The 138,549-nt window shown below is 59.5% G+C and overlaps 4 protein-coding genes across 10 annotated transcripts in view; 2 read left to right on the top strand and 2 right to left on the bottom strand.

Annotated features, from left to right (window-relative positions):
• Positions 1 to 7,874: 7,874 nt before the first annotated feature.
• Positions 7,875 to 18,369, bottom strand: LOC140911058 (beta-1,3-galactosyltransferase 5-like). Of its 3 annotated transcripts, none has more exons than XM_073343280.1 (2): positions 18,323 to 18,369; positions 7,875 to 12,629 (listed from the first exon to the last, which is right to left on the bottom strand). In XM_073343280.1, exon 2 carries the CDS (start codon positions 11,984 to 11,986, stop codon positions 10,952 to 10,954), a length of 1,035 nt encoding a protein of 344 aa, XP_073199381.1. In that variant the 5' UTR covers positions 11,987 to 12,629; positions 18,323 to 18,369; the 3' UTR covers positions 7,875 to 10,951. The 3 variants fall into 3 exon arrangements, with proteins under 3 accessions (XP_073199381.1, XP_073199382.1, XP_073199384.1); XM_073343281.1 differs by lacking the exon at positions 18,323 to 18,369 and adding an exon at positions 14,129 to 14,398; XM_073343283.1 differs by lacking the exon at positions 18,323 to 18,369 and adding an exon at positions 13,963 to 14,116.
• Positions 18,370 to 44,967: 26,598 nt separating this feature from the next.
• GGT6 (gamma-glutamyltransferase 6) lies at positions 44,968 to 52,330 on the top strand. The gene is made up of 4 exons (XM_073343279.1): positions 44,968 to 45,276; positions 47,580 to 47,848; positions 49,330 to 49,443; positions 50,592 to 52,330. Exons 1-4 carry the CDS (start codon positions 45,053 to 45,055, stop codon positions 51,779 to 51,781), a joined length of 1,797 nt encoding a protein of 598 aa, XP_073199380.1. The 5' UTR covers positions 44,968 to 45,052; the 3' UTR covers positions 51,782 to 52,330.
• Positions 52,331 to 55,873: 3,543 nt separating this feature from the next.
• Positions 55,874 to 113,251, bottom strand: TMEM8B (transmembrane protein 8B). Of its 2 annotated transcripts, none has more exons than XM_073343270.1 (13): positions 113,165 to 113,251; positions 107,733 to 107,922; positions 107,169 to 107,376; positions 102,565 to 102,665; positions 101,820 to 102,091; positions 100,909 to 101,255; positions 100,496 to 100,592; positions 99,855 to 99,978; positions 68,169 to 68,311; positions 66,901 to 67,023; positions 57,959 to 58,105; positions 57,113 to 57,229; positions 55,874 to 56,580 (listed from the first exon to the last, which is right to left on the bottom strand). In XM_073343270.1, exons 1-13 carry the CDS (start codon positions 113,217 to 113,219, stop codon positions 56,036 to 56,038), a joined length of 2,469 nt encoding a protein of 822 aa, XP_073199371.1. In that variant the 5' UTR covers positions 113,220 to 113,251; the 3' UTR covers positions 55,874 to 56,035. The 2 variants fall into 2 exon arrangements, with proteins under 2 accessions (XP_073199371.1, XP_073199372.1); XM_073343271.1 differs by having other exon boundaries at positions 56,155 to 56,580; positions 66,901 to 67,079; positions 102,565 to 102,698.
• An 18,684-nt stretch (positions 113,252 to 131,935) lies between these two features.
• Positions 131,936 to 138,549, top strand: part of FAM221B (family with sequence similarity 221 member B) — a 21,007-nt gene continuing 14,393 nt past the window's right edge. For 2 of the 4 annotated variants that reach the window (XM_073346146.1, XM_073346149.1), the window contains exons 1-5: positions 131,936 to 132,383; positions 133,509 to 133,652; positions 133,867 to 133,977; positions 134,999 to 135,202; positions 136,357 to 136,476. In XM_073346146.1, the coding sequence (XP_073202247.1) occupies positions 131,999 to 132,383; positions 133,509 to 133,652; positions 133,867 to 133,977; positions 134,999 to 135,202; positions 136,357 to 136,476 (964 nt within the window). In that variant the 5' untranslated portion in view covers positions 131,936 to 131,998. The remainder of the gene's footprint in view (positions 132,384 to 133,508; positions 133,653 to 133,866; positions 133,978 to 134,998; positions 135,203 to 136,356; positions 136,477 to 138,549) is intronic. The other 2 variants (XM_073346148.1, XM_073346147.1) reach the window with 2 other exon arrangements.

Here is a 138,549-nt window from a genome sequence, read left to right as displayed (position 1 = left end):
GGGGTGTGACGCATGGCTAGAAAGGGTTAAACATCCTGCAAAATAAATAACCCACAGAAGACAAGTGGGGAGGTAATGTTTGTGTTTTTGTGTATTTACATATGTTTGAGTAGGGTCGACAGTGTACTCATCATCAGTCTCTGTCTGTGCTGTATTCTGATCATTCAGAGGTCAAAAGAAGATCCTAGCATTTAAATGCATTGTAAACACGGGCTGTCTTGGTATTCCTCTCTCTCTGAACTGTACTGTGAGTGGTGGAGGGACAAGCAAATGGCCTTGTGTTAACTCGTATAGCTCAGTACCGGTGATGGACCTCCCGCAAAGTCATCCTGATGACCTTTTGTTCCCTGAGGAAATTCCAGCTTGTCAAAGAGGACATGAAGTTGTATAAAAGATCCTTAGGACCTGATTCTGTCATCTCAGATCTGCTTAGGCTTTATCAGGGGAAGTTTGAGTAACAAGACTGAGGTCCCAGTTATGCTGGAACACTCTGAATATGAGATTTGGACATTGGACTATGACCTATGAACTGAATTCTAAAGGAACTCTTTGCAACTACAAAGCTCACCATCTCTGCTGTGAATCTGGACCTCAATGAACTGAACTCCTGTCTGTCTGTATATTGATCTTTTAACCACACTCTTTCTCTCTTGCTTTTTAATAAATTTTAGTTTAGTTAATGAATTGCCTGTAGCGTGTATTTGGGTAAGATCTGGAACATTCATTAACCTGGGAGGTGATGTGTCCGATCCTTTGGGATTGGTAGAACCTGTTCTTTTATATGATGAAATAAGATTTACAGAAATTTTCATCATATTTGAAGGGGGTACCTGGATGGAGGCCTGAGGCTGGATCACTTTACGGTAACTGTGTTGTTTGGACTTCTGAGTAACCAGCAAGGTAATAAAGAAACAGTTTTATGCTGGTTTGGTGAATCTTAAGTATTGGAATATCCACCAGTTTTATGGGGATTGTCTGCCCTGTTCTTTGCAGTTCACCCTAATTGAGTGACCACAGCTGGCTCCCCACTAGGACCCCGTCACACCCCCATATCTATCTATCCCTGTCCATCTGTCTGTCCATCCCCAAATCTATCTGTTCCCGTATCCGTCTGTCCGCCCACCCCCATATCTATCTGTCCCCATCCCCATCCATCCGCCCCCAAATCTATCTGTCCCCGTCCCCATCCATTCATCCGCCCCCAAATCTATGTGTCCCTGTCCCCATCCGTCCATCCGCCCCCATTACTATCTGTCCCCATCCCCATCCGTCCATCCGCCCCCAAATCTGTGTCCCCACCCCCATCCGTCCATCCGCCCCCAAATCTGTCTGTCCCCGTCCCCATCCGTCCATCCGCCTCCAAATCTGTCTGTCCCCGTCCCCATCCGTCCATCTGCCCCCAAATCTATCTGTCCCCGTCCCCATCCGTCCATCTGCCCCCAAATCTATCTGTGCCCGTCCCCATCCGTCCATCCACCCCCAAATCTGTCTGTCCCCCCATCCCTAGGCCCGCTCTCCCTCCGCCCTTCCCCACCCGGCCTGTCTGTGTCTGGCTGGCGGGGGCGGTGCCAGGCTCCCCCTGCCCGGCTCGGGGCCACCCCGGGACTACGTTTCCCTCGGGGTGCGGCCAGCCGCACATGCTCGGTGCCCGGGGCGAGCGCGGCCGGCGGCGGAGCCGGCGCGGGGACCGGCCAGGTGGTGGGTGGCGACTGCGGGCGGCGCTCGGGTCCAGGGCTGCCGGGCCGAGCTCGGTTAGGAGGGGGCAGGGACCCTGCGATGGGGCAGCTCAGCCGGCCCCGGGGTCGGGGCAGGGGAGCCGGGTCCCTGCGATGGGGCAGCCCGGCCGGCCCGGGGGTTGGGCCCAGGTCCTTGCGATGGGGTGTCCCTGCCAGTGCGGGGGTCAGTTCAGGGGGGTCGGGTCCCTATCACAGGGCATCCCAGCCACCCGTGGACAGGGGCAAAGGGGGCTGGGTCCTTGTGATGGGAGCGGGGACCAGGGGGCAATGGGCTGTCCCAGTTGGGGCGGGAGGGGGTGGGTCCCTGCAATGGGGCATCCCAGCCAGCCTGGGGATTGGGGCAGGGGGCCCTGGTCCCTGCAGCGGGGTCAGGGTAGGATCGGGTCCCCGCGATGGGGCAGCCCAGCCAGCCTGGGGATCCAGTGTGGGGGCAGTCCCTGCGATTGCCCTCTCCCCACCAGCTGCCTGAAGGGCGTCTCTTGTCTCGGCAGGTGCCCTTCCCGAGGACCCCCGCGCGGCGCAGGGGGGCGGCACACAGACCCCGGCCCGTGAACGGTGCCCAGGGGACGAGCCTGCACCCAGCAAGAGATCAGCTGCCTCCTGGCTCTCATCAAGGGCTCCAGGGAGGCGACGCTCCTGATGGCCTCCACGTCCCGGCCCAACGAGGCCCTGTGGCAGGAGATCTCCCAGGGGCTGGCAGCCGCTGGCTACAGCCACAACGTGGCACAGTGCCGCTCCAAGTGGAAGGCCCTCAAGCAGGCCGTCTACTCGGAGTGCCACTCACCGCGTGTGCCCCCGCACTACAGGACCATGAAAAAGATCTGGAAGGCGGGAGGACGGCCCGTCTTCGGGGAGCGGTGCCTCCCAGGTAAGGGGCCCCGGGACCCTGTGTTACCAGTGGACCCTTGTTGCTGGGCGTTAGTTAGGGGCGCCAGAACAGGCGGGCCGGGAGCCCAAGGCTCTCCCACTTTTTACCAGACATAAGGGCAAGCAACGGGGAATGGGGTGAAGAGCAGCAAGGGGGGGCAGGGCCTCGGGGGAAGGGGCAGCATAGGGGCAGGGCCATAGTTCAGGCGCCTGTGGCCTCCCCCACTTTTAGAGACCTTAGAATCATAGAGTATCGGGGTTGGAAGGGGCCTCAGGAGGTTCTAGTCCAACCCCCTGCTCAAAGCAGGACCGACCCCAACTAAATCATCCCAGCCAGGGCTTTGTCCAGCCGGGCCTTATAAACCTGCTGCCGCTCCTGGTGTTGGCCCAGCCACACTCGGCAGCCACGTTCCCTGCTCCCTCCCGCAGGAACGGCCCCTCCGCGACTCCGAGGTACCGGGCTGCGTCTCTCCTGTACCGGGGCAGGGGGCATGTGGCGGGGGTGTCCTGGGGCCGTCGTGCCCAGGCTGAGAATGGAGTGCGAGACTGACAGAGGCGAGCGGCTGAAGCGTTACTCCCTGGCTGCGGTTTCCATTGCCAGGTGGCTTTGCTGGCTCAGTCGTTCCCTGCCCTGGGCTGAGCCGCCTTTCCGTTCCAGACCTGGTGGACTTACCTCCCGGGAAGTGGAGGCCACGGCTCGAGGCCCAGCCTCCATCCTCACCGGGTGCCCGTGGGGCAGGGGAGATGGGGCATGGCCCGCTGTGACTTGTTGGGGCATGGGGATGCCATGGGGCAGCAGGGGCTGTGTCCTGCCCCAGCCCTGGAGCAGCGCCAGCACCGGAGGGGCAGGGGACAGCGTTACTAAGCAAGGGCTGCAAGGGTCCTGTGGGACTGGAGTGTGTTGCTGTCCCCGGATGGAGGGGGGAAGGGCTCTTGTTCCTCCCCTCCCCGCAGGGTGTTCCCTCTCTGCCATTTCCCCCCCACCGGCCCCAAGCGTGTTCTTGGCTCCTGCACCCCCCCACCTGTTCTGCCAGCCCCGCAGCTGCGCTCTGCCCCACACACTGTGGTGCTGGCCCGTTGCTGTAGCTCGTTTGGCTAGTGGGGGCCCAGAGCCAAGCATGCTGCTCTGTGTGGCTGAACGTTCCCGTGGCTGGGGCCTGCCCCCGAATGGGCCCGTAGGGCCGTTTGGCTGGTGACACTGGCTCTTGTGGCCAGAGGTGGTGTTGATCCAGCGGGCAGGTCGCTGCCTGAGAGCCCACAGCTGCCCGCTCCTGGAAGATGAGTGTGTCACTCCCCGCGGGTCTTTCCCCCACTGCACTGCGATGTTCTTTCCTTTCCCATGTGCAGGGCACGTCATCCACACGAGGCCACCGTCTGCACTGGGGCAGAGCACCAAGAGCGAGCCGGTGAGCCGTAAGTACCGCTCCGCCCGCCAGCCTCCTGGGAAGCGGAGCCAGGCCCTGTGGAGTGTGAGAACAGGGAATGGAAACCTTGGGGCCTGCCTGGCTCAGGACTCTGGTTCCGGGCTGCCCCAGGGTAGGGAGCTGGGGGGACTGGCTGACTCTGGGGTGTGTGGAACAGGGTATGGGGCCATTGCACTTCAGGGGGCACTGGCTCTGATCTGGCCCCAGGTGGATAGTAAGTAACCCAGTAGTAACATCAGATGGGGGAGCGCGTGGAAGGGGGGATGAGTCTACGCCACAAGACCATGCAGCTGGTTCTAGCTGCCCCCTGAACGTGAGCAGCCGGTCGCCCGCATCAGCAGCGCCAGGACGAGTTGTCTGTGGTTGGGAAATGACGGCGGTGACATGTCCATCGTTTGTACTGACCCAGAGCTCCAGCAGGGGGCACTGTGCTCTTGGAGCAACAGACAGTCCTTGGAAGAGATATAATATCGAGGTCTTGGCCATTAAAGATCCCACCACACTTCTCGCAAGTCAGGGTGTGACCCCTGCTAGATTCCATATTGGATAATTACATTCTGTCTCCCTAAATTCCCCCTGCAGTTTCAAGTGGACGTGGGATTCTCCTTCACTTCTTGACCTAAACTGTTGTGTAGCGTTGCTGTGCGCTGTTAAACAGCTGCTACGTTCCACCCCAGAGGTGGCTGCATTACAGTGGTGGGTGAGTGACTCCTGCTTTTGTATATAGCTTGTGGAATGCTTGAGACCCTGCAAGGGTCTGTGGAGCTGTGACTAGGGCGTCAGCCTACAGGGCTGGCCACAGGAGGTGTTCCAGACCCTGCGCCGGTTGTGTTCTCTCTGCAGCCCCCGTCAGGCTGGGGGTCTCTTCTCTTTGGTCTCTCCCAGCAGCTGCCATGGACGAGGCATCCCAGATGCAGACTGCTCCCTCTGCTGTTCCCAGTAAGACTTTCTTTACACTCCTTCGCCCCGGAAACTCTCCGCCCCGTGAGTAGAGGGCTCCGATGTCCTTAATTCTGTTCTAGTTCTCATTGCAGACGCCGGGCCCCCGTTCGCTCCCCTCCCCACCCTTGGTAAGTCTACCACTGCCCTCTCCGCTCTCCTTTGCTCACACCCTTGGGACTGGGACAGCACCACTGGCTTAGCCACAGCCTCCGCTCCCCTGGCAGACGCCCCCCCCGGCCTTCGCTGCCTTCCCACCGATGAAGCAGGAGAGTGCGGACCGGGAGGCTGGTAAGAGACCCTGCTGCTTCGCCCCATGTGCTCTGGCTGGGCAGGCCGCTGGGGCTGGCGCCTGTCTCCTGTCGTGGGTGGGTTAGACGTCGAGCCCGAGGCCACGTGCTGTTGGTGGCTCAGCTGGGATTTGGGGCTAAGGAGGGCTGAGCGCCTTGGAGCTATGCGAGCGGCTGGGCTCTGCCCTTGGCCCTGCAGCAGCCGCGCCGAGAACGTGGTGGCCCTTTGGCCCTCTTGGTGGTGCCACGGGGCTGGCTGGTCACATGGCTGGTGACTGTGTGAGACCTACTGGCCGAGGCTGCTGTGGAACCAGTGTCCACTGGCTAGTGGGTAGGTGGCCGTGGGGTCAGTGGGGATGGACGGGGGCTTGTTGAGCAGAGGGTCGGGTGTCCTAAGGGAGTCTTGCTCTCTCCCCACATGGAATGGTGCTCGCGCTCCCTCTGCGAACTGCACAGATTCTCCTGTGGCGTGCCAGGCGCCCGCGGGGCAGGGGGCAGGTGAGCGGGTGCTGCCAGTCACCGTCGGAGACCAGGGCTCACCTGAGACAAGAGCTGGCGGTGAGCACCCCCTGCTGGGTGACCAGGCCTTGGCTACAGACCTGCAAGGTACGCCTCCCCATCACACCCATCCCACTGGCCCCAGCCCAGCCCTGAACTGGCCAAGTCCCTCGGGCGCCTGGCACTGGTTCATCTCAGCACTAAGTGGCCATGCAACTAGGAGCCACTCTTTGTTGGCAAATAACTGTGGGAGTCTCTGTGCTGTGCCCACCCTGGTGGGCATCTCTGGCCCTTTGCTCCTGATTGGCCACCTTGATACCGTCCAGGGACATTCCCAGTGTGCAATGAGTTGGCTGGGGCTCAGTCTAGTACAGACCCGGCATCGCTCTGACTGCCCCGGCAGAAACCAGAGAGGCCACTGAGACCAGGCTCTACACCCCATCCCTGCCCCAGGGCACTTCTCCCGCTAGCTCCCCCATGCCTGTCGCAGGAGCAGGACAGGCCGTGGGATCCGGATGGAAGGGACCCTCGATGCTGGTGGGGAGGGGCGCAGTGGGGGTTTGTGCAGTTGGCACTGGTGGCGGAGGGGGATAGGGTGGGGGTCTGCGCGTTAACCCCTGCCCCGCAGCGCTGGTGGGGGGGGCTGCCCTGAGGCACTGGTGGGGGAGGGATGCGGGGGGTCTGCACGTTAACCCCTGCCCGTGGCACTGGTGGGGGAGGGATGCGGGGGGGCTGCCCCATGGCGCTGGTGGGGAAGGGATGGGGGGGCAGCCCCGTGGCAGTGATGGAGGAGGGATGCGGGGGGGGGCTGCATGTTAACCGCTGCCCCATGGCGCTGGTGGGGCAGGGATCTGCCCGCTCACCCTGGCACTGTCTCGTTGCAGGCCCCAGCGTGGTAAGCCTGCTCCAGAGCATGCAGCAGCTCCTGGTGCAGATCCTCCGCACCTCGCAGCAGGTGCTGCTGGAGAGCCTGGCCAGCGACACCCTCTCCCACCTCATCTCTGAGAACGTGGTGCAGGTGGGCAAGACCCTGCACGAGCTGCTGCTCCAGGCTCACGCCCGCTCCGCCGACCTGCCCACCCCGCTCAGCCACTACGCCCCCCTGCCCCCAGTGCCCCGCTCGCCCTGTAGCCCCAATCCCCCTCCCAATTCCCACGACCACAAAGAGGAACCTGTGGTGTCATCCGCCTCTGGTTTCCACCCCCACCAGCTGCCCCCCCCCCCGAGAGCCCCTGCAGAGACTTGGTGCACATAGCAGGGGGCTGCCTGCCCCCTTTGTAAACATGTACAGTGGTGGAGGGGTTTTAATTTTTTAAATAAAATAAAGGGTTTTTTTTAAACTAGTAAAAATAATCCCCCCCCCCCCCACATGCCCTGTCCTGGGGGATCCTCTGCCCTTTCTCCCTCGGGAGGACAGCAGCAGGAGTCGACTGATCACAGCCTCGGGGATGAAGGGAAAGCCCCGAGCCAGAGCACTGAGAGGAGCCTTCTTCAACTGATATCAGCAGGCTTGGTCCCACAGCTCCCATGGTGCCCCATCTCCAGGGGCCTTGGGGCTCAAAGGAGAGAAGCCAGGCCAGGCTGGAAAGGGAGGGGTCCCAGCCAGGCCAGTGTATCAAGGGGGGAGAGCCTGGGAGGGCAGGCAGAGAGAAGCCCAGCAGGGAGCTGTGTTGCCCTGGGACGGGGGCCTGCAGCCCTGGAGAGGCTGGCTGAAGGACTGGCATGGGCTTTGGACTCTCGTTCAGGCCAGAGGAGCGGGAATGTATCGGAACGCTAAACGAACCTGCCACGGGCAGGACCGCTGAGGGGAGCGGCCCTGGGGCAGGCAAGGGGAAATCGCCCGTCGCTGGGCCATCGCTGACGTGGCAGCTCCTTGGCAGAGGCCTGCAGCGGAGCAGCTGCCCAGGAGACCTCGCTTGGGGCTCTGTCCTCACGCTGCCCCTGACCCCCAGCCTTGCCTCAGCCCCTGCTTATCTTCGTGCTGGGACCCAGGGAGCCCCCTACACTCCTGGAGAGGAGCGTGGGGCCGGGCAGGAAAAGCCAGGCCAGAGCTCCAAGGAGTAGCATTTCAGTCAGGGAAGAATGACCCCAGTCCCCCAAAAAGTACCTCTCCCACGGGCAGCTATTGGTAACCTTTATTGCAGGACAAAGCCTCAGTGAAAGGCAGCTGTTAGCTACCATCTCCCTCCCCCAACATCTCTGTCCCTTCTGACCGTTCAGAGAAAACAGCACCCAGCACTGGCTGTGGCCCTCCTGCTCCCTGGCCATCACAGGATGGCCCCTCGCTCAGTGGCTCTGTGCCGAGTGGCCAGGTCCACCCCGAGGGAAGCGGTGTGGCTAGGAATGTTGAAAACCAACTGGAGAAGGCCCTGGAGAGTAACCTGCCAGGAGCAGCTGCACCCGCCTTCCTGGCAGAGGGGGAAATGGGTTGTTTGTACAGCACCTCACGCTCCGGGTCCTGGGCCATAACCCAGGGGCTACAGTAATGCAAGTTCTCTAGGCCTTAGGGTCCGGCTCTGAGCAGATTGCAGCCGAGGTGGGAGCAGCATGCCCGGCTGGTAAAGCACCAGGTTTGAATAGAGTTTCCCTTCCCCGCTTTTCCCTACAACTCTACTGAGTTGGGCATCAGCTTCCTCTAGTGTCATTGATGCAGATTATTTACAGAGCACCGGCACTATCCGAAGCCCCCTTCCCAAAGCCAAGGGCCTTGGACGCAGAGACCTGCTGCAGAAGGGCAGGCCCCCGGCCTGCAGCGGCTCTAGTTCTTTTCCAGCCTCCCCGGCAGCAAGCCTTGCTGGGAGCAGGGATTACACAAATGCCACGGGCCTACCCTACCCGAGCAACTGTCCAGCATCATGTGCTCAGGGGCCCTAAGCTCATCAGTAAGGCTGGGAGGCAGAATTGGGTGGGCCTGTCCCCCCAGCAAGGGGACCCCAGCTGCACAACAGTGGCAAAAGCATGAGGTAACGCTATTGGATGGTCGTAGGGTTGGGAACCGCGGGGCAGGCTGAGCTGGTGTGGGTTGTTTGGCACCTGCTGCTGGGATGTCAGTAACACTGATTGAGTGCTGGGCACCAGAGGAGGGTGTTATCCTCGATGGGCCAGAGGGGAGCCCTTTCTAGGCACGGTGGGGCAGGAATCAGGAACCATGGGATATCTCACACTACAGGCTAACTAGCTGTAGCCTTCCTGTGCCCAAGGGGCAGGAGCCCACTCCCATGACTAACTTCCTCTCCCCAGTTGACTGCTATCGCTGAACTCCAGGGAAGTTCGGGCAGGGCAGGGCTGGGCTGAGGGAGGTGGGCGTGGTTAGCATTGGTTTGTAAAAGCAGCTATTCCCTTCCCAGTAGCACTCTGCACAAGGCTAATTGGAGGAGAATCATAGAATATCAGGGTTGGAAGGGACCTCAGGAGGTCATCTAGTCCAACTCCCTGTTCAAAGCAGGACCAATCCCCAATTAAATCATCCCAGCCAGAGCTTCGTCAAGCCTGACCTTAAAAACTTCTAGGGAAGGAGATTCCACCACCTCCCTAGGTAACGCATTCCAGTGTTTCACCACCCTCCTAATGAAAAAGTTTTTCCTAATATCCAACCTAAAGCACCTTGATATGGGAGATCAGTGGGAGTTTGGCTTCACCCCCTGCCTGGGGATGGGAAACTGAGGCAGAGAGAGGGGAAGCGTCTTGCCAAGGGAAAGGAACAGAGCCCAGCCCTTACTTAATACAGTTTTGTAGTTAGCTTCTGCATAGATTAACCCTTTCCTAGTGTCCTTTCAGTCCGGAAAGTGCTCCAGGCTCGTTAAAACAACAGGTACCTGGGTCCCCCGTGTGCACTGAGCGGGAAAGCGAGTACCATTTACACCTGACACACATCACTAGCACCCATGGGGCCTGGCAGCCTGAACAAGCTGCATGCCCAGGTGCTGGTGAAGTGCAGGCCATCCTGGGCCTTCCTTCAGAAAGATGCAGCATGAGAAGGTGCAGTTCATTTTGCTTGTGCTATTGCACCAAGCACAGGTAAGTCCCGTCCCATCCCCCTACCATGGGAAGGTGATAGAGATGGGGGAAATCAGGGTCACTCCCTGCAGGGGTTCTGGGCTACCCCGCTGTTTTCAAGCCTCACCAGCAGCATACAGAGAGGCTAGTAATGCTGCTCTTTTGGTAGGTCACACATCCAGCAACCCCCCTTCATAAAGCAGCCAGTGAGCGCCTCAGCTGTGGGAGGGTTGGAGACACCGGGCATGAGGAGAGAGTCCTCTTCTGGAGGCAGAGGCCATCCCCACTCCCATTTGTCATGGCTGGTGTCCTCCCCTCTCAGCTCCAGGGCTCACCATGCCCTGTGCCCCAGGGCACTGTAGGGTTAGAGCTAGAAAAGTCCTGGTGACCTTGGACCTTCCAATTTAGCTCAGCTAAGGGCTGCCAGCAGCTGGCCACAAACTGAGGCAGACTGCAGCCAGCCTGTGGGGATTACAGGTCCTAGCATGCCACGATGCATCTAAATGGCAGGAGCCTCAGCTGGGCATGACATACCGAGACCTTAAGTCCCTCTGTATTAATGATGTTTGGCCCCTCCCACACCACTTTTTCAGAGCCCTACAGACATGAACCAATTAATCTCCACAGGCCTTAGGAGCTGAGTCAGATAGTTATCCCCACGTTACAGGTGGGGAAACCGAGGCACAGGATCAGTCAGTCACTGGCCTGAGGTTAGTAGCAGAGCTGGGACTCCCACTCCAGAGCTCCTGGCTCCCAGCCCCAACCTCATGGCGAGTAAGATGCTGCCTGTCAGGCAAGCCAGGCAGGGCCATTTCACTCTCTAGAAGTCCATAACACTAGAAGGGTAAGACAGCTAGGGTGCCAGGCAAGAGTGCATGGCAGGGGCTGACCTAGACTCATAGAAGATTAGGGATGGAAGCGACCTCAGATCATCTAGTCCAATCCCCTGCTCAAAGCAGGACCAACCCCAACTAAATCATCTCAGCCAGGGCTTTGTCAAGCCTGACCTTAAAAACTTCTAAGGAAGGAGATTCCACCACCTCCCTAGGTAACCCATTCCAGTGCTTCACCACCCTCCAGAGCCTGGGATGGGGCCTTGGGGTAGGGGTAACCCTGAGCACCGGTTGCATAACCCCCTTCAGACTGTGCTACAGGCATGAGGTTGCCCCGTCCCTTGCCAGCCCTCCTGGCAGACAGTGGCTCACTTCCACCTGGTGACCTCCAGACTGTCATGGCAGGCACTCCGAGCCTGTAGCATGTTCCCCTTAGCCACCTCCTGCTCATGTGGGCTCAGGTGATGAATTACCATCAGGTAGCGGTAGTTACACACCCGCCACCTCACGTTGTGCTTGGCGAAGCGCGCACTGGATTTCATCCGGATCCCAGCTTTCTCAGCCAAGATGCCGACGTAGGCATCTTCTACCGGGATGGGGTGGACGTGTTCTGCTGCCCACAGGATCTGCTCAATGGCATCCAGAGACAGGATGTAGCCGATGCCACTGGCATATGGTGGGTATTCATCTGGGTGGTAGTCTTGCCTGGAGACAAACCATTTGCTGGAAGGCTCTCTGATGACCTGCCGCTTCTCCCTGGAGAAGAGGGATCCTGCATACAGGCCCGTCTTAATAGTGTTGTGCTCCAGCAGGAACTCCGGCAGCCGGTCTGTGTTGACGAAGCAGTCATCATCTGTCTTTAGAATGTAGCTGGGCCGGCACTGCTTGGCCACCCACTTAAACCCATGCATGACCTTCAGGGTGAGGTTCCGATAGGTGTCCTGATAATTCCCAATCAGGATGTCCCCAAACTCCTGCTGCTCTCTCTGGATGCCCTGGGCTACCCCAACATCTGCAGACTGGCCAACTAAGAACACAGACTGCCATTGGTATGCTGTCGGTCCCTCATGGGCAGCCCAGGTTCTCCTGATCACCTGCCTGGGCTCTGAATTCCCTGGGGCTGAAGTCACGAGGATCAGGAGCAGCTGCCCAGGCTCACAGTGAGGATCTGTGAGAGAGTTAGTGAACAGAGATGGAAAGTCCACGCCTCTCTGGACAGATTCAATGGCCCCAAAGCGAGACCTTCTGGGCAGCTTCCCTTGGATGATGGGGAAGCGACTGGAAAGCTGCCATCTCTTCTGGACATCAGCTGTCATGACCAGCAGGCACCAAAGCAGGATGAGTGAGAGAAGGCCGCTGACACAGATCAGCCCTTTTAAGCACCACGGATGCATCAGTGCCATGGGAGAAGGAAACAACAGGCATTGTAAGCACGACAGCTCCAGCAATTATACCAACCCTGCCTGGCTAGGGAGAGAAGACAAGGCAGGGAGGGAATTCCTCAGCACCATGCATCTCTCCTGCCCCGCTGCCTGTCAGCTGCAGGACACATAGGGCAAGCCTGAGCAAGAGAGCCAGTGAAGCACATGGAAGAGGCTTTACTAAGCTGGGTCACTGGCTGCCTCATGCATGTGCTGCACCACGGGGTAGGTGTGATGGAAAGGTCATCTGGAACATGCACGGGCAAAGCAGTCAGAAAGGACACTGTGACCCAGCTACTGCAGAGGGGCAGGACACACATCTCACACCAAGTCTGGATCATTGCTGTTCAGTGACTATAGGCTCCTTTCATGCTGGGCTGCAAAGCCTAATCTGACAGGAGCATCCAAGTCAAGCCCCCACTGTGATTCTTGGGCCATGAATAGTTCTGAGTGGATTCAGTGCAAGTAAGATGAATGCTGTATGGACTGCAGCTGATGGTCTCCCCTTGGGCTGGGACTAGAGAGCTTTGAAACGCTGCAGGTCATGGCAGAATCTCAGGAGATCCAGTTACTCCTTGCAGTGTCTTCTTCTGGGCTTTGTCCCATTGCACTCTGGCTTTGCTTCCTGAGAAAGAGAGAGAGAGAGAGAGAAGAAATCAAACTCCTGAGATTGGAGACCTTGCGTTTCCAGGCAGAAGAGACTGCATCTTCAGGCCCCAGATACTATAATGGACAAGAGATTCTCCTGCCCTAGCCAGAGTGAGATCAGAAGTAGGAGAATTCAGCCAGTGATGCTCCAAGGGGTCCTATGTGTTCTCTTCCCCCTTATATCACCTCTTCTCAGAGTTCTCTGGGTAACTGTAGTAATAAATAAGTAATCACCTCTTACCTCCTTCTGTCTGAGTAGCTCAAAGTACTTTACTAACACTGACTGTCATGTTTCTTTGATGCGAGGGACAGGATTGTCACTCTGATTTTACAGATAGGGAAACTGAGGCACTAAGTGAGGCCGGGACTGTCCTGAACTCACACGGCAAATCTGTTCCATTAGCCTTTTCTGTGCTTTCAAGAGCAGGACATAGAAAGTGGCTGTCTCCCAGTCCTGTGCTTTAGTCACAAGCCCAAACAAGGGGCTCGTCACTTGCAGAAGATGCATGAGGCCCATTGTGACAGGATGTCAGGGAAGGTCAAGACCAGGAATGTGGAGTCCAGTGGTTTTAGGAGAAAGGGATCCTGAGCTCAGTCACATGGGAAGGCAAGGGACCATTCCAGCTCCAGGCACTGTCTTGCCAAAGCCACAATGGGTTCTCCCTCCTCTCCATCCAGCATGGCTGTTTGGGTGGGACAGTGCAACCACATGGAGCCTGCACTGCTGTTGGGAGGTCTGGCCTGATTGCTGTCTGGGCTCCTGACCTTCCAAATAGCACCTGCATACAGGTCTCCCATATTGCCCCTTACACCAGGGAGGTGCTTCCTGTAAACTTCCACAAAACCACCTCATTGCCTCCTTCAAACTTGCCTTTGCCAGGGAAATGCTTGGCAAGAATTAGGCTACTGGTATACAGAGCCCATAGCCTGTCACACTCACCAGAACCATCTGTTTTGTTACGCTCCCCTCTCCATCTGCATTCATCTATTGTCGCTTGTCTTACTCCTTAGACTGTAAGCTCTTTGGGGCAGGGACCTTCTTTTTGCTGTCCCTACAGTGCCTAGCACCAGGGGGTCCTGCTCCACCACTAGGGCTCTCCCACCCACTGAGAGTTTCTGTTGCTCTTCTCTGAGCTCCCCAGAGGGAAGAATTTCTCTGGTATTAAGGTGGGCAAAGTGGAAAGCAACAGTCCATGGGTGGTCATGCGAGAGCCACATTCAGACACAGCATCAGTTCTGTGGGGATGTCTTTGTGGCCCAAAGATTTGAGGCAGTCACATCAAATTGGAAATACCTTTCTCATTTCTTACCCACTCTCGGTGCCGGGTTTCTCTCCGCCATTCTGGTGTCTCAGGCTTCTCCCACCCCCTGCCAAGTTGCTGGGATTATCTTCCCCGGGGTTGGCTCTCCGGAGCCGGCTCTCCGGAGCCCTGACTCCCTTGTCGTCCCTCCCACCTGGTCGCAGGCATCACTCACCTGTTCGCTCTCCTCTGCATCACAGGTGTTACAGGAAATGGCTTTACAGGCGAGGGCCCCCCAGACTCGTCCTGGCTGCCCCATGCCCAGGGCTGCGCCCCAGCACCTGTCAGTGGGCTGCAGCAGAGTCACTGCGAGGAGCCCTCTTGGCCCCTCCCTGCCCTGCGGCTAACGACTGGGGCTGCTGCCTCAGGCCCTTGGGCTTGGCGAGACAGTCACAGGGTGAGTGCAAGGGAGGAGTAATCCCTACCCCCTCCTCTTCTTAGCCCTCCCCCCATGTGTCTCTTTGCCCCCCCTCCCGCTCCCAGCCCCCACTTGGCCCTTTGCGGCATCCCCGCCCCCTCCACATAGCTCTTCTTAGCCCTCCCCCGCATGCCTCCTTGGCCCTCCCCAGCACCCCGCCCTGCCGTCTCCTTGTCCCCCCCAGCACCCCTGCTCCCCCACAGCTCTTCCTAGCCCTCCCCCCTTGGCCCCCCCAGCACCCCTGCCCCCCACAGCTCTTCTTAGCCCTCCCCCTTGTCCCCCCAGCACCCCTGCCCCCCACAGCTCTTCTTAGCCCTCCCCCTTGTCCCCCCCAGCACCCCTGCCCCCCACAGCTCTTCTTAGCCCTCCCCCTTGTCCCCCAGCACCCCTGCCCCCCCACAGCTCTTCTTAGCCCTCCCCCTTGTCCCCCAGCACCCCTGCCCCCCCACAGCTCTTCTTAGCCCTCCCCCTTGTCCCCCCAGCACCCCTGCCCCCCCACAGCTCTTCTTAGCCCTCCCCCTTGGTCCCCCAGCACCCCTGCCCCCCACAGCTCTTCTTAGCCCTCCCCCTTGTCCCCCAGCACCCCTGCCCCCCCACAGCTCTTCTTAGCCCTCCCCCTTGTCCCCCAGCACCCCTGCCCCCCCACAGCTCTTCTTAGCCCTCCCCCTTGTCCCCCCCAGCACCCCTGCCCCCCACAGCTCTTCTTAGCCCTCCCCCTTGTCCCCCCCAGCACCCCTGCCCCCCCACAGCTCTTCTTAGCCCTCCCCCTTGTCCCCCCCAGCACCCCTGCCCCCCACAGCTCTTCTTAGCCCTCCCCCTTGGTCCCCCCAACACCCCTGCCCCCCCACAGCTCTTCTTAGCCCTCCCCCTTGGTCCCCCCAACACCCCTGCCCCCCCACAGCTCTTCTTAGCCCTCCCCCTTGTCCCCCCAGCACCCCTGCCCCCCACAGCTCTTCTTAGCCCTCCCCCTTGTCCCCCCAGCACCCCTGCCCCCCACAGCTCTTCTTAGCCCTCCCCCTTGTCCCCCCAGCACCCCTGCCCCCCACAGCTCTTCTTAGCCCTCCCCCTTGTCCCCCCAGCACCCCTGCCCCCCCACAGCTCTTCTTAGCCCTCCCCCTTGTCCCCCAGCACCCCTGCCCCCCACAGCTCTTCTTAGCCCTCCCCCTTGGTCCCCCCAACACCCCTGCCCCCCCACAGCTCTTCTTAGCCCTCCCCCTTGTCCCCCCCAGCACCCCTGCCCCCCCACAGCTCTTCTTAGCCCTCCCCCTTGGTCCCCCCAACACCCCTGCCCCCCCACAGCTCTTCTTAGCCCTCCCCCTTGTCCCCCCAGCACCCCTGCCCCCCACAGCTCTTCTTAGCCCTCCCCCTTGTCCCCCCCAGCACCCCTGCCCCCCACAGCTCTTCTTAGCCCTCCCCCTTGTCCCCCCCAGCACCCCTGCCCCCCCACAGCTCTTCTTAGCCCTCCCCCTTGTCCCCCCCAGCACCCCTGCCCCCCCACAGCTCTTCTTAGCCCTCCCCCTTGTCCCCCAGCACCCCTGCCCCCCCACAGCTCTTCTTAGCCCTCCCCCTTGTCCCCCCAGCACCCCTGCCCCCCCACAGCTCTTCTTAGCCCTCCCCCTTGTCCCCCCAGCACCCCTGCCCCCCCACAGCTCTTCTTAGCCCTCCCCCTTGGTCCCCCCAACACCCCTGCCCCCCACAGCTCTTCTTAGCCCTCCCCCTTGTCCCCCAACACCCCTGCCCCCCCACAGCTCTTCTTAGCCCTCCCCCTTGTCCCCCAACACCCCTGCCCCCCCACAGCTCTTCTTAGCCCTCCCCCTTGTCCCCCCCAGCACCCCTGCCCCCCACAGCTCTTCTTAGCCCTCCCCCTTGTCCCCCCCAGCACCCCTGCCCCCCACAGCTCTTCTTAGCCCTCCCCCTTGTCCCCCCAGCACCCCTGCCCCCCACAGCTCTTCTTAGCCCTCCCCCTTGTCCCCCCCAGCACCCCTGCCCCCCCACAGCTCTTCTTAGCCCTCCCCCTTGTCCCCCCCAGCACCCCTGCCCCCCACAGCTCTTCTTAGCCCTCCCCCTTGGTCCCCCCAACACCCCTGCCCCCCACAGCTCTTCTTAGCCCTCCCCCTTGTCCCCCCCAGCACCCCTGCCCCCCACAGCTCTTCTTAGCCCTCCCCCTTGTCCCCCCCAGCACCCCTGCCCCCCCACAGCTCTTCTTAGCCCTCCCCCTTGTCCCCCCAGCACCCCTGCCCCCCACAGCTCTTCTTAGCCCTCCCCCTTGTCCCCCAGCACCCCTGCCCCCCACAGCTCTTCTTAGCCCTCCCCCTTGTCCCCCCCAGCACCCCTGCCCCCCCACAGCTCTTCTTAGCCCTCCCCCTTGTCCCCCCAGCACCCCTGCCCCCCACAGCTCTTCTTAGCCCTCCCCCTTGTCCCCCAGCACCCCTGCCCCCCACAGCTCTTCTTAGCCCTCCCCCTTGTCCCCCCAGCACCCCTGCCCCCCCACAGCTCTTCTTAGCCCTCCCCCTTGTCCCCCCCAGCACCCCTGCCCCCCACAGCTCTTCTTAGCCCTCCCCCTTGGTCCCCCCAACACCCCTGCCCCCCACAGCTCTTCTTAGCCCTCCCCCTTGTCCCCCCCAGCACCCCTGCCCCCCCACAGCTCTTCTTAGCCCTCCCCCTTGGTCCCCCCAACACCCCTGCCCCCCCACAGCTCTTCTTAGCCCTCCCCCTTGTCCCCCCAGCACCCCTGCCCCCCACAGCTCTTCTTAGCCCTCCCCCTTGTCCCCCAGCACCCCTGCCCCCCCCAGCTCTTCTTAGCCCTCCCCCTTGTCCCCCCCAGCACCCCTGCCCCCCCACAGCTCTTCTTAGCCCTCCCCCTTGTCCCCCAGCACCACTGCCCCCCACAGCTCTTCTTAGCCCTCCCCCTTGTCCCCCCAGCACCCCTGCCCCCCCACAGCTCTTCTTAGCCCTCCCCCTTGTCCCCCAGCACCCCTGCCCCCCCACAGCTCTTCTTAGCCCTCCCCCCTTGGCCCCCCCAACACCCCTGCCCCCCCACAGCTCTTCTTAGCCCTCCCCCTTGTCCCCCCAGCACCCCTGCCCCCCCACAGCTCTTCTTAGCCCTCCCCCTTGGCCCCCAGCACCCCTGCCCCCCACAGCTCTTCTTAGCCCTCCCCCTTGTCCCCCCCAGCACCCCCTGCCCCCCCACAGCTCTTCTTAGCCCTCCCCCTTGTCCCCCCCAGCACCCCTGCCCCCCACAGCTCTTCTTAGCCCTCCCCCTTGGCCCCCCCAACACCCCTGCCCCCCCACAGCTCTTCTTAGCCCTCCCCCTTGTCCCCCAGCACCCCTGCCCCCCACAGCTCTTCTTAGCCCTCCCCCTTGGCCCCCCCAACACCCCTGCCCCCCACAGCTCTTCTTAGCCCTCCCCCTTGTCCCCCCCAGCACCCCTGCCCCCCACAGCTCTTCTTAGCCCTCCCCCTTGTCCCCCAGCACCCCTGCCCCCCACAGCTCTTCTTAGCCCTCCCCCTTGGCCCCCCCAACACCCCTGCCCCCCACAGCTCTTCTTAGCCCTCCCCCTTGTCCCCCCAGCACCCCTGCCCCCCACAGCTCTTCTTAGCCCTCCCCCTTGTCCCCCCCAGCACCCCTGCCCCCCACAGCTCTTCTTAGCCCTCCCCCTTGTCCCCCCAGCACCCCTGCCCCCCACAGCTCTTCTTAGCCCTCCCCCTTGTCCCCCAGCACCCCTGCCCCCCCACAGCTCTTCTTAGCCCTCCCCCTTGTCCCCCCAGCACCCCTGCCCCCCACAGCTCTTCTTAGCCCTCCCCCTTGGCCCCCAGCACCCCTCGGCCCACCCCTACTCGGCTCTTTGCAGCACCCCTGCTCCCCCCCCCCGGCTCCAGGCTCGCGGGGGCGGGTACCAGCTTCCCACTCGAGGAGCCGTCACGCGGGGGGGAGGGGCTCGGCGTTACTTACGGGACACGCTCCTCGTCCAACCTTTGCTCCAGCTCGAGTGAATGACGGCGCTGGACTACAGCCAATGGGGGCTCGGCGGGCTAGGGATGGGCGGGGCCGGAGCGAGATTAGACCAATCCGGAGAGATACCGAGAGAGGAACGGGCTGGAAAGGGCGTGGTCACAGTGAATCTGGACCAATCCAAGAAGAGTCCGAGGAGGAGGGGCGGGACGTGGGAGCATTGACCAATCCGAGGAGGAGCCACGGATATGGGGCGGGATTAGAATCCCCCGGACCAATCCAGAGAGGGGTCTCTGGGAAGGGGGTGGGGTCCTGAAGGAGTGGGCGGGGCCAAATGGCAGGGCGGGGCCTGAAGGAAGGTGGATCCGATTACCCAATCAGGATGCTAAGGGCGGGCCCGTGCGCTTCAGATTAACTAGGTTGGAAGGGGGGGAGGAGCTTGAATATTGCCGCGGCCGTGGCCAATCAGAGAGCGAGCCGGGCGTCGTGGGGCGCGCGCTTTGGGCGGGAAGCGGAGAGGGAGGTTGAGCGGCCGTTGGGTGCGCGCGCGCTGTGGCTGAGGGGCGGGGCGGACTCTCCTCAGGCGGGGGAGGGGCTCGGGGCTCAGCGTGCGGGTCCTGGCGGGGCTGAGAAGAGGGAGCGGGAACCCCGAACTGGGGGGGGCCCCAGGAGCCTGTGTGGGGCGCTGCCCCGAGTCCAGCCTGGGGGCGGGTTTCCCACCACCCAGCTCGCCCCCAAGGCTGACAGGGCTCCCCGAGGGCAGGCGCTCTGCGGCCCACGGGCCTGCCCCGGACACCCCCGCTGCTAAGGCGTGTGAGGGGAAACCAGGACCCACCGAGCTGCTGGGCTTCTTGGAGGGGCCCGAGGAGCCCGTGGGCAAAGGGGGCCAGGGGGCAGAGAGTCCTGGGGCTTTCAGACCGCCTGTGACAAGGTCCCGGGCCAAAGGCTCTTATGCAAAGGAAGCTGAGACGCGGGGAGGTTGTCTCGGGGGTCAGTAACGGGTTACAAGGCAGGAAACCGAGGGTACAAATAAAAGATCCATTTCAGACTGGAGAGCGGTAAAGAGCAGATGGCTCCAGGGATCAGGCCTGGGACCAGTGCTCCTCATTGTATTCATAAATGATCTGGAAAAAGGGGTAAACGGGGTGGCAAAATTTGCAGATGACACAACGTTATTCAAGATAGTGAAGTCCCAGGCAGACTGTGAAGAGCTACAAAAGGATCTCACAAAACTGGGTGGGCCACAAAATGGCAGATGAAATTCATTGTTGATAAATGCAAAGCAATGCACCTTGGAAAACATCATCCCAGCTATGTATGTTAAATGATGGAGTCTAAATTAGCCATTACCACTCAAGAAAGCGATCTTGGAAACAGTGTGGATAGTTCTCAGAAAACATCTGCTCCATGTGCTGCGGCAGTCAAAAACGCGAACAGAATGTTAGGAACCGTTAGGAAAGAGAGAGACAATAAGACAGAAAATAGCATAATGCCATTATAGGAATCTGTGGTATAACCACACCTTGAACAGTGTGTGCAGGTCTTCTCATCCTATCTCAAAAAAGATATATTAGAATACAGAGAACAGCAACAGAAATGATACGGGGTATGGAACAACTTCCGCATGAGGAGAGACTGGGACTTTTCAGCTTGGAAAAGAGATGACAAAGAGGGGATATTGTAGAGGTCTATAAAATTGTGAATTGTGTGGAGAAAGTGAATAGGGAAGTATTATTTACCCTTTCACATAAGCTTTACCAATTTCTCTAGGTATCTGAAGCAGTATTTTCCTGTGAGTTGAACACCACATGACTCGCAATAATAATCTTGCTTCACATTCTCTGTCTACTTATTCATAGCTCTTTAACAGACCTGCTGACTTATTCTAGCCAAGCAGTTCAGTTAGGATATCTTCCTACAATTTTCCTCATACCCTTTTGTAATGATGGTGCCCCTGGTGGGATGCTTCTGAGAGTGTCAATTCAGGACAAATTGCTTCGAGCAGGGCAGTTGCAGGCCAAGGCTTTCCCAGTATCACCACCGGTGCCACTCATTATGGGGACGAATGGTTATGAAAACCAATACCCCAGTAAAAGAAAAAAAGGTTCTCTCGATCCCAAAGGACCAAGCCCCAGACCCAGGTCACTATACAAATCAGATCTTACCCACAAATCACACTGTTGCCAGTCCTTTAGAATTTAAAATCTAAAGGCTTATTCATAAAAGGAAAAAGAGATGAGAGCTAGAACTGGTTAAATGAAATCAATGACATACAGTAATGGCAAAGTTCTTGGGTCAGGCTTGTAACAGTGATAGAATAAACTGCAGGTTCAAATCAAATCTCTGGAGAACATCCACAGCTGGGATGGGTCATTCAGTCCTTTTTTCAGAACTTCAGTTTGTAGCAAAGTCCCCCCAGAAATAAAAAGAAGGATTGAAGACAAGATGGAGGAGATGCAGCAGCCTTTTATAGGCTTTGTCTTGTGGGTGGAAATCCCTTGGTTCTCCTGTGCAAGATCACAGCAAGATATAGTTTGGAGTCACATGGGCAAGTCACATGTCCATGCATGACTTCGTTCTTTACAGGCCAACACCATTGTTTACATGTTAGTTTGAACATTCCCAGGAAAGCTTAGATGTGGATTGGCATCTCCCAAAGTCCGTTGTCAGATAAGTTTCAGAGTAGCAGCAGTGTTTGTCTGTATCCACAAAAAGAACAGGAGTACTTGTGGCACCTAAGAGACTAACAAATTTATTAGAGTGTAAGCTTTCTTGGGCTACAGCCCACTTCATTGGATGCATCGATAAGTGTTTCTTGATTGGGCACTTACTGAGAATAGTCCCTTCTCAAGAAGCTGACCAAATGCTTCACTGAGACTACTTAGAATCAAAAGAAATTATATACAAGTACATAGCCAATATTCATAACTTCAACTACAAAAATGATACACTCATACAGATAGCATCATCATAATCAGCAAATTATAACCTTTCCATAGACACCTCACACAACAACCTTTGTACAATATTTGCTGCAAATATATAACAGTGGTTGCAACAATGATCTATACAGTCACAGGTTATGTCAGTAACATCACACCTTTTCCTTCTCTTGTTACATTACTTACATGCTATACAAGTTTCTGGGAAGCATACTAAAAAAATGTAAAATGGCTGCTTTTTAATAACAGTTTCTTCATTTCAAAATCACTTATCTGAAGATAGCTAATGTAATGCCAATATTTAAAAAGGGCTCTAGAGGTGATCCTGACAATTACAGACCGGTAAGTCTAACGTCAGAACTGGGCAAATTAGTTGAAACAATAGTGAAGAATAAAATGGTCAGACACCTATAAGAACACAAATTGTTGTGCAAAAGTCAACATGATTTCTGTAAAGGGAGATCATGTCTTACAAATCTATTAGAGTTCTTTGAGGAGGTCAACAAACATGTGGACAAAGGGGATCCAGTGGATATAGTGTCCTTAGATTTCCAGAAAGCCTTTGGCAAGGTCCCTCACCAAAGGCTCTTATGTAAATTAAGTTGTCATTTGATAAGAGGGAAGATCCTTTCATGGATTGAGAACTGGTTAAAAGACACGGAACAAAGGGTAGGAATAAATAGTAAATGTTCAAAATGGAGAGGGGTAACTAGTGGTATTCCCCAAGAGTCAGTCCTAGAACCAATCCTATTCAACTTATTCATAAATTATCTGGAGAAAGGTATAAACAGTGAGGTGGCAAAGTTTGCAGATGATACTAAACTGCTGAAGATAGTTGGGACCAAAGCAGACTTTGAAGAACTTCAAAAAGATCTCACAAAACTAAGTGATTGGGCAACAAAATGGCAAATGAAGTGTAATGTGGATAAATGTAAAGTAATGCACATTGGAAAAAATAACCCCAACTATACATACAATATGATGGGGGCTAATTTAGCTACAACTAATCAGGACAAAGATCTTGGAGTCATCGTGGATAGTTCTCTGAAGACGTCCACGCAGTGTGCAGTGACAGTCAAAAAAGCAAACGGGATGTTAGGAATCATTAAAAAACGGATAGAGAATAAGACGGAGAATATCTTATTGCCCTTATGTAAATCCATGGTACATCCACATCTTGAATACTGTGTACAGATGTGGTCCCCTCATCTCAAAAAAGATATACTGGCATTAGAAAAGATTCAGAAAAAGGCAACTAAAATGATTAGAGGTTTGGAATGGGTCCTATATGAGGAGAGATTAAACAGACTAGGACTTTTCAGCTTGGAAAAGAGGAGACTAAGGAGGGATATGAGAGAGGTCTATAAAGATCATGAGTGGTGTGGAGAAAGTGAATAAGGAAAAGTTATTTACTTGTTCCCATAATATAAGAACAAGGGGCCACCAAATGAAATTAATGGGCAGCAGGTTTAAAACAAATAAAAGGAAGTTCTTCACACAGCGCACAGTCAACCTGTGGAACGCCTTAGAATCATAGAAAATCAGAGTTGGAAGGGACCTCAGGAGGTCATCTAGTCCAACCCCCTGCTCAAAGCAGGACCAATCCCCAACTCAATCATCCCAGCCAGGGCTTTGTCAAGTCTGACCTTAAAAATATCTAAGGAAGGAGATTCCACCACCTCCCTAGGTAACGCATTCCAGTGTTTCACCACCCTCCTAGTGAAAAAGTTTGTCCTAATAATATCCGACCTAATCCTCCATCACTACAACTTGAGACCATTACTCCTCGTTCTGTCATCTGCTACCACTGAGAACAGTCTAGATCCATCCTCTTTGGAACTTCCTTTCAAGTAGTTGATAGCAGCTATGAAATCCCTCCTCATTCTTCTCTTCCGCAGACTAAACAATCCCAGTTCCCTCAGCCTCTCCTCATAAGTCATGTGTTCCAGTCCTCTAATCATTTTTGTTGCCCTCCGCTGGACTCTTTCCAATTTTTCCACATCCTTCTTGTAGTGTGGGGCCCAAAACTGGACACAGTACTCCAGATGAGGCCTCACCAATGTCGAATAGAGGGGAACGATCACGTCCCTCGATCTGCTGGCAGTGCCCCATCTATACATCCCAAAATGCCATTGGCCTTCTTGGCAACAAGGGCACACTGTTGACTCATATCCAGCTTCTCGTCCACTGTCACCCCTAGGTCCTTTTCTGCAGAACTGCTGCCGAGCCATTCGGTCCCTAGTCTGTAGCGGTGCATGGGATTCTTCCGTCCGAAGTGCAGGACTCTGCATTTGTCCTTGTTGAACCTCATCAGATTTCTTTTGGCCCAATCCTCTAATTTGTCTAGGTCCCTCTGTGTCCTATCCTTCCCCTCCAGCGTATCTACCTCTCCTCCCAGTTTAGTGTCATCTGTGTACTTCGAACACATACACATCCTGACTTAACTATTATTAATTCGGAAGTATTGACCAGCTGCACCTCAAAATTGAAATGGCATTTACCCTGATTGGATACTAAACTGGGAGGAGTGGTAGATACGCTGGAGGGGAGGGATAGGATACAGAAGGACCTAGACCAATTGGAAGATTGGGCCAAAAGGAATCTGATGAGGTTCAATAAGGATAAGTGCAGGGTCCTGCACTTAGGACGGAAGAACCCAATGCACAGCTACAGACTAGGGACCGAATGGCTAGGCAGCAGTTCTGCAGAAAAGGACCTAGGGGTGACAGTGGACGAGAAGCTGGATATGAGTCAGCAGTGTGCCCTTGTTGCCAAGAAGGCCAATGGCATTTTGGGATGTATAAGTAGGGGCATAGCGAGCAGATCGAGGGACGTGATCGTTCCCCTCTATTCGACATTGGTGAGGCCTCATCTGGAGTACTGTGTCCCGTTTTGGGCCCCACACTTCAAGAAGGATGTAGATAAATTGGAGAGAGTCCAGCGAAGGGCAACAAAAATGATTAGCAAAAAGAAAAGGAGTACTTGTGGCACCTTAGAGACTAACCAATTTATTAGAGCATAAGCTTTCGTGAGCTACAGCTCACTTCATCAGATGCATATCGTGGAAACTGCAGCAGACTTTATATATACACAGAGAATATGAAACAATACCTCCTCCCACCCCACTGTCCTGCTGGTAATAGCTTATCTAAAGTGATCATCAGGTGGGCCATTTCCAGCACAAATCCAGGTTTTCTCACCCTCCACCCCCGCACACAAATTCACTCTCCTGCTGGTGATAGCCCATCCAAAGTGACAACTCTTTACACAATGTGCATGACAATCAAGTTGGGCTATTTCCTGCAAAAATCCAGGTTTTCTCACATCCCCCCCACCCCCATACACACACAAACTCACTCTCCTGCTGGTAATAGCTCATCCAAACTGACCACTCTTCAAGTTTAAATCCAAGTTAAACCAGAACATCGGGGGGGGGAGGGTGTAGGAAAAAACAAGAGGTGTTACCTACTACAGGACAGGCCTAACAAAGAAAATAACAGAACGCCACTAGCCGTCACCGTCAGCCCCCAACTAAAACCCCTCCAACGCATTATTAAGGATCTACAACCTATCCTAAAGGATGACCCAACACTCTCACAAATCTTGGGAGACAGGCCAGTCCTTGCCTACAGACAGCCCCGCAACCTGAAGCAAATACTCACCAACAACCACATACCACACAACAGAACCACTAACCCAGGAACTTATCCTTGCAACAAAGCCCGTTGCCAATTGTGCCCGCATATCTATTCAGGGGACACCATCACAGGGCCTAATAACATCAGCCACACTATCAGAGGCTCGTTCACCTGCACATCCACCAATGTGATCTATGCCATCATGTGCCAGCAATGCCCCTCTGCCATGTACATTGGTCAAACTGGACAGTCTCTACGTAAAAGAATAAATGGACACAAATCAGATGTCAAGAATTATAACATTCATAAACCAGTCGGAGAACACTTCAATCTCTCTGGTCACGCAATCACAGACATGAAGGTCGCTATCTTAAAACAAAAAAACTTCAAATCCAGACTCCAGCGAGAAACTGATGAATTGGAATTCATTTGCAAATTGGATACTATTAATTTAGGCTTAAATAGAGACTGGGAGTGGCTAAGTCATTATGCAAGGTAGCCTGTTTCCTCTTGCTTTTTCCTACACCACCCCCCCCAGATGTTCTGGTTTAACTTGGATTTAAACTTGAAGAGTGGTCAGTTTGGATGAGCTATTACCAGCAGGAGAGTGAGTTTGTGTGTGTATGGGGGTGGGGAGGATGTGAGAAAACCTGGATTTGTGCAGGAAATAGCCCAACTTGATTGTCATGCACATTGTGTAAAGAGTTGTCACTTTGGATGGGCTATCACCAGCAGGAGAGTGAATTTGTGTGGGGGGGTGGAGGGTGAGAAAACCTGGATTTGTGCTGGAAATGGCCCACCTGATGATCACTTTAGATAAGCTATTACCAGCAGGACAGTGGGGTGGGAATAGGTATTGTTTCATATTCTCTGTGTATATATAAAGCCTGCTGCAGTTTCCACGATATGCATCTGAGGAAGTGAGCTGTAGCTCACGAAAGCTTATGCTCTAATAAATGGGTTAGTCTCTAAGGTACCACAAGTACTCCTTTTCTTTTTGCGAATACAGACTAACACGGCTGTTACTCTGAAACCTGTCAAAAATGATTAGGGGACTGGAACACATGAGTTATGAGGAGAGGCTGAGGGAGCTGGGATTGTTTAGCCTGCAGAAGAGAAGAATGAGGGGGGATTTGATAGCTGCTTTCAACTACCTGAAAGGGGGTTCCAAAGAGGATGGCTCTAGACTGTTCTCAATGGTAGCAGATGACAGAACGAGGAGTAATGGTCTCAAGTTGCAGTGGGGGAGGTTTAGATTGGATATTAGGAAAAACTTTTTCACTAAGAGGGTGGTGAAATACTGGAATGCGTTACCTAGGGAGGTGGTAGAATCTCCTTCCTTAGAGGTTTTTAAGGTCAGGCTTGACAAAGCCCTGGCTGGGATGATTTACCTGGGAATTGGTCCTGCTTCGAGCAGGGGGTTGGACTAGATGACCTTCTGGGGTCCCTTCCAACCCTGATATTATATGATATGATTATATATATATGATAGACAGATATGGGGGCCGATATATATTTTAGTGGGGACATAGATAGCCTGCCCTAGGGTGCCATTGGCATGTGTCTAGGTCAACCTGATGATATTCATTATCTTTTAAAGTGACCCAGTGCGGAAGATCTTGTGGAAGCATTAAAGTGGGCTTAATGTATAACCCTAAAGGAAGAACTGGCCACACCTTGAAAACTTCCCCTTCATAAAAAGAAAAGGAGTACTTGTGGCACCTTAGAGACTAACCAATTTATTTGAGCATAAGCTTTCGTGAGCTACAGCTCACTTCATCGGATGCACAGTTCATCTTGGTGAATTCATGCTGACTGTTCCCGATCACTTTCCTCTAAGTGCTTCAGAATTGATTCCTTGAGGACCTGCTCCATGATTTTTCCAGGGACTGAGGTGAGGCTGACTGGCCTGTAGTTCCCAGGATCCTCCTTCTTCCCTTTTTTAAAGATGGGCACTACATTAGCCTTTTTCCAGTCATCTGGGACTTCCCCCGATCGCCATGAGTTTTCAAAGATAATGGCCAATGGCTCTGCAATCACATCCGCCAACTCCTTTAGCACTCGCGGATGCAGCGCATCCGGCCCCATGGACTTGTGCACGTCCAGCTTTTCTAAATAGTCCCGAACCACTTCTTTCTCCACAGAGGGCTGGTCACCTCCTCCCCATGCTGTGCTGCCCAGTGCAGTAGTCTGGGAGCTGACCTTGTTCGTGAAGACACAAGCAAAAAAAGCATTGAGTACATTAGCTTTTTCCACATCCTCTGTCACTAGGTTGCCTCCCTCATTCAGTAAGGGGCCCACACTATCCTTGACTTTCTTCTTGTTGCTAACATACCTGAAGAAACCCTTCTTGTTACTCTTAACATCTCTTGCTAGCTGCAACTCCAGATGTGATTTGGCCTTCCTGATTTCACTCCTGCATCCCCGAGCAATATTTTTATACTCATCCCTGGTCATTTGTCCAATCTTCCACTTCTTGTAAGCTTCTTTTTTGTGTTTAAGATCAGCAAGGATTTCACTGTTAAGCCAAGCTGGTCGCTTGCCATTATCTTTACTATTCTTTCTACACATCGGGATGGTTTGTCCCTGTAACCTCAATAAGGATTCTTTAAAATACAGCCAGCTCTCCTGGACTCCTTTCCCCCTCATGTTATTCTCCCAGGGGTTCTTGCCCATCAGTTCCCTGATAGGCTCCTCTGTCAAGCGGGGGGCTGATTATTTCTTCCTGATGATGTTGCTTATATGATTCAGTCTCACTCTCCCTTTCACATTCTTCCTCAGAGCTCCCTTCAGAATCACTATTGTCATATTTCAGAGTAGCAGCCGTGTTAGTCTGTATTCACAAAAAGAAAAGGAGGACTTGTGGCACCTTAGAGACTAACAAATTTATTTGAGCATAAGCTTTTGTGAGCTACAGCTCACTTCATCGGATGCATTCAGTGGAAAATCAGAGTGGGGAGTGCTCACTTCCTCAAGCTGAGCAGAACGCTGCCCTTGAGCACCACCTACTGACCCTTTCACGGTACACGAAATGGCACCAAACCCAGCCAGACCCCGAGCTTGTGCCCCAGAGAAACCCTTCCCTGGTTCCGTATACTCGGACTCTTATCCCTGAGGTCCCACTACAAGACAGGCCACCTTAGAGTGTTCAACTGTGAGTAGCTAATGTGCCAGTTGCCTCCCTAATCGACCCTCCCCTTCTGGGCCTGAGCCCAGCTGAGAGTATGGGACACTGACAGTTCCCTAAATGGCACCTTGTACCAGAGCTGTCCTGGAGTCGTTACAGCAACAGCCCTCGGCGGACTGCCTGTATGAGGTCTCAACAACCCAGTCTGCTTCCCTAGGCTGATCAGCTCCAAAACTCCTTCTGGTAACTGATCCCTACAAGCCTGTTTCTCTGGTTGCAGACACCTTGGCCTGCCCTCGTGGAACAAACAATGTCTGATCGCCGGCTGCCTACCGCCTCCACTAACAGTCTGAACCCACACAGGTAGTCTGGGGTTGACACACTGCAGACACACTCCACTCATTCTAATCTGTTGGGATTTACTCTTCAGTATAACGTAACCATAAAAGGGTAACTTAAATACTAGAAGGGGAGGGAAATCTTATCATGGCTTAATTATTAACCTGAGGGTCCTGCTGCAGTTGGTCGCCAGTACTGTTAATTTATTAGTCTTTATTATTTCAGGATTTCAGGACCCTATTTCCGCAAGACTGCGGGGAGCTAACAGAAATCTCCCAAGATTCCCTCAGTATAGCCCATCTATCAGAGTTTATCCGAACTAATCACAGAGACCACAACTTAAACAATCGATTCTTTATTAACTAGGGAATTAGGAATAGAACAGGCAAGAAGGGAATAGGGAGGGAGGATTAATAATACTGAACAGATGTTATAACCCTGCACTCTTTCACACAGGGATTACAAAAGGGTAAATGATGGCTGCTCTATACAGTGTCCAGACACTGCTGCTGAGACCAGGATTCAATGGATGACTCTGTGACGAAGTGGGACTGTTCTTAATGTTTCCTCTAAATAGTGTGGGGGTGCCTCAGTTTCCCCTATACAGTTCTTGAGTGTCTGGGTGGTGGGGTAAGGGTGTATGATCACTGCAGAGCCCTAGAGGGCAGGTATGTGCAGGAGTCTGGACACAGAGAATGGCCGACACCCTGTTTTCTGGACCCTGATGGCCTGGGGCCTTCGCCCCTGCAAGGTGAGAGCTAAAGGGTTGGAGAACAAAGGAATCAGATGATGAAGTGAGCTGTAGCTCACGAAAGCTCATGCTCAAATAAATTGGTTAGTCTCTAAGGTGCCACAAGTACTCCTTTTCTTTTGGCCCGGGAAAGGGACAAAGCCCAGAGGAGGAGGAGCTGGAGGGAGTTTCAGTTTGGGGCTGGCTGGGACATGGAGTGAAGTACAGACTTGGTTGTCTGGCTCCCTGCCCCCCAAAATGGACCCAGCTGAGGGGTCCTGTTCTCTGCACCTACAAGCTCTGTTTTAGACCATGTTCCTGTCGTCTAATAAACCTTCTGTTTTACTGGCTGGCTGAGAGTCCCGTCTGACTGCGGAGTTGGGGGGCAGGACCCTCTGGCTTCCCCAGGAGCCCCGCCTGAGTGGACTCGCTGTGGGAAGCGCACGGAGGGGCAGAGGAGGCTGAATGCTCCAAGGTCAGACCCAGGAAGGTGGAAGCCGGGTGAGTTTGTGTCCTGCAGACAGGCTGCTCACAGAAAGGAGCCTTCCCCAGAGTCCTGCCTGGCTTTGTAGGGAGCAGTTCCAGAGCATCGCCCGGGGACTCCGTGACACTGAATAAAGCTGAAGAAAAGCACAGCGTCTTCCGCTGGGAAACGAAGCACGATGACATTGCACGGACACGTACCTGTGCCACATGAACCTGCTTTGCTGCAAAGGGCAGGTGGGGGAGGGGCTAGCCACCATAACAAACAGGTTGAACATTAAGGCTGTACTAAGCAAGGTCTGTCGCTGTGTTTGCAGGTTTGCTGTGGAAAAATAACGGCCCTTTGAAGCTTTTCTGCCTACCTCTGCGCACCCCTGCCCTTCCGTGGCTTCTGTGCCCCCCCAACCCCCCATGGCCTCTGCGCCCCCGATGCCCCCCCACGGCCTCTGCTGCTTCCCCCCCAGGGATTGCAGCCTACAGGCTGGAGAATGCTGGCGCTGCTTTTGTTCCAGTTCACAGGGATCCCCTTGGGAGGAGCTGGGGGATCTGCCTGGGGGGACCTCTGGCTGCAGAGGAAATCCCAGCCGAGGGGATGCTGTTTGCCTTCAGCAGAAGAGAGACTTTCATTCGTTAGTGAGGAGAAATACTTTCACACTCGTTTGAGATGTATATGGAAGCCAGCAGCAGCCGTTAGTGTCTACAGGCAGACGTCTGGGTCCCCAAAGCGCTCCCCTGATAACAATATGGCACTGGTTATAATTACTTATGTAACAGGCTGCTACCTCCCTCCTTCCTTTGGTCATACGAAGCTGGTCCCTGTCCCCTCTGGTTCTCTCTGGCGTTTGGCGAGTGATTTAGCATCTTATCCACCATTCTGTGCAGGGTTTGACCTGCTCTTTCTGAAATGGATCCATTTCTTGCCAATAACTTGCCAATAACCCCAGCTGTCCTAATGCCACTCTTGTGTTTTCTCTTTTATAGCCTCATGCAGGCTGACACTCCAGGGCCAAATGTGAAGATTTCCATCATGGACACTTCAGACTGAGATATGTTCGCTCTCCCCCGCTTCCTCTCTTGGAACAGCTGAGGAGTTAACATTCTTAACACAAAGGTATTGGGCAAGTGTGTTGAGATCAACCTCCTCGCCTGCAAAAAGTGGTGTATAAACTGCTAATCACCCCATGAGAGCAAGGACAACAACCGCCTGCTTCACAGTATTTTTAAAAATAGCTTCCTTATTTAATATGATTGACAAAACTAACCCGAACATTAACTAATCGGGTGTTGTCACTGTGCCGCAGTTGCTCTCAGGCCTTTGGCCATGACGTCTCTCAGGGTGGGAACCTCTCCCTCCAGACCAGAGTTGTAGGGCTGCAACCCCCTGCAAAGCACTGTGCTTATCCCAGCAGGTCTGAGGTTAGGTCAGCACTGCAATTCTGCTCTCTGTTGGGGACAGTGACCAGCCAGTTGTCACAGAGCACAATACATTTATTTAGAACCAAAGCCTTACAGAGAAAGCCGATAATACAATAGTACATCTGCACCCCTGCCAGACTGACCAGGTTCTGTCCATCCCGGGTCGGGCATCCTGGTAGGTGTGTGTATGGACTTGTCAGCTCTTTGTGCCAGGGTGAGGCTTTATACAGTTTTTGGGGCTGTTGTCTCCTAGGCCTTCTGAGCTAGGTAAAACCATGATGCCATTTCCCAGGGGGTGAAGCTTCAAGGGGCTGGGTATCTGCCTGGCCCCCTGTCATAACCATAAGGGTAGCCTAAAATTCCTCCTTACCTGTAAGGGGTTAAGAAGCTCAAATAACCTAGTTGGCACCTGACCAAAGGAACCAAAGGGGACAAAAGATACTTTCAAATCTGGGGGTGGGGGGTGGGGAGAGGGTTTATTTTGGGTTCTTTGTTTCTGGGGCCGTTCTCTCTTGGGACTGAGAGGGGCCAGACAGAAATCCATCTTCTCCAAACCATCCTAATCCAAGTCTCCAATATTGCAACCAGTATAGGTAAAACAGGCAAGGCGGATTAGTTTATCTTTTGTTTTGCTTGTGAATTTTCCCTGTGCTAAGAGGGAGGTTTTTTCCTGTTTTCTGTAACTTTAAGGTTTTGCCCAGAGGGGGATCCTCTGTGTTTTGAATCTGAATACCCTGTAAAGTATTTTCCATCCTGATTTTACAGAGATGATTTTTACTTTTCTTTTTTTTCTTTTTAATAAAATCTTTCTTTTAAGAACCTGACTGATTTTTCCATTGTTCCAAAACCCAGGGGTTTGGGTCTTTGATCATTTTGTAAGCAATTGGTTAGGATATTATTCTCAAGCCTCCCCAGGAAAGGCTTGGGGGGATTGCTGCGGGAAGAGGAACTCCAAGTGGTCCAAGGACAAATAGAGATTTGTGCCTTGGGGAAGTTTTTAACCTAAGCTGGTAGAAATAAGCTTAGGGGGTCTTTCATGTGGGTCCCCACGTCTGTACCCTAGAGTTCAGAGTGGGGAGAGAACCCTGACACCCCCATTGGGACTTTGCACTGATTGCCCCCAGAGGTTCCACATTTCACAGGAAGCCCCCACCAGTGAGCCGGGGACACAGATACCTACCCTGCTTACTGCTACAATAGCCTATGAATATCCTGTGTGCCCATAGTGTCTGGCACAGCTCACTGGCATAATGGTGGAAATTTCCAGGCTTCCAGATGCTTGGCCTCTGCTTAGTCCTTATGTGATCGTTGATGTATTAGTTCATTGTTGTGGCTGTTACTGCACTCGACTCAGTCTCTCCTTGTCCCTACAGTAATTCCTGTAATGGATATTGTTCTCAGTTGGCAGAGGATTTTGTTTCCTGGCATTGACTTTCTCCCTGCCCCCTCCCCATGACACCCACCCCTTTATTCTAATTACGACAAAAATAAAAAGCTTTCAGAACTGAGCTGCTGTCAGTGCTTGCTAATAGGAGCACTTCTGGGAGAGAAGCAGCATGAGGACAGAAGCCTCTGATGCCAAAGATTTTATTTAGCTAATAGCCTAGTAAGGAAGAATGACAGGCCATGGTTGTGTGGAGCCCTCGGTTCTCATTCTATTTCTAGTACTGACTCACTGCGTGACCTTGGGTGGCTCATTAGCATTCTGTGCCTCAATTTCCCCCGTTGTAGAATATGTATGTATCTCACCAAGGATTTAACCTGGGAACTGCCATAGCGGATCAGACAGCTGTTCAGCATCCTGTCTCTGACAGTGGCCTGCATGAGATGGTGTAAGAGCCCTGCAGAAGGCAGATTACAGTGTAATCTTCCCTATCTAGGTCTCATCTTGTTCTCTAATGGAGATTGTCTTAAATCCTTCATTGCCATTAATTATAACAACTCTGGAATATTGATAATAGCCTTATGTCATGGCGTGACGGGGACTCAGGGCCCTGCACTCCCACTTCCTGCGATTCACCGTGACTCTCAGCCAGCCAGTAGAACAGAAGGTTTATTGGAGATGACAGGAACACAGTTCAAACCAGAGTTTGCAGGCATAAACAGGATCCCTTAGTCAGGCCCTTCTGGGGGGCAGGGAGATTAGACTCCAGCCTTGGGCTCCCTCCTCTTCCCCAGCCAACTCCCCCAAAACTGGAAACCCCTCCAGCCATCTCCCCCAGCCTCCCCACAGCTCCTCCTCAAGCCTTTGTCCAGTTTCCCAGGCAGAAGGTGTCACTTCACCCCAACCCTTCTCCTGGCTCAGGTTACAGGCTCAGGTATCTTCCCTCAAGGGAAGTCTCCCATCGCCAATGAAACTCCTCTGCAACATTCCCAGGTCAAATCTGCCCCACTCCCTGCTCCCCACACCTTATAAATGGCCAATCCCTTTTTGAATCATGTTACTTTTTTGGCCTCAATGGCTTCCTGTGGCAATGAGTTCCACAGCTCCATTATATGTGTAAAAAAGTATTTCCTTTTATTGGTGTGGAATTTTCAACTTTTTAATTTGATTGACCGTCCCCTTGTTCTGGTGCTAGGAAACAGGGGAACACCACCTTTAACTCTTGTATCAAGATTTGTATCATGTCCCCTAGTTCCTAAGGTAATAAACCCAGTCTGTTCAGTCTCTGTTCATCTGAGAGTTTTTCCAGGCTTTTGATCATTCTTGTTGCTTGTCCCTGAGCCACCTTCCAGTCCTGAAATATCCTTTTTGAGGTGGGGTTGTGCTGCACACTGTTTTCCAGGGGAGTTTGCCCCACTGATTTATATAAAAGCATTAGAATATCTTAGTTATTGTTCTTCAGCTCATTCCTTATGCATCCTAACATCATGTTAGCTTCGAGTACAGCCGTGCAGTGAGCAGAAGTCTCCATTGAACGGTCTACAGTGATGTTGAGGTCTCTTTCCTGGATCAATACAGTTCATTGAGAACCCTGTCAGGTGTAAGAGCAGTTTAAATTTTTCTCTTCATGAGCATTGAGACTCCTTAGTGCAGCAATCTAGTGAGAGTGTCTGAATAGCTTGAAGGCGACAGGGGAGATGTCCCGGCACTTTGTGGACTATAAATGACACCCCAAGAGTAGTAAAGCCTGATAGCTGTGATTCACGAGACAACACACTTGGTCAGACCTGAGACTTCCGCCTGCCATCTGAGCTAACCACCCGTCACCAACCACCCCAGGACCCGAACTGGGAACAAAAGCCTTGCAGCACAGGCTAGAGATGGAGTTTTCACACAGCCGTATGCACGTGGCGCTTGCGAACATTTAAGAAATGTGCCTAGCTGAAGCTTTTATGCTGCTAAGCCCTAAAACATTAGCATTGAAACTGCTGACATTGGCCACCTGTCTTTTAGAGGAGCAGACGCCTGCCAGCTGAGGTTAACAGCCAGAGAAGGTGATTATGTATCTCTTGGGGGACGACTGAATACCCTCAACTAAACTAAAAAGCACGTCAATATCAAAACCATGGCCAAGGCTTTTAATCATTTATAAACATGATGCTGGACTGGGAGTATATCATTCCCTGACAACCCATGTTTGGAAAAGATAAGGAAGTGTTTCTATTAAAGAGGCCAGTGAACCCCATAACTCCCCTATTCAAACAAAACCGAAAGGTTACTGACTCATTTAGGCTGGTGTACATGATACACACATACTGAACTGCGACACAGAACTAAACTGATGAAAAATTGCTGAATGATAAAAATAAGGGTTTGTTAGTTGACTAGTTTATAATTATGGACACTGCATGAATTTGGCGGGGTAATGCTTATGCCAGCGTCTTGGCCTGGCTTTTGCCTGACGTGAGCGTTGTCTCGTCAATCTCTTCCTTTTATGTAGGCTTGTTTGGATAATGCTTACAGCTTACAGGACAAAGGTGACTTTGTTGTTGCGTGGGAGGACTGAGAGAAGAGGAAGTTAATCAGTATAATAAAATACACAAAATGTTATGCTAAAAGTCCCTCTGTTGGGAAAAGGAGGGATGAAGACACAATGACATGAAAATAGTGTAGTCAGCAAAAGTTGTGCAAATTGAAGTGTGTATTGTATGGGTTACATAAGATACAAAGCTTAATGCTGACTGAAGGAAAGCTAATGAATATGGAACGTGAAAAGGTATAAGAAACCAAGGGAATAAGGGCCCAAGCTGGAGAAATTCCAGACCAGAAACTGATAAAACGAGACTGAAGGAACAAAGACTGAGACAACCATGGAGTGCAGGATTGCTCCCTGGTACCCAGAGCTTGGTAATTTGGGAACCTAATTGTTCCACCTTATCTGCTTATTCTCTATCATAAATAGATGATCAGAAGCTTGTCCCATCCACCAACAGATGGTGGATATTACCTCACCTCTTTAAAAAGATAATGACACCTAATTCTTTACTCACTATAAACCATGAAGTTACGGGTGAGGATGACATGGACACACCAACTCAAAGCAGCACCAGACCCTGCCAGAACAACAGATGCAAAACCTGCAGCCATATCTCCACTGCTACAATGATCAACACCCTCCACATCACAACTTATAGGATCCATAAAAAGAAAAGGAGTACTTGTGGCACCTTAGAGACTAACCAATTTATTTGAGCATGAGCTTTCGTGAGCTACAGCTCACTTCATCAGATGTTTACCGTGGAAACTGCAGCAGACTTTATATACACACAGAAATCATGAAACAATACCTCCTCCCACCCCACTGTCCTGCTGGTAATAGCTTATCTAAAGTGATCAACAGGTGGGCCATTTCCAGCACAAATCCAGGTTTTCTCACCCTCCACCCCCCCACACAAATTCACTCTCCTGCTGGAATTTGTGAATTTGTGTGGGGGGGTGGAGGGTGAGAAAACCTGGATTTGTGCTGGAAATGGCCCACCTGTTGATCACTTTAGATAAGCTATTACCAGCAGGACAGTGGGGTGGGAGGAGGTATTGTTTCATGATTTCTGTGTGTATATAAAGTCTGCTGCAGTTTCCACGGTAAACATCTGATGAAGTGAGCTGTAGCTCACGAAAGCTCATGCTCAAATAAATTGGTTAGTCTCTAAGGTGCCACAAGTACTCCTTTTCTTTTTGCGAATACAGACTAACACGGCTGTTCCTCTGAAACCTGTCATTATAGGATCCATGCGTCCTACACATGCCTATCACAACACGTGGTGTACCTCATCCCATGCACCAAATGCCCCAACAACAACTATGTGGGTGAAACCAGATACTCACTATGCTCTTGAATGAATTCACATGGAAAAGTGATAAAACACAAATACACTATATAACCTGTGGGTCAACACTTTTCACAACACGATTTCTCCATATCATAGAATCACTGAATATCAGCGTTGGAAGGGACCTCAGGAGGTCATCTAATCCAAACCCATGCTCAAAGCAGGACCAATCCCCAACTAAATCATCCCAGCCAGGGCTTTGTCAAGTCTGACCTTAAAAACTTCTAAGGAAGGAGATTCCACCACCTCCCTAGGTAACCCATTCCACTGCTTCAGCACCCTCCTAGTGAAAAAGTTTTTCCTAATATCCAATCTAATCCTCCCCCAATGCAACTTGAGACCATTACTCCTTGTTCTGTCATCTGCTACCACTGAGAACAGTCTAGATCCATCCTCTTTGGAACCACCTCTCAGGTAGTTGAAAGCAGCTATCAAATCCCCCCTCATTCTTCTCTTCCGTGGACTAAATAATCCCAGTTCCCTCAGCCTCGCCTCATAAATCATGTGCTCCAGCCCGCTAATCATTTTTGTTGCCCTCCACTGGACTCTTTCTAATTTTTCCACATCCTTCTTGTAGTGTGGGGCCCAAACTGGACACAGTACTTCAGATGAGGCCTCACCAATGTCGAATAAAGAGGAATGATCACGTCCCTCCATCTGCTGGCAGTGCCCCTACTTATACAGCCCAAAATGCCGTTAACTTTCTTGGCAACAAGGGCACACTGTTGACTCATATCCAGCTTCTCGTCAACTGTAACCCCGAGGTCCTTTTCTGCAGAACTGCTGCCGAGCCATTCGGTCCCTAGTCTGTAGCAGTGCATGGGATTCTTCCATCCTAAGTGCAGAACTCTGCACTTGTCCTTGTTGAACCTCATCAGATTTCTTTTGGCCCAATCCTCCAATTTCTCTAGGTCCCTCTGTATCCTATCCCTACTCTCCAGCGTATCTACCACTCCTCCCAGTTTAGTGTCATCTGCAAACTTGCTTAGGGTTCAATCCACGCCATCCTCATTAATGAAGATATTCAACAAAATCAGCCCCAGGACCAACCCTTGGGGTACTCCACTTGATACTGGCTGCCAACTAGACATGGAGCCATTCATCACTACCCGTTGAGCCCGATGATCTAGCGAGCTTTCTATCCACCATTCATCCAGCCCATAGTTCTTTAACTTGCTAGCAAGAAAACTGTGGGAGACAGTGTCAAAAGCTTTGCTAAAGTCAAGGAATAACACGTCCACTGCTTTTCCCTCATCCACAGAGCCAGTTATCTCATCATAGAAGGCAATCAGGTTGGTCAGGCATGACTTGCCCTTGGTGAATCCATGCTGACTGTTCCTGATCACTTTCCTCTCCTCGAAGTTCTTCAAAATTGATTTCTTGAGGACCTGCTCCATGATTTTTCAAAGGACTGAGGTGAGGCTGACTGGCCTGTAGTTCCCAGGATCCTCCTTCTTCCCTTTTTTAAAGATGGGCACTACATTAGCCTTCTTCCAGTCGTCTGGGACTTCCCCTGATTGCCATGAGTTTTCAAAGATAATGGCCAATGGCTCTGCAATCACATCCACCAACAACTTGAGCACCCTCGGATGCACCGCATCCAGCCCCATGGACTTGTGCTCGCCCAGCTTTTCTAAATAGTCCCGAACCACTTCTTTCTCCACAGATTGCTGGTCACCTCCTCCCCATGCTGTGCTGCCCAGGGCAGTAGTCTGGGAGCTGACCTTGTTCGTGAAGACACAGGCAAAAAAAGCATTGAGTACATTAACTTTTTCCACATCCTCTGTCACTACGTTGCCTCCCTCATTCAGCAAGGGGCCCACACTTTCCCTGATGACCTTCTTGTTGCTAACATACCTGTAGAAACCCTTCTTGTTACTCTTAACATCTCTTGCTAGTTGCAACTCCAAGTATGATTTGGCCTTCCTGATTTCACTCCTGCATCCCCGAGCAATATTTTTATACTTCTCCCTGGTCATTTGTCCAAGCTTCCACTTCTTGTAAGCTTCTTTTTTGTGTTTAAGATCAGCAAGGATTTCACTGTTAAGCCAAGCTGGTCGCTTGCCATATTTATTATTCTTTCTACACATTGGGATGGTTTGTTCCTGCAAACTCAATAAGTATCCTTTAAAATACAGCCAGCTCTCCTGGACTCCTTTCCCCCTCATGTTATTCTCCCAGGGGATCCTGCCCATCAGTTCCCTGAGGGAGTCAAAGTCTGCTTTTCTGAAGTCCAGGGTCCGTATTCTGCTGCTCTCCTTTCTTCCTTTTGTCAGGATCCTGAACTCGAACATCTCATGGTGTGAGGATGTGATGCAGCAGGGAGGGGGGAGTGTTGACCTGAGAATGTGCCCTGGGGATGGGAGACCTGAGAGCCTGTAACCTGAGCCAGGAGGGGGAGGTAACACCTCTACCCGGGAATGTGGATGGAGGCTGCAGCAGGGAACCTGCTGGGTGGGTTTAGTTTCAGTTTGGGGCTGGGTGGAGGAACACAGGGAACCCCAGGGCTGGGGTCTAAGCTCCCTGCTCCCCCAGAAGGACTTGACTGAGGGGTCCTGGGTGCACCCACAAGCTCTGTTTTGGACTGTGTTCCTGTTGTCCAATAAACCTTCCACTTTACTCGCTGGCTGAGAGTCTCAGTGGATCCCAGGAAGAGGGGTGCAGGGCCTGGACTCCCTCACACTCCGTGACAACTGGTGGTAGCGGTGGGATGTATTGTACCCCGTGAACGGCGCTTCCTGCAGTAAGTGACTGGGGAGCAGTAAAACGAAGGGGGATTGACAGGGACCAGGCATGCTGAAGATTCAGAGAGAGACAGTTCCAGGGGGCTGGGCTGACTGTAAAAGCGGAGAAGTGCAAGGTGGGGATGGCTGAAGTATCTTACCTGGGCCATCGGGTGGGGAGCGGCCGCCTAAAGCCGGAACCAGCCAAGGTGGAGGTGATCAGAGACTGGCCCGCTCCCCACACCAAAAAGCAGGTCCAAGCCTTTATTGGGATGGCAGGATACTACCGAAGATTTGTGCCCCACTTTAGCGCCATAGCCACCCCCATCACGGAGCTATGCAAGAAGGGGAAGCCAGACAAGGTGGTCTGGACCGAGCAGTGCCAGGAGGCTTTCCGGGCGCTGAAGGAGGCTCTGGTCAGTGGCCCAGTTCTGGCAAACCCAGACTTTGACAAGACCTTTGTGGTGTTCACCGACGCCTCAGTACACAGGACTGGGGGCGGTGTTAATGCAGGAGGATGAAAAGGGGGAGAGACACCCCATCGTGTACCTGAGCAAGAAGTTGCTACCCCGGGAGCAACACTACGCGGCCATCGAGAAGAAGTGCCTGGCCATGGTGTGGGCCCTCAAGAAACTAGAGCCCTATCTCTTCCGGCGACACGTCACCGTCTACACCGACCACTCTCCCCTGACCTGGCTGCACCAGATGAAAGGAGCCAACGCCAAGCCCCTGAGATGGAGCCTGCTCCTGCAGGATTACAACATGGATGTGGTCCACGTGAAGGGAAGTGCCAACCTGATAGCGGATGCGCTGTCCCGGAGAGGGGGCCCCGAACTTCCCCAGGTCACCGGTCACAGTGACCCCGCTCAGTTCAGTCTCGAAGGGGGGAGAGATGTGACGATGTGACACAGCAGGGAGGGGGGAGTGTTGACCTGGGAATGTGCCCTGGGGATGGGAGACCTGAGAGCCTGTCACCTGAGCCGGGAGGGGGAGAGGGAGGTAACACCTCTGCCCAGGAATGTGAAGACAGGCTGCAGGAGAGAGCCTGCTGGGTGGGTTTAGTTTCAGTTTGGGGCTGGGTGGAGGAACTCAGGGAACCCCAGGGCTGGGGTCTAAGCTCTCTGCTCCCCCAGAAGGAGTTGACTGAGGAGTCCTGCTTGTACCCACAAGCTCTGTCTTGGACTGTGTTCCTGTTGTCCAATAAACCTTCTGTTTTACTGGCTGGCTGAGAGTCTCAGTGAATCCCAGGAAGAGGGGTGCAGGACTCCCCCACACTCCGTGACACATGGTCACTGCCTCCCAGGTTCCCATCCACTTTTGCTTCCCCTACTAATTCTTCCCAGTTTGTGAGCAGCAGGTCAAGAAGAGCTCTGCCCCTAGTTGGTTCCTGCAGCACTTGCACCAGGAAATTGTCCCCTACACTTTCCAAAAGTTTCCTGGATTGTCTATGCACTGCTGTATTGCTCTCCCAGCAGATATCGGGGTCATTGAAGTCTCCCATGAGAACCAGGGTCTGTGATCTAGTAACTTTTGTTAGTTGCCTGAAGAAAGCCTCATCCACCTCATCCCTCTGGTCTGGTGGTCTATAGCAGACTCCCACCACGACATCACCCGTGTTACTCACACTTCTAAACTTAATCCAGAGACTCTCAGGTTTTTCCATAGGTTCATACCGGAGCTCTGAGCAGTCCTACTGCTTTCTTACGTACAATTCAACTCCCCCACCTTTTCTGCCCTGCCTGTCCTTCCTGAACAGTTTATATCCATCCATGACAGTACTCCAGTCATGTGAGTTATCCCACCAAGTCTCTGTTATTCCAATCACATCATAATTCCCTGGCTGTGTCAGGTTTTCCAGTTCTCCCTGCTTTTTTCCCAGGCTTCTTGCATTTGTGTATAGACACTTAAGATAACTCACTGATGTCCTGCTTTCTCACAGGAGTCCTCCCCTCTCACGCTCTCCTGCTCATGCTTCCTCCTGCTATCTCACTTCCCCACTTACCTCAGGGCTTTGGTCTCCTTCCCCCGGTGAACCTAGTTTAAATCCCTCCTCACTAGGTTAGCCAGCCTGCTTGCGAAGATGCCCTTCCCTCTCTTCGTTAGGTGGAGCCCGTCTCTTCCTAGCACTCCTTCTTTTTGGAACACCATCCCATGGTCAAAGAATCCAAAGCCTTCTCTCCAACACCACCTGTGTAGCCATTCGTTGACTTCCACGATTCGACAGTCTATACCTGGGCCTTTTCCTTCCACAGGGAGGATCTGACCTCTCAGTCCTCATCCTCAAAGGAAACCTGCACAACTGCTTCAAAAGACGAGCTTAGGAACTTAAATTCATAACTCTGCTGGACACAACAAAACCAGGGACTAAACAGACACCAGTTTTATGGCTCATTAATAATTGTAACACTGCCTGCTAACTCTTAATTGTCTTCTTCTCAAATGGTCTCCTACAACCTGTGTGAACCCCTTATGCTTAACAATCTGTCCCCCCTTGTATTTACCTCAGACTCACGCATTTCACCACCTCTCAGTGGGAAAGTGGAGTAGAGACCCCAGCTTGGCAACAAAGGGCTGGAAGGTGTGAGGTGGGGGGTATGTGTTGGTGCCTGGAGGATGCTGGAGGGCTGTCACCTGGAAACTGGCTAAGGAGGTCAGACTGGAAATGGAGTTACTGCAGCTTGGCTGGGCTCTGGCCTGACCAGAATGGGCGACACTTTAACCATCAGTTCTCTCTGCTAACCTAAGGGCTTCCTGTGCTGTGTGCCCCGTGACTAATAGACCCCACTGTTCTGGCAGCACTGCCTGAGTGTCACTGTAAATATTGGTGAGGTGCCTCTGAAGAGCGTACGAGTCTCTACCCAGAGGCTGTCTGTCGGACTTGCTGAACAGTGAAGCAGGAGAGCTGAAGCCCCAGAGGTTCTGTCTCAGGAGGCATTGAGACAGTGTGGCCTGCCCTGTAGGAAGAGAGAAACCCCTTGAGCGTCTGGCACATCAAAGCGATTTCCCCAAAGAGGCTGTTTCAAAGCTGGAGGCGTAGCGCTGATCCTCTGAATCCATGACACTGGTTCACTGGCGATACGCAGTTCTGTGAATTCTTGAGTGCAGAATGATGGACGAGCACAAGTCCATGGGGCCGGATGCGCTGCATCCGAGAGTGCTAAAGGAGTTGGCGGATGTGATTGCAGAGCCATTGGCCATTATCTTTGAAAACTCATGGCGATCGGGGGAAGTCCCGGACGACTGGAAAAAGGCTAATGTAGTGCCCATCTTTAAAAAAGGGAAGAAGGAGGATCCTGGGAACTACAGGCCAGTCAGCCTCACCTCAGTCCCTGGAAAAATTCATCCGCTATGTCCTGCACATTGCTGCGAGTCACAGTCCTGAGTAGGAGGCCATGATTGATGGCCCTGACCGCTGGCATGACAACAGCCCCCACTGTGGATTGGCCAGCTCCAGAATGATTTCCCACCGATCTGAACAGCACCTGGGCCGTGAGACATGGGTACCTACCCTCACCCCTTCCTGGTGTGTCACTTTCCTTCCCCACCTTATTCCTCCTCTTTCCTCTCTCTCTCCTGTCATCCGTCTCGTAAGAGTCTGGCTGAGCCACCAAGCTGATGCCATTGTTTGTAACGCTGCGTGGAGCGCTTGGCCAGCGAGGCAGCTAAAAGCTATGCCTCAAACAGCCCAGCGCTGGGCCAAGATCACCAGCCTTGGAGTGGCCGATCAGGCTGTGCTGGGCCTGTGTCTCTCCGGCAGCGAGGCTGCATGTGACAGGCAGCCCCAGCGTCACCAGCTGCATGCCCCCATTTCTCTCCCCTTGCAGGTGCAACTCGTTTTGTGTTACAGACAACAGGGTCGGACTTTAACAGCAGCAACCAGCCCCTCTCGGCTCACTTCTCTCCCCCCAGCAGGGCAGTTCTGAACCCATTTCGTGCCAGCGAAAAGACTGTCACGTGCACTGTCCACCAAACAGCCCAGGGTACGAAGGCCATTGAACCGCACCGCAGACTTCACATTGCAAAGGCTTTCACTGCTCTTTGTCTTTTTCTGCATCCTCAATGAAAGGTGAAGGCAATGTTAGGTGTCCAGCTGCCAGTCCGGGCTGCACCCTGTCCCGTGGGCCCAGCGCCCCTGTGCGGGCCACATCCTGTCCCGCGGGCCCAGCGCCCAGACCCAGCTTCCCGCTTTCCCTTCTGCCAGGAGGCCTGCGTACAGTTAGTCAATCCTGCAAACTGCCTCCTGTTGGCCAAGATGCTCACAACTGTCCCCTCCTCGCCAAGAAGAGAGGCTGGGGGGGTTTCCAGGCAGGGGCAGGAAGATCCTCAGGGAAGCGGGGCTAGAGCGCCCTGCCCTGCCGCAGGGCCAGGGGAGCAGCCTGGTGGAAGGGCTGGCTCCAGAGGGGGGCAGTTGTCTGCAGCACATGGTGGGTGCCAGCCCCAAGGATGGATGGAGGCTGGGAGCTCCGCAGCAGCCACCTCCCCTTGCTGCCCCACTGCTAAGCCGTGCCCCAGCCAAGCTGTAGGGCCAGGTGGCTAAAGAACGGCGGAGCAGGGCAGGCAACTGCCAGGAGTGGCCAGGAGCCCATCAGAGTGGGGCTTCTGCCCCTCGCGTGGCTGCATGCCCCCGCGGCACACTGCCCCAGGCTCCTGCCCATGGCCAGACTCAGCCCTAGGAATGACCCTGGATGCAGCCCCCTCTCTGGAGCCCAGGGATGGACGCAGGACTCAAAGCCAGGGGGAAGGGGTGACTGGCTCCCAGGCTGTAGGTACCTGCAAGGGGAACAGCTATTCCGTACTGGGCTTGCCAGCCTCGCAGAGGAAGGGCTAACGCTGTCCCCTGGCTGGGAGCTGAGGCCCGGACATGAACTGACGGTGAGCCGTGACCCTTTGTGCCATTTGCACGAGGTCACATGAAAAGGGGTGGGTGTGTGTGTCCCTGTGAACCAGCCAGTCGTCCTGGTCATTGTGAGACGTTTGTGGGGGGAGTCTGTGCCCGGCAGGCTGCTGTGTGCCACGCCGGTCGGAGTGGAGCCCACGGTCTGGGAGGGGGAGGCAGAGCTGACCCCCTCTCCCCCCAATGTGAGAACGGTGGGCGTCCCGCCACGGAGCCTGTCTGTGCTCACTGCCTGGACCAGCAGCAGGCTCCAGCACTTCCAGAGCCAACGAACCCCAGGAAAGTCACTGGGCAGCACCTGTCCCTGTGCGAGGGGGGGACTCTCCGGCGGGAACAGGCGCAGGGGGGGGGAATCTCATGAAAAGTGGATCCCAGTTCCTTGGACCGGACAGGTGCTGCAAGGAGCAATCAGCGGGTGAGAAAGGCCTTGTTGGGACAGGAACCTGTTCACACGGGCCGGCTCTGCACGGCGTGGTTTGTTCTTTTGCCCGTAACCTGGTGATTCCAGATCCTCTGACTTGCTTCTGTTTGACTCTTTACCTCGAGCTCTGGTCAAGAAACATCCCCTTGGTTTTACTCTGACGGGCCTACGAGCCTGGCGCTCAGGAGAGCGGGCCAGAGGGGAGAGCGGTGACCTGGGGGGCACTGCTTCCCGGAGGCAGGGGATCTGTGCATGGCAGGTGTGCGGAAGACGAGGGGCTGGGCACTGGTGTGACAAAGGAGTGTGCAAACCGCTAGCCTGGAGAGGGCGAGAGCGGGGTTCCCAGACCCAGAGAGCAGAGCGTCTGAGCCGTCGGCAGCTGGCACCTGGGCAGCGTTTCCCTGGTGGGCACAGCCAGGGCTGCCTCCCCCCCGGAGCGACTCGCCCCGACACCCCGGTACCCCATGCTGTGTCAGCCCCCTCCAGGCCCCTGCCCCTGGGACAGCGCCCAGCACCCGCCGAGCCTGCAGGGCCAGGGCAGGGGCCAGACAGGATTTAGGGCTAATAGCCACGGGGCCTTTAATGCCAGCCCCACCCCCCATGCTGTGGCTGAGGCCCTGATCCCTCCCCCCGGAAAATCCCCCCTCTGCCCCGGGGGCGGCGGCGGCTGCTCCCCCCTGCCCCGGCTCCCCAGACGCGGGCACCTCCGGCAGCTCCCGGTCACCGAGGCGTCGGGGCGGCTGATGCGGGGCGGGGTGTCCCCGCTCCCCGACGGGCCGGCTCGGCCCTGGCGCTTCCCCGGGCGGGGCCGGGGCCGGGGCGGGGGCGGACCCGGAAGGCCGCGGCAGGTGCTGGTCCCGGCCGGCATGGAGGCGGCCCCGGCCCGGTACCAGGCCCGGTACCAGCGGCTGCGGGGCAGCGACAGCGACGGGGAGGAGGCGGTGGAGCTGCGGGCCGGGCCGGGCCGGTGAGTGCGGGGCGGGGCGGACCGGACCGGAGCAGAGACCTGCCCCGCCCGCAGATCCCCCGGCAGCCGGACCCCCCCAACCCCGTCCAGCCCCCGCGTGCCCCCCACGGGCTCTGCCCCCCGCGGCCCGGGCAGGGCTGTGCACATGCCAGCTGCAGCGGGGGGCTGCGCCCTACACAGGGCTGGGCACCTGGTGGGGGGCCAGGCTGGCTGGGCAGGGTGCCCCCGTTTGCAGGCTGCCCCCCACCCCCGTCAGAGATCAGCTCCGAGCCGGGTCAAGGCCATGCGTCCCGCCTGGGCAGCTGGGGCGGGGGACCGGGAGGGGCCCCCCTTGGCCAAGGAGGGTTGTGGGGAGCAGGGGGGCAGCACCAGCGTTAACAGGGGGCTGCCGCCACCCCAGCACTCAGCGACTGACCACGTGCCGAAGACGAGTCAGCGATGGGGGGCACCAGTGGGCACAGCCTGTGCCAGGCCCCTCCGCCCTGCTCCCCACGCCAGGCTCCTGGCTTGCCTGCATTGCCCCTCAGGGGCCCACAGGCTCCTGGGACCTCCTGGGGCCAGGGCTCCCCTCCAGCATGGGGACTCTTGGCCCCGGGTGGTGCGGCTCGCCAGACACGGGTGGAGCCCAGGACCCGCCGTGGTGTGTGAGGAGCAGTGAGGGCTCAGATCTGAGAAGAACGGCGAGCCCTTTGCCAGCTGGCACCAATGGGCCCACGTCCCAGACGGGCTACGAGGCTTTGCCTGAGGCCGGGCACTGCTGGGGAGGGACCAGACGGGCGGCCCAGGGAGCTGCTGGGTCTGGGCCACCGTGTCTGCCCCAGCGAGGTGCTGGCTGCTGGGAGCTCTGGGCCCCATGGCTGGGGAGGGGAACGTGTAACACACAACGACCCGGGCCCCGTTAGGATCAGGCCCTTGGCCTCAGGGGAGGGGCCTAGCCCGTGGGGGATGGGGACATTGGCTCAGCTGGCCCCTCCCCGGGCTGGCTGCCTGGCCTGCTACCCCATTGGTGCCAGGCCCCGGGGGCAGTCGCAGCCCAGCTCCCCCTTCCCAGACTGCACCAGGCGCGAGCCCAGAGCGAGGCACCTGCGTGGGTCCGGGCACGGCTGGGTGCAGATTGAGTGGCCTGCTCCAGCCCCTGCCCCACCCCTTGTCTCTTCCTCCCTGCCCCTCTTGGCACCGGGAGCCCCCTCCCGCTGAGCCCCTCTGAGCTCTGTAAGCCGCTGGCCGTGGCTGCAGCTCAGCTCCTGGTGGGGGGCCCAGACCCCAGCAGGCTGGTGAATTTGGCTGTAATCCTATTACGGGAGCTGAATGCAGCCTCACTAATCCCATCAGGCAGCGGCAAATCTCCCCCCTTCCTTCCAGCCCTCCTGGGGCCAGGGATCAGGCTGGCGGCTTTGCTGGTTACTGTCGGGAGCTGGTGCCCTGGCCGGGTGTCCTCCTGCGCTAGTCGTGTCGGGAGGGGCTGGGGTCCCTGTGCCGCACCAGGGACAGGCCCCTGGATGGGGACAGGTGGAGCCCGTGTGGAGTGTCCCAGCTGCGGTGACCTATGGCAGCGGGCACACGGCAAGGCCCCCCAGCCCAGGGTATCTAGCTGGGCCCTGGGCGCCTGGGGCATTGCGTGTGGCACTGAAGGTCTCACCAGCCTGGCCTGCCCTGGTGAAAGGGGTGCTGGGCGCCCCATCCTAGCCATGCTGGGTGGAGTTTGGGGGGCGTTTGGAGCCATAGGGAGGCTGCTCGACCTGCATGGCTCCTGCCAGGCCAAGCCAAGGCCTCTCTCTGGTCAGCTGCATGCACCTGACCATGAGCAGAGCGTGCCTGGGCGGGGCCAGCGTTGGCCCCGGGGGGAGCGGAGCATGGCCTGGCCTGGGCTGAGTGGGTACGGCACCCTCGCCCCACAGACCCCGGAGCCTCAGAGCCAGGGCCATGTCGCTCGGGTGCCCAGAGAGAGCCCCAGGCTGAGGGGCTGGCAGTGGGTACTCTAGCCCCCCGGAAGTCTGCCAGCAGCTCAGTCCCGTCCCGTACCCCCAGCGCTGCCAGTGCCCCTCAGTCCTGACCCCCACCCCTGCTCCCCCAGCTTGGCACCTCTAGCTCTGCTGATGCCCCTGAGTCCTGACCCACAGCCCCCCGGTTGTTCACCCCTGGACTCCTGCCCGTACACCCAGCGTTCTGCCACTGCCTCCTCCCTGCTCTCCAGCGCCCCCCGCAGGCTGTGGGGAGCGTCCCTCCCGGGCGTGCACCTGGCTGGCTGGGGCGGCAGGGAGTTGCCATGTGGGCTGATCTCTGTTCTCTCTGCCTCTCTGCAGATCCTCGCTGCAGGTCCTGCTTCACCAGCACCACTGCGAGACCTGCGCCCGCATCTCCTCGGCCCTGGTGCTGCTGGCACTGGCCTTGGCCTTGGCCTTTTCCCAGATGACCTCCGGGGGCTCCTCGCGGCTGGGCGGCACCCAGGCTCACAGGCAGGGTGATGGCGCTGGGCAGATGGGGGCGCAGGAGGAGCCCGGCGACATCCCATCTGCGGCTCACATGCATGCCCCGGGCGTTTACCATCATGCCACCCTCATCACCAGCTCAAGTGAGCATCGCGCAGCATGGGGTGCAGGCCCGGGCCCCCAGTGGCACCGCTTCCTCCTGCCGTGTTCGGGCTGGGTACCCCTCGGGTCGCTGTGACGGGCTCCCCGGGGTGGAATTGGAACTGGGGTAGTGCTGAGCCCTCTGTCTTACCAAACCTGGGCTCCCTCTCACACTGGGATGCTGTGAGAAGCTGCAGACCCCTCCAGGTCCCACACTCACACAGCTATTTACAGACAGGGACACACCCAGCTGAGTTACATTCTTACTTTCACCAGCCACTCATGAACCAACAAGAGAGACGCTCCAGCCAGCTCCCCCCAGCCTAGGACCCCAGAACTGAACCGTCTCGCCCTGGTCAGAAGCCTGACCAGTGTAAGTTATTACCCAGTCTGCCCTCCCGCAGTGTGGAGAGGACAGCTCACTAGCCCCTGTTCCTGAGCAGATTTCCCTTTGCACTTTAAACAACACTGTTTTAGATAAAAAATATCAAACAGATTTATGAATTACAGAAAGAGAGATTGTAAGTGATTATAAGTATTAGCGAACAGATCAACAACAACGCAGTCTGGGTTCTATCCACTAAACGGGATTTGATTTCAGCAGCGTCTCGCCCTGATGGTCCAGGCACTTCACAGATCCGCCATACGCAGGCTGGAAATCCTCCTTTCCAGCCTGGGACCCCCTCCCACGTTCCAAGTCTTTTGCCTCGAGCCGTGGTTCCAGGTGTTGAGTTGTGGGGGGAGTGAGGCCAAGTGATGATGTTGCTTCCCCCTTTTATAGCTTCTCTCATGTGGAGGGAACCTCATTGTCCCAAACAAAAGCCCCCAGCCCAGTTTGTGGAAAGGTGCCGGCCCAAGATGGAGTCCAGTGTCACGTGATCTAGCCACCTGGCCTCCCGTGGTTCCGTGAGTCACAGCGGCCATTCTCCAGACACTGGCTGAAGCGTCCCCGGGAAGGCCCCCCCGGGGGGGATAAGCTTCTTCTCTTGTGTTTCTTAATGGCCCATCACCTTGTGTGGTTCATCCACAACCCGGCTGGGTGTGGACCACCGGGGGGTGTTACCCCGGAGCAAAGACCTCTGAAATATCCGCACATAGTCAATATTCACCACTTTAGATAGAAGAACGAGACCTGCGCACAACCAGGGTAATCATACTCAGCAAACCCGAACTTTTCCATTGATCCCTTCCATGACGTACTCCGTGTAAAACACACCGTGCTCATATCACCCTGGTAAATGCCGGGGTGCCAGGCCATTGCTTTGGGGTACAGAATGTCCCAGCTGCCCTGTGCTCCTGGCTGGGCTGCAGAAGGGCCTGAGGGGCAGGGGGGCTGTGCCCAGGGCAATGGGCCCACGCTGCCCCCTGCAGGAGGGCGCTGGGAGTGCAGGGCTGGGGTTGGCACAAGCTCTGCCATGCCAGCCTGGCCCCACGGTGCCCGCGCCACCCACCCCTGACGCCGGGGCCTGTCGGTGCCTTGCAGAGACCTGCTCACGCCTGGGGAAGGACCTGCTGGTGGCCGGAGGGAACGTGGTGGATGCTGGGATTGCGGCTGCGCTCTGCCTGGGGCTGGTCCACCCGCACGCCGGGGGGCTGGGTGAGTGTGGGGCTCGGGCGAAGGGGTGGAACTGCCCCCAGGCCGGTGCAGCTAGGGTCACCGCTCCCTGCATGGGGAGCTGTCAGCCCCCGGGTCCCCCTCACCCCACCATAGCCAGAGCTGCGGGATGTGATGTCAGGCCAGGGAGCGCTGGGGGGATGGACATGGCCTGGGCGAGCTCTCAGAGAGGGGCCTGGGAAGGGCTGCCACAGCCCCCCAGGCCACCCAGCCGTAGCCAATGGGTGCCGAACGGGACCCGCCTGTAATGCCCAGAACCCTCTGCCGTGCATGCTGGGGGGGCGGGTTGTGGGGGGAGGTCGGTGTGGAGGGAATGGGGGAAGGGAAGGCTGTGGTACATAGGGGACCCTAATGGGGTCTGGGGGGGTAAGGTGTCCAGGAGCCCTCATGGGGACCTGGAGGCAGTGTCTGGGGGGCCCTGACAGGATCTGAGGGGCTGCAGTGGGCGGGTATCTCGGAGGTGCTGGTGGGGGTGCAGTGGGGGGGTGTCTCAGAGGCTGCTGGTGGGGGTGCAGTAGGGGGATGTCTCAGGAGGTGCTGGTGGGGGGGCACAGGGTGGGGGGTGTCTTGGGGGTCCTGGCGGGGAGATACGGTGTGGGGGTATCTCAGAAGCTCTGTTGGGGGGGTACAGTGAGGGGGTGTCTCGGGGGGTGCTGGCAGGGGGTACAGTGGGGGGGTGTCTCGGGGGTGCAGTGGGGAGGTGTATAGAGGGGTGCAGTGGGGGGTATAGTGGGGGGTGTCTCAGAGGCGCTGGCGGAGGATACAGTGGGGGGTATCTTGCGGTGTTGGTGGGCAGGTGCAGTGGGGGGTGTCTCGGGGGTGTTGGTGGGGGTGCAGTGGGGGGTGTCTCAGAGGTGCTAACGGGGTGCAGTGGGGAGGGTGTCTCGGGTGCTGGTGGGGCAGTACAGGGGGGTGTCTTGGGGGTGCAGTGGGGGGTCTCAGGGGTGTTGGGGATGCAGTGGGGGGCATTGGTGGGGGCGCAGCGGGGGGTGTCTCGGGGGCGTTGGTGGGGGCGCAGCGGGGGGTGTCTCGGGGGCGTCGGTGGGGGCGCAGCGGGGGGTGTCTCGGGGGCGCGGTGGGGGCGCAGCGGGGGGTGTCTCGGGGGCGCTGACGGGGTCTGTCTCTTGCAGGCGGCGTGTTCTCAGCCCTGCTGCACAACGCCTCGTCGGGCCGCACCGTGGCGCTGAACGCCATCCCGCGCCGTGGCTTCTCCCAGCGCTATGGGCTCCCCGTGGCCCTGCCGGGCCTGCGGCTGCTGCACCGGCATTACGGGCGCCTGGCTTGGCCGCGCCTGCTGGAGGGGCCGGCGACGCTCGCGCAGCGAGGCGTCCACGTGGGCCGGGAGCTGGCTGCGGCCCTGCGGGAGAGCGCGGGCGCCGTGAAGGCCTCAGGGCTCTGCAGCCTCTTCTGCGACGGGGCCGGCGAGCTGAAGGGCCAGGGCGCGCTGGTCACCCACCCCCAGCTGGCGGCCCTGCTCCGGGCGGTGGCATCGGGGGACGACGCCCTGCCCCGGGCCCTGGCCCCGGACCTGCCCCCGGCCGAGCGGGAGCCCTTCCTGCAGGCCATGGGGGACTTGGGCCTGGAGCTGCAGAGCCCCCTGGCCATGCGGCTGGGCAACACCTGGCTCCACGGAGCCCCGGCCCCTGCCGCCGGCAGCCTGCTGGCCAGCGTACTCGAGGAGGTGCGGGCAGCCAGGCCCGGGGACGCGCCTGATCCCTGCCTGAGGGCCCTGAGTGCGGCCCGGCGCGGCTTTTCCCGGGGGCTTGCGGGGGCAGGCCCCTCACCCCGGCCCCCTCGCCCTGGCAGGGGCCCCTCGCCCGTGGGCAGCCACCTGGCAGTGGCAGACAGCCAAGGGAATGTCCTGCTGCTCTCGGCCTCTCTCAACAGCTCCTTCGGCTCCAAATTCCTGGCGCCCGCCTCGGGCATCGTGCTGAGTGACCTGACAGCGCCCGCGGGGCCCGGCCTGCTCTCCTGGGCCTGCCCCGTGGTGCTGAGCCTGGGGGAAGAGGGGACAGTGGTGGGGCTGGGGGCCACAGGGGGCAGTGCGGCCCCACTGGCCCTTGCCCAGGCCATTATAAACCAGGTGTACCTGGGGCAGCCCCTGCAGGAGGCGCTGGAGAGCCCGTGGCTGCAGCTCCGGGGCAGGGGGGATGGGGCCTCCCAGGGCTGTGGGCCGGGCACCCCGTCAAATCGGTCCCGTGGTGAGTGGGCTGGGGGGGGCCCGCAGGCGGGCCCCTGGGTGCTGCAGGTGGCATCACAGGGTGAGCACGCACGTGCCCTCGCCGCCCCAGCCGCGTGCTGCCATCACGAGGGGTATTAGCCCCAGGGGCCCGGCTCAGAGCCCAGGGCACTGGCGTGGGCAGGGCTGGCGTGCCCGGTGAGCCGGCCCTGACCACTTAGTGCTGGCGCAGGGTGAGTGGCTGGTTCTGGCAGCCCCGGTTGGACTCCCACGCCCAGGGGCCGGTGCTGACCCCACTCCTGGCTGGCCCCCTTCCCCTCCTTGCCGGGCATGGCAGGGCTATGTAGGGCCCCCCCGTCACGGAGGGGTCGGGCTACTGCCCTGTCCCTCAGGCCAGCCCAGGTTCCCTGGGGCTTGGGGCACGCCAGGGGCTGGTTCCTCCCTGCTCTCCACTGCGGGGCCCCACTGCCACCTGGCACCGCTCTGGAGGTTTCCGAAGGGCTGGGCGGGGGGTGGCAGGGCTCTGGGCTGGAGAGCTGGGCTGCACTGGGGGAGAAGGGGCAGGAGCTCCCCCTCCCCCCGGTCCTGGAGAGGTGGGTTGGCTGCCGGGCACAGGCTCGGAGCGGGGGGCTTGTGGGCTCTCTGTTGTGTGTGTCTGTAAAGGGAGAAATAAACTCTCTGGGTGCCGTGCGGCCTGGTTTGTCGCTCGTGGCGCGTCGGCCCTGGGCCACTGGCCCCAGCCCAGGGGCCTGGTGATCCAGCCAGGGAGGGGGGCAGGAGCCCCTGGGGTGAGTCCCCCACCCGACCAGGAGCTCTCGGGCAGGTTGGAAAGGAGGCTCCTAGCCCGGGAGAGCCTGGGCCGTCTCGGGTCCTTGGCTGGGGGGTTAATGTGAGGACACAAGGGAAGGGGCCCGCCCCGGTTGCCTGGCCACCCGCCCCCAAGCTGCTGTAACCCAAACCCCTCCCTGGCTGGGGCGGTGCCCGCTGCTCTGGGATTTAGACATGCCCAGTGGGTACGGGGAGTGGGGCAGGGAGCCCGGACTCCTGGGTTCCATTCCCACCAACTCTCTCTGAGACCTTTGGCAGGGTCCTTCCCTCTGCCTCAGTCTCCCCCACATGATGTTGCCAAGGGGGCGCTGGGGAACAGGGCTGCACTAGGCTCTTGGGCCAGGCCCTGCTGCACCGCAGGGGTCAGTGCTGACGGGGCAGCTGCCCCCAGCTGCTCCTTGGCACCTCCTGCCCTGGCGCGTGGCCATCCCCATGAGCCCAGGGGGTCTGGGTGGGACGCAGGGTCTGGGCGGGAGGGCTGGGAACAGGTTGCTAGGGAAGGGGGATTACCATGGCTGTGGCTGAGGCCATGGGCCCCTCCCCACCAGTCTCTGGCCCGCGGAGGGCGGGTGGCAGCGAGCCAGTTAGCCGTGGCTGAGTGTGGAAACCCTTGTGCTACCAGGGCACAAGCCTGGGGGGCAGCACGGTGAGGGTGGGGGCACTGGGAGCTAAGAGCATGCAGTGGTGTGGAGACAGGCCTGTGCCCAGTGCAACGCCCCCCACTGCACCCCCACCAACGCTGCCGGGCTCCCCTCAGGCCCTGCGGCCGAGAGCCACAGACGTACACAGGGCCTGGGTCCGCAGAACTCCCGCCCCACACGCCCGATGCCAATGGCTTCAGGGTAAACGTGTCTGGGTGCCCGGTCCTGCCTTGGCATCAGGGCACCTCGCGCCCGCCTGTGCCCCAGAGCGTGCCCCGAAGCAGGGGGAGATGGTGTTTGGCCCGTGACGCGTGTGCAGGGCCCAGTAGCTGCCTGCCCCAGAGCAAGTGTCGCTCCAGTCAGAGTGGGAGGCACTGGGGTGGTGCTAGCCCAGGGGTAGAGCGGGGGGGCGGGGAGCCCCTGGTTCAACCCCCCCGCCTCTGTGGGGGTCATTGGGTCAGCAAGCGAGAGTGGCTCCAGTTTTTTGGGCTGGCTCGGGGTAGTGGGGCTGAGCCCCCGTCTGGGCGGCATCTCCCTTGGACTGGCTTCGTGGAGCACGTTCGTAGGCACCCGTCTCTGCCCCGTCATACGGGGGCCCAGATGCCCAGCACAGCTCTGTGTGCATCACAGCCTGGGCCTGTGATGGTCCAGGTGTCGGGCCACTCAGGCTCACACCTACGGCCTTCACAGCGCCCACCCTGAGTTTGTGACCTTGGGCAAGGCATCAACCTTGTGATTGCAGAGCCATTGGCCATTATCTTTGAAAACTCATGGTGATCCGGGGAAGTCCCAGACGACTGGAAAAAGGCTAATGTAGTGCCCATCTTTAAAAAAGGGAAGAAGGAGGATCCTGGGAACTACAGGCCAGTCAGCCTCACCTCAGTCCCTGGAAAAATCATGGAGCAGGTCCTCAAGGAATCAATTCTGAAGCACTTAGAGGAGAGGAAAGTGATCAGGAACAGTCAGCATGGATTCACCAAGGGCAAGTCATGCCTGACTAATCTAATTGCCTTCTATGACGAGATAACTGGCTCTATGGATGAGGGGAAAGCGGTGGACGTGTTATTCCTTGACTTTAGCAAAGCTTTTGACACGGTCTCCCACAGTATTCTTGCCAGCAAGTTAAGGAAGTATGGGCTGGATGAATGGACTATAAGGTGGATAGAAAGCTGGCTAGATTGTCGGGCTCAACGGGTAGTGATCAATGGCTCCATGTCTAGTTGGTAGCCGGTGTCAAGTGGAGTGCCCCAGGACTCGGTCCTGGGGCCGGTTTTGTTCAATATCTTCATAAATGATCTGGAGGATGGTGTGGATTGCACTCTCAGCAAATTTGCGGATGATACTAAACTGGGAGGAGTGGTAGATACGCTGGAGGGAAGGGATAGGATACAGAGGGACCTAGACAAATTGGAGGATTGGGCCAAAAGAAATCGGATGAGGTTCAATAAGGATAAGTGCAGGGTCCTGCACTTAGGATGGAAGAACCCAATGCACAGCTACAGACTAGGGACTGAATGGCTCGGCAGCAGTTCTGCGGAAAAGGACCTAGGGGTGACAGTGGACGAGAAGCTGGATATGAGTCAGCAGTGCAGTCCCTTGTTGCCAAGAAGGCCAATGGCATTTTGGGATGTATAAGAAGGGGCATAGCGAGCAGATCGAGGGACGTGATCGTTCCCCTCTATTCGACATTGGTGAGGCCTCATCTGGAGTACTGTGTCCCGTTTTGGGCCCCACACTTCAAGAAGGATGTGGATAAATTGGAGAGAGTCCAGCGAAGGGCAACAAAAATGATTAGGGGTCTGGAACACATGAGTTATGAGGAGAGGCTGAGGGAGCTGGGATTGTTTAGCCTGCGGAAGAGAAGAATGAGGGGGGATTTGATAGCTGCTTTCAACTACCTGAAAGGGGGTTCCAAAGAGGATGGCTCTAGACTGTTCTCAATGGTAGCAGATGACAGAACGAGGAGTAATGGTCTCAAGTTGCAGTGGGGGAGGTTTAGGTTGGATATTAGGAAAAACTTCTTCACTAGGAGGGTGGTGAAACACTGGAATGCGTTACCTAGGGAGGTGGTAGAATCTCCTTCCTTAGAAGTTTTTAAGGTCAGGCTTGACAAAGCCCTGGCTGGGATGATTTAGTCGGGGATCAGTCCTGCTTTGAGCAGGGGGTTGCACTAGATGACCTCCTGAGGTCCCTTCCAACCCTGATAGTCCATGATTCTTTGAACCTCCCTGTGCCTCAGTTTCCCTCTGGCACGGCCCCCTCGCAGGGCTACAAAACCCCCCTTACTGCGTTGAACTTTGGGAGCACCTGCCTGGGGCCACCTGTGCCTGACACGGACACGACTGGGCCCCACTGGGGCCTGCCCAAGGCCTTTGGAAGCCCAAGGTCCCCGGGGCCCTGGCGTGCTGCCAGATCAGGGTGATGGGGTTGCCCGTGGCTCGGTGCCACCCGGAGCCCAGCCTGGCAGGATCATCGGGCTGCTCGGTCGCTGTATCGGCCGGTCTCATTCCAGCCCCTGCCCTCGGGCTCCCAGCCCTGCCCACGTCCAGGGGGCCCTCATGCAGCTGGGAGCCAACGCTCCACGCAGGAGCCGCACAGCTCCGGCCCCGGCCCAGGCTGGGGCCGCGCTGCCTGCCTGTGGATCCAGTTTCCCAGCCCCTCCCGCCCCTCAGGCCCCGGCAGCGCCCCCCCCCGAGCCACGGGCACCTCCCAGCGTCCTTGGCTGCCCTGCCCGGCGGAATGGAGCAGCACCGACACCATGGGCCCAAGTTCCAGGGGGATGTAATTGCAGTTACACAGCAGAGCCGCCCGGCCGGGGAGGCAGGGGCCCTGGCACGGGAGGGAGCCGGGCTGGGCTGGGCGTGGCGGCCCTGTGTTGCCCCGCGGCAGCCCCATATCTGCCCCAAGCAGGGGATTCGCAGCCCCGTCACCGTGAGCGGAGGGCTGAGCCAGTCCTTGGGGCAGCAGCAGGCAGAGACCACCCGGGGGTGCCACAGGGCTCAGGCCCTCCCCGGAGGCTGGTGACTATGGCAGTGGGGGGGGGGGGACGCCCCTCGCTGTGGGTCCATCGCCCTGGGGCTGCTCTGTCCCACGCCCCCAGCGTGGTGCCCGCAAAGGCCGGGGGGCCTGGCGCTGTCAGCTGGCACAGACGCTGCTGACGGAGGCCGTGGCGGGGCCCACCAGCCCCAGCTCCTCCTGCTCGTTGACGCAGAGCCGGTAGCCGCAGCCCTTGCGGCGGGGCAGGGGGCCCAGGCGCCCGGCGGCCTTGGGGCGCGGGGGCAGCAGGAAGCCCACGCTGCCGGCGATCAGCATGTGCCAGATGCTGTGGGTGTAGAAGTAGTTCTCCTCCGTCTCCACGCAGGCGTAGAGCAGCACGGCGCCTGCCGCGATCAGCGCGCCCGGGCCCAGGTAGAAGGCCCAGCGCTGCCACGTGGGGGGGTAGCAGTGACGCCGGCGGATGCTGCGCGCCGTCTGGGGGGGCAAGAGACAGGGTGAGACGCACAGGGCAGGGACCCCGGGGGTGGGGGGGGCACAGGATGGATGGGGGAGGAGTGGGGGGGATGCGGCAGGGCAGGGACCCCAGGGGGTGGGGGGGGCACAGGAAGGGCGTGGGGGGAGGAGTGGGGGGGATGCGGCAGGGCAGGGACCCCAGGGGGTGGGGGGCACAGGAAGGGCGTGGGGGGAGGAGTGGGGGGGGTGCGGCAGGGCAGGGACCCCAGGGGGGGCACAGGAAGGGCGTGGGGGGAGGAGTGGGGGGGGTGCGGCAGGGCAGGGACCCCGGGGGGTGGGGGGGCACAGGAAGGGCGTGGGGGGAGAAGTAGGGGGGATGCGGCAGGGCAGGGACCCGAGGGCTGGGGGAAAGGTGCTGAGCTGGAAGAGCGGACCGGCAGCTGAGGCTGACAGCGGGGGGAGCTGGGGGGGCAGGGGACACAGGCAGGGGTTGGGGGACAGCAGCCCCTGTAGCTCCCACGTGCCCCCCCCCGCTCCAGCTCAGGGGCCTCACCCAGGCGATAGCCATGATCCCCACGGCGAAGAGACTGGGCCCGAGGAGGTTCCAGAGCCCGTGGCGGTCCAGCTGCAGGGCCATGGAGAGCAGCATGGCGCCCAGCAAGTACAGCACCTGGCGCGGAGAGCAGGCAGGGTTAGCGGGGGGGGCCAGCGCCACATGATCCCCCCCCCCCCCGACGCAGGCTCTGGGGTGGGGCAGGGTGGGACTGAGGGCGAGCGCTCTGGGTCACACAGCCCCGGCTGGCTGGGCTGGCAGAGCCCGAGGCTGCCGCGCACCGGCGAGGGTGCCAGCACCAGGGTCCTAGGGCTGCGGCTGGGGACAGAGGGATGAGGGGAAAATGGGGGGCTACGGAGAGCAGGGATGGGGGGGCCCGGTTCCCACCACCTGGGCCTGTGTCTGGGGTTCACCCGCCCCCCGAGCTGAGCTAAGCCCCGTCTGACGCTGGCCTCCAGGGGGCAGGGGTCTGGGGGGGGCAGCGTGCCCTGGAGGAGGGCAGGAGTGCGGGGCGGGCAGCGTGCCCTGGAGGAGGGCAGGGGTCCGGGGCGGGCAGCGTGCCCTGGAGGAGGGCAGGGGTCCGGGGCGGGCAGCGTGCCCTGGAGGAGGGCAGGGGTGCGGGGGGGGGGCAGCGTGCCCTGGAGGAGGGCAGGGGTCTGGGGGGGCAGCGTGCCCTGGAGGAGGGCAGGGGTCCGGGGCGGGCAGCGTGCCCTGGAGGAGGGCAGGGGTCCGGGGAGGCAGCGTGCCCTGGAGGAGGGCAGGGGTCCGGGGGGGCACCGTGCCCTGGAGGAGGGCAGGGGTCCGGGGAGGCAGCGTGCCCTGGAGGCAGAGCCGCGCCCTGTTCACCTGCTTGGCGAGGGGCTGGAGCCGCGCCATGGCGATGACGGTGACCCAGACGGACATGAGGGAGCCCAGGAAGTCGCAGAACTGCAGCACGTCGTACTCCATGATGCAGAACACGGCGATGCCCGGCTGGTCGCAGGCGTGATAGAACTGGGGAGAGATCGCGGCTCAGCCCCACCGGCGGGCAGCCCCCATCGCCTCCCCCTGGCCAGACCCCTGCTCAGCCCCCGAGGACACCACCTTCACCCCCGGCACCCCTACCCGGCTCTGCCTGCAGCCCGTCCCCGCGCCCGGCTCTGCCTGCAGCCGGTCCCCGCGCCCACGCCCGGCTCTGCCTGCAGCCCGTCCCTGCGCCCGCGCCAGGCTCTGCCTGCAGCCGGTCCCCACGCCCGGCTCTGCCTGCAGCCCGTCCCCGCGCCCGGCTCTGCCTGCAGCCCGTCCCCGCGCCCGCGCCCGGCTCTGCCTGCAGCCGGTCCCCGCGCCCACGCCCAGCTCTGCCTGCAGCCGGTCCCCGCGCCCACGCCCGGCTCTGCCTGCAGCCCGTCCCCGCGCCCATGCCCGGCTCTGCCTGCAGCCCGTCCCCGCGCCCGCGCCCGGCTCTGCCTGCAGCCCGTCCCTGCGCCCGCGCCCGGCTCTGCCTGCAGCCCGTCCCCGCGCCCGCGCCCAGCTCTGCCTGCAGCCGGTCCCCACGCCCGGCTCTGCCTGCAGCCGGTCCCCACGCCCGGCTCTGCCTGCAGCCGGTCCCCGCGCCCACGCCCGGCTCTGCCTGCAGCCCGTCCCCGCGCCCGCGCCCGGCTCTGCCTGCACCCGGTCCCCACGCCCGGCTCTGCCTGCAGCCCGTCCCTGCGCCCGCGCCCGGCTCTGCCTGCAGCCGGTCCCCACGCCCGGCTCTGCCTGCAGCCGGTCCCCGCGCCCACACCCGGCTCTGCCTGCAGCCCGTCCCCGTGCCCACACCCGGCTCTGCCTGCAGCCCGTCCCCGCGCCCGGCTCTGCCTGCAGCCCGTCCCCGCGCCCGGCTCTGCCTGCAGCCCGTCCCCTCGCCCACGCCCGGCTCTGCCTGCAGCCCGTCCCCGCGCCCGGCTCTGCCTGCAGCCCGTCCCCGCGCCCACGCCCGGCTCTGCCTGCAGCCCGTCCCCGTCCCCATGCCCGGCTCTGCCTGCAGCCCGTCCCCGCGCCCGCGCCCGGCTCTGCCTGTAGCCGGTCCCCGCGCCCGCGCCCGGCTCTGCCTGCAGCCGGTCCCCACGCCCGGCTCTGCCTGCAGCCCGTCCCTGCGCCCGCGCCCGGCTCTGCCTGCAGCCCGTCCCCGCGCCCACGCCCGGCTCTGCCTGCAGCCGGTCCCCGCGCCCACGCCCGGCTCTGCCTGCAGCCGGTCCCCGTCCCCGCGCCCACACCCGGCTCTGCCTGCAGCCGGTCCCCGTCCCCGCGCCCGGCTCTGCCTGCAGCCCGTCCCCGTCCCCGCGCCCGGCTCTGCCTGCAGCCCGTCCCCGTCCCCACGCCCGGCTCTGCCTGCAGCCGGTCCCCGCGCCCACGCCCGGCTCTGCCTGCAGCCCGTCCCCGTCCCCACGCCCGGCTCTGCCTGCAGCCGGTCCCCGCGCCCACGCCCGGCTCTGCCTGCAGCCCGTCCCCGTCCCCGTCCCCGCGCCCGGCTCTGCCTGCAGCCGGTCCCCGCGCCCACGCCCGGCTCTGCCTGCAGCCCGTCCCCGTCCCCGTCCCCGCGCCCGGCTCTGCCTGCAGCCGGTCCCCGCGCCCACGCCCGGCTCTGCCTGCAGCCCGTCCCCGTCCCCGCGCCCGGCTCTGCCTGCAGCCGGTCCCCGTCCCCACGCCCGGCTCTGCCTGCAGCCCGTCCCCGCGCCAGCGCCCGGCTCTGCCTGCAGCCTGTCCCCGTCCCCACGCCCGGCTCTGCCTGCAGCCGGTCCCCACGCACGGCTCTGCCTGCAGCCCGTCACCGCGCCCACGCCCTGCTCTGCCTGCAGCCGGTCCCCGCGCCCGCGCCCGGCTCTGCCTGCAGCCCGTCCCCGCGCCCGCGCCCGGCTCTGCCTGCAGCCGGTCCCCGCGCCCACGCCCGGCTCTGCCTGCAGCCGGTCCCCGCGCCCACGCCCGGCTCTGCCTGCAGCCCGTCCCTGCGCCCGCGCCCGGCTCTGCCTGCAGCCCGTCCCCGCGCCCACGCCCGGCTCTGCCTGCAGCCCGTCCCCGCGCCCGCGCCCGGCTCTGCCTGCAGCCCGTCCCCGCGCCCACGCCCGGCTCTGCCTGCAGCCGGTCCCCACGCCCAGCTCTGCCTGCAGCCCGTCCCCGCGCCCACGCCCGGCTCTGCCTGCAGCCCGTCCCCACGCCCGGCTCTGCCTGCAGCCCGTCCCCGCGCCCACGCCCGGCTCTGCCTGCAGCCCGTCCCCGCGCCCGGCTCTGCCTGCAGCCGCTCCCCGCGCCCACGCCCGGCTCTGCCTGCAGCCCGTCCCCGCGCCCACGCCCGGCTCTGCCTGCAGCCCGTCCCCTCGCCCGGCTCTGCCTGCAGCCTGTCCCCGTGCCCGCGCCCGGCTCTGCCTGCAGCCGGTCCCCGCGCCCACGCCCGGCTCTGCCTGCAGCCAGTCCCCGCGCCCACGCCCGGCTCTGCCTGCAGCCGGTCCCCACGCCCACGCCCGGCTCTGCCTGCAGCCCGTCCCCACGCCCACACCCGGCTCTGCCTGCAGCCCGTCCCCACGCCCGGCTCTGCCTGCAGCCCGTCCCCGCGCCCATGCCCGGCTCTGCCTGCAGCCGGTCCCCGCGCCCGGCTCTGCCTGCAGCCGGTCCCCGCGCCCACGCCCGGCTCTGCCTGCAGCCCGTCCCCGCGCCCACGCCCGGCTCTGCCTCCAGCCCGTCCCCGCGCCCGCGCCCGGCTCTGCCTGCAGCCGGTCCCCGCGCCCGGCTCTGCCTGCAGCCCGTCCCCGCGCCCACGCCCGGCTCTGCCTGCAGCCTGTCCCCGCGCCCACGCCCGGCTCTGCCTGCAGCCGGTCCCCGCGCCCACGCCCGGCTCTGCCTGCAGCCGGTCCCCGCGCCCACGCCCGGGTCTGCCTGCAGCCCGTCCCCACGCCCAGCTCTGCCTGCAGCTGGTCCCCGCACCCACGCCCGGCTCTGCCTGCAGCCGGTCCCCACGCCCGGCTCTGCCTTCAGCTCGTCCCCGCGCCCACGCCCGGCTCTGCCTGCAGCCCGTCCCCGCGCCCACACCCGGCTCTGCCTGCAGCCGGTCCCCGCACCCGCGCCCGGCTCTTCCTGCAGCCGGTCCCCACGCCCGGCTCTGCCTGCAGCCGGTCCCCGCGCCCATACCCGGCTCTGCCTGCAGCCGGTCCCCGCGCCCGCGCCCGGCTCTGCCTGCAGCCGGTCCCCGCGCCCGGCTCTGCCTGCAGCCCGTCCCCGCGCCCACACCCGGCTCTGCCTGCAGCCGGTCCCCGCGCCCGGCTCTGCCTGCAGCCGGTCCCCGCGCCCACGCCCGGCTCTGCCTGCAGCCGGTCCCCACGCCCGGCTCTGCCTGCAGCCCGTCCCCGCGCCCACGCCCGGCTCTGCCTGCAGCCCGTCCCCGCGCCCACACCCGGCTCTGCCTGCAGCCCGTCCCCGCGCCCGAGCCCGGCTCTGCCTGCAGCCGGTCCCCGCGCCCACGCCCGGCTCTGCCTGCAGCCGGTCCCCACACCCACGCCCGGCTCTGCCTGCAGCCGGTCCCCGCGCCCGCGCCCGGCTCTTCCTGCAGCCGGTCCCCACGCCCGGCTCTGCCTGCAGCCGGTCCCCGCGCCCACACCCGGCTCTGCCTGCAGCCGGTCCCCGCGCCCGCGCCCGGCTCTGCCTGCAGCCGGTCCCCGCGCCCGGCTCTGCCTGCAGCCCGTCCCCGCGCCCACACCCGGCTCTGCCTGCAGCCGGTCCCCGCGCCCGGCTCTGCCTGCAGCCGGTCCCCGCGCCCGGCTCTGCCTGCAGCCCGTCCCCGCGCCCGCGTCCGGCTCTGCCTGCAGCCCGTCCCCGCACCCGGCTCTGCCTGCAGCCGGTCCCTGCGCCCGCGCCCGGCTCTGCCTGCAGCCCGTCCCCACGCCCGGCTCTGCCTGCAGCCGGTCCCCGCGCCCGCGCCCGGCTCTGCCTGCAGCCCGTCCCCGCGCCCGGCTCTGCCTGCAGCCCGTCCCCGCGCCCGGCTCTGCCTGCAGCCAGTCCCCGCGCCCGGCTCTGCCTGCAGCCCGTCCCCGCGCCCGCGCCCGGCTCTGCCTGCAGCCGGTCCCCACGCCCGGCTCTGCCTGCAGCCCGTCCCCGCGCCCGCGCCCGGCTCTGCCTGCAGCCCGTCCCCGCGCCCGGCTCTGCCTGCAGCCGGTCCCCGCGCCCACGCCCGGCTCTGCCTGCAGCCCGTCCCCGCGCCCACACCCGGCTCTGCCTGCAGCCCGTCCCCGCGCCCGGCTCTGCCTGCAGCCCGTCCCCGCGCCCGCGCCCAGCTCTGCCTGCAGCCCGTCCCCGCGCCCGGCTCTGCCTGCAGCCCGTCCCCTCGCCCACGCCCGGCTCTGCCTGCAGCCCGTCCCCGCGCCCACGCCCGGCTCTGCCTGCAGCCCGTCCCCGTCCCCATGCCCGGCTCTGCCTGCAGCCCGTCCCCGCGCCCGCGCCCGGCTCTGCCTGCAGCCCGTCCCCGCGCCCGCGCCCGGCTCTGCCTGCAGCCGGTCCCCACGCCCGGCTCTGCCTGCAGCCCGTCCCTGCGCCCGCGCCCGGCTCTGCCTTCAGCCCGTCCCCGCGCCCACGCCCGGCTCTGCCTGCAGCCGGTCCCCGCGCCCACGCCCGGCTCTGCCTGCAGCCGGTCCCCGTCCCCGCGCCCACACCCGGCTCTGCCTGCAGCCGGTCCCCGTCCCCGCGCCCGGCTCTGCCTGCAGCCCGTCCCCGTCCCCGCGTCCGGCTCTGCCTGCAGCCCGTCCCCGTCCCCGCGCCCGGCTCTGCCTGCAGCCGGTCCCCGCGCCCACGCCCGGCTCTGCCTGCAGCCCGTCCCCGTCCCCGTCCCCGCGCCCGGCTCTGCCTGCAGCCAGTCCCCGCGCCCACGCCCGGCTCTGCCTGCAGCCCGTCCCCGTCCCCACGCCCGGCTCTGCCTGCAGCCGGTCCCCACGCCCGGCTCTGCCTGCAGCCCGTCCCCGCGCCCACGCCCGGCTCTGCCTGCAGCCGGTCCCCGCGCCCGCGCCTGGCTCTGCCTGCAGCCCGTCCCCGCGCCCGCGCCCGGCTCTGCCTGCAGCCCGTCCCCGCGCCCGCGCCCGGCTCTGCCTGCAGCCCGTCCCCGCGCCCGCGCCCGGCTCTGCCTGCAGCCGGTCCCCGCGCCCACGCCCGGCTCTGCCTGCAGCCCGTCCCCGCGCCCACGCCCGGCTCTGCCTGCAGCCCGTCCCCGCGCCCGCGCCCGGCTCTGCCTGCAGCCTGTCCCCGCGCCCGCGCCCGGCTCTGCCTGCAGCCGGTCCCCACGCCCAGCTCTGCCTGCAGCCCGTCCCCGCGCCCACGCCCGGCTCTGCCTGCAGCCCGTCCCCACACCCACGCCCGGCTCTGCCTGCAGCCCGTCCCCACGCCCGGCTCTGCCTGCAGCCCGTCCCCGCGCCCACGCCCGGCTCTGCCTGCAGCCCGTCCCCGCGCCCGGCTCTGCCTGCAGCCGGTCCCCGCGCCCACGCCCGGCTCTGCCTGCAGCCCGTCCCCGCGCCCACGCCCGGCTCTGCCTGCAGCCCGTCCCCGCGCCCACGCCCGGCTCTGCCTGCAGCCCGTCCCCGCGCCCGCGCCCGGCTCTGCCTGCAGCCCGTCCCCACGCCCGGCTCTGCCTGCAGCCTGTCCCCGTGCCCACGCCCGGCTCTGCCTGCAGCCGGTCCCCGCGCCCACGCCCGGCTCTGCCTGCAGCCGGTCCCCGCGCCCACGCCCGGCTCTGCCTGCAGCCGGTCCCCGCGCCCACGCCCGGCTCTGCCTGCAGCCGGTCCCCACGCCCACGCCCGGCTCTGCCTGCAGCCCGTCCCCACGCCCACACCCGGCTCTGCCTGCAGCCCATCCCCACGCCCGGCTCTGCCTGCAGCCCGTCCCCGCGCCCATGCCCGGCTCTGCCTGCAGCCGGTCCCCGCGCCCGGCTCTGCCTGCAGCCGGTCCCCGCGCCCACGCCCGGCTCTGCCTGCAGCCCATCCCCGCGCCCACGCCCGGCTCTGCCTCCAGCCCGTCCCCGCGCCCGCGCCCGGCTCTGCCTGCAGCCGGTCACCGCGCCCGGCTCTGCCTGCAGCCCGTCCCCGCGCCCATGCCCGGCTCTGCCTGCAGCCTGTCCCCGCGCCCACGCCCGGCTCTGCCTGCAGCCGGTCCCCGCGCCCACGCCCGGCTCTGCCTGCAGCCCGTCCCCACGCCCACGCCCGGCTCTGCCTGCAGCCCGTCCCCACGCCCGGCTCTGCCTGCAGCCCGTCCCCGCGCCCATGCCCGGCTCTGCCTGCAGCCGGTCCCCGCGCCCGGCTCTGCCTGCAGCCGGTCCCCGCGCCCACGCCCGGCTCTGCCTGCAGCCCGTCCCCGCGCCCACGCCCGGCTCTGCCTCCAGCCCGTCCCCGCACCCGCGCCCGGCTCTGCCTGCAGCCGGTCACCGCGCCCGGCTCTGCCTGCAGCCCGTCCCCGCGCCCATGCCCGGCTCTGCCTGCAGCCTGTCCCCGCGCCCACGCCCGGCTCTGCCTGCAGCCGGTCCCCGCGCCCACGCCCGGCTCTGCCTGCAGCCGGTCCCCGCGCCCACGCCCGGCTCTGCCTGCAGCCCGTCCCCGCGCCCACGCCCGGCTCTGCCTGCAGTCGGTCCCCGCGCCCACGCCCGGCTCTGCCTGCAGCCGGTCCCCGCGCCCACGCCCGGCTCTGCCTGCAGCCGGTCCCCGCGCCTACGCCCGGCTCTGCCTGCAGCCGGTCCCCGCGCCCACGCCCGGCTCTGCCTGCAGCCGGTCCCCGCGCCCACGCCCGACTCTGCCTGCAGCCCGTCCCCGCGCCCACGCCCGGCTCTGCCTGCAGCCCGTCCCCGCGCCCACGCCCGGCTCTGCCTGCAGCCGGTCCCCGCGTCCGGCTCTGCCTGCAGCCGGTCCCCGCGCCCGGCTCTGCCTGCAGCCCGTCCCCGCACCCACGCCCGGCTCTGCCTGCAGCCGGTCCCCGCGCCCGGCTCTGCCTGCAGCCCGTCCCCGCGCCCACGCCCGGCTCTGCCTGCAGCCCGTCCCCGCGCCCACGCCCGGCTCTGCCTGCAGCCCGTCCCCACGCCCAGCTCTGCCTGCAGCCGGTCCCCGCACCCACGCCCGGCTCTGCCTGCAGCCGGTCCCCACGCCCGGCTCTGCCTGCAGCCCGTCCCCGCGCCCACGCCCGGCTCTGCCTGCAGCCCGTGCCCGCGCCCACACCCGGCTCTGCCTGCAGCCCGTCCCCGCGCCCGAGCCCGGCTCTGCCTGCAGCCGGTCCCCGCGCCCACGCCCGGCTCTGCCTGCAGCCGGTCCCCACACCCACGCCCGGCTCTGCCTGCAGCCGGTCCCCGCGCCCGCGCCCGGCTCTGCCTGCAGCCGGTCCCCACGCCCGGCTCTGCCTGCAGCCCGTCCCCGTCCCCATGCCCGGCTCTGCCTGCAGCCCGTCCCCGCGCCCACGCCCGGCTCTGCCTGCAGCCCGTCCCCGCGCCCACGCCCGGCTCTGCCTGCAGCCGGTCCCCGCGCCCACGCCCGGCTCTGCCTGCAGCCGGTCCCCGCGCCCACGCCCGGCTCTGCCTGCAGCCCGTCCCCGTCCCCGCGCCCGGCTCTGCCTGCAGCCCGTCCCCGCGCCCACGCCCGGCTCTGCCTGCAGCCCGTCCCCGCGCCCACGCCCGGCTCTGCCTGAAGCCCGTCCCCGCGCCCACGCCCGGCTCTGCCTGCAGCCCGTCCCCGTCCCCGCGCCCGGCTCTGCCTGCAGCCGGTCCCCGCGCCCACGCCCGGCTCTGCCTGCAGCCGGTCCCCACGCCCACGCCCGGCTCTGCCTGCAGCCCGTCCCCACGCCCACACCCGGCTCTGCCTGCAGCCCGTCCCCACGCCCGGCTCTGCCTGCAGCCCGTCCCCGCGCCCATGCCCGGCTCTGCCTGCAGCCGGTCCCCGCGCCCGGCTCTGCCTGCAGCCGGTCCCCGCGCCCACGCCCGGCTCTGCCTGCAGCCCGTCCCCGCGCCCACGCCCGGCTCTGCCTGCAGCCCGTCCCCGCGCCCACGCCCGGCTCTGCCTCCAGCCCGTCCCCGCGCCTGCGCCCGGCTCTGCCTGCAGCCGGTCACCGCGCCCGGCTCTGCCTGCAGCCCGTCCCCGCGCCCATGCCCGGCTCTGCCTGCAGCCTGTCCCCGCGCCCACGCCCGGCTCTGCCTGCAGCCGGTCCCCGCGCCCACGCCCGGCTCTGCCTGCAGCCGGTCCCCGCGCCCACGCCCGGCTCTGCCTGCAGCCCGTCCCCGCGCCCACGCCCGGCTCTGCCTGCAGCCGGTCCCCGCGCCCACGCCCGGCTCTGCCTGCAGCCCGTCCCCGCGCCCACGCCCGGCTCTGCCTGCAGCCGGTCCCCGCGCCCACGCCCGGCTCTGCCTGCAGCCCGTCCCCGCGCCCACGCCCGGCTCTGCCTGCAGCCGGTCCCCGCGCCCACGCTCGGCTCTGCCTGCAGCCCGTCCCCGCGCCCGGCTCTGCCTGCAGCCGGTCCCCGTCCCCGCGCCCACGCCCGGCTCTGCCTGCAGCTGGTCCCCGCGTCCACACCCGGCTCTGCCTGCAGCCCGTCCCCGTCCCCGCGCCCGGCTCTGCCTGCAGCCCGTCCCCGCACCCACGCCCGGCTCTGCCTGCAGCCCGTCCCCGCACCCACGCCCGGCTCTGCCTGCAGCCCGTCCCCGCGCCCGCGCCCGGCTCTGCCTGCAGCCCATCCCCGTCCCCACGCCCGGCTCTGCCTGCAGCCCGTCCCCGCGCCCACACCCGGCTCTCCCCGCGCAGGGGAGCCGCGGCGGTGCTGCCCTGACTCACGGTGGAGAAGAACATGGTGAAGACGTAGACCGAGGCCTCGAGCAGGTAGCGGCTCCGCAGGGCGATGGCCACGGGCGGCAGGAACATCAGGTTGCTGAGGCACAGAAGCAGCGTGGCCAGGAGCTGGAAGCCGTAGGAGAAGGCCTCGGCGCTGTCCGTGCAGCCCCAGCCGTTCCAGCCTGCGGCGAGGGCCCGTCAGCCGGGCAGGGCTGCCAGTGCCCAGGGAGCCCGGGGCCGGCGGGGGGGACGGGGGGGCGTGCAGCAGGGCTGGGGACCAGGCCGAACGCGGCAGCCCCGGGGCTTAGAGAAAGGGGCTGCCGGGCTGGGGGGTCCTGGGACCACATGGGGGGTAGCGGGGCCGGGTGTGACGGACGCTCCAGCCACACGGCTCAGTCTAGGGGGGCAAGGAGGGGCCCCGTCCTGGCTTCCAGGAGATGGCCCGGAGCGGGCTTTGCCAGCCATAATGTGAGGGGGCAACGTGCTGCCGGGGGCCGATTCCAGACTCTGTGGAGCTGCCCCGGGAGGCTGCCCCCTCACCTGCCCCCCCTCCTCCCTCACCTGCCCCACCCCCTCACCTGCCCTCACCTGCCCCCTCCTCCCTCACCTGTCCCGCCCCCTCACCCGCCCCCACTTCCCTCACCTGCCCCGCCCCCTCACTTGCCCTCACCCGTCCAGCCCCCTCACCCGCCCCCCACCTCCCTCACCTGCCCCGCCCCTCACCCACCCCCTCCTCCCCCACCTGCCCCACCCCCTCACTCACCTCCCTCCTCCCTCACCTGTCCCGCCCCCTCACCCGCCCCCACTTCCCTCACCTGCCCCACCCCCTCACCCACCCCCTCCTCCCTCACCTGTCCCGCCCCTCACCCGCCCCCACTTCCCTCACCTGCCCCGCCCCCTCACTTGCCCTCACCCGTCCAGCCCCCTCACCCGCCCCCCACCTCCCTCACCTGCCCCGCCCCTCACCCACCCCCTCCTCCCCCACCTGCCCCACCCCCTCACTCACCTCCCTCCTCCCTCACCTGTCCTGCCCCCTCACCCGCCCCCACTTCCCTCACCTGCCCCACCCCCTCACCCACCCCCTCCTCCCTCACCTGTCCCGCCCCTCACCCGCCCCCACTTCCCTCACCTGCCCCGCCCCCTCACCTGCCCTCACCCGCCCCCTCACTCACCTCCCTCCTCCCTCACCTGTCCTGCCCCTCACCCGCCCCCACTTCCCTCACCTGCCCCACCCCCTCACCCACCCCCTCCTCCCTCACCCGCCCCCTCACCTGCTTTGCACTCGCAGGCCGCGTACAGATAGTTGTTGGTGCTCAGGAGCTTGCACTGGCCGTAGGGGCCGCAGTCCTCGATGCAGGGGGAGAGGTAGGTCCGTAAATACACCTCCGCTGTCACGTTAGCGCAGGGCTCGAACCTGCCACACACAGCCTGGCGTCAGCGCGGGGAGGGGACAGGAGCCGTACCCGCGACAGAGCCTGCCACTCGCCCGCCCCCACAACCTGCCGCGTGGCGGGCGCCGGTGCGGCTCCAGGCCCCACACTCATAGCCAGGGCCAGGCCTCGGGCGTCACGCCAGCACCCAGCACCGGCTGGAGGTGCCGAGCCAACGAGTCGCCCACCACCAGCCGGCAGGGCCCTGACCCCGCGCTGACGCCGCCTGGCTCCGGCACTGACAGACAGACGGAGACATGGACCCAGGGACCTACACGCAGAGCTCTGGTCTTTCCTGGAAGGAAAGGATTTCTCCAGCCCTGTGTGACGTTATTAATATGAACTGGGACCGTATAGATCATTGTTGCAACCAAGGTTCTGCAGTGGCACCAAATCTTGTATAAAGGGGGTCAAATGAGGTGTCTCAGACACGGTTATGCTTTGCTGGTTAGGATGATGCTGTCTATACGCATGTATCTTTTTTGCATTTAAAGATATAAGTATTAGCTCTACACTGTCTGTAGTTCAAACTTGTGCTGTGCTTCTGGGGGACACCTGTCACAGAGTGTGGGGGAGTCCGGGCCCTGCACACTGTGACGATGTGACTCAGCAGGGAGGGGGGAGTGTTGACCTGGGAATGTGCCCTGGGGATGGGAGACCTGAGAGCCTGTCACCTGAGCCGGGAGGGGGAGGGGGAGGTGACACCTCTGCCCAGGAATGTGAACAGAGGCTGCAGCAGGGAACCTGCTGGGTGGGTTTAGTTTCAGTTTGGGGCTGGGTGGAGGAACACAGGGAACCCCAGGGCTGGGGTCTAAGCTCCCTGCTCCCCCAGAAGGACGTGATTGAGGGGTCCTGGTTGTACCCACAAGCTCTGTTGTGGACTGTATTCCTGTTGTCCAATAAACCTTCTGTTTTACTGGCTGGCTGAGAGTCTCAGTGGATCCCAGGAAGAGGGGTGCAGGGCCTGGACTCCCCCACACTCTGTGACAACTGGTGGCAGGGGTGGGATCTACTGCACCCCGTGAACGGCGCTTCCTGCAGTAAGTGACTGGGGAGCAGTAAAACGAAGGGGAATTGACGGGGACCAGGCGTGCTGAAGATTCAGAGAGAGACGGTTTCGGGGGGCAGTTAACCCCTGGGAATGTGTGACCAGAGAGAAAGACTTTTGCAGTAACAGGGTCCCCCGGGGGATTGCAGCGAGCGGTCCCAGGGGCGGAGGAATCTGCAGCTCGACCCTGGCAAAGAGTCGGTGACCTCAAGAAGGACTGGCACACGAGGGGCTTTTCCTGGAAACCGTGGGAAGCTGCCCGGCCTGCGAGGGGCCAGCAGGGAGATGTACGCTAAACGCCTGAAGAGCGACCTGGTGGAGCTGTGCAGGCAGAGGGGGCTGCGCATCGGGAGGTCCACCAAGGAACAGCTGATTGCCCAGTTGGAGGAGAGGGATCGCTTGGATGACCCGATCCCTGTCCCTGAGGGAAGCCGCCCGGCAGACGCAGCGTGGGCCCTGGGGCCTGACCGGGCTGGGAGGGGTCAGACTGCTGCTGAGGACATCCCGAGACCCTTCCTACCTATGCCTGGGGGAGGGGTTGGGGGAAGCCCAGCGAATACCGAGGGCACCCTGACCCCGGCACCCAGCAGGGGATCCTCCCGGCGGAGCTCCCCATCCCTGGAGCGGAGGCGGCTGGAATGGGAGAGGGAGATGAAAATGAGGGAGCTGGAGGATCATGAAAAACAACGTCAACATGAGGAGAAACAACGTCAACATGAGCAGGAGGAGAAGGAGAGGGAGCGTCAGGAGAAGGAGAAACAAAGACAGCATGAACTGGAGCTGGCCAGGCTGAGGAGCAGTGGGACCCCGGCTGCGGTGAGTACGGGGGGACCCAAGACTGCAAGGAACTTTGATAAGTGCTTCCTGGCCCAGAGGAAGGAGGAGGAGGACATAGATAGCTTCCTGACGGCCTTTGAGAATGCCTGCGAGCTGCACAGGGTTGACCCTGCAGACAGGCTCCAGTTTCTCACCCCCTTACTCGACCCCAAAGCCGTGGAGGTGTACAGCCGGATGACAGGGGCGGAGGCAGGGGACTATGAACTGTTCAAGCAGGCCCTGCTCCGTGAGTTTGGGCTGACCCCCGAGATGTACCGGAGAAGGTTCCGGAGTCAGCGTAAAACGCCTGAGGTCACCTACCTACAACTGGCCAACCGGATGCAGGGGTATGCCCGCAAGTGGAAAGCTGGGGCCCAAGCTAAAGAGGACCTGCTGGACCTAATCGTACTGGAGCAACTGTATGAACAGTGCCCTTCCGACCTGAGGCTGTGGCTGGTGGACAAAAAGCTCGAGAACCCCCAGCACGCAGGGCAGCTGGCCGACGAGTTTGTGAACAGTCGGTCGGGGGGTAGCCGGGAGGAGTCCCAAAAGAACAGGCCCCCCCCGATGCAGAGAGAGAGTCACCAGGGGGCCTCCCAGCGGGGAAATAGGGAGAACCCCCTCCCACGGGGAACGCCTGGCGTCGGGCCCCTCCGACCCGCTCGAGGGGACCAACGTGACCTGAGCTGCTATCACTGTGGCCAGAGAGGCCACGTACGGTCCCAGTGCCCAGGGCTCAGGGACAAACTGAGCAGACCCAACCTACCCAGGGTTAACTGGGTAGGGACCCAGCTGGACAAGGGGCAGACGACCCAGGAAAGGGGGCCTACCAGTTTACCACCGGCCCCGGAGGGAAGAGTACCCCAGGCCAGCTCCACCAGAGGGCTGGAGGCTCTGGACTCAGGGTGCTCGGTTTACAGGGTGGGCGCGGGGCTGTCTCTCCGGAGAGAGTGCCTTGTTCCCCTGGAGGTGGATGGGAGGAAGGTCAATGGATACTGGGATACGGGCACGGAGGTGACGCTGGCCCGGCCCGAGGTGGTGGCCTCAGATCGGGTGGTGCCCAACACCTACCTGACCCTGACGGGGGTGGGCGGGACCCCATTTAAGGTGCCCGTGGCAAGGGTACACCTGAAATGGGGGGCCAAGGAGGGCCCCAAGGATGTGGGGGTACACCACCATTTGCCCACTGAAGTTTTGATGCGGGGAGACCTAGAGGACTGGCCAAGCAAGCCCCAGGCCGCCCTGGTTGTGACGCGTAGCCAGAGCCGGCGAGGGGCACTGCGCCCTGACCTCGGGGAGGGTATCACACCGGAGGCGCAGGACCCTACCCTGGTGGGGAGGGAGGGCCGAGGGGCACGGCTCAGAGAGGCGGAGGCCTCAGACCTGGCCAGCGAGAGGGAACCGGGCCCCATCCCTTCCCCAGCCGCTGAGTTCCAGGCCGAGTTGAGGAAAGATCCCTCCTTGCGGAAGCTCAGGGACCTGGCCGACCTCAGTGTGGTACGGACCATGAGGAGAGGCTGCCAGGAGAGGTTCCTGTGGGAGAAGGGGTTCCTGTACCGAGAATGGGCTCCCACAAGGGAAGTAGAGTCCTGTGGGATCAGGAGGCAGCTGGGGGTCCCCCAGAAGTATCGCCGCAGGCTCCTGTACCTGGCCCATGACATCCCCCTCGCAGGGCACCAGGGAATCCGGCGCACCCGGCAGAGGTTGCTACAGAACTTTTACTGGCCCGGGGTCTTTACCACGGTCCGGCAGTATTGCCGATCCTGTGACCCCTGTCAGAGGGTGGGGAAGGCCCGGGACAAGGGGAAAGCGGCTTTGAGACCTTTGCCCATCATAGAGGAGCCTTTCCAGAAGGTGGCCATGGACATCGTGGGGCCTCTCAGCAGGACGACCCGGTCGGGGGAGAAATACATTCTGGTGGTGGTAGATTTTGCCACCCGCTACCCCGAGGCAGTGCCCTTAGCTTCCATTGAAGCAGACACCGTGGCCGATGCGCTCCTGACCATTTTCAGCCGAGTGGGGTTCCCCAAGGAAGTCTTGACAGACCAAGGCTCCACCTTCATGTCGGCCCTGCTCCGGTGCTTGTGGGGAAATGTGGGGTCCGGCACGACTGGGCCTCAGCTTATCACCCCCAGTCCAACGGGCTGGTGGAGAGGTTTAACGGGACGCTAAAGATGATGCTGAAAACCTTTATGAACCAGCACCCGCAGGATTGGGACAAGTACTTACCTCACCTGCTGTTCGCGTACAGGGAGGTGCCCCAGGAGTCTACCGGATTTTCGCCTTTCGAACTGTTATATGGCAGGAGGGTGAGGGGCCCCCTGGACCTGATGAGAGACGAGTGGGAGGGGAAGGCCACTCCCGATGGAGAGTCAGTGGTGGAGTATGTCCTGATCTTCCGAGAGAGACTGGCTGAACTCATGGGCCTGGCCAGGGAGAATCTGGCCAGAGCCCAGAGGAAGCAGAAGGTCTGGTATGACCGCACAGCCCGGGCCCGTGCCTACGCCACCGGGTATCCGGTGATGGTTCTCATCCCCGTGAGAAAGAACAAACTACAGGCCGCCTGGGAGGGCCCTTTCAAGGTCGTCAAGCAGCTCAATGAGGTAAACTATGTGGTGGAGCTGTCAAACCGGGCGCACCACCGCCGGGTGTACCATGTGAATATGATGAAGCCATATTATGCCAGGGGGAATGTGGTGCTGGCCGTGTGTGGACAGTGGGAGGAGCAGGGAGATGACCCTTTAGTAGATCTATTCCCTGGGACCAGAGCTGGTTTCCCCCTGGAAACAATTCCCCTCTCGGATCAGCTAACCCCTGCCCAGCAAGCTGAGGTCAGGGAGGTGCTGCATCCGTACGGACAGCTGTTTTCCAACCAGCCTGGACGCACTAATCTGACTGTCCACCGGGTGCAGACAGGGTCGCACCCGCCGATAAGATGCTCCCCCTTCCGAGTCACAGGGAAAACTGCTCAGGACCTGGAAAGAGAGGTCCGGGACATGCTGGCTTTGGGGGTGATCCAGCCATCTGCCAGCCCTTGGGCCTCGCCGGTGGTTCTGGTCCCCAAAAAGGACGGGTCGGTCCGGTTCTGTGTGGACTATCGGAAGCTCAATGCCATCACTGTATCTGATGCCTACCCCATGCCCAGGCCGGACGAGCTCCTAGACAAGCTGGGAGGAGCTCGGTACCTCACCACCATGGACCTTACAAAGGGCTACTGGCAAGTGCCGCTGGATGCAGATGCCCGACTGAAATCGGCCTTTATCACCCCTCTGGGGCTCTATGAGCTCCTGACCCTGCCTTTCGGCCTCAAGGGAGCGCCGGCCACCTTCCAGCGCCTAGTGGACCAGCTCCTGAGGGGGGTGGAGAGTTTTGCCGTGGCGTATATTGATGACATCTGTGTCTTTAGCCAGACCTGGGAGGACCACGTGTCCCAGGTTAGACAAGTGCTGGACTGACTCCAGGGGGCTGGGCTGACTGTAAAAGCGGAGAAGTGCAAGGTGGGGATGGCTGAAGTATCTTGCCTGGGCCATCGGGTGGGGAGCGGCCGCCTAAAGCCGGAACCAGCCAAGGTGGAGGTGATCAGAGACTGGCCCGCTCCCCACACCAAAAAGCAGGTCCAAGCCTTTATTGGGATGGCAGGATACTACCGAAGATTTGTGCCCCACTTTAGCGCCATCGCCACCCCCATCACGGAGCTATGCAAGAAGGGGAAGCCAGACAAGGTGGTCTGGACCGAGCAGTGCCAGGTGGCTTTCCGGGCGCTGAAGAAGGCTCTGGTCAGTGGCCCAGTTCTGGCAAACCCAGACTTTGACAAGCCCTTTGTGGTGTTCACCGACGCCTCAGACACGGGACTGGGGGCGGTGTTAATGTAGGAGGATGAAAAGGGGGAGAGACACCCCATCGTGTACCTGAGCAAGAAGTTGCTACCCCGGGAGCAACACTACGCGGCCATCGAGAAGGAGTGCCTGGCCATGGTGTGGGCCCTCAAGAAACTAGAGCCCTATCTCTTCGGGCGGCACTTCACCGTCTACACCGACCACTCTCCCCTGACCTGGCTGCACCAGATGAAAGGAGCCAACGCCAAACTCCTGAGATGGAGCCTGCTCCTGCAGGATTACGACATGGACGTGGTCCACGTGAAGGGAAGTGCCAACCTGATAGCGGATGCGCTGTCCCGGAGAGGGGGCCCCGAACTTCCCCAGGTCACTGGTCAGCGTGACCCCGCTCAGTTCAGTCTCGAAGGGGGGAGAGATGTGACGATGTGACTCAGCAGGGAGGGGGGAGTGTTGACCTGGGAATGGGCCCTGGAGATGGGAGACCTGAGAGCCTGTCCCCTGAGCCAGGAGGGGGAGGGGGAGGTGACACCTCTGCCCGGGAATGTGGACAGAGGCTGCAGCAGGGAACCTGCTGGGTGGGTTTAGTTTCAGTTTGGGGCTGGGTGGAGGAACACAGGGAACCCCAGGGCTGGGGTCTAAGCTCCCTGCTCCCCCAGAAGGACGTGATTGAGGGGTCCTGGTTGTACCCACAAGCTCTGTTTTGGACTGTGTTCCTGTTGTCCAATAAACCTTCTGTTTTACTGGCTGGCTGAGAGTCTCAGTGGATCCCAGGAAGAGGGGTGCAGGGCCTGGACTCCCCCACACTCCGTGACACACCCCTCTTCCTGGACTTCACTGAGACTCTCAGTCAGCCAGTAAAGCGGAAGGTTTATTGGACAACAGGAACACAGTCCCAAACCAGAGCTTGTGGGTACAACCAGGACCCCTCAGTCAAGTCCTTCTGGGGGGCAGGGAGCTTAGACCCCAGCCCTGGGGTTCCCTGTGTTCCTCCACCCAACCCCAAACTGAAACTAAACCCCCCCACAGCAGGTTCCCTGCTGCAGCCTCTGTTCACATTCCTGGGCAGAGGTGTCACCTCCCCCTCCCCCTCCTGGCTCAGGTGACAGGCTCTCAGGTCTCCCATCCCCAGGGCACATTCCCAGGTCAACACTCCCCCCTCCCTGCTGAGTCACATCGTCCCATCTCTCCCCCCTTCGAGACTGAACTGAGCGGGGTCACGCTGACCAGTGACCTGGGGAAGTTCGGGACCCCCTCTCCGGGACAGCGCATCCGCTATCAGGTTGGCACTTCCCTTCACGTGGACCACGTCCATGTCAGGTTTCAGAGTAGCAGCCGTGTTAGTCTGTATCCGCAAAAAGAACAGGAGGACTTGTGGCACCTTAGAGACTAACCCATTTATTAGAGCATAAGCTTTCGTGAGCTACAGCTCACTTCATCGGATGCATACCGTGGAAACTGCAGAAGACATTATATACACAGAGACCATGAAACAATACCTCCTCCCACCCCACTCTCCTGCTGCTAATAACTTATCTAAAGTGATCATCAGGTTGGGCCATTTCCAGCACAAATCCAGGTTTTCTCACCCTCCGCCCCCCCCCCCCCCCCCACACACACACACAAACTCACTCTCCTGCTGGTGATAGCCCATCCAAAGTGACAACTCTCTTCACAATGTGCATGATAATCAAGTTGGGCCATTTCCTGCACAAATCCAGGTTCTCTCACCCCCTCACCCCCCTCCCAAAAACCACACACACAGACTCACTCTCCTGCTGGTAATAGCTCATCCAAAGTGACCACTCTCCCTGCAATGTGCATGATAATCAAGGTGGGCCATTTCCAGCACAAATCCAGGTTTTCTCACACACACCCCACCCCCATACACACACAAACTCACTCTCCTGCTGGCAATAGCTCATCCAAACTGACCACTCTCCAAGTTTAAATCCAAGTTAAACCAGAACATCTGGTTGGGGGGGGGGGGGGTAGGAAAAAACAAGGGGAAATAGGCTACCTTGCATAATGACTTAGCCACTCCCAGTCTCTATTTAAGCCTAAATTAATAGTATCCAATTTGCAAATGAATTCCAATTCAGCAGTTTCTCGCTGGAGTCTGGATTTGAAGTTTTTTTGTTTTAAGATAGCGACCTTCATGTCTGTGATTGCGTGACCAGAGAGATTGAAGTGTTCTCCGACTGGTTTATGAATGTTATAATTCTTGACATCTGATTTGTGTCCATTTATTCTTTTACGTAGAGACTGTCCAGTTTGCCCAGAGGGGCATTGCTGGCACATGATGGCATAGATCACATTGGTGGATGTGCAGGTGAACGAGCCTCTGATAGTGTGGCTGATGTTATTAGGCCCTGTGATGGTGTCCCCTGAATAGATATGTGGGCACAGTTGGCAACGGGCTTTGTTGCAAGGATAAGTTCCTGGGTTAGTGGTTCTGTTGTGTGGTATGTGGTTGTTGGTGAGTATTTGCTTCAGGTTCTTGATGGCTTGTAGTCCACCTTTGTGTGGAATGTTGGTGTAGAGGGCTTCTACATCCATAGTGGCCAGGACGGTGTTATCAGGAAGATCACCAATGGCTTGTTGTTTCCTCAGGAAATCAGTGGTGTCTCGAAGGTAGCTGGGAGTGCTGGTAGCATAGGGCCTGAGGAGGGAGTCTACATAGCCAGACAATCCTGCTGTCAGGGTGCCAATGCCTGAGATGATGGGGCGCCCAGGATTTCCAGGTTTATGGATCTTGGGTAGTAGATAGAATATCCCAGGTCAGAGTTCCAGGGGTGTGTCTGTGCGGATTTGATCTTGTGCTTTTTCAGGAAGTTTCTTGAGCAAATGCTGTAGTTGCTTTTGGTAACTCTCAGTGGGATCAGAGGGTAATGGCCACTATGGATGCAGAAGCCCTCTACACCAACATTCCACACAAAGATGGACTACAAGCCCTCAGGAACACTATCCCCGATAATGTCACGGCTAACCTGGTGGCTGAACTTTGTGACTTTGTCCTTACCCATAACTACTTCACATTTGGGGACAATGTATACCTTCAGATCAGCGGCACTGCTATGGGTACCCGCATGGCCCCACAGTATGTCAACATTTTTATGGCTGATTTAGAACAACGCTTCCTCAGCTCTCGTCCCCTAAAGCCCCTACTCTACTTGCGCTATATTGATGACATCTTCATCATCTGGACCCATGGAAAAGAAGCCCTTGAGGAATTCCACCATGATTTCAACAACTTCCATCCCACCATCAACCTCAGCCTGGTCCAGTCCACACAAGAGATCCACTTCCTGGACACTACAGTGCTAATAAACAATGGTCACATAAACACCACCCTATACCGGAAACCTACTGACCGCTATTCCTACCTGCATGCCTCCAGCTTTCACCCTGACCACACCACACGATCCATCGTCTACAGCCAAGCTCTGCGATACAACCGCATTTGCTCCAACCCCTCAGACAGAGACAAACACCTACAAGATCTCTGTCAAGCTTTCTTACAACTACAATACCCACCTGCGGAAGTAAAGAAACAGATTGATAGAGCCAGAAGAGTTCCCAGAAGTCACCTACTACAGGACAGGCCTAACAAAGAAAATAACAGAACGCCACTAGCCGTCACCTTCAGCCCCCAACTAAAACCCCTCCAACGCATTATCAAGGATCTACAACCTATCCTGAAGGACGACCCAACACTCTCAGAAATCTTGGGAGACAGGCCAGTCCTTGCCTACAGACAGCCCCGCAACCTGAAGCAAATACTCACCAACAACCACATACCACACAACAGAACCACTAACCCAGGAACCTATCCTTGCAACAAAGCCCGTTGCCAATTGTGCCCACATATCTATTCAGGGGACACCATCACAGGGCCTAATAACATCAGCCACACTATCAGAGGCTCGTTCACCTGCACATCCACCAATGTGATCTATGCCATCATGTGCCAGCAATGCCCCTCTGCCATGTACATTGGTCAAACTGGACAGTCTCTACGTAAAAGAATAAATGGACACAAATCAGATGTCAAGAATTATAACATTCATAAACCAGTCGGAGAACACTTCAATCTCTCTGGTCACGCAATCACAGACATGAAGGTCGCTATCTTAAAACAAAAAAACTTCAAATCCAGACTCCAGCGAGAAACTGCTGAATTGGAATTCATTTGCAAATTGGATACTATTAATTTAGGCTTAAATAGAGACTGGGAGTGGCTAAGTCATTATGCAAGGTAGCCTATTTCCCCTTGTTTTTTCCTACCCCCCCCCAACCAGATGTTCTGGTTTAACTTGGATTTAAACTTGGAGAGTGGTCAGTTTGGATGAGCTATTACCAGCAGGAGAGTGAGTTTGTGTGTGTGGTTTTTGGGAGGGGGGTGAGGGGGTGAGAGAACCTGGATTTGTGCAGGAAATAGCCCAACTTGATTATCATGCACATTGTGTAAAGAGTTGTCACTTTGGATGGGCTATCACCAGCAGGAGAGTGAATTTGTGTGGGGGGGTGGAGGGTGAGAAAACCTAGATTTGTGCTGGAAATGGCCCACCTGATGATCACTTTAGATAAGCTATTACCAGCAGGAGAGTGGGTTGGGAGGAGGTATTGTTTCATGGTCTCTGTGTATATAATGTCTTCTGCAGTTTCCACGGTATGCATCCGTGGAAGTGAGCTGTAGCTCACGAAAGCTCATGCTCAAATAAATTGGTTAGTCTCTAAGGTGCCACAAGTACTCCTTTTCTTTTTTCATGTCCATGTCGTAATCCTGCAGGAGCAGGCTCCACCTCAGGAGTTTGGCGTTGGCTCCTTTCATCTGGTGCAGCCAGGTCAGGGGAGAGTGGTCGGTGTACACGGTGAAGTGTCGCCCGAAGAGATAGGGCTCTAGTTTCTTGAGGGCCCACACCATGGCCGGGCACTCCTTCTCGATGGCCGCGTAGTGTTGCTCCCGGGGTAGGAACTTCTTGCTCAGGTACACGATGGGGTGTCTCTCCCCCTTTTCATCCTCCTGCATTAACACCGCCCCCAGTCCCATGTCGGAGGCGTCGATGAACACCACAAAGGGCTTGTCAAAGTCTGGGTTTGCCAGAACTGGGCCACTGACCAGAGCCTCCTTCAGCGCCCGGAAAGCCTCCTGGCACTGCTCGGTCCAGACCACCTTGTCTGGCTTTCCCTTCTTGCATAGCTCAGTGATGGGGGTGGCTATGGTGCTAAAGTGGGGCACAAATCTTCGGTAGTATCCTGCCATCCCAATAAAGGCTTGGACCTGCTTTTTGGTGTGGGGAGCGGGCCAGTCTCTGATCACCTCCACCTTGGCTGGCTCTGGCTTTAGGCGGCCGCTCCCCACCCAATGGCCCAGGTAAGATACTTCAGCCATCCCCACCTTGCACTTTTCCACTTTTACAGTCAGCCCAGCCCCCTGGAGTCGGTCCAGCACTTGTCTAACCTGGGACACATGGTCCTCCCAGGTCTGGCTAAAGACACAGATGTCATCAATATACACCACGGCAAAACTCTCCATCCCCCTCAGGAGCTGGTCCACTAGGCGCTGGAAGGTGGCCGGCGCTCCCTTGAGGCCGAAAGGCAGGGTCAGGAACTCATAGAGCCCCAGAGGGGTGATAAAGGCCGATTTCAGCCGGGCATATGCATCCAGCGGCACTTGCCAGTAGCCCTTTGTAAGGTCCATGGTGGTAAGGAGCGAGCTCCTCCCAGCTTGACTATGAGTTCGTCCGGCCTGGGCATGGGGTAGGCATCAGATACAGTGATGGCATTGAGCTTCCGATAGTCCACACAGAACGGGATCGACCCGTCCTTTTTGGGGACCAGCACCACCGGCGAGGCCCAAGGGCTGGCGGATGGCTGGATCACCCCCAAAGCCAGCATGTCCCGGACCTCTCTTTCCAGGTCCTGAGCAGTTTTCCCTGTGACTCGGAAGGGGGAGCATCTTATCGGCGGGTGCGACCCTGTCTGCACCCGGTGGACAGTCAGATTAGTGCGTCCAGACTGGTTGGAAAACAGCTGTCGGTACGGATGCAGCACCTCCCTGACCTCAGCTTGCTGGGCAGGGGTTAGCTGATCCGAGAGGGGAATTGTTTCCAGGGGGGAACCAGCTCTGGTCCCAGGGAATAGATCTACTAAAGGGTCATCTCCCTGCTCTTCCCACTGTCCACACACGGCCAACACCACATTCCCCCTGGCATAATATGGCTTCATCATATTCACATGGTACACCCGGCGGTGGTGCGCCCGGTTCGACAGCTCCACCACAGAGTTTACCTCATTGAGCTGCTTGACGACCTTGAAAGGGCCCTCCCAGGCTGCCTGTAGTTTGTTCTTTCTCACTGGGATGAGAACCATCACCTGATACCCGGTGGCGTAGGCACGGGCCCGCGCCGTGCGGTCATACCAGACCTTCTGCTTCCTCTGGGCTCTGGCCAGATTCTCCCTGGCCAGGCCCATGAGTTCAGCCAGTCTCTCTCGGAAGATCAGGACGTACTCCACCACTGACTCTCCATCGGGAGTGGCCTTCCCCTCCCACTCGTCTCTCATCAGGTCCAGGGGGCCCCTCACCCTCCTGCCATATAACAGTTCGAAAGGCGAAAATCCGGTAGACTCCTGGGGCACCTCCCTGTACGCGAACAGCAGGTGAGGTAAGTACTTGTCCCAATCCTGCGGGTGCTGGTTCATAAAGGTTTTCAGCATCATCTTTAGCGTCCCATTGAACCTCTCCACCAGCCCGTTGGACTGGGGGTGATAAGCTGAGGCCCAGTCGTGCCGGACCCCACATTTCTCCCACAAGCACCGGAGCAGGGCCGACATGAAGTTGGAGCCTTGGTCTGTCAAGACTTCCTTGGGGAACCCCACTCGGCTGAAAATGGTCAGGAGCGCATCGGCCACGGTGTCTGCTTCAATGGAAGCTAAGGGCACTGCCTCGGGGTAGTGGGTGGCAAAATCTACCACCACCAGAATGTATTTCTTCCCCGACCGGGTCGTCTTGCTGAGAGGCCCCACGATGTCCATGGCCGCCTTCTGGAAAGGCTCCTCTATGATGGGCAAAGGTCTCAAAGCCGCTTTCCCCTTGTCCCGGGCCTTCCCCACCCTCTGACAGGGGTCACAGGATCGGCAATACTGCCGGACCGTGGTAAAGACCCCGGGCCAGTAAAAGTTCTGTAGCAACCTCTGCCGGGTGCGCCGGATTCCCTGGTGCCCTGCGAGGGGGATGTCATGGGCCAGGTACAGGAGCCTGCGGCGATACTTCTGGGGGACCACCAGCTGCCTCCTGATCCCACAGGACTCTACTTCCCTTGTGGGAGCCCATTCTCGGTACAGGAACCCCTTCTCCCACAGGAACCTCTCCTGGCAGCCTCTCCTCATGGTCCGTCCCACCCTGAGGTCAGCCAGGTCCCTGAGCTTCCGCAAGGAGGGATCTTTCCTCAACTTGGCCTGGAACTCAGCGGCTGGGGAAGGGATGGGGCCCGGTTCCCCCTCAGTGGCCAGGTCTGAGGCCTCCGCCTCTCTGAGCCGTGCCCCTCGGCGCTCCCTCCCCACCAGGGTAGGGTCCTGCGCCTCCGGTGTGATACCCTCCCCAAGGTCAGGGCGCAGTGCCCCTCGCCGGCTCTGGCTACGGGTCACAACCAGGGCGGTCTGGGGCTTGCTTGGCCAGTCCTCTAGGTCTCCCCCATCAAAACCTCAGTGGGCAAATGGTGGTGCACCCCCACGTCCTTGGGGCCCTCCTTGGCCCCCCATTTCAGGTGTACCCTTGCCACGGGCACCTTAAATGGGGTCCCGCCCACCCCCGTCAGGGTCAGGTAGGTGTTGGGCACCACCCGATCTGGGGCCACCACCTCGGGCCGGGCCAGCGTCACCTCCGCGCCCGTATCCCAGTATCCATTGACCTTCCTCCCATCCACCTCCAGGGGAACAAGGCACTCTCTCCGGAGGGACAGCCCCGCGCCCACCCTGTAAACTGAGCACCCTGAGTCCAGAGCCTCCAGCCCTCTGGCGGAGCTGGCCTGGGGTACTCTTCCCTCCTGAGCAGGTGGTAAGCTGGCAGCCCCCCTTGCCTGGGTCGTCTGCCCCTCGTCCAGCTGGGTCCCTACCCAGTTAACCCTGGGTAGGTTGGGTCTGCTCAGTTTGTCCCTGAGCCCTGGGCACTGGGACCGTACGTGGCCTCTCTGGCCACAGTGATAGCAGCTCAGGTCACGTTGGTCCCCTCGAGTGGGTCGGAGGGGCCCGACGCCAGGCGTTCCCCTTGGGAGGGGGGTTCTCCCTATTTCCCTGCTGGGAGGCCCCCTGGTGACTCTCTCTCTGCATCGGGGGGGGCCTGTTCTTTTGGGACTCCTCCCGGCTACCCCCTGACCGACTGTTCACAAACTCGTCGGCCAGCTGCCCTGCGTGCTGGGGGTTCTCGAGCTTTTTGTCCACCAGCCACAGCCTCAGGTCGGACGGGCACTGTTCATACAGTTGCTCCAGTACGATTAGGTCAAGCAGGTCCCCTTTAGCTCGGGCCCCAGCTGTCCACTTGCGGGCATACCCCTGCATCCGGTTGGCCAGTTGTAGGTAGGTGACCTCAGGCGTTTTACGCTGACTCCGGAACCTTCTCCGGTACATCTTGGGGGTCAGCCCAAACTCGTGTAGCAGGGCCTTTTTGAACAGTTCATAGTTCTCTGCCTCCGCCCCTGTCATCCGGCTGTACACCTCCACGGCTTTGGGGTCCAGTAAGGGGGTGAGAAACTGGAGCCTGTCTGCAGGGTCAACCCTGTGCAGCTCACAGGCATTCTCAAAGGCCGTCAGGAAGCTATCCATGTCCTCCCCCTCCTTCCGCTGGGCCAGGAAGCACTTATCAAAGTTCCTTGCCGTCCTGGGTCCCCCCGCACTCACCGCAGCCGGGGTCCCACTGCTCTTCAGCCTGGCCAGCTCCAGTTCATGCTGTCTTTGTTTCTCCTTCTCCTCCTGCTTATGCCTACATTGCCTCTCCTTCTCCTGACATTCCCGCTCCTTCTCCTCCTGCTCATGCTTACATCGTTTCTCCTTCTCTTCCCGCTCATGCTGACGTTGCTTTTCATGATCCTCCAGCTCCCTCATTTTCAACTCCCTCTCCCATTCCAGCTACATCCGCTCCAGGGATGGGGAGCTCCGCTGGGAGGATCCCCTGCTGGGTGCCGGGGTCAGGGTGCCCTCGCTATTCGCTGGGCTTCCCCCAACCCCTCCCGCCGGGCCTAGGTAGGAAGGGTCTCAGGATGTCCTCGGCAGCAGTCTGACCCTTCCCAGCCCGGTCAGGCCCCAGGGCCCACGCTGCGTCCGCCAGGCAGCTTCCCTCCGGGACAGGGATCGGGTCATCCAAGCGATCCCTCTCCTCCCACAACAAGTGGCGCTGGTGGGGATCCTGGGAAACTGGAGTGTCTGAGGGAATTGCTTGTGTGACTTGTGGTTAGCCAGAGGGGTAAGACCAAAGTCCTCTCTGGCTGGCTGTTTTGGTTTGCCTTAGAGGTGGAAAAACCCCAGCCTTCGGCTGTGACTGCCCTGCTTGAAGCAATTTGTCTTGAATTGGTGTGACGCAGCAGGGAGCGGGGAGTGGTGACCTGGGAATCTGGCAGGGGAGTTTCACTGGGGATGGGATACCTGAGAGCCTGTAACCTGAGCCAGGAGGGGGGGTGTGATGAAGCGGGACTGTTCTTAATGTTTCCTCTGAATAGTGTAGGGGTGCCTCAGTTTCCCCTAGGCAGTTCTTAAGTATCTAGGGGGTGGGATACGGGTGTATGATCATTGCAGAGCCCTAGAGGGCAGGTGTGTGCAGGGGTCTGGACACAGAGAATGGCCGACACCCCGTTTTCTGGACCCTGATGGCCTGGGGCCTTCCCCCCTGCAAGGTGAGAGCTAAAGGGGTTAGAGAACAAAGGAATCCGGTGACCTCTTGGCCAGGGAAAGGAACAAAGCCCAGAGGGGGGGCTGGAGGGGGAATCAATTTGGGGCTGGATGGGGACATGGAGTGAAGTGCAGACGTGGTTGTCTGGCTCACTGCCCCCAAAATGGACCCGGCTGAGGGGTCCTGTTCTCTGCACCTACAAGCTCTGTGTTAGACCATGTTCCTGTCGTCTAATAAACCTCTGTTTTACTGGCTGGCTGAGAGTCACGGTGAATGTGAATTGCAGGAAACAAGGGTACAGGATCCTGACTCCCCCACTCTTTCTAACAACTGGTGGTACAGAATCATAGAATATCAGGGTTGGAAGGGACCTCAGGAGGTCGATGTGACGAAGTGGGACTCTTCTTAATGTTTCCTCTGAATAGTATGGGGGTGCCTCAGTTTCCCCTAGGCAGTTCTTAAGTATCTAGGTGGTGGGGTAAGGGTGTATGATCATTGCAGAGCCCTAGAGGGCCGGTGTGTGCAGGAGTCTGGACACAGAGAATGGCCGACACCCCGTTTTCTGGACCCTGATGGCCTGGGGCCTTCGCCCCTGCAAGGTGAGAGCTAAAGGGTTGGAGAACAAAGGAATCAGGTGACCACCTGGCCCAGGAAAGGAACAAAGCCCAGAGGAGGAGGGGCTGGAGGGAGTTTCAGTTTGGGGCTGGCTGGGACATGGAGTGAAGGGCAGACGTGGTTGTCTGGCTCACTGCCCCCAAAATGGACCCAGCTGAGGGGTCCCGTTCTCTGCACCTGCAAGCTCTGTTTTAGACCATGTTCCTGTCGTCTAATAAACCTTCTGTTTTACTGGCTGGCTGAGAGTCCCGTCTGACTGCGGAGTTGGGGTGCAGGACCCTCTGGCTTCCCCAGGACCCCGCCTGAGTGGACTCGCTGGGGGGAAGCGCACGGAGGGGCAGAGGATGCTGAATGCTCCGAGGTCAGACCCAGGAAGGTGGAAGCTGTGTGAGCTGTGTGTCCTGAAGACAGGCTGCTCACAGAAAGGCGACTACCCCAGAGTATGACTGGCTTCATGGGGAGCAGTTCCAGAGCATCGCCCAGGGACTCCGTGACAGTCATCTAGTCCAACCCCCTGCTCAAAGTAGGACCAATCCCCAACTCAATCATCCCAGCCAGAGCTTTGTCAAGCCTGACCTTAAAAACTTCTAGGGAAGGAGATTCCACCACCTCCCTAGGTAACGCATTCCAGTGTTTCACCACCCTCCTAGTGAAAAAGTTTTTCCTAATATCCAACCTAAACCTCCTACACTGCAACTTGAGACTATTACTCCTCGTTCTGTCATCTGCTACCATTGAGAACAGTCTAGAGCCATCCTCTTTGGAACCCCCTTTCAGGTAGTTGAAAGCAGCTATCAAATCCCCCCTCATTCTTCTCTTCTGCAGGCTAAACAATCCCAGCTCCCTCAGCGTCTCCTCATAAGTCATGTGTTCCAGACCCCTAATCATTTTTGTTGCCCTTCGCTGGACTCTCTCCAATTTATCCACATCCTTCTTGTAGTGTGGGGCCCAAAACTGGACACAGTACTCCAGATGAGGCCTCACCGATGTCGAATAGAGGGGAACGATCACGTCCCTCGATCTGCTCGCTATGCCCCTACTTATACATCCCAAAATGCCATTTGCCTTCTTGGCAACAAGGGCACACTGCTGACTCATATCCAGCTTCTCGTCCACTGTCACCCCTAGGTCCTTTTCCGCAGAACTGCTGCCTAGCCATTCGGTCCCTAGTCTGTAGCTGTGCATTGGGTTCTTCCGTCCTAAGTGCAGGACCCTGCACTTATCCTTATTGAACCTCATCAGATTTCTTTTGGCCCAATCCTCCAATTGGTCTAGGTCCTTCTGTATCCTATCCCTCCCCTCCAGCGTATCTACCACTCCTCCCAGTTTAGTATCATCCGCAAATTTGCTGAGAGTGCAATCCACACCATCCTCCAGATCATTTATGAAGATATTGAACAAAACCGGCCCCAGGACCAACCCTTGGGGCACTCCACTTGATACCGGCTGCCAACTAGACATGGAGCCATTGATCACTACCCGTTGAGCCCGACAATCTAGCCAGCTTTCTACCCACCTTATAGTGCATTCATCCAGCCCATACTTCCTTAACTTGCTGACAAGAATACTGTGGGAGACCGTGTCAAAAGCTTTGCTAAAGTCAAGGAACAACACGTCCACTGCTTTCCCCTCATTCACAGAGCCAGTTATCTCATCATAGAAGGCAATTAGATTAGTCAGGCATGACTTGCCCTTGTTGAATCCATGCTGGCTGTTCCTGATCACTTTCCTCTCCTCTAAGTGCTTCAGAATTGATTCCTTGAGGATCTGCTCCATGATTTTTCCAGGGACTGAGGGGAGGCTGACTAGTCTGTCGTTCCCAGGATCCTCCTTCTTCCCTTTTTTAAAGATGGGCACTACATTAGTCTTTTTCCAGTCGTCCGGGACTTCCCCCGGATCGCCACGAGTTTTCAAAGATAATGGCCAATGGCTCTGCAATCACATCCGCCAACTCCTTTAGCACTCTCGGATGCAGCGCATCCGGCCCCATGGACTTGTGCTCGTCCAGCTTTTCTAAATAGTCCCAAACCACTTCTCTCTCCACAGAGGGCTGGTCACCTCCTCCCCATGCTGTGCTGCCCAGTGCAGTAGTCTGGGAGCTGACCTTGTTTGTGAAGACAGAGGCAAAAAAAGCATTGAGTACATTAGCTTTTTCCACATCCTCTGTCACTAGGTTGCCTCCCTCATTCAGTAAGGGGCCCTGACTTTCTTCTTGTTGCTAACATACCTGAAGAAACCCTTCTTGTTACTCTTAACATCTCTTGCTAGCTGCAACTCCAGGTGTGATTTAGCCTTCCTGATTTCATTCCTACATGACCGAGCAATATTTATATACTCATCCCTGGTCATTTGTCCAATCTTCCACTTCTTGTAAGCTTCTTTTTTGTGTTCAAGATCAGCAAGGATTTCACTGTTAAGCCAAGTTGGTCGCCTGCCACATTTACTATTCTTTCTACACATCGGGATGGTTTGTCCCTGTAACCTCAATAAGGATTCTTTAAAATACAGACAGCTCTCCTGGACTCCTTTCCCCCTCATGGTATTCTCCCAGGGGATCGCTGCCCATGGTAGCTGTGGGATCTATTGCACCCCGCGGACAGCGCTTCCTGCAGTAAGTGACTGGGGAGCAGTAAAACGAAGAGGGAGTAACGAGGACCAGGCGTGCTGAAGAGTCAGAGAAAAGCGGTTTCGGGGTGGCGGAGGAGCTATGCTTAACCCCTGGGAGTGTGTGACCAGCGAGAAGGACTGTTGCAATAACAGGGTCCCCCTGGGGACTGCGGCGAGCAGGCTCAGGGGCGACTGAGTCTGCGGCTTGACCCTGGGAGAGAGGTGGTGACCTGGAGAAGGGCTGGCACACTAGGGGTTCTCCCTGGAAACCGTGGGGAGCTGAGAGCACACAGGTCCGCGAGTGGCCAGCAGGGAGATGTACGCTAAACGCGTTAAGAGCGATCTGGTGGAGCTGTGCAGGCAGAGGGGGCTGCGCATCGGGAGGTCCACCAAGGAACAGCTGATTGCCCAGCTGGAGGAGGAGGATCGCTCGGATGGACCTATCCCTGTCTCTGAGGGAAGCAGCCCAGCAGATGCAAGGCGGGCCCTGGTGCCTTACCCGGATGGGAGGGGTCAGACTGCTGCCGAGGGCATCCCAGAACCCCTCTTACCTATGCCAAGGGGAGGAGCTGGGAGGAGCCCAGCAAATACCAAGGGCATCCCGACCCTCGCGGCCACCAGGGGATCCTCCTGGCAGAGCTCCCCATCCCTGGAGCGGAGGCAGCTGGAATGGGAGAGGGAGATGAAACTGAGAGAATTGGAAGATTGAGAGAAGGAGCAACAGGACCGCGAAAGGCAGCGTCAGCATGAGGAAAAGCAGCGTCAGAACGAGCTGGAGCTGGCCAAGCTGAGGACCAGCGAGCCTCCAGCTGCAGTGAGTGCTGTGGGACCCAAGACTGCAAGGAGCTTTGATAAGTACTTCCTGGCCCAGCGGAAGGAGGGGGAGGACATAGATAGCTTCCTGACGGCCTTTGAGAATGCCTGCGAGATGCACAGGTTTGACCCTGCAGACAGGCTCCAGTTTCTCACCCCCTTATTGGACCCAAAGCCGTGGAGGTGTACAGCCGGATGACAGGGGCGGAGGCAGAGAACTATGAACTGTTCAAAAAGGCCCTGCTACACGAGTTTGGGCTGACCCCCAAGATGTACCGGAGAAGGTTCCGGAGTCAGCGTAAAACGCCTGAGGTCACCTACCTACAACTGGCCAACCGGATGCAGGGGTATGCCCTCAAGTGGGTGGATGGGGCCCAAGCTAAAGAGGACCTGCTGGACCTAATCGTACTGGAGCAACTGTATGAACAGTGCCCTTCCGACCTGAGGCTGTGGCTGGTGGACAAAAAGCTCGAGAACCCCCAGCACGCAGGGCAGCTGGCCGACGAGTTTGTGAACAGCCGGTCAGGGGATGGCAGGGAGGAGTCCCAAAAGAAGAGGCCCCCCCATGATGCAGAGAGAAAGTCACCCTGCGACCTCTCAAAGGGGGAACATGGAAAGCCCCCTCCCAAGGGGAACATTTGGCATCAGGTCCAACCGCCCAATTTGAGGGGACCAACGGGACATGAGCTGCTATCACTTTGGCCAGAGAGGCCACATCTGGACCCAGTGCCCCAGGTTCAGGGACAGACTGAGCAGATCGAACCCGCACAGGGTTAACTGGGTAGGGACCCAGCTGGATGAGGGGCAGATGGCCCAGGCAAGGGGGGCTGGCAGCTTACCACCTGCTCAGGAGGGAGGAGTTTCCCAGGCCAGCTTCTCCGGGGGGCTGGATGCTCTGGACTCAAGGTTCTCAGTTTACAGGGTGGGCGTGGGGCTGTCCCTCCAGAGAGAGTGCCTTGTTCCCCTGGAGGTGGATGGGAGGAAGGTCGATGGATACTGGGATACGGGCGCAGAGATGTCGCTGGCCCGGCCCGAGGTGGTGGCCCCAGATCGGGTGGTGCCCAACACCTACCTGACCCTGACGGGGGTGGGCGGGACCCCATTCAAGGTGCCAGTGGTGAGGGTACACCTGAAATGGGGGGCCAAGGAGGGCCCCAAGGATGTGGGGGTACACCACCACTTGCCCACTGAGGTGTTGCTGTGGGGGGGGACTTAGGGGACTGGCCAAGCAATCCCCAGGGTGCCCTGGTCATGACCCATAGCCAGAGCCGGGGAGGGGCACTGTGCCCTGACCTCGGAGAGGGTACCTTGCCAGAGGCGTGGGCCCTTCCTTGGTGGGGAGGGAACACCAAGCGGCACAGCTCAGAGAGGCGGAGGCCTCAGACCCGGCCACCAAGAGGGAACCGGTCCCCATCCCTTCCCCAGCCGCTGAGTTCCAGGCCGAGTTGAGGAAAGATCCCTCCTTGCGGAAGCTCAGGGACCTGGCCGACCTTGGTGTGGTACGGACCATGAGGAGAGGCTGCCAGGAGAGGTTCCTGTGGGAGAAGGGGTTCCTGTACCGAGAATGGGCTCCCACAAGGGAAGTAGAGTCCTGTGGGATCAGGAGGCAGCTGGTGGTCCCCCAGAAGTATCGCCGCAGGCTCCTGTACCTGGCCCATGACATCCCCCTCGCAGGGCACCAGGGAATCCAGCGCACCCGGCAGAGGTTGCTACAGAACTTTTACTGGCCCGGGGTCTTTACCACGGTCCGGCAGTATTGCCGATCCTGTGACCCCTGTCAGAGGGTGGGGAAGGCCCGGGACAAGGGGAAAGCGGCTTTGAGACCTTTGCCCATCATAGAGGAGCCTTTCCAGAAGGTGGCCATGGACATCGTGGGGCCTCTCAGCAAGACGACCTGGTCGGGGAAGAAATACATTCTGGTGGTGGTAGATTTCGCCACCCGCTACCCCGAGGCAGTGCCCTTAGCTTCCATTGAAGCCGACACCGTGGCCGATGCGCTCCTGACCATTTTCAGCCGAGTGGGGTTCCCCAAGGAAGTCTTGACAGACCAAGGCTCCAACTTCATGTCGGCCCTGCTCCGGTGCTTGTGGGAGAAATGTGGGGTCCGGCACGACTGGGCCTCAGCTTATCACCCCCAGTCCAACGGGCTGGTGGAGAGGTTCAATGGGACGCTAAAGATGATGCTGAAAACCTTTATGGACCAGCACCCGCAGGACTGGGACAAGTACTTACCTCACCTGCTGTTCGCGTACAGGGAGGTGCCCCAGGAGTCTACCGGATTTTCGCCTTTCGAACTGTTATATGGCAGGAGGGTGAGGGGCCCCCTGGACCTGATGAGAGACGAGTGGGAGGGGAAGGCCACTCCCGATGGAGAGTCAGTGGTGGAGTATGTCCTGATCTTCCGAGAGAGACTGGCTGAACTCATGGGCCTGGCCAGGGAGAATCTGGCCAGAGCCCAGAGGAAGCAGAAGGTCTGGTATGACCGCACGGCGCGGGCCCGGGCCTACGCCACCGGGGATCAGGTGATGGTTCTCATCCCCGTGAGAAAGAACAAACTACAGGCCGCCTGGGAGGGCCCTTTCAAGGTCGTCAAGCAGCTCAATGAGGTAAACTATGTGGTGGAGCTGTCGAACCGGGCGCACCACCGCCGGGTGTACCATGTGAATATGATGAAGCCATATTATGCCAGGGGGAATGTGGTGTTGGCCGTGTGTGGACAGTGGGAGGAGCAGGGAGATGACCCTTTAGTAGATCTATTCCCTGGGACCAGAGCTGGTTCCACCCTGGAAACAATTCCCCTCTCGGATCAGCTAACCCCTGCCCAGCAAGCTGAGGTCAGGGAGGTGCTGCATCCGTACGGACAGCTGTTTTCCAACCAGCCTGGACGCACTAATCTGACTGTCCACCGGGTGCAGACAGGGTCGCACCCGCCGATAAGATGCTCCCCCTTCCGAGTCACAGGGAAAACTGCTCAGGACCTGGAAAGAGAGGTCCGGGACATGCTGGCTTTGGGGGTGATCCAGCCATCTGCCAGCCCTTGGGCCTCGCCGGTGGTGCTGGTCCCCAAAAAGGACGGGTCGGTCCGGTTCTGTGTGGACTATCGGAAGCTCAATGCCATCACTGTATCTGATGCCTACCCCATGTCCAGGCCTGATGAGCTCCTAGACAAGCTGGGAGGAGCTTGGTACCTTACCACCATGGACCTTACAAAAGGCTACTGGCAAGTGCCGCTGGATGCAGATGCCCGGCTGAAATCGGCCTTTATCACCCCTCTGGGGCTCTATGAGTTCCTGACCCTGCCTTTCGGCCTCAAGGGAGCACCGGCCACCTTCCAGCGCCTAGTGGACCAGCTCCTGAGGGGGATGGAGAGTTTTGCCGGGGCGTATATTGATGACATCTGTGTCTTTAGCCAGACCTGGGAGGACCACATGTCCCAGGTTAGACAAGTGCTGGACCAACTCCAGGGGCCTGGGCTGACTGTAAAAGCGGAGAAGGGCAAGGTGGGGATGGCTGAAGTATCTTACCTGGGCCATCGGGTGGGGAGCGGCCGCCTAAAGCCGGAACCAGCTAAGGTGGAGGTGATCAGAGACTGGCCTGCTCCCCACACCAAAAAGCGGGGTGTGACAAAGCGGGACTGTTCTTAATGTTTCCTCTGAATATTGTGGGGGTGCCTCAGTTTCCCCTCTGCAGTTCTTAAGTATCTAGGTGGTGGGGTAAGGGTGTATGATCGTTGCAGAGCCCTAGAGGGCAGGTGTGTGCAGGAGTCTGGACACACAGAATGGCCGACACCCTGTCTCCTGGCCACTGATGGCCTGGGCCCTTCCCCCCTGCAAGGTGAGAGCTAAAGGGGTTAGAGAACAAAGGGATCAGGTGACCTCCTGGCCCGGGAAAGGGACAAAGCCCAGAGGAGGGGGGGCTGGAGAGAGTTTCAGTTTGGGGCTGGCTGGGACGAGGAGTGAAGGGCAGACATGGTTGTCAGGCTCACTGCCCCCAAAATGGACCCAGCTGAGGGGTCCTGTTCTCTGCACCTACAAGCTCTGTTTTAGACCATGTTCATGTCGTCTAATAAACCTCTGTTTTACTGGCTGGCTGAGAGTCCCGTCTGACTGCGGAGTTGGGGGGCAGGACCCTCTGGCTTCCCCAGGAGCCCCGCCTGAGCGGACTCGCTGTGGGAAGCGCACGGAGGGGCAGAGGATGCTGAGTGCTCCGAGGTCAGACCCAGGAAGGTGGAAGCTGTGTGAGGTTTTTGCCCTGCAGACAGGCTGCTCACAGAAAGGAGACTTCCCCAGAGTCCTGCCTGGCTTCATGGGGAGCAGTTCCAGAGAATCGCCCTGGGACTCCGTGACACAGGGTACTATCTTAAGGTTTGTGCCCCACTTTAGCGCCATAGCCACCCCCATCACTGAGCTATGCAAGAAGGGGAAGCCAGACAAGGTGGTCTGGACCGAGCAGTGCCAGGAGGCTTTCCGGGCGCTGAAGGAGGCTCTGGTCAGTGGCCCGGTTCTGGCAAACCCAGACTTTGACAAGCTGTCACGGAGTCCCTGGGCGATGCTCTGGAACTGCTCCCCATGAAGCCAGTCAGGACTCTGGGGTAGTCGCCTTTCTGTGAGCAGCCTGTCTTCAGGACACACAGCTCACACAGCTTCCACCTTCCTGGGTCTGACCTCGGAGCATTCAGCATCCTCTGCCCCTCCGTGTGCTTCCCCCCAGCGAGTCCGCTCAGGCGGGGCTCCTGGGGAAGCCAGAGGGTCCTGCACCCCAACTTCGCAGTCAGACGTGACTCTCAGCCAGCCAGTAAAACAGAAGGTTTATTAGACGACAGGAACATGGTCTAAAACAGAGCTTGCAGGTGCAGAGAACGGGACCCCTCAGCTGGGTCCATTTTGGGGGGCAGTGAGCCAGACAACCACGTCTGCACTTCACTCCATGTCCCAGCCAGCCCCAAACTGAAACTCCCTCCAGCCCCTCCTCCTCTGGGCTTTGTTCCTTTCCCGGGCCAGGAGGTCACCTGATTCCTTTGTTCTCCAACCCTTCAGCTCTCACCTTGCAGGGGGGGAAGGGCCCAGGCCATCAGTTGCCAGGAAACAGGGTGTTGGCCATTCTCTGTGTCCAGACCCCTGCACACACCTGCCCTCTAGGGCTCTGCAATGATCATACACCCTTACCCCACCCCCTAGATACTTAAGAACTGCCTAGGGGAAACTGAGGCACCCCCACAATATTCGGAGGAAACATTAAGAACAGGCCCACTTCGTCACATCTCTCCCCCCTTCGAGATCGAACTGAGCGGGGTCACTTTACCCGGTGACCTGGGGAAGTTCGAAGCCACCAATGTTCCCATGGATGCCCCAGCGTCTCTCCCATTCCTTGGTAGGAGTTACACCAGGCCCTTCCAGTTTCACGCCCTCCCTTAGGTCGGGGGTGGTCGATAGCACTCGCATGCCGCATATGGGAAGGTTTATGCGGCCCATGCCCTTTGGCCACCCCAAAACCCCAGGGGGTCAAACTGGGATTGGGTTTTCTCCCAGAGCTCCAGTCTGGAGGGCTGCAATTCGGGCTCTCTTGGTTAAGGGCCCCCATCTTGACCTGGGCCACATACTGTTCACTTACAGAACTAGCATGGAGACATCCCTTTCTCCACAACCTTGTCTCCCCAACAAGCTGGCCCAACACAGCCACTTGGTTATAGGACGGTGTACCTTTCTTAACAGCTTTCACTCCATCTGAGACCTTCTCAAAGCTATCCACACTGGATCTTTCAACAGGAAAGTCAGTGGATCCATTCACAACAGAAAATTTCTGGCTGTTAGGAACTGAAACTCTCTTGATTAAATCATTTTCACACCCTTCAGTTGCAGTAAACTGCTTGCAAAGACTCCATGAGGATTCCTTTCCCAAGGGCTTTTCTATGCAACAATTCACCCCTCCCAGAAATTCTGCTCTTACCCTCTTTACCTAGGGCTTGCTCTAGGGGAACACTTTCCTGAGCAACAACAGACTCTTTCTGGGTCTCCCTTACATCCAGAATCACCTCTGGCCCATCAGGCGGATTCCTACACAATCCCCTTTCAGGCAAACTTACAGACTTCCTAGATAAAAGGTTAGAAGCATTCTCCTTCCCTTTGCCACACACAAGTTCAGGAATCTTTTCCTCCTTGCTACAGGTTTCCACACCCTCAGTAGGTAACACAATCACACACCTTCATGCTCTCCTTGTGCCCTGGCTAGGATCTCACCCTGATTAGACAGAGTTGCTCCACCCTTTCCAACAACACACTAGCAACAGGCAAAATACAAGCACCAGAATTGTCTGGTCTCGGGGATTTTACATAGACCCTAACTGGATGCGACCTAGTTACAGGGCCATTCTCCCGAGCAGACACAAACTTAGGACCCTTCCCTTCCTGGGCTTTAGCTGAATCCAGAACCAGCTCTGAGACAACTGCACGACCCTCATCCATCACAGGCTGAAAGGCCCCTTCTGTCTGCTCCACAGACAAAGAAGAGCCGGACACACTTTCTCCTTTACCAGACACACAGGTTGGGATCTCATTCCCTTTGTCCCAGCACACAAGGCTGGTCACAGACAACTGCTTGGAGATCAGGGTAGCTCCCTCCATAGGCAAGTTAATACCCCTGACAGACAGAGACCCATTTCCTTCACTGTCCCAATTCTCCACCCAGCTAACAGGTAAGGTCCAGGGACTCTCATCTTCCACTCTCCTCGCCTTCCCACCCTGCTGACTGGACACATCCATCAGATCACAAGGCTGCCTAGGCTCATCCAAACTTTCCTTACCAAGCACCTTGCCACTCCCCACAGATCCCCTGCCCTGCCTGTGTCTCCCCCCACTCAGCTGGGGTCTCAGCTCCCACTGTGCTCAGCGCTGCCCTTGCTGTCCCAGTGGGGCAGGCCACTGCTTTCCTCAGTGCATCAGAGCCAGGGAGAGTCCCCACTCTGGTGTGCAAGGGGGCGGGGAGCATCTCTCTGTCCCACCCAGCCCCAGGGGTCTGGTTACAGGCAGGCAGGTAGCCTGAGCCTAGCGGCTCCTCCCGCCTGCCAGCCAGGTCATCTGCATTTTCACTGACCGTTTCCCTCTCCACCGATTGGTTCCCTGGATTCAAATTCAAACCCTTGGCAGTTACAGGAACAGGGCCTGGATCCTGTCCCAAAGAGACACAGTCACCCCACAACAGGGTCTCGTAGCTGGTGTCCTGGAGAACCCCAATGACCAGCCAGCCCCACCCCTCCTCGGTCTGCACAGGGATCTGGGCCATAGGCAGGGCGAGGGGCTTCGTCCCTGGGACCCTCACCCAGCTCACACAGCCCCTCAGCATCTGAGGCTGCACCACCCAGGGCCTGACACCAGTTCTCTCTGTCCCAGGATCTCGCCACCCCAGGAATGTCTCCCCATTGACCATCACCTTCTGCTCCCACTGGGGGTCCGAGGGGCCTGGCCCCAGGAAACTCCACACAGACATATAGGTTGGAGTCAGGAGTGGGAGCCTGTCCACCTCCCCACCCATCTGGCTGACGGAGTCTATGGCCTTGGGACCCAGCAAGGGAGCTAGACACCGGGGCTTTTCCGCAGGGTCCCCTTGGTTCAAATCGCCAGCCTGCTCAAAGGCAGTGAGGTGGGCATCCACATCCCCCTCTCCTTAACCAGGGGCAGCAATTTAGTCTCGAGGTTCCCTGCGGAACTGGCCCCCCGGGATCTATCCCCACTCACCCCGGGGAGGTCCCCTAGCCCTCTCCGCTCCCCACCGCCAGTTCATGCTGCTGCTGCTTCTGCAGCTCTTTCTCGGGCTCTCGCTGTCTCCCACGGTCCTCTTGCTCCCTCGGACTCAGCTCCAATCCCGTCCGTCTCGATCCCCCGATGGGGAACGTCTGGTCGGGGACAGGAGTCTTGGGGATGCCTGGCTCCCACTCCAGCTGCTCCCAGATCCTGCTATAGCCCCATTGGGGGTCAGGAATCTGTTCCTTAGAGCGGTCATCCTCCTCCAGCTGCACGATTAACTGTGCTTTGGTGAACTTTCCAACGCTCAACCCTCTCTTTCTGCACAGGGTTACAATGTCCTTCTTAAGGAGACGGTGACAGACCATCACTCCGCTCCTCCCAAGTTGTTGTGGACTCACAGGCCCGTGTGTTCTCAGCTCCCCACGGTTTCCAGGGAGAACCCCTAGTGTGCCAGTCCTTCTCGAGGTCACCACCTCTTTGCCAGGGTCGAGCTGCAGACTCCTCCGCCCCTTGGACTGCTCACTGCAATCCCCAGGGGAACCCTGTTACTGCAAAAGTCCTTCTCTCTCCCCGGGCCAAGCTGCAGGCTCCTCCGCCCCTGAGACTGCTCACTGCAGTCCCTAGGGGGACCCCATTACTGCACAGTCCTTCTCGCTGGTCACACACTCCCAGGGGTTAACCGCCCCCCGAAACCGCTCCTCTCTGAGCCTTCAGCATGCCTGGTCCTCGGCAATCCCCCTTCGTGTTACTGCTCCCCAGTCACTTACTGCAGGAAGTGCCATCCACGGGGTGCAGTACATCCCACCGCTGCCACCAGTTGTCACGGAGTCCCTGGGCGATGCTCTGGAACTGCTCCCCATGAAGCCAGTCAGGACTCTGGGGTAGTCGCCTTTCTGTGAGCAGCCTGTCTTCAGGACACACAGCTCACACAGCTTCCACCTTCCTGGGTCTGACCTCGGAGCATTCAGCATCCTCTGCCCCTCCGTGTGCTTCCCCCCAGCGAGTCCGCTCAGGCGGGGCTCCTGGGGAAGCCAGAGGGTCCTGCACCCCAACTTCGCAGTCAGACGTGACTCTCAGCCAGCCAGTAAAACAGAAGGTTTATTAGACGACAGGAACATGGTCTAAAACAGAGCTTGCAGGTGCAGAGAACGGGACCCCTCAGCTGGGTCCATTTTGGGGGGCAGTGAGCCAGACAACCACGTCTGCACTTCACTCCATGTCCCAGCCAGCCCCAAACTGAAACTCCCTCCAGCCCCTCCTCCTCTGGGCTTTGTTCCTTTCCCGGGCCAGGAGGTCACCTGATTCCTTTGTTCTCCAACCCTTCAGCTCTCACCTTGCAGGGGGGGAAGGGCCCAGGCCATCAGTTGCCAGGAAACAGGGTGTTGGCCATTCTCTGTGTCCAGACCCCTGCACACACCTGCCCTCTAGGGCTTTGCAATGATCATACACCCTTACCCCACCCCCTAGATACTTAAGAACTGCCTAGGGGAAACTGAGGCACCCCCACAATATTCGGAGGAAACATTAAGAACAGGCCCACTTCGTCACACAAGCCCTTTGTGGTGTTCACCGACGCCTCCGACAAGGGACTGGGGGCAGTGTTAATGCAGGAAGATGAAAAGGGGGAGAGACACCCCATCGTGTACCTGAGCAAGAAGTTGCTACCCCGGGAGCAACACTACGCGGCCATCGAGAAGGAGTGCCTGGCCATGGTGTGGGCCCTCAAGAAACTAGAGCCCTATCTCTTCGGGCGACACGTCACCGTCTACACCGACCACTCTCCCCTGACCTGGCTGCACCAGATGAAAGGAGCCAATGCCAAGCTCCTGAGGTGGAGCCTGCTCCTGCAGGATTATGACAAGGACGTGGTCCATGTGAAGGGAAGTGCCAACCTGAGAGCGGATGCGCTGTCCCTGACTCCCCCATGCTTTGGAACAATTGGCATTCTCAGTTGGGTCCCACCAGAACCAGCATCATTACAACTTCTGGTTAGCCAGTGGGGTGGGACCAAAGTTCTCTCTGTTTGGCTGGTTTGGTGCCTTAGTAGTGAAGGACCCCCAGCCTTGGGCTGTGACTGCCCGGCTCTGAGCAATTTGTCCTGAATTGACACTCTCAGTTGGGTCCCGCCAAAGCCCGCTTCGTTGCACCCTGCCATGTGCCCAGTGCCCCGCAGTGTGTGGCCGAGTCAGCGGAGGTCTGGCCTGGGTTAGCTGGGGGGTGATCCCTGGCCCTCCAGGTCCCCAGGCCGGCACACACAGGCTGGCCATGGGGTTGCTCTGCAGTGATGGCTCTGTGGACCCGTCGCTCTAGCTGGTGGGGACTCCAAGGAAGAGCAGGCACCAAGTGGGACAACTAAGCCAAGAGATGCCCCGACCTGGGGGCAGGGGTTACCAGAGTGGGGAGGAGGAGTTGGCCTCTTGTGGGGGGCCTGTCGGGCGGGGGGGACGACCCTGGGAGCCTACACTCAGGACTCCAGCCAGAGGGGATTCCTGCAGAGGGGGGCCTGTCGGGGGGGTGTGACGTTCGGAGTGTAATATAATATCTCATTGAAAGGTGACAGGGCCAGAAAGAGTTAATTACCTCCCAGACTGACCTGACCCAGGGCCGGACTTTAGGAACTGGTTAGGAAGAGATGGAAATGGAGAGAGCTGTGAAATGCAGCCGGCATTGTGAGACAGAGAAGGGGAGCTGTGTGCTCAGGGCTTGTGATGTCCGCAAACAAGTCTTGTCTATGGCTGTAGCTTTAATTCAAAGAGGAATATTAACATTTAGGAAGACACTTGAGTGAAATAGAATTGTCTATGTCTCTTTGAAGGTTGTGGTAACCTGTGTCTGAAATGTTAATGGATAAGTTACCCTGTGCTAATGGCCAGGATGTTTGGAAGAAGGAAAGTTAAACCTATTGTTTTCTCAGGCCAAAAGGCTGCAGGAAATGTATAAAAACCTTGGGCCACGATCCTTCTTCATCTCAGATCTGCTCTGGGTTTCAAGAGGGGGAAACCTTAAGCCATAAGGACTGAGACCCCCAGTCACTGACTGGAGTCACCCTGAATATGAACTTTGGACTATAACCTCTGGACTATTTCTAAAAGGACTTTTGGCAAATACAAGCTCAGTTCTGCTCTGTATCTGAATCTGAAGAATTGAATTCAAGTCTGTCTGTATATTGATCTTTTAACCAACACACTCTCTCTTTTCTTTTTTAATAAACTTTAGTTTAGTTAATAAGGATTGACTGTAAGTGTGTATCTGGGGTAAGATCTCAGTTATCATTTAACCTGGGTTTGGGGCTTGGTCCTTTGGGGTCAGGGGAACCTTTTCTTTTATATGATGAAATAAGATTTTCAGAGTTTATCATCCTATGTTTGACGTGTGTGTCTGGATGGAGGCCGGAGGCTGGTACTTTAAGGGCACTGCATTGTTTGGACGTCTGAGCACCCAGGGAGGGGCTGAAGAGCTGGCTGGGTAAAGCTGTTTTGGGCTGGCTGGGTAAATCTCAGTATTGGAATATCCACCAGCGTTCGGGTTTGTCTGCCCCGCTCTGTTTGCAGATCACCCTGATTGAGTGACCTCAGCTGGCTCCCACGGGCAGCCCCGTCACAGGGGGGCTGCTTGGGGATCCAGCCTGGCACAGGCCCCAGGATGCTGCTGAAGCCAGGCCGGGCTGGTGCCCCTGGGGTGGCTGGGAAGTCACTGGCAGACCCAGCTGGTTTCCCCATTGTTCAGAGTAAGCAGCGCTGGGGGGTCGGGCAGCCAGGCAGCGCACCCCCATCTCCCAGCCCACGACGGGGAACCACGGACCCAGCCCTGTCAGACCTGCAGGCTCAGCACCGCGCCCGGAGCCCAGGCCTGACCTGGCAGAGGGAGAGGGGCAGGGCTCCCCACGGGGCGGCCTGGCATGGGAAGGGGTGCACTGGATGCAGGCATAGCCAGCCTTGAGCTGCCACTTGGCTCCATTGGCCAGGTACAAAATGGCCCAGGGAGCCCCTCAGCCCCCCTCCCGCCAGGGCCGCCCCCAAATGCCCCCTCCACATGGGCCATCCCCCGCTGTGAGCCCAGGGGCAGCAGGTCCCACCCCGCCCTCAGCCGCAGCTCACACCCCTGAGCTCCACCCCCTGACCCTCTGCATGCACCAGCCGCCCCCGGTGCGGCCCCGGCACGGCGCTCCCTTACCCGTGCTCCGTGGCGCAGAGCGAGCGCAGGCTCAGGTACCAGCTGCCCGTCTGGGGGTACGGGATCCGTAAGCGGGCCAGGCTGGCCGTGCTGTTGACAGACAGCAGGAACCCAGCCAGGGACCCTGCGGGGAGGCAAGCGGCAGTGAGCAGGGGCCGGGCTGCAGGACCTCCCCGCTCTGCGCTGGCAGCCCCATGGGGCCATGGGGGCAATGCTGTGTGGGGGGAGAGTCCCCCACTCCCTGTTATGGTCGCGTCTCCCATCCCCACGCTCCTGCTGCAGTATGCCGGGGACTGAGCTGCCGGGGCAGGAACCCCTTTCCCAGCCCCCTCCCTGCACTGTAGGGGGTGTGGGGCAGCCCATGCTGCAGTGATGGGACCCAGAGCCGCTCCGAGCTCTCCCCGCATGCGGCATGCAGCGGTCGGGGTGTTGCGCGGCCGGCTGGGAACAGCTTTCACTGAACCCAGAGCCGCTGGCTGCAGCTGGATCTGCGTCCTCATGGGGCTGCTCCGGGTTAGCCGGCCTGGTCTAAGCCAGTGACCCGCTCCTGCTCCAGCCCCCTCACCTGCCGATAGCCCCAGGCCCACGCCTCTGGCGCCACCTACTGGGGAGCGCGGAGGTGGGCGCAGGCCAGCCCTCACCTGTCTCACAGGTGACAGACGCGTTGTCTCCTGCCATCAGCGGGACCTCGTGGGTCAGACACCCAAAGACCGTCACGTTCTCCCCCCGCAGGGACGACTGAAAGGGACAGAGCCCAACACTGAGTTCCTGACACTCCAGCCTGGACCCCCACAGCTCTGCCACTGTCCCCCCAACCCTGAGCCGCTGTCCCCCCCATCCCAGCCCTGGGCTCCCCACAACCCCACAGCTCTGCTGGTGCCCCCCAACCCGCAGCCTGCCCATCCCAGCCCTGGGCACCCACCAACCTCCACAGCTCTGCCAGTGCCCCCCAATCCTCAACCCCACCATCCCAGCCCCAGGCTCCCCACAGCCCTGCCAGTGCCCCAGCCCCTGAGCCATGGTGCCCTGCCCTCGCCATGGGGGGGTCTCTCACCACATTGAGTTTGAGCTCCAGGTTGAGCACCCCCCCGCTGTCCAGCACTGGCAGCAGGCTAATGCCGAAGACAGCGGGCCGGTTGGGCGGCACCGAGACGTTGGGCCCGAAGAAGATGTAGAAGTGGACAGAGAAGGTGTCGAGCTCGTTGCGCAGCGTGGGCCGGATGGGCCAGCAGCACTCGCCGGGGGGCGGCCCAGCTGGAGGCGGCTGGGTGCCCTTCGGCGTGGCGGGGGGCAGGCTCTCCCCCAGCGACAGGCTGACTAAGGCACCGAAGGACTGAGGCATGTTCATGGCAGCAGCGGGGAGCAGGACAGGGGCCCGGGACAGACCGGGCCTGGAGCAGTCTGCAGGGAACGAGGGCAGTGCCGTCACCAGGCTTCTGGGCTGCCCTCCGGACCAGCCCCAGCACCTGGCCCCAGCCCTGCCCCCTGGCGGGTCTCTCTTTCCAGAGAGTCCCAGGCCAGAAGGCGCCGCTGTGACCAGTCTCCCCCAGCATCACCCAGGCCAGGGACCCACCCCGCCCCTGTGCTAACCGCTGGGCAGATCTCTCGGAAACCAGCCACTCTGGATTTCACAACTGCCAGGGATGGAGACACCACCCCAGCCCTTGTGAAGCTGGTTCTGCTGCCAGCAAAGACAGGCCTGGCGCTGCCCACAGCCGGTCTCAGAGGCACGGCCTGCCCTGCCCAAGTTCGGGGCGGCTCTGCCGCAGAGCTGGGGAGAGAACCCAGGCGTCCTGGCTTTCAGCCTCCACCCCCACACTCCTCCCAGAGCCCGGATGGGGCCCAGCCCCTGCCCCCCGGACTCCAGTGGGAACTGCACAGGGGCAGGTCCTGGGCTCTGGGGTGGTTACCCCGACAGCCAAGGTCCCCGCCAGCCACCCCGCGGCCCAGCCCCACGGCTCTCACCTGTGAGCTGCACAGTGAGCTGGAAGCGGATGGGGCCCGGCACGCCCAGGGCCTTCTCCAGCAGCACGTAGTACCAGTGGTGCCAGAGGGGCCGCTCCAGGGCCAGCTGGCAGGGCGCCCGCTCCCGGCAGTCCAGCGCGGTGGAGTTGTGCAGCGGGGGGGCCTTGGCTCGCACCTTCAGCCAGAGCGGGCAGCTCGCGGCGCTGCGGTCCCCCGCCCGGCAGCCCAGCACCTGCACCAGTACCTGCGACGTGTGGCTGGGCACAAAGACCCTGCCGGGGAGGGGAAGCGTGAGCCCCGCGGGGACCCCCATGGTGAGGCTGGTGCTGCCCCCCCCCCGAGACCATGTGCCCCATGCCAGGAGCCAGGCCCCCTCCTGTGGGCCACGCACAACCCAGGATGCTCCCCTCCCCCCTGGTCATGGGGGGCTGGTGCCCTGTGACCCCGGGGTCAGTGGGAGCTTGGACTGAGTCTGCCCGCGGGGGAACCGGCTTGGGGGACAGGTGTCCCCCTGAGAATGGGGGAGGGGGGCTGCTGCCATCCCCCCAAAGAGGGGGGCCACGTTCAGCCCTGGCTAGGCTCAGTTATTGGGGTGGGCAGGAAGTGGGGAGATCCCCTGCCACTGAAGGGGACCCCAGCCCCAGCCCCGAGAAGGGAGCTCGTCCCCACCGTTGAGCTGGGAGAGCCCCACAGCAGAGCCCCCGGCACAGAGCAGTGATCCCCCCGAGCAGGGGCCCCCCCTCACTTGTAGAGGCTGGAGCGGCTGTGGGGCGCGATGCTCTGGGCGCTGATGTAGCCGGGGTACAGCACGGCGATCCCCACGAGGCGCTGCACGATGAGCTGCGGCTGGAAGAGGTATTGGCATTCCTCGTACAGACCCTGCGGGTGGGGGCAGTCAGAGCGGGGCTGAGCACCGAGCCTCCCCACCCCCTCACGGCCTGACCCGGGCACCCCCTGACCCCTCCCCCACCGGCCTCTCAACCCCATCACGGCCAGATCCGGGCACCCCAACAGTCCCCCTACCCCCTCACAGCCAGAGCCGGGCAACAAGCACCCACGCACACACAATGGCCAGATCCGGGCACCCCTCCCCCTCCTCGATTGGCCTCCCCACCCCCCCACAACCAGATCCGGGCACTGAGTACCCCCACCGCATAACAGCCAGATTTGGGCACTGAGCACGTCCCGCCCCCACCCCCGCAGCCAGAGGAGCCCCAGGCTGCCAGATTGCCGCCAGCCCAGTGCCAAACTGCCCTGTGCCCGGTCACTCACTGACCCCAGCTACCTGTTGGCCTCCGGCCGGAGCTGAGCTGCCCCTCGGCCCCTCCTGGCCTCTGCCTGTGACACGTCACTGCCTGGTCTCCTGCTCCCAGTCCGGCTGGGGGGCTAGTGGGCGGCTGGGCCTGTGCTGTACAGTGGGTGGGACTGGGTGATCTGGGGCCCCTACTGGCCGTGCATTCTGACTCTACCCACTCCGCCCCCCGGTGCCCATGTGGGCCCTGCCCTGCAGCCTGCTGTAACGAAGAAAGGGAAGAAAGGAGAGCAGCAGAATACGGACCCTGGACTTCAGAAAACCAGACTTTGACTCCCTCAAAAACTGATGGGCAGGATCCCCTGGGAGAATAACATGAGGGGGAAAGGAGTCCAGGAGAGCTGGCTGTATTTTAAAGAAGCCTTATTGAGGTTACAGGGACAAATCATCCCGATGTGTAGAAAGAATAGTAAATATGGCCGGCGACCAGCTTGGCTTAACAGTCAAATCCTTGCTGATCTTAAACACAAAAAAGAAGCTTACAAGAAGTGGAAGATTGGACAAATGACCAGGGAGGAGTATAAAAATATTGCTCGGGCATGCAGGAGTGAAATCAGGAGGGCCAAATCACACCTGGAGTTACAGCTAGCAAGAGATGTTAACAGTAACAAGAAGGGTTTCTTCAGGTATGCTAGCCTGTGGGATAGTGTGGGCCCCTTACTGAATGAGGGAGGCAACCTAGTGACAGAGGATGTGGAAAAAGCTAATGTACTCAATGCTTTTTTTGCTTGTGTCTTCACGAACAAGGTCAGCTCCCAGACTACTGCACTGGGCAGCACAGCATGGGGAGGAGGTGACCAGCCTTCTGTGGAGAAAGAAGTGGTTCGGGACTATTTAGAAAAGCTGGATGTGCACAAGTCCATGGGGCCGGATGCGCTGCATATGAGAGTCCTCAAGGAGTTGGCGGATGTGATTGCAGAGCCATTGGCCATTATCTTTGAAAACTCATGGCGATCCGGGGGAAGTCCCGGACGACTGGAAAAAGACTAATGTAGTGCCCATCTTTAAAAAAGGGAAGAAGGAGGATCCTGGGAACTACAGGCCAGTCAGCCTCACCTCAGTCCCTGGAAAAATCATGGAGCAGGTCCTCAAGGAATCAGTTCTGAAGCACTTAGAGGAGAGGAAAGTGATCAGGAACAGTCAGCATGGATTCACCAAGGGCAAGTCATGCCTGACTAATCTAATTGCCTTCTGTGACGAGATAACTGGCTCTGTGGATGAGGGGAAAGCAGTGGACGTGTTGTTCCTTGACTTTAGCAAAGCTTTTAACACGGTCTCCCACAGTATTCTTGCCAGCAAGTTAAAGAAGTATGGGCTGGATGAATGGACTATAAGGTAGATAGAAAGTTGGCAAGATTGTCGGGCTCAACGGGTAGTGATCAATGGCTCCATGTCTAGTTGGCAGCCGGTATCAAGTGGAGTACCCCAAGGGTCGGTCTTGGGGCTGGTTTTGTTCAATATCTTCATAAATGATCTGGAGGATGGTGTGGATTGCACCCTCAGCAAGTTTGCAGATGACACTAAGCTTGCGGGGGAGAGGTAGATACGCTGGAGGGCAGGGATAGGATACAGAAGGCCCTAGACAAATTAGAGGATTGGGCCAAAAGAAATCTGATGAGGTTCAATAAGGATAAGTGCAGGGTCCTGCACTTAGGATGGAAGAATCCAATGCACAGCTACAGACTAGGGACTGAATGGCTCGGCAGCAGTTCTGCGGAAAAGGACCTAGGGGTGACAGTGGACGAGAAGCTGGATATGAGTCAGCAGTGTGCCCTTGTTGCCAAGAAGGCCAATGGCATTTTGGGATTTATAGGTAGGGGCATTGCCAGCAGATCAAGGGACGTGATCGTTCCCCTCTATTCGACATCGGTGAGGCCTCATCTGGAGTACTGTGTCCAGTTTTGGGCCCCACACTACAAGAAGGATGTGGATAAATTGGAGAGAGTCCAGCGGAGGGCAACAAAAATGATTAGGGGTCTGGAACACATGAGTTATGAGGAGAGGCTGAGGGAACTGGGATTGTTTAGTATGCGGAAGAGAAGAATGAGGGGGGATTTGATAGCTGCTTTCAACTACCTGAAAGGGGGTTCCAAAGAGGATGGAGCTTGGCTGTTCTCAGTGGTAGCTGATGACAGAACAAGGAGTAATGGTCTCAAGTTGCAGTGGGGGAGGTCTAGGTTGGCTATCAGGAAACACTATTTCACTAGGAGCATGGTGAAGCACTGGAATGCGTTACCTAGGGAGGTGGTGGAATCTCTTTCCTTAGAAGTTTTTAAGGTCAGGCTTGACAAAGCCCTGGCTGGGATGATTTAATTGGGGATCGGTCCTGCTTTGAGCAGGGGGTTGGGCTAGATGACCTCCTGAGGTCCCTTCCAACCGTGATATTCTATGATTCTATGATACTATGATAAGTGGGAATTCTGCATGTTGTGCATGAATTCGAGGTGTGCCTCAGTTTCCCCTCTGTGCTGCATGCGTAACTAGGTGGTGGCAAAAGGTGGTTTATTCTTGGTAGAGGCCCAGGTGAGGCTGCTGCCTGGCTCAGACAATGGCCTGGACATTTTGTTACCTAGCCACTGCCGGCTCTGGGGCCCACCCTCTGCAAGAGGCCAGGCGCCTGCAACCAGCAGGAGAACAAAGACCTGAGGGGGAAGCCAGGTGACCTGATATGCCTAGAAAACAGATCACGGGATGGCAGAGGGGCCCAGTGGGGATCAGTGCGTGGGCCGCGGGAAGCAGGACACACACTCCTGCCTGGGGACTTGAGGGGGGTCAGGAGAGCTTGGGGCTCGGCACGGTCTGTGCTTGTCCCACACAGCCAGGAACCCTCCTGCTGCTGCCCTGCTGGCTGGGAGTCACTGAGAGTCAGGAACTCGGGGGGCACCACTCCCTTTGGGGGTGCAGCCTCTCCGAGGGGTCTGGTTGAGGGGACTCGCTGCAGGGAGCTCCCAGCTTGACCCAGGCATGCTGGAGGCTCCGAGGGTTGGTCCCAGGAGGCAGGGACACTGAGGGGCTGACCCCAGTGAGAGTGTGACCCTCAGGGAGCTGAGGCACAGAGAGGTCCCCTGGCCTGCAGCTCTGTGACCCCTGGCCTCTCTGCGGGGTCCTTCCCACGGGGCTCGCCTGCTCTCACCAGGCCTTCCGCGACCAGCAGGCCTTCCCGGCCCTTCTCCTGGGGCCAGGCCTCCGGCCGCATTCCCAGGCCACCAGCATCTGGGCTCCACAGAGCTCCTGAACCCACACGTCAGCCCCTTGGTTCTGGGGCCCCAGCCCACCACCTGGGGCTGTGACTAAGGCAGGCCACCCCAGCCCAGGGAGCCTCTCTGAAGGCTTGCTGCTCCCCCAGCTGGTCACCCTCCTGGGGGTACCCCTGCAGCTGGCTTTTCAGGAGGTGGCTCCAGATTTACACTTGGCCCCATTTCCCCAGCAGATCTGCTGCTCCCCTGAACATCTGTTTCCTTAAAGGGGCCATGTCCCAGATCAGGGCTTGGCTGGCCCCGGGGCCACTACCCCTGAAAGGGGACAGACCCCCGGTACAGCACTCCTCTGCCCACAGGCTCACCTGTCACAGCTTGGCAGCCTCTGCCACAGAAATTGATGGGGAGCCCCCTGCCCCTCCCCCAGACAGAGCCATGGGCAGCCCCCTGCCCCTCCCCCAGACACAGCCATGGGGAGCCCCCTGCCCTTCCCCCAGACACAGCCATGGGGAGCCCCCTGCCTCTCCCCCAGACAGAGCCATGGGGAGCCCCCTGCCCCTCCCCTAGACACAGCAATGGGGAATCCTCCTCCCCTCCCGCAGACAGAGCCATGGGGAACTCCCCTCTCCCCTCCTTCAGACAGAACAATGGGGAACCCCCTTCTCCTCCCCCAGACACAGCCATGGGGAATCCCCCTCCCTCAGTCAGAGCAATAGGGGCCTTGCCCTCCACCGGCCCAGCCTGGGGCAGCTCTAGTGCCCCACAGGGCATTGGCTTGTCCCTGCCTCTGGTGTCGGGGGTGGGGACACGGCCATTAACCTTCCCCTGCTGGCCCCTCACCTTGACAGAGATCTTGCCCTCATCCTTGGGCAGGTGGGCGGCCAGGAACCAGTCTCCGGGCAGCGGGCTGGTGATGTTGAACACCCCGGTGGTGCGGTTCGGCAGGCTCCAGGTGAGGGTGAGCGTGAAGGAGCCGGGGACGGCTGTGTCCCGGGGGAAGTGGGTGTGGAGGGGGGCGATGATGGGGGGAGCCCCGGAGCGGAAATACCTGCAGGGCAGAGAGCGCGTGAGCGGGCGGAGGGAGGGCAGAGAGCAGCCCAGCAGGGCGATCCCGGGAGGTGGCAGGGAGAGACCCCGCGGTCCCAGTGTGGGGCAAGGCCCCCCTCGCCGTGTGTTGTGTCGCCCCGGCAGGCGGGTTTACAGCCCAGGCTCCTTTGCCCTAAGGGCAGGTGGGAGCGAGGGGCCTTGCAGCCCTAGGGGAGAGTCACGTGTCCCCAGAAGGGGGCCGATGCCTGCACGACACTCCCTATGTGCCAGCCCACCTGGGCCCCGCCCCAGAGGAATCCAGGCACCGGAGTCCTGGGCCCGCACCAAGCCCCCAGCCTCCCCCACCCCGACACCCACACGGTGACGCTGCGGTCCGGGCACCGGTCCCCGAAGGTGCCGCCCTGCTCCTTGAAGGTGATGAGGTTCCAGACGGTGACCAGGGTGTCCTCAGGGATGCGGAAGTGGAAGAGCTCGATGCTGGCAAAGGAGCGGAAGGGGCTCAGCTTGCGCGGCGTGCGGGTGAAGTAATCAGTCACAAAGAGCCCGTCTGCAAGAGGGCATGGAGGGGGGAGGGGAAGGAAGAGGGGCCATGAGCCAGAATGGCCTGGGATGTAGGAATTCCCAGCCAGCTGCCCATGGGCCCATCAAGCCCGGTCTCCTGGCGCTGACAGGGCCCAGCACCAGCTGCCTCAGAGGGAGGGGCAGGAAACCCCTGGTGGCCAGCTGCAGAACAGCTTGTCCATGGGGGAGTTCCCCCAACCCCCTCAGCTGCAGCTGGCTCATCCTATGTCCCTTCCATTCTCCTCCTCTCTGATGTGCCTGGCTGCCCTCCTGCTCCCCAGGAGTGGCTGATCCTTGACGGAGCCCTGTGGCAGTGAGTTCCGCAGGCCCATGGTGCACCATGTGCAGAAAGCTTTTCCGTTGCCCCTTACGAATTTGCTGCCCTTCAGTTCCTGGAGTGCACCCTCGCCTGGTGTCAGGAGGGCGGGTGAAGGGCAGCCCCAGCCTCCCGTCTCTAACCACTCGCTACCCTGTGCCCCTGTCACATCCCAGCCCTGATTCCTCCCAGCACTCCTAGACGCTTCAGATGGGAGGGAGGGGTTCTCGTGGCCCCACTCTGAGCCTGTCTCTGAGCCCCTTGAATTTCCAGCCTCCTTGATAGAGGTGACCCGCACTCGGGTCCATCACGCCCCTGTGACTCCTCAGCATCGCTCATGTCCCTGTCCCTTGCCCAGCTGCTGCGTCACACCCTGTCCTGCCCCAATCTCTCCACCCATCGACCCGGCTCCCCCACAAGCCAGGACACACGGCCCCCACCCCCCGCACAGCTGCCTCAGTGCTTCAAACTGACAGAGGTTTGGAAAGTCCAGATCAGCAGAGTCAGAGGGGTCTCCCCCCCCCAGCCCTCCCCCGGTGCTGAGCAAGCAGGTGCAGGGCTTGCCCGGGGCTCAGCGCTGGCCAGACCCCAGCCTGGTGGGGCTATCTGTCTGGCTGCTTTCAGGCTCCCAGTTCGGCTCTCCTCTGGGTCACCCTTGGGGGTGCCTGTTCCGGCACTCTGGGGCTGATCCCCTTTATATCCAGTGTCTCCCGAAGGGGGTGGGGGCAGGGCAAGCCACGCAGGGAGCGCGGCCTCAGGGCAGGTGGGAAACACTAACGCACAGGGTGCGGCGACACCAGCCAGGTACATGCACCCTGCACCCACAGCAGCCCTAGGGTGAACGGGGGCTGGGCACCAAGCCCTTCTGTGCCCCTGCACGGAGTCAGGGCAGACCTCTGAGCCAGGCCAGGATCGCTGTGGCCCCTACAACAGCTCTGGCATCAGACTCCGAGGAAGGGGACACGTGTGCCATGCACCCGGTGCCACGCAAGGCTGTGAACGCCGTGTGCCACGTGCCAGGCCGCACCATGCATGCCCTGTGCCACGCGGGGACATGCATGCCGTGCTATCCAGGCATGCAGAGCCACGCTGGACTGTGTTGGGCCAAGAAGGCCAAGCTCCTGGTAGCTGGGGCAAGGTGTGTTTGGAATGAAGCCTTCGCTCCCAGCTGCCTGCCTGCTCCATGCAGCGAATGGACCCAGCGGTCCCCGCAGCGCCCGGCAGCTGGTGCCGTGTGGGATCTGCCCGGGGTGAGATGTGTCCCCCGGCCCCTCATCCTGCCCCAGCAGGGGTTCTGCTGCTCCATCGCTGAGGGGCAGCACCTCTCCCCAGCCGCAGGAGCACGCTCCTTTGAACGTTTCAGGGGGGCCCTGAGGGCCTCATGCTGGGCCCCTGCAAGGAGGATTCTGCCCTGCAGCCCTGTTGAAAAGGCAGCCTTGTCCTCACTGCCCCATAGGAGCACATGCTGCCAGGTACCCACAGGGCCTCTGCCCCACGGCACCCACGTGGGAGCCCTCTGACAGCTCCGTGCCATCTGCTGCACCATGGAGGGACCTGGAGATCCTCCCTGTCCAGCACACGCCATGCCAACGGTGACCTCCTGCTCCCACCACCTCAGGCTGGGTCCGGTCCTGGCTCTGGCTGGCCCAGGGGCAAGCTTGCCTTTCCCCAAGCACCAGTCCCTTCCCGGGGCAGCGGGCATGGCCTTCTGGGGCTGCTTTGCCACAGCGCAGAGAAGAGGAATGAGACCATGATACAATGGAAGCAGAGCCAAGGGAGGCACCTCAGGACGCCCAGCCCCATCCAGAGGCAGAGCCGGCCTGGTGCAGGACGAGCACAGGGCAAACCACATGGGCCACGTTCTCTGGGGTGGGTGAGAAACAGACCGTCACACATGGGGGTGTTTGGGGGCCGGGGACACCAGGCTGTGAGCCAGCCTCTCCGTATTCCCCCATCTCGGCGGCGGGACTGGGCTGTGCCTCGCCGGCTCAGCTGACCTGCGCTGGGAATATTGCTGTAGCAAGCCCAGGAGTTCTCCGCCAGTCAGGGCAGAGGCTGCTCTGCCAGCCCCTGGCCCGGATGATGCTGCCTGGGGAGCAGACGCGCCGTGTCTCCTGCCCTCGGCCTGGGGGAGGTGGGATCTGGCTCCCACTGGCTGGGTTGCCATGGGCCTGGCAGTGATCGCATCAAAGCAGGAGGCTGGTGATGGGAGCTGAGCTGAGCATCACTGTCCCTGGTGGGACTGAGCTTCCTGCGCAACCATCACAAGAGCCGGAATGATCGTGGCCAAGTGTTCCTCCCCGGGAACTCGCCAGGCAATTGCCAAGCATCCCCGGCAGCACTCACGCCCGGGCTCCAGGGGGGACGAACAGGAGAGACATTAATTACAGCCCCCGCCAGCAAGCCTGCGAGCCACAGTGACGGGAAACCCCAGCAGGAGCCAGTCCCGGGCAGGGACCTCAGGCCTGGTGCTGGGGCTGTGGCCTGGGTGTCTGCTCAGCACAGTTCATCGCCGCGGGAGCAGGGTGGCCCGAGCAGCGTCTGGGCACTGAACCCACCACTCCTCGTGTGTGTGCGTGTGGGCTGGGGTGCGTGTGTAGATAGGTGTGTGCAGACGCAGCCAGCCGTACCCCGACAGACATACCCCTTTGCCTGGAGCAAAGGCTGTGTCTCCGATTGCCCTCACCGTCAGTACAAGTGCTGCCAAGCTGAGCCATAGCTCAAGGGAACCCACCCAATCTCCCCCTCCGCCCCCCTTCCCATGGGAATGCGCCCGTCATGTGCCCAAAGCCAGCCATTCTGCATTAACCCCATGCCCTGGGCGCTGGTGGAAATATCTCTACTTCCACCCTGAGAATAAACCCAGCTCCTGCTGCATGGCAGCTGCCCCCTGCCCAGGTGCGTCGGTGACCCTCGCAGGTGGGGTCAGTGATCCCACGCAGCCAGGCAGGGTGACTCCCCAGCCCTGAGTCTCACCCTCCCCATCACAGGGCTGGCTGGGGGCACAGGAACCTGGCCCAGACCCCCACGGGCGGGGATCCCCAATGGATGGAGATTGAGCAACTCCCCAGGCAGCAGCAGGGGGGAGGCAGGGACCTAGCTGCCGGCAAGGGCCATGAGGCTGGGTGGTGACACCACCCAGGGAGCGGATGGGATGCAGGGGGTGTCACTATGGGAGGGTGTCAGGGTGTGTGGGGATGACACGGGGTCAGAGCGGGGTAGGGTGGCATGGTGGGGGTAGGTACTGGGATGTAATGGGAGGAGGGGGTTCTCAGAATGGGGGAGGGGAGATGGCAGAGCGATTGCTTTGAAGCCTATGAGTGATTTGGGACTGTGGTCAACCGTACCCATCACCCCAGCGTCTGACCACCCAGTGCCAGGCCGCGAGCACCCAGCACTGTCACACCATGGGGCTCAGCACGGGGCAAAGAGACAGCTCCCCCTGGCCCCCCGGGGATCAGCACCGGGACAGGACAGCTCCCCCTGGCCCTCCCCCGCCGGGGATCAACACCGGGACAGGACAGCTCCCCCAGACCCCCCCGGGGATCAGCACAGGGGCAGGGACCCCCCCAACCTCCCCCTGGGGATCAGCACCGGGACAGGACAGCTCCCCCCGGCCCCCCCGCCGGGGATCAGCACCGGGACAGGACAGCTCCCCCTGGCCCCCTCCCCGGGAATCAGCACCAGGACAGGACAGCTCCCCTTGGTCCCCCTCCCCGGGGATCAGCACCGGGACAGGACAGCTCCCCCTGGCCCCCTCCCCGGGAATCAGCACCAGGACAGGACAGCTCCCCTTGGTCCCCCTCCCCGGGGATCAGCACCGGGACAGGACAGCTCCCCCTGGCCCCCTCCCCGGGAATCAGCACCAGGACAGGACAGCTCCCCTTGGTCCCCCTCCCCGGGGATCAGCACCGGGACAGGACAGCTCCCCCCGGCCCTCCACCAGGGATCAGCACTGGGACAGGACAGCTCCCCCCGGCCCCCCCACCGGGGATCAGCACTGGGACAGGACAGCTCCCCCCGGCCCCCCACCGGGGATCAGCACCGGGACAGGACAGCTCCCCCCGGCCCCTCCCCGGGGATCAGCACCGGGACAGGGACAGCTCCCCCCGGCCCCCCACCGGGGATCAGCACCGGGACAGGACAGCTCCCCCCGGCCCTCCACCGGGGATCAGCACCGGGACAGGACATCTCCCCCCGGCCCCTCCCCGGGGATCAGCACCGGGACAGGACAGCTCCCCCCGGCCCCTCCCCGGGGATCAGCACCGGGACAGGACAGCTCCCCCCGGCCCTCCACCAGGGATCAGCACCGGGACAGGACAGCTCCCCCGGCCCCCCACCGGGGATCAGCACCGGGACAGGACAGCTCCCCCCGGCCCTCCACCGGGGATAAGCACCGGGACAGGACAGCTCCCCCCGGCCCTCCACCAGGGATCAGCACCGGGACAGGACAGCTCCCCCCGGCCCCTCCCCGGGGATCAGCACCGGGACAGGGACAGCTCCCCCCGGCCCCCCACCGGGGATCAGCACCGGGACAGGACAGCTCCCCCCGGGCCCCCACCGGGGATCAGCACCGGGACAGGACAGCTCCCCCCGGCCCTCCACCGGGGATCAGCACCGGGACAGGACAGCTCCCCCCGGGCCCCCACCGGGGATCAGCACCGGGACAGGACAGCTCCCCCCGGCCCTCCACCAGGGATCAGCACCGGGACAGGACAGCTCCCCCCGGCCCCTCCCCGGGGATCAGCACCGGGACAGGACAGCTCCCCCTGGCCCCTCCCCGGGGATCAGCACCGGGACAGGACAGCTCCCACAGGATCCCCCCACCCCGGCCCCGCAGGCTCCCCCCCGCCCCCCCAACCCCCCGCCCCCGCCCCTCCCACCCCCCTCCCCGGCCCCGCAGCCCCCTCACCGGCCAGGGGCCCCGCGCCGAGCAGCAGCAGCAGCAGCAGCAGCCGCCGGGCCATGCCTCGCGCCGCGCTCCCGGGCCCCGCACCATCCCCGCAGCCGCCCGCAGCCATGACGTCAGGCCCCGCGCCTGCCCATTGGCCCGGCGCACGCCGGTCGCCCTGCAGGCCGCCGACGATTGGCCGAGCCGCTGCCACTCACCGCGTCGGCCCGCCCCTGATGCTGCTGCTCCATGGGCCGCTGCTTCCCCGCTGCCCGGCGGCCGGGGCGGGAATGGGGCGGAGCGGGGCGGGGGGGAGGGAATGGGGTGGAGTGGGGTGGAGGTGGGGCGGAGCAGGGGAATGGAGGCGGGGTGAGGTGGGGCAGGGCGGAGCAGGGGCGGGTGGCGGGAATGGGGTGAGATGGGGGTGGAGGCGGGTTGGGGTGGGATGGGGCAGAGTGGGGCAGAGCAGGGGAATGGAGGCGGGTTGGGGTGGGATGGGGCAGGGCTGGGCTGGGGGGAGGGAATGGGGTGGAGTGGGGTGGAGGTGGGGCGGAGCAGGGGAATGGAGGCGGGTTGGGGTGGGATGGGGCAGGGCTGGGCTGGGGGGAGGGAATGGGGTGGAGTGGGGTGGAGGTGGGGCAGAGCAGGGGAATGGAGGTGGGGTGAGGTGGGGCAGGGCGGAGCAGGGGCGGGTGGCGGGAATGGGGTGAGATGGGGGTGGAGGCGGGTTGGGGTGGGATGGGGCGGAGTGGGGCTGGGGGGAGGGAATGGGGTGAGATGGGGGTGGAGGTGGGTTGGGGTGGGATGGGGCGGAGCAGGGGCAGGGGGAGGGAATGGGGTGAGATGGGGGTGGAGGTGGGGCGGAGCAGGGGAATGGAGGCGAGTTGGGGTGGGATGGGGCAGGGCTGGGCTGGGGGGAGGGAATGGGGTGGAGTGGGGTGGAGGTGGGGCGGAGCAGGGGAATGGAGGCGGGGCTGGGTGACACCTGGCACCTGACGTGGGATCAGGGCCTGTCGCAGCCCTGTGGAGCGCGCAGGGCACCGGGCCTCATGCTCCTGCCGGGAGATTTGCTCTTCGGGACGGTCCGTGCCGGGAGCTGAGTGGGTCCGGAAGGGGAGGCTGCGGCACATGGTTCTCCACGGCTGGGATCTCGGCACAACGATGTCCCCTGAGCTCCCACAAAGGAGGCAGCCGGGGGTGCGTCTGGGCTCCCGCGTTCGTGTCAGAACGTGGGCTCCAGTGTTCAGCCTGCATTCACACTCGGCCCACGGAGGGAGGTTACGGCTCCGCCATTACTGGGAGAGGCCCAGTGGTGGGACCTAGCTGGGACCCCATAGCCTGGGGTCTATCCCCTGCGCTGCCCCAGACCCCAGCCTGCTCCCCTTAAAGTCAGTGGGAGGGAGAGGAGGAGTTGAGGGGTGAGCGTGAGGTCCTGGGCCCTGGGCTGATGTCATAGAGCCCGGGGGTGAGGTCATGGGGCCCGGGGGTGAGGTCATAGTGCCTTGGGGTGATGCCCTGGGGCCCTGGGTGTGCGCGCACTGGGTGTGTTTGTCCCTCAGTCAGTAACGTCCACCAGTCTTGCTGGCCTGGGGGCGACGCCCTCCAGGCTCCCCGCACCATGGCGCTGGCCCCAGGGGAAGCTGTGCTGGCTGGCGCACGGAATGACCTGGGGCTCTGGTCGCCTGAGGAGATGCCCTCCCTCGCCAGCCCTTCTCACTGCTCTCGGACCAGGCCCGCGGCTGCGCAGCTGCAGAGGGAGGCTCTGGGCCCATGAGTGTGAACACACAGCTGCCCACGGCCTGCCCCGAGGCCCTTCCTCAGCAGCAGCTGCAGCCTCTGGCGTGGGGGCCTGGCGGGGTGGCCCGTGGCCCTGGGATTTCACAGCAGCCCACACTGGAGCGGGGGCTCGGGTGGCCAGGCCAGGCAGGGGAAGTGCCCGCCAGGCCCTGCTGTGCAGCCAGAGGGGCTGAAGAGCCCCCGGGGGCAGTGCAAGAGGCTGGGGCTGGGCATGCTGCAAACATGCCACAGAGAGCTGGGCCAGAGCGGGGCATCGGCACTCGGGGGGCACAATGGGCCCAATCGCTGTGGGAGAAGGTCCTTGGGCACGTGCAGTGGGCCCCATGGAGCTGGGCCCGGGTCACATAGTCACTGTCAGAGACCGGAGACCCAGCTCTATGGGGACACTTACCCCTGTCTGGCCATTGACAGTTTGCAGCCCCTGCTCCATCATCCCAGGGCCCTTCCTGTTGGCCCCAGTCCCAATGGCCCATTCCCACCAACCCCAAGAGCCCCAGCCCCGGGGCCCTGATCCCTGTTGGGGCCTGTGAGGCACCCAGCTTGATGGGCCCCTGATCCCTCTTGGGCTGTGTAGGGCCCCAGGCCTGATGGGGCCCTGATCCCAGCTGGGAATCGAGAGGCATTAGCAATACCAAGGATGATGGCTCTGGTTTCGCTCTGGTAACCCTGCGACTGATTAGCCACACTGGTCGCCAGCGGGCCCTACGGCTGGCGGGGGGTGGGGTGGCTGTGGGGCTTCAGCTGCAGGGCAGGGAGGGAGGTGTGGGGCAGGGGTATGCAGATCCCACAGTCCCTGGTTAGCTGGTTTGCCTAGTATTTCCCCCAGAGACCCGGCCTCACGGTCGAGCGCAGGATCCCCGGGCAGGCAGTGCCCCCTGGTGGGGAAACAGCACAGAGCCGGCCAGGATGCACCGACCTCTTCCGCCAGCCGCGAAACAGACGGTCCCTCTCACCGCGAATCACAGCACTATTCCGCTTACTGCCAGGGCCAAAGGCCGCGTTGCGGCCCCCAGGTCAATTGCGCCACAGAACGGGGACATGTGACCTCGTTAGAGCCCCCCGAGAGGGGGATGTGTGACCCCGTTAGAGCCCCCCGAAAACCCGGTGGAACAGGAACGTGACCTCGTTAGAGCCCCCGGGAGCCCGGTGGAACGGGGGAGTGTGACCTCGTCAGTGCGGTCAAGCTGTCCTGCATTCGGAGCCATTGCTAGGCACAAGCATACTAAGCAATTGCTTAGGGCCCCAAGCTCAAGGGGGCCCGTGTGCTGTGTGGGTGGGGGGACCCCACCAAAAGATTCCTGCTTCCCGAGCATGGAACCAGCCTCAGGACAGCCCACTGGGAACCAAGGGCACCCCCCAGACCGGCTGTATCACTAACCAAGTATCACGCAAAAAGAACAGGAGGACGTGTGGCACCTTAGAGACTAACCCATTTATTTGAGCATGAGCTTTCGTGAGCTACAGCTCACTTCATCGGATGCATGATGCAGATGCTTCATCCGATGAAGTGAGCTGTAGCTCACGAAAGCTCATGCTCAAATAAATGGGTTAGTCTCTAAGGTGCCACAAGTCCTCCTTTTCTTTTTGCGGATACAGACTAACACGGCTGCTACTCTGAAACCTGTCAAGTATCACGTGTGAACCCTCAGGCACCGCTGGAGTCCCAGACAGTCCCCGTGGGCGTGCCACGCTGTCGTCAGCTCCCTGGGACGGACGGTGTCACGGAGTGTGGGGGAGTCCGGGGCCTGCACCCCTCTTCCTGGGATTCACTGGGACTCTCCGCCAACCAGCAAAACAGAAGGTTTATTGGACAACAGGAGCACAGTCCCAAACAGAGCTTGTGGGTACAACCAGGACCCCTCAGTCAAGTCCTTCTGGGGGAGCAGGGAGCTTAGACCCCAGCCCTGGGGTTCCCTGTGTTCCTCCACCCAGCCCCAAACTGAAACTAACCCCCCACCCCCCGCAGGCTCCCTCCTGCAGCCTTTGTCCAGTTTCCCCGGGAAAAGGTGTCACCTCCCCCTCCCCCTCCCAGCTCAGGTGACAGGCTCTCAGGTCTCCCATCCCCAGTGAAACCCCCCTGCCACATTCCCAGGTCAACACTCCCCCATCCCTGCTGTGTCACAGATGGTCCCTCTCACCACGAATCACAGCACTATTCCGGTTACTGCCAGGGCCAAGGGCCCCATCATGGCCCCTAGATCCCTCCCCAAAGCTAGCGGCTGCAGCCAGTTATGTAATGAACTCTGGCCAGGCTGATGGCTAGGAAAGGAAAATAAAAGAGGCATTGACAAGGTTAAAGACAAACAAACACACAAACGAGTCCCAGTTGTAGGTTTCAAAGAGTAATAGAAGTGTCTATAAAAGCCAGCTCTGTGTGTCCTTAGGCCTAAGCCACGTGGAGCAGGGGGGATCTCTTGCCATGCCCCCCAGAGTGCAAGCAGCAGTGAGATACCGGCCCCCTTTGTAGCGGGATTTGTTCCCTTTTCCTTTGAGCATGCGCCAGGGGTCCCATCATGCTGCCTGTCACACTGCTCTTTCCGAGATGCCTTTCAAGGTCGGATGCACTAAGTCCATCCTAGCCTTTAACTTCTCTTTAAAATGAGGGACGGACTCCCCTCCCAGCTCCTGCCTCCTCTGTCCTGCCCTGCCAGAAGCCTCACATCACAGCTAGGAGGCCCTGTCATGGACTCCCAGGACTCGTGCTCTCTCCTGACCCCGTACGGTCCCTGAGGAGAACCCCCTTCAGTGTGACAGCTCTTCTTGGGGGTCCACTCACTCTCAGGGGTCCAGCCCCTCTGCCTCCTGGAACCGCACCTCTCTGAGCCTTATCCCGCTTGTCTCTGCCATGGGCCCCCTTGGGGAGCCCCCTCGCTCTGGACCCCCAGGGCCTCCACGGCCAGAGGAATAATCCCCCTGATCTCTAGGCTGGAGCGACTCTCAGACAGCATAACACAGGAGGGTTTATTGAACGTCTGTACACAACACAGGAAACTCTCTGGCCTCAGGCCTGGCCTCCCTCAGCCCAGCACATCTAGGGCCGTCCCACATCCAGGGGGGCTCTGGCTGCTGTCCCCTCCCAGCCCAGAGACGCCCCCCCTCCAGCTGGGCATCTGATATCACCCGTCCCCAACAGCTCCTCCCCTGCCCTTTGTCTTCAGTCCCAGGTAAACAGGTCATTGGGGCCCTCTCTCTTCCATCCTTTGTTCCCCTCTGGCCAGAACTGCTGGCTCCCGAGCGGGGGTGGGCCTCTTAGTCACCAGGGCAGCAGTTGTTGGGGTTCCCCATCTCCAGGCCGTTGTCTGGGGGTCCCAGCTGCTTGGCGAGGTCACACCTGGTCCTCTACAACAACAACCCCTTTCCCGCCACATTCTTAAACATGCAGCACACAGGGAAACTGAGGCGCGCACACGCTATTCACGTAGAACACTACAAACATCCCCACCTTTGGCACATCTCTCCCCCGTTCGAGTCTGAACTGAGCGGGGTCACTCCAGCCAGTGGCCTGGGGAAGTTCAGGGCCCCCTCTCTTCGGGACAACGAATCACCTATAACATTCATGCTCCTCCTAACATGGACCACCCTCATATGATCATCCTGGCGGATCAGACTCCACCCTGGGAGTTTGGCATCGGCCCCTTTCAGCCGGTGCAGCCACGTCAGGACGAGTGGTCAGTGTACACCACAAAACGCCACTCAAATAGACAGGGCTGCAGCTTTTTAAGAGACCAACCCAGGGCCCAACGTTCCGTCTCGATGGCCCCGTAGTTCTGCTCCCAGAGAAGCAGCTTCTTGCTCAGGTGCACAATGGGGTGTCGCTCCCCCTTTGCATCAGCCTACATCAGCCCCGCGCCCAGCCCTGCGCCTGAGGTGTGTCTGTGAACACCCTAAAGGGCTTGTCCAAGTCTGGGTTTACCAGCCCCAGCCCCTGGGTTAGAGCCTCCTTCGGTGCTCAGAGAGCCCCCCTGGCACTGCTTGGTCCAGACCCCCTCGTTTGGCTTGCCCAACTTACCAATCTTTGTAATGGGAGCTTGTCACAGTGTCCCCGGGCGATGCTCTGGAACTGCTCCCTGTGAAGCCAGGCAGGACTCTGGGGCAGTCGCTTTCCTGTGAGCAGCCTGTCTGCAGGACACACAGCTCACACGGCTTCCACCTTCCTGGGTCTGACCTCGGAGCATTCAGCCTCCTCTGCCCCTCCATGCGCTTCCCACAGCCAGTCCACCCAGGCGGGGTCCTGAGGAAGCCAGAGGGTCCTGCCCTCCAACTCCGCAGTCAGACGTGACTCTCAGTCAGCCGGGGAAACAGAAGGTTTATTGAGCATCTGAACCACGGGTGGTGGATATCATAGGCAAGGGTAGGCTGTGCCCTCCCAAACAGCCTAGAGTGGCCCCACCCACACCCACACTCCGCCCCTGGGCCAGGCAGGTCCCTTCCTCCTGTGGTTCCCTTCCCAGAGCGCTCTGCCTTGGCTGGCTGGGGCTGGCTGGCCTGACTCCCACAGAGACTCAGCGTGGTTCATAGAATCACAGAATATCAGGGTTGGAAGGGACCTCAGGAGGTCATCTAGTCCAACCCCCTGCTCAAAGCAGGACCAATCCCCAATTAAATCATTCCAGCCAGGGCTTTGTCAAGCCTGACCTTAAAAACTTCTAAGGAAGGAGATTCCACCACCTCCCTAGGTAACGCATTCCAGTGTTTCACCACCCTCCCAGTGAAAAAGTTTTTCCTAATATCCAACCTAAACCTCCCCCACTGCAACTTGAGACCATTACTCCTTGTTCTGTCATCTGCTCCCATTGAGAACAGTCCAGAGCCATCCTCTTTGGAACCCCCTTTCAGGTAGTTGAAATCAGCTATCAAATCCCCTCTCATTCTTCTCTTCTGCAGACTAAACAATCCCAGTTCCCTCAGCCTCTCCTCATAAGTCATGTGTTCCAGTCCCCTAATCAGTTTTGTTGCCCTTCGCTGGATGTTTTCCAAATTTTCCACATCCCCGGAGCACAGGGGCCTGAAGCGTCTGGTGCTTACAATGAGGGACACAGATGTTATTGGAGAAATTAACACCAACTCACCAGCATGCAATAAAGTCCAAACCATAACACATCCCTTGTAACAATGCTGCCTTTGGTGGGACACTTCTGAGAGTGTCAATTCAGGACAAATTGCTTAGAGCAGGGCAGTTAGAGACCCAGGCTGAGTTTTCTCCACTTATAAGGCACCAGACCAGCCAGACAGAGAGGACTTTTGGTTTTACCCCACCGGCTAACCATAAGTCACACAAGCAATTCCCTTAGACACTACCGTTTCCCAGTATCACCACCAGTGCCCCTCGTTATGGGGATGAACGGTTATGAAAACCAATACCCCAGTAAAAGAAAAAAGGTTCTCTAGATCCCAAAGGACCAAGCCCCAGACCCAGGTCAATATACAAATCAGATCTTACCCACAAATACCCTGTTGCCAATCCCTTAGAATCTAAAATCTAAAGGTTTATTCATAAAAGGAAAGAAATACAGATGAGAGCTAGAATTGGTTCCATGGAATCAATGACATACAGTGATGGCAAAGCTCTTGGTTCAGCCTTGCAGCAGGGATGGAATAAACTTCCGGTTCAAATCAAGTCTCTGGAGAACATCCACAGCTGGGATGGGTCTTTCAGTCCTTTGTTCAGAGCTTCAGTTTGTAGCAAAGTCCCTCCAGATGTCAGAAGCAGGATTGAAGACAAGATGGAGGAGTTTTCAGGGTCTTTTATACCCTCTGCCCATGGAAGGACACCACAGCAGCAAGATGGAGTCTGGTGTCCCATGGGCAAGTCACATGTCCATGCATGACTCAGTTCTTTGCAGGCGGATGCCATGTTTACATGTTAGTTTTAACGTTCCCAGGAAAGCTCAGATGTGGATTGGCATCTGTGACGATGTGACTCAGCAGGGAGGGGGGAGTGTTGACCTGGGAATGTGCCCTGGGGATGGGAGACCTGAGAGCCTGTCACCTGAGCCAGGAGGGGGAGGGGGAGGTAACACCTCTGCCCAGGAATGTGAACAGAGGCTGCAGCAGGGAACCTGCTGGGTGGGTTTAGTTTCAGTTTGGGGCTGGGTGGAGGAACACAGGGAACCCCAGGGCTGGGGTCTAAGCTCCCTGCTCCCCCAGAAGGACGTGATTGAGGGGTCCTGGTTGTACCCACAAGCTCTGTTGTGGACTGTGTTCCTGTTGTCCAATAAACCTTCTGTTTTACTGGCTGGCTGAGAGTCTCAGTGGATCCCAGGAAGAGGGGTGCAGGGCCTGGACTCCCCCACACTCCGTGACAGCATCTCCCAAAGTCCATTGTCAGTTAATTGTTTCTTGATTGGGCCCTTACTGAGAATAGTCCTTTATCAAGAAGCTGACCAAATGCTTCACTGAGGCTACTTGGAATCAAATACATTTGAGATACAAGTACAGAGCCTATATTCATAACTTCAACTACAAAAATGATACACCCAGACAGACAGCATCATCCTAACCAGCAAATCATAAGCTTCTCAGAGACACCTCACATGACAACCTTTGTACAATATTTGTTGCAAATATATAATAGAGGTTGCAACAATGATCTATTTCAGAGTAACAGCCGTGTTAGTCTGTATTCGCAAAAAGAAAAGGAGTACTTGTGGCACCTTAGAGACTAACCAATTTATTTGAGCATGAGCTTTCGTGAGCTACAGCTCTCTTCATCGGATGCATGCCGTGGAAACTGTAGCAGACTTTATATATACACAGAGAATATGAAAAAATACCTCCTCCCACCCCATTGTCCAGCTGGTAATAGCTTATCTAAAGTGATCACCAGGTGGGCCATTTCCAGCACAAATCCAGGTTTTCTCACCCTCCACCCCCCCACACAGATTCACTCTCCTGCTGGTGATAGCCCATCCAAAGTGACAACTCTTTACACAATGTGCATGATAATAAAGTTGGGCCATTTCCTGCACAAATCCAGGTTCTCTCACCCCCTCACCCCCCTCCCAAAAAACCACACACACAAACTCACTATCCTGCTGGTAATAGCTCATCCAAAGTGACCATTCTCCCTACAATGTGCATAATTAAGATGGGCCATTTCCAGCACAAATCCAGGTTTTCTCACATCCCCCCCACCCCATACACACACAAACTCACTCTCCTGCTGGTAATAGCTCATCCAAACTGACCACTCTCCAAGTTTAAATTCAAGTTAAACCAGAACATCTGGGGGGGGGGGGTAGGAAAAAACAAGAGGAAACAGGCTACCTTGCATAATGACTTAGCCACTCCCAGTCTCTATTTAAGCCTAAATTAATAGTATCCAATTTGCAAATGAATTCCAATTCAGCAGTTTCTCGCTGGAGTCTGGATTTGAAGTTTTTTTGTTTTAAGATAGCGACCTTCATGTCTGTGATTGCGTGACCAGAGAGATTGAAGTGTTCTCCGACTGGTTTATGAATGTTATAATTCTTGACATCTGATTTGTGTCCATTTATTCTTTTACGTAGAGACTGTCCAGTTTGACCAATGTACATGGCAGAGGGGCATTGCTGGCACATGATGGCATAGATCACATTGGTAGATGTGCAGGTGAACGAGCCTCTGATAGTGTGGCTGATGTTATTAGGCCCTGTGATGGTGTCCCCTGAATAGATATGTGGGCACAATTGGCAACGGGCTTTGTTGCAAGGATAGGTTCCTGGGTTAGTGGTTCTGTTGTGTGGTGTGTGGTTGTTGGTGAGTATTTGCTTCAGGTTGCGGGGCTGTCTGTAGGCAAGGACTGGCCTGTCTCCCAAGATTTGTGAGAGTGTTGGGTCATCCTTTAGGATAGGTTGTAGATCCTTAATAATGTGTTGGAGGGGTTTTAGTTGGGGGCTGAAGGTGACGGCTAGTGGCGTTCTGTTACTTTGGAGAACGGCGGCGAGAGAGCGGCGGAGAACCAGCTGAGCAGCGGGGACAGCAGAGCAGCACACAGCAGGAGTTTGCCTGGGACTGGTAAGTATCCGAGTCTGTGTTTGTTTGCTTGCTGAGGAAGTATCCGAGCGTGTGTTTGCTGGGGGGGCAGTGTGAGAGGCTGAGTGAGTGTCTGATTGGCTGCTAGCCTGCAGGGGGCGGGCAGTAGGGTGTCTGTTTGTTTGCGACAGGGAAGCCTGGCTGTTTAAAAATAGCCAGAGCTTCGCGAACCAGCTGAGCAGCGGGGACAGCAGAGCAGCACACAGCAGGAGTTTGCCTGGGAGTTCGCCTGGAGGGAGCCCAGTGAGGCTTACGTCTTGCAAACTGCTCTGAGGAAGCTCATAGTAGGAAGGTGATATGGAAGGGGGGGGGGTTCAGCTGTTGTGACCTGCACTGGATGTGCCATGTTTGTCTTTCTTCCACAGGACAGAAGGGACTTTGTCTGTACAAAGTGCAAGCTGGTCTCCATATTGGAAGAGAAGATTGAAGGTCTGGAGCAACAGATAACAACCCTGCGTTGCATACGGGAAACTGAGGATTTCCTGGACGAAACTCAGGATAGGCTTCTAGGGGCACAAAGCTCTACAGATATAGAGCAGGTTGCACAGAGGAGCCAAGAGACCAGTGAAGAAGCTTGGCAACATGTGACCTCCAGAAGAGGTAAGGGGAATGTCCGGGTTCCAGTAACACAGACACAGGTAACTAACCGCTTTCATGTTCTCTCCACAGGTATCGTTGCGGAGAGTGGACCAGATGATATGTCTGGGGCGAGAAAGCAGAAGGAGACTCTGCTGGTTGGAAGGCATGAGATGCGCTGTCCTGAGGTTGGGGGTTCCACGACCACCACCCCCAAGAGGAGAAGGCGGGTGGTGGTGGTCGGGGACTCTCTCCTCCGGGGGACTGAGTCATCTATCTGCCGCCCTGACCGGGAAAACCGAGAAGTCTGCTGCTTGCCAGGGGCTAAGATTCGTGATGTGACGGAGAGACTGCCGAGACTCATCAAGCCCTCGGATCGCTACCCCTTCCTGCTTCTCCACGTGGGCACCAATGATACTGCCAAGAATGACCTTGAGCGGATCACTGCGGACTATGTGGCTCTAGGAAGAAGAATAAAGGAGTTGGAGGCGCAAGTGGTGTTCTCGTCCATCCTCCCCGTGGAAGGAAAAGGCCTAGGTAGGGAGCGTCGAATCGTGGAAGTCAACGAATGGCTACGCAGATGGTGTCGGAGAGAAGGCTTTGGTTTCTTTGACCATGGGATGGTGTTCCATGAAGGAGGAGTGCTGGGTAGAGACGGGCTCCATCTTACGAAGAGAGGGAAGAGCATCTTTGCCAGCATGCTGGCTAACCTAGTGAGGAGGGCTTTAAACTAGGTTCACCGGGGGAAGGAGACCAAAGCCCTGAGGTAAGTGGGAAAGCGGGATACCGGGAGGAAGCACAGGCAGGAATGTCTGTGAGGGGAGGGCTCCTGCCTCATACTGGCAATGAGGGGCGATCAACAGGTTATCTCAAGTGCTTATATACAAATGCACAAAGCCTTGGAAACAAGCAGGGAGAACTGGAGGTCCTGGTGATGTCAAGGAACTATGACGTGATCGGAATAACAGAGACTTGGTGGGATAACTCATATGACTGGAGTACTGTCATGGATGGTTATAAACTGTTCAGGAAGGACAGGCAGGGCAGAAAAGGTGGGGGAGTAGCACTGTATGTAAGGGAGCAGTATGACTGCTCAGAGCTCCGGTACGAAACTGCAGAAAAACCTGAGTGTCTCTGGATTAAGTTTAGAAGTGTGTGCAACAAGAGTGATGTAGTGGTGGGAGTCTGCTATAGACCACCGGACCAGGGGGATGAGGTGGATGAGGCTTTCTTCCGGCAGCTCACGGAAGCTACTAGATCGCATGTCCTGATTCTCATGGGTGACTTTAATTTTCCTGATATCTGCTGGGAGAGCAATACAGCGGTGCATAGACAATCCAGGAAGTTTTTGGAAAGCGTAGGGGACAATTTCCTGGCGCAAGTGCTAGAGGAGCCAACTAGGGGGGGTGCTTTTCTTGACCTGCTGCTCACAAACCGGGTAGAATTAGTGTGGGAAGCAAAAGTGGATGGGAATCTGGGAGGCAGTGACCATGAGTTGGTTGAGTTCAGGATCCTGACTCAGGGAACAAAGGTAAGCAGCAGGATACCGACCCTGGACTTCAGGAAAGCAGACTTCGACTCCCTCAGGGAACGGATGGCCAGGATCCCCTGGGGGACTAACTTGAAGGGGAAAGGAGTCCAGGAGAGCTGGCTGTATTTCAAGGAATCCCTGTTGAGGTTACAGGGACAAACCATCCCGATGAGTCGAAAGAATAGTAAATATGGCAGGCGACCAACTTGGCTTAATGGTGAAATCCTAGCGGATCTTAAACATAAAAAAGAAGCTTACAAGAAGTGGAAGGTTGGACATATGACCAGGGAAGAGTATAAAAATATTGCTCGGGCATGTAGGAATGTTATCAGGAGGGCCAAATCGCACCTGGAGCTGCAGCTAGCCAGAGATGTCAAGAGTAACAAGAAGGGTTTCTTCAGGTATGTTGGCAACAAGAAGAAAGCCAAGGAATGTGTGGGCCTCTTACTGAATGAGGGAGGCAACCTAGTGACAGAGGATGTGGAAAAAGCTAATGTACTCAATGCTTTTTTTGCCTCTGTTTTCACTAACAAGGTCAGCTCCCAGACTGCTGCGCTGGGCATCACAAAATGGGGAAGAGATGGCCAGCCCTCTGTGGAGATAGAGGCGGTTAGGGACTATTTAGAAAAGCTGGACGTGCACAAGTCCATGGGGCCGGACGAGTTGCATCCGAGAGTGCTGAAGGAATTGGCGGCTGTGATTGCAGAGCCACTGGCCATTATCTTTGAAAACTCGTGGCGAACCGGGGAAGTCCCGGATGACTGGAAAAAGGCTAATGTAGTGCCAATCTTTAAAAAAGGGAAGAAGGAGGATCCTGGGAACTACAGGCCAGTCAGCCTCACCTCAGTCCCTGGAAAAATCATGGAGCAGGTCCTCAAAGAATCAATCCTGAAGCACTTGCATGAGAGGAAAGTGATCAGGAACAGCCAGCATGGATTCACCAAGGGAAGGTCATGCCTGACTAATCTAATCGCCTTTTATGATGAGATTACTGGTTCTGTGGATGAAGGGAAAGCAGTGGATGTATTGTTTCTTGACTTTAGCAAAGCTTTTGACACGGTCTCCCATAGTATTCTTGTCAGCAAGTTAAGGAAGTATGGGCTGGATGAATGCACTATAAGGTGGGTAGAAAGCTGGCTAAATTGTCGGGCTCAACGGGTAGTGATCAATGGCTCCATGTCTAGTTGGCAGCCGGTATCAAGTGGAGTGCCCCAAGGGTCGGTCCTGGGGCCGGTTTTATTCAATATCTTCATAAATGATCTGGAGGATGGTGTGGATTGCACTCTCAGCAAATTTGCGGATGATACTAAACTGGGAGGAGTGGTAGATACGCTGGAGGGGAGGGATAGGATACAGAAGGACCTAGACCAATTGGAAGATTGGGCCAAAAGGAATCTGATGAGGTTCAATAAGGATAAGTGCAGGGTCCTGCACTTAGGACGGAAGAACCCAATGCACCGCTACAGACTAGGGACCGAATGGCTAGGCAGCAGTTCTGCAGAAAAGGACCTAGGGGTGACAGTGGACGAGAAGCTGAATATGAGTCAGCAGTGTGCCCTTGTTGCCAAGAAGGCCAATGGCATTTTGGGATGTATAAGTAGGGGCATAGCGAGCAGATCGAGGGACGTGATCGTTCCCCTCTATTCGACATTGGTGAGGCCTCATCTGGAGTACTGTGTCCAGTTTTGGGCCCCACACTTCAAGAAGGATGTGGATAAATTGGAGAGAGTCCAGCGAAGGGCAACAAAAATGATTAGGGGACTGGAACACATGAGTTATGAGGAGAGGCTAAGGGAGCTGGGATTGTTTAGCCTGCAGAAGAGAAGAATGAGGGGGGATTTGATAGCTGCTTTCAACTACCTGAAAGGGGGTTCCAAAGAGGATGGCTCTAGACTGTTCTCAATGGTAGCAGATGACAGAACGAGGAGTAATGGTCTCAAGTTGCAGTGGGGGAGGTTTAGATTGGATATTAGGAAAAACTTTTTCACTAAGAGGGTGGTGAAACACTGGAATGCGTTACCTAGGGAGGTGGTAGAATCTCCTTCCTTAGAGGTTTTTAAGGTCAGGCTTGACAAAGCCCTGGCTGGGATGATTTAACTGGGAATTGGTCCTGCTTTGAGCAGGGGGTTGGACTAGATGACCTTCTGGGGTCCCTTCCAACCCTGATATTCTATGATTCTATGATTCTATGATTCTACTTTCTTTGTTAGGCCTGTCCTGTAGTAGGTAACTTCTGGGAACTCTTCTGGCTCTATCAATCTGTTTCTTTACTTCCGCAGGTGTGTATTGTAGTTGTAAGAAAGCTTGACAGAGATCTTGTAGGTGTTTGTCTCTGTCTGAGGGGTTGGAGCAAATGCGGTTGTATCGCAGAGCTTGGCTGTAGACGATGGATCGTGTGGTGTGGTCAGGGTGAAAGCTGGAGGCATGCAGGTAGGAATAGCGGTCAGTAGGTTTCCGGTATAGGGTGGTGTTTATGTGACCATTGTTTATTAGCACTGTAGTGTCCAGGAAGTGGATCTCTTGTGTGGACTGGACCAGGCTGAGGTTGGTGGTGGGATGGAAATTGTTGAAATCATGGTGGAATTCCTCAAGGGCTTCTTTTCCATGGGTCCAGATGATGAAGATGTCATCAATATAGCGCAAGTAGAGTAGGGGCTTTAGGGGACGAGAGCCGAGGAAGCGTTGTTCTAAGTCAGCCGTAAAAATGTTGGCATACTGTGGGGCCATGCGGGTACCCATAGCAGTGCCGCTGATCTGAAGGTATACATTGTCCCCAAATGTGAAATAGTTATGGGTAAGGACAAAGTCACAAAGTTCACCCACCAGGTTAGCCGTGACATTACCGGGGATAGTGTTCTTGACGGCTTGTAGTCCATCTTTGTGTGAAATGTTGGTGTAGAGGGCTTCTACATCCATAGTGGCCAGGATGGTGTTATCAGGAAGATCACCGATGGATTGAAGTTTCCTCAGGAAGTCAGTGGTGTCTCGAAGGTAGCTGGGAGTGCTGGTAGCGTAGGGCCTGAGGAGGGAGTCTACATAGCCAGACAATCCTGCTGTCAGGGTGCCAATGCCTGAGATGATGGGGCGCCCAGGATTTCCAGGTTTATGGATCTTGGGTAGTAGATAGAATATCCCAGGTCGGGGTTCCAGGGGTGTGTCTGTGCGGATTTGATCTTGTGCTTTTTCAGGAAGTTTCTTGAGCAAATGCTGTAGTTGCTTTTGGTAACTCTTAGTGGGATCAGAGGGTAATGGCTTGTAGAAACTCGTGTTGGAGAGCTGCCGAGCAGCCTCTTGTTCATATTCCGACCTATTCATGATGACAACAGCACCTCCTTTGTCAGCCTTTTTGATTATGATGTCAGAGTTGTTTCTGAGGCTGTGGATGGCATTTCGTTCCGCATGGCTGAGGTTATGGGGCAAGTGATGCTGCTTTTCCACAATTTCAGCCCGTGCACGTCGGCGGAAACACTCTATGTAGAAGTCCAGTCTGCTGTTTCGACCTTCAGGAGGAGTCCACCTAGAATCCCTCTTTCTGTAGTGTTGGTAGGGAGGCCTCTGTGGATTAGTATGTTGTTCAGAGGTATTTTGGAAATATTCCTTGAGTCGGAGACGTCGAAAATAGGATTCTAGGTCACCACAGAACTGTATCATGTTCGTGGGGGTGGAGGGGCAGAAGGAGAGGCCCCGAGATAGAACAGCTGCTTCTGCTGGGCTGAGATTATAGTTGGATAGGTTAACAATATTGCTGGGTGGGTTGAGGGAACCATTGCTGTGGCCCCTTGTAGCATGTAGTAGTTTAGAAAGTTTAGTGTCCTTTTTCTTTTGTAGAGAAGCAAAGTGTGCGTTGTAAATAGCTTGTCTAGTTTTAGTAAAGTCCAGCCACGAGGAAGCTTGTGTGGAAGGTTGTTTTTTTATGAGAGTATCCAGTTCTGAGAGCTCATTCTTAATCTTTCCCTGTTTGCTGTAGAGGATGTTGATCAGGTGATTCCGCAGTTTCTTTGAGAGCGTGTGGCACAAGCTGTCGGCATAGTCTGTGTGGTGTGTAGATTGTAATGGATTTTTTACCTTCAGTCCTTTTGGTACGATGTCCATCTGTTTGCATTTGGAAAGGAAGATGATGTCTGTCTGTATCTGTACAAGTTTTTTAACGTCACATCCCTATAACTCTAACACCTATTTTAACAACCTATTTTAATGACACTAACACCCAGGTGAGTCAGACTTGGGCCATCCGAGTACTTGTCAGTGTTCAGCTGAGACCTGGGGACCTTGGCATGAGCTGGCATCTGGCTTGCTAGTGTCATGGTGTTCCATGGGCACAGGCTGCAAGGGCGAACGGGGTCAGAGGATCAATTAGAGAATCTTTAACACCATCCTGCAGCCAGACTCGGCCCGAGACCCATCAAGAAGGGGCTGAAATACCCACCACCCAGAGCGCAGGGCAGGGGGTGCAGCTAAGCACTTGGAATATCGGCTTCTAAGACGTCAGAGCTGCTGCGGCTCCATGCTGTAGTGGTCCCTCGCTCTCAAGTGGGGCGGAAGGCCAGTCAGCCTCACTGCACATCCCCACCAGAGTGCCCTGGGACAGCCTGGATCCCTGCCCCTCTGTAACTGCCTCTGGGCACTGGGTTGTCTATACAGGGACCCCTCGCTTGGGTCTGAGATGCCGTCACCTCTGGGGTGGGGCACAGGGATGTTCATGAAGGGACCCTTTGCCCAGTGCTGAGATGTGGCCCCTCTGGGGTAGGGCAAGGAGTTGTTTATACAGGGACCCTTTGTGATGAAGGGGGAATGGTTTGTAATATTTTTATGAAGCCTGTGTGTGTCTCAGTTTCCCCAATGTGCTGCAATGTTATCCAGTGGGTGGAAAAGGATTGTTTGCTCTCAGGGCAGGGTAAGGGCAAGTCTACACTACAAAATTAAGTTGACCTAAGTTACACTGACATACGGCCACTGCATCAGTGAATCAGTTTTACACATCCACACTACACTCCTTGTGTTGGTGGTGTGCGTTCTCACCAGGAGCGCATGTGCCAATTTAGCTGTCAGTGGCGGGCATTGTGGGATGGCTTCTGAAAGGCAGCAACAGTCAATGCAAGTGTAAGCAGGGGCTGAATCACTGCTTCCCTGACGGCTAGCTGGGAGGGGGAGACTTGGCTGTGTTTATGTTCCTACTCTGCTTACATATGCAGCAAAAAGTGATCAACTGTGGCTGATGTTGGGTACAAATCACCTTAGTACTGAACTCCGGGGTAGTGAAATATGGTTACCAACGCTGTAATTATTGTAGGACTACAGGAAACCAGGAGTGTGCTCAACCTGTCCCCCTCAGTTGCAAGAACCTGATTAAGTCGGGAGCTTGAATGTCAGAGTCCTCTGACAGTAACAGGGGTGGAAGCAGGTTTCCCCAGCTTGGAGGCTGCGTACACTGCAGGGGCCTCCCTGGTCTGCTCCCTCCACTGCTCAAAGAATAGAGCTAAATAGGCTTCCTTAGGCACCTCTTTGTTCTGTTAAATGCCCAGTCAGAACTGGAACGGGTTGCGGTAGGACTGTGTTTCTACCTTGCCTGCTAAGAGCTAAAACCACTGAGAGCTGGAATCCCTTGAGATGGGGCAGCCTGCACAGAGCTGGCAATCACTCAGAGACGGATGTGCCAAGGTCACAGCTGAGAGGCAGAAGGCGACTGACAGTCGGCTGGTGACCGAGTGGCTGGTGCAGCGGTGAGCAGGTGGCCAGTGGAAGCAGCGAGCGAGTGCCCAAGCAGCAGAGCGAGTAAGGTGCCTCTTTACCCCACGCAGGGGAGAGGTGAACTCTGGGTCTGCACTGACCGAGGACAGCAACTGTGAGGGGGGTGCAGAGAAGGGTCGGGCCTGGAATGTGAAAGGGACTTTTGGGTTGCTGGAGCTAAGACCCTGAGGGGAAAAGGGCACTGCCCGACCTACTTTGGGGGGGGGGGTGTCTTTACTCATGGTTTAGGTTTATGAACCCTGTGTGTGGTGTTTTCCCAAATTCACTCCGAGTTACTTCCCTCCTTTTATTAAAAGTTTCTTTTCTACCCTTGGACTCTGTGCTTGCGAGAGGGGAAGTTTTGCTTCTCAGAGGCCCTGGGGCTGGGGTGTAATTGTCCCAGGTCACTGGGTGGGGGCTCGAGCCGGTTCTGTGTTGGATGGATGGAAAGGAACCTCTAGACATGGAACCCGGCCCTGGTTGCTGCCGGCTCCACCTGGCGGAAAGGTTACATAAGCAACACGGTGTCTACACTAACACTGCATCAACCCAAGTACGTTGACCTCAGCACTACCCTGAGCCTAACCCTGCCTGATCCTCCTTCCCATTGTTCCGGTTGCTTTGGGGATGGCCCCCCTTCCTGTTGTTGTGGGAACGGGGCCTCCTTGCTGTGCTGTAGAGTGCTCGGCTGGGGCACTGCACACCCCCCCCCCCAGTAGATTAGCATCCCTGTGTAACCTAGACGGAGCCTGGGAACAGAACGCAGGAGTCCTGGCCCCAGCCCCCTGCTCTAACCACTTCCCCATACTGCCCCTCCTAATTAAAACATCACTCTGCTCCCAAGTAACCCCCGGCCCCTCTGACCCCACACCTGCCTCCCCCGCCTGTCAGTCTCCTGCACCCATCACCCTGGTATCTGATTCCCCCTTGGGCAATCATGAAACCAGCACTGTGACCCCACATCCCTGCAGGGACCTGGGGTGCTGCCCCTGTGACCCCGCAGCCCTGTCCCCCAGGGGGCTATCAGAGCTGGGCCAGTCAGGGGGTATCAAGCAGCCCAGTTCTCTCCCTGGCCAATCCCTGGCCTGCTCCCAGAGTCACCACGGCCACCGCAGTTACCTAGCAACAGACAACAGCCGTAACCTAGCATCCAACAACAGCTGGCCCCAGGCCCCAGGCTTGGCCCACCCTTTGTCTGGGCAGAACCAGCCATGGAGGGCGAGGAGTCCAGCATGGAGGGCAAGGGGGGCTGGTCGCCCCCACCGGCCGAGGAGCCCTTGGATCCGTCCCCCCCGCCAGGCCAGGAGCCCTCGGATCCGTCCCCCCCGCCAGGCCAGGAGCCCTCGGATCCGTCCCCCCTGCCGGCCGACGAGCCCTCGGATCCGTCCCCCCCGCCAGGCCAGGAGCCCTCGGATCCGTCCCCCCCGCCAGGCCAGGAGCCCTCGGGCCCGTCCCACGAGGAGCCGGCTGGGGCTGGGGTGGAGGCCGACGAGGAGGAGGACCAGGAGGAGGTGGAAGTGACCGACATCCACACCCAGACGAAGCACAAGCCCCTGGGGGGCACGAAGAAGAAAGCAGCGAAGACAGCGGTTGTGGGTAGGTCACCCCCACCCCCGGGAGTAACCCAGAGCTGGTGCTGGGGCCGGCAATGCCAAGGGCCGAAGGGGCCACGGGGCCCCATCTCCCCTCGATGGGGTGAGCTGAGGCCTCGGGATCCAGGGCTGCGAAGCCGCCTCCAGCACCAGTGCAACCTCCCGGCTCTGACCCAGCCGATCTCCCCCCGACCCTGAGCCCCACGCCCTGCCAGGTAAAAGGCTGCGGGAGGGGCGTGGCTAGGAGAAGAGGGTGTAAACGTGCCCCAGCACCCAAGGCGATGAATGGGGATTGAGGGGTCCAGGAGTAGGGGGACCCCCTAGCTTGGGTAGCAGAGGCTGCAGATCAGGGTTGAGGGCTCCGGCAGGGCTGTGTTTGGGAAGCCCAGGGCTGGGCTAGCAGGGGGATGTGGGTTGGAAGTGAGGGGCACTGGCAGGACTGTGGGGAGCCCAGGGCTGGGCTAGCAGGGGGATGTGGGTTGGGATTGAGGGGCACCGGCAGGACTGTGGGGAGCCCAGGGCTGGGCTAGCAGCAGGGTGTGGGTTGGAAGTGAGGGGCACCGGCAGGACTGTGAGGAGCCCAGGGCTGGGCTAGCAGCGGGGTGTGGGTCAGGAGTGAGGGGCATCAGCGGTGTTGTGGGGTGAAGGGCGCCCAGGGCTGGGCTAGCAGGGGGATGTGGGTTGGGATTGAGGGCCACCGGCAGGACTGTGGGGAGCCCAGGGCTGGGCTAGCAGGGGGATGTGGGTTGGAAGTGAGGGCCACCGGCAGGACTATGGGGCGCCCAGGGCTGGGCTAGCAGGGGGATGTGGGTTGGAAGTGAGGGGCACCGGCAGGACTGTGGGGCGCCCAGGGCTGGGCTAGCAGGGGGATGTGGGTTGGGATTGAGGGGCACCGGCAGGACTGTGGGGCGCCCAGGGCGGCTAGCAGTGGGGTGTGGGTTGGAAGTGAGGGGCACCGGCAGAGCCAGGGTGGGCTGGCTGCCAGCTCTGCTACCCTGAGTGGGGGCTCCGGGCAGTCAGTCCCATGCAGAGCCTGGGCTCAGAGAGCCGGGCCAGGCCCCATGGGTCGGGGAGGGTCCCAGGTGGGGAGGCTGCCCCTGCCCACTCACCCCGCCCCGTCTCTGCCCAGGCTATTCGGTGCGGCCCATCGTCCCGGCCAGGAGGGCCGAGCTGGTGGCGGTGGCCAAGGCCATGCACCGGGAGCAGTTCGGCAGGGAGGTGCAGGAGCTGTTCCACCTGGAGAGGGAGGCGGCCCTCAAGGCCATGCAGACAGGTAGGGCCCTTCTCGGGGGGCGCAGGACCCCTCTGCTCGCTGGGGAATGGCGCCGAGCCCCGCGGGCTGGAGCTGGGGGGCTCAGGAGAGGCCAGGGAGCCTAGCCTGGGACTAAGGGGGCGCAGCATGTAACTCGGGAGCCCAGGACCTGGCTGGGGCCACCAGCGCAGGAGATGGAGGATCCTGGGCAGGGCTGACCTCCTCCTGCCCACAGGTCTCTACATCGGCTGGCGCTGCCCCGAGTATCTGTGGGACTGCTTCCGCGTGGGTGAGCTCTCCAAGTGCTTCTGCGGGCACCTCCTGCGGGAGCACCAGGTCTATGTCGGTAGGTGCGGGGCGGCCGGGTGCTCTGGGGCAGGGCTGGTGGGGCCTGGGGGGGTGCCAGGCCCGTGTTGGTGAGTACGGGGCGGCCGGGTGCTCTGGGGCAGGGCTGGTGGGGCCTGGGGGGGTGCCAGGCCTGTGTCAGGGGGTACGGGGTGCCCAGGTGTCATGCAGAAGGGCTGGCAGGCCCATGTTGGTGAGTACCGTGTGCCCGGGGGTGCCATTGGGCAGGGCTGGCAGGGTCTGGTGGGGCACTAGGGGGTACGGGGGGCCTGGGTGTCGAGGGGCAGGGCTGGCGGGGTCTGGGGAGCACCAGGCCCGTGTTGGTGAGTATGGGGTAGTGAGGCGCCATGGGGTAGGGCTGGTGGAGGCGGGGAAGCACCAGGCCTGTGTCGGGAGTCTGGGCTGCCCGGGTTCAGTGGGGAAGGGCTGGCAGGAACTAGGGGTAGTGTGTGAGCTCTCCAGGCACCAGTTCCCCTCTTGGCCCTGCTCCCCGCCAGCCTCGTGCACTCTAGGCTGGCAGTGATGGGTCAGCCCCACTCTGTCCCATGGAGCCTGTGTGCCCATCCCCCAGGGCCAGGGCAGGGGTCCCTCATTGCACACCCAGCTCCAATCCCCTCCTGCTGCCTCTGAGCTTGTCTGCTGCTCGGTCCCCTCCTCTGTGGGCCCCAGGCTGTGGGGCAGGGGGTGCTGGGATGGGGCCCTTCATAGAGCAGGCAGGTCTCCTTAGCAGCAGCCTGGCAGTGTTCAAAGGCTGGGCTTTCTCTGGGGCAGAGTGGGGATCCTAGAGACAGCCAAGCCCCGAAGAGACTCTCCCCCTTGCCACACCCAGACTGCCAGCTCAGAGCCTGCCCCCCCCCAGCCTGGGGGGCTCTATGGGGCAGTGCCCCCAGCTCAGCACCCGTGCACCCCAGCCTGCAGGGCTCTATGGGGCAGTGCCCCCCGGGCAGTTCCTGGGGCTCTCCCCGGGGGTGGGGAGGGCTTGCTGTGTGTGGCCCAAGGGGTGACGGGCACTTGCTCTGCAGAGACGCGGGCGCGGATGCCCTGCATCGTGCCCAGCTGCAAATGCCAGAGCTTCATCTTCATCCCCTCCCGGCCCGAGGACGTGGGCGAGTTCTGGCTGAGGAGGAGAGCTGGCTTCGACCCCTCCACCTGGCAGGCCACGTGCCGCTGCCAGCACGGCCACGAGGAGCACGCGCCCAGCGCCCGCCGCGCCTGTCGAGCCGCAGGTGGGGGCAGCTACGGGCCGGGCGTGCGGCCGCGGGGCAGAGAGCGTGTGCGTGCCGGGGGGGTGGACATGTGGGCTGTCACTGTGTGTGCGTGTGCGTGTGTGTGGGTAGTATGCACACGGGCTGTGTCCCGGAGTCCCCGGGCGATGCTCTGGAACTGCTCCCCACGAAGCCAGGCAGGACTCTGGGGAAGTCTCCTCTCGGGGAGCAGCCTGTCTGCAGGACACACAGCTCACCCGGCTTCCACCTTCCTGGGTCTGACCTCGGAGCATCCAGCCTCCTCTGCCCCTCCCTGCGCTTCCCACAGCGAGTCCGCCCAGGCAGGGTCCTGGGGAAGCCAGAGGGTCCTGCCCCCCAACTTCGCAGTCAGACGTGACTCTCAGCCAGCCAGTAACACAGAAGGTTTATTAGACGACAGGAACATGGTCTAACACAGAGCTTGCAGGTGCAGAGAACAGGACCCCTCAGCTGGGTCCATTTTGGGGGGCAGTGAGCCAGACAACCCCGTCTGCCCTTCACTCCATGTCCCAGCCAGCCCCAAACTGAAACTCCCTCCAGCCCCTCCTCCTCTGGGCTTTGTCCCTTTCCCGGGCCAGGTGGTCACCTGATTCCTTTGTTCTCCAACCCTTTAGCTCTCTCCTTGCAGGGGAGGGGCCCAGGCCATCAGTGGCCAGGAAACAGGGTGTCACCCATTGTCTGTGTCCAGACCCCTGCACACACCTGCCCTCTAGGGCTCTGCAGTGATCACACACCCTTATCCCACCCCCTAGATACTTAAGAACTGCATAGGGAAACTGAGGCACCCCCACACTATTCAGAGGAAACATTAAGAACAGTCCCGCTTCGTCACAGGCTGTCACTGTGTGTGTACATGTGGGGGTGGGGGTGCGCGTGGGCTGTCACTCTGTGTGTGTGTGTGTCTGTGGGGTGTCTGTGTGTGCACGTGAGCTGTCACTGCATGTCCCCTGGGCGTTTCCTGCCAACCGTGTGCACAGAAAGTGTCTCCCTGGTGCCTGTGGCTGGGTGTGCTCTGGCTGGAGGCTGCCGGTGCTAGGGGGAGGGGGAGGGAGGGTGCTGGGGACTCTCGGATGCTCTGGCCAAAACCCAGGGGCCCTGAATCCCCACCGGGCTGAGCCCTGCCCTTCCCTACACAGGCTGTTGGTGCGTCTGCTTTGAGTCCAACTTCCTGTGTGCGGCCTGCGACCGGCGCTGGGAGGAGCACAAGACTTTCTTCGAGACGGCCGAGACTCGGAGAAAAGGGGGCCGGCCCTTTGGTATGCGCAGCGTGGGGGGTGCACATGCCTGGCCTCTCCCCCCTCGCTCCCATGGCAGCACATAGGGTCTGGCCCATAGCAGTGCAGCCCCCAGCTCAGTCACCCCTGGAGCCCCAGGGCTTATCACGCTGGGGAGAACCCCCACTGCCCTGCCCCATGGCAGCGCTGTCACCCCCGGCGTAGCCCCAGGGACACGCCTGTCCTGGGACAGAGTAGCTGGCACGGAGCCCCAGGCATGTCTGGCCCCTGCCCCCCCGCACCATTCCCCCTGCACAGCCTGTCACGGGGTCCCCGGGCGATGCTCTGGAACTGCACCCTACGAAGACAGGCAGGACTCTGGGGAAGTCTCCTCTCGGGGAGCAGCCTGTCTGCAGGACACACAGCTCACCCAGCTTCCCCCTTCCTGGGTCTGACCTCGGAGCATTCAGCCTCCTCTGCCCCTCCGTGCGCTTCCCACAGCAAGTCCGCCCAGGCGGGGTCCTGGGGAAGCCAGAAGGTCCTGCCCACCAAATCCACAGTCAGACGGGACTCTCAGCCGCCAATAAAAGAGAAGGTTTATTAGACAACAGGAACATGGTCTAACACAGAGCTTGTAGGTGCAGAGAACGGGACCCCTCAGCTGGGTCCATTTTGGGGGGCCAGGAGCCAGACAACCACATCTGCACTTCACTCCATGTCCCCAGCCAGCCCCAAACTGAAACTCCCTCCAGCCTCTCCTCCTCTGGGCTTTCCCCTTTCCCCGGCCAGGAGGGCACCTGATTCCTTTGTTCTCCAACCCTTTAGCTCTCACCTTGCAGGGGGGAAGGGCCCAGGCCATCAGTTGCCAGGAAACAGGATGTCGCCATTCTCTGTGTCCAGACCACTGCACATACCTGCCCTCTAGGGCTCTGCAACGATCATACACCCTTACCCCATCCCCGAGATACTTAAGAACTGCCTAGGGGAAACTGAGGCACCCCCACACTATTCAGAGGAAACATTAAGAACAGTCCCACTTCATCACACAGCCCCCTCCAGCACTAGGCACTGGGCCTGCTCTTTGTACATGGGGAGGCAGTGTGGCCCCCCCATGCTGAGCCCCGTGTCACGGAGTGTGGGGGAGTCCAGGCCCTGCACCCCTCTTCCTGGGATCCACTGAGACTCTCAGCCAGCCAGTAAAACAGAAGGTTTATTGCACAACAGGAACACAGTCCAAAACAGAGCTTGTGGGTACAACCAGGACCCCTCAATCACGTCCTTCTGGGGGAGCAGGGAGCTTAGACCCCAGCCCTGGGGTTCCCTGTGTTCCTCCACCCAGCTCCAAACTGAAAACTAAACCCCCCCAGCAGGCTCCCTCGTGCAGCCTCCGTCCACATTCCTGGGCGGAGGTGTCACCTCCCCCTCCCCCTCCTGGCTCAGGTGACAGGTTCTCAGGTCTCCCATCCCCAGGGCACATTCCCAGGTCAACACTCCCCCCTCCCTGCTGCGTCACATCCTCACATCTCTCCCCCTTTCGAGACTGAACTGAGCGGGGTCACTGTGACCGGTGACCTGGGGAAGTTCGGGGCCCCCTCTCCGGGACAGCGCATCCGCTATCAGGTTGGCACTTCCCTTCACGTGGACCACGTCCATGTCGTAATCCTGCAGGAGCAGGCTCCATCTCAGGAGCTTGGCGTTGGCTCCTTTCATCTGGTGCAGCCAGGTCAGGGGAGAGTGGTCGGTGTACACGGTGAAGTGTCGCCCGAAGAGATAGGGCTCTAGTTTCTTGAGGGCCCACACCATGGCCAGGCACTCCTTCTCGATGGCCGCGTAGTGTTGCTCCCGGGGTAGCAACTTCTTGCTCAGGTACACGATGGGGTGTCTCTCCCTCTTTTCATCCTCCTGCATTAACACCGCCCCCAGTCCCATGTCGGAGGCGTCGGTGAACACCACAAAGGGCTTGTCAAAGTCTGGGTTTGCCAGAACTGGGCCACTGACCAGAGCCTTCTTCAGCGACCGGAAAGCCTCCTGGCACTGCTCGGTCCAGACCACCTTGTCTGGCTTCCCCTTCTTGCACAGCTCAGTGATGGGGGTGGCTATGGCGCTAAAGTGGGG

The sequence above is a fragment of the Lepidochelys kempii genome, chromosome 5, assembly GCF_965140265.1.
Source record: "Lepidochelys kempii isolate rLepKem1 chromosome 5, rLepKem1.hap2, whole genome shotgun sequence".
NCBI lineage: Eukaryota > Metazoa > Chordata > Testudines > Cheloniidae > Lepidochelys > Lepidochelys kempii.
This window is presented reverse-complemented; position numbering and strand designations above follow the sequence as displayed.

Excerpts from the sequence above, each read along its gene's own strand:
- LOC140911058 (XM_073343280.1), bottom strand. The coding sequence starts at position 11,986 with ATGGCACTGATGCATCCGTGGTGCTTAAAAGGGCTGATCTGTGTCAGC.
- GGT6 (XM_073343279.1), top strand. The coding sequence starts at position 45,053 with ATGCGGGGCGGGGTGTCCCCGCTCCCCGACGGGCCGGCTCGGCCCTGG. Across the intron at positions 45,277-47,579 it reads CTGCGGGCCGGGCCGGGCCG|ATCCTCGCTGCAGGTCCTGC; the intron begins GTGAGTGCGGGG and ends GCCTCTCTGCAG. Across the intron at positions 47,849-49,329 it reads CACCCTCATCACCAGCTCAA|AGACCTGCTCACGCCTGGGG; the intron begins GTGAGCATCGCG and ends GGTGCCTTGCAG.
- TMEM8B (XM_073343270.1), bottom strand. The coding sequence starts at position 113,219 with ATGGCCCGGCGGCTGCTGCTGCTGCTGCTGCTGCTCGGCGCGGGGCCC. Across the intron at positions 100,593-100,908 it reads TGGAGCTCAAACTCAATGTG|TCGTCCCTGCGGGGGGAGAA; the intron begins GTGAGAGACCCC and ends TGTCCCTTTCAG. Across the intron at positions 67,024-68,168 it reads GGCCTGCGAGTGCAAAGCAG|CTCCTGGCCACGCTGCTTCT; the intron begins GTGAGGGGGCGG and ends TACGGCTTCCAG.